The 144,179-nt window shown below is 40.3% G+C and overlaps 3 protein-coding genes across 17 annotated transcripts; 1 reads left to right on the forward strand and 2 right to left on the reverse strand.

Annotated features, from left to right (window-relative positions):
* Nucleotides 1–13,917: 13,917 nt before the first annotated feature.
* On the reverse strand, nucleotides 13,918–46,607 carry ANAPC10 (anaphase promoting complex subunit 10). Of its 5 annotated transcripts, none has more exons than XM_064711213.1 (5): nucleotides 46,263–46,607; nucleotides 40,168–40,284; nucleotides 38,784–38,874; nucleotides 37,924–38,044; nucleotides 13,918–14,305 (listed from the first exon to the last, which is right to left on the reverse strand). In XM_064711213.1, exons 2-5 carry the CDS (start codon nucleotides 40,280–40,282, stop codon nucleotides 14,075–14,077), a joined length of 558 nt encoding a protein of 185 aa, XP_064567283.1. In that variant the 5' UTR covers nucleotides 40,283–40,284; nucleotides 46,263–46,607; the 3' UTR covers nucleotides 13,918–14,074. The 5 variants fall into 5 exon arrangements, with proteins under 5 accessions (XP_064567283.1, XP_064567282.1, XP_064567281.1 ...); XM_064711212.1 differs by lacking the exon at nucleotides 46,263–46,607 and adding an exon at nucleotides 45,706–45,834; XM_064711211.1 differs by lacking the exon at nucleotides 46,263–46,607 and adding an exon at nucleotides 45,697–45,834 and having other exon boundaries at nucleotides 13,918–14,302.
* On the forward strand, nucleotides 45,868–63,664 carry ABCE1 (ATP binding cassette subfamily E member 1). 2 transcript variants are annotated; one of them, XM_064711209.1, is made up of 18 exons: nucleotides 45,868–46,005; nucleotides 52,846–53,013; nucleotides 53,324–53,409; nucleotides 53,920–54,017; nucleotides 54,399–54,516; nucleotides 56,352–56,489; nucleotides 56,633–56,702; nucleotides 57,748–57,844; nucleotides 58,811–58,900; nucleotides 59,487–59,608; nucleotides 60,238–60,459; nucleotides 60,868–60,927; nucleotides 61,011–61,069; nucleotides 61,243–61,353; nucleotides 61,443–61,585; nucleotides 61,682–61,804; nucleotides 62,776–62,887; nucleotides 63,131–63,664. In XM_064711209.1, exons 2-18 carry the CDS (start codon nucleotides 52,911–52,913, stop codon nucleotides 63,176–63,178), a joined length of 1,800 nt encoding a protein of 599 aa, XP_064567279.1. In that variant the 5' UTR covers nucleotides 45,868–46,005; nucleotides 52,846–52,910; the 3' UTR covers nucleotides 63,179–63,664. The 2 variants fall into 2 exon arrangements, with proteins under 2 accessions (XP_064567279.1, XP_064567278.1); XM_064711208.1 differs by lacking the exon at nucleotides 45,868–46,005 and adding an exon at nucleotides 46,736–46,868.
* Nucleotides 63,665–65,046: 1,382 nt separating this feature from the next.
* Nucleotides 65,047–93,801, reverse strand: OTUD4 (OTU deubiquitinase 4). Of its 10 annotated transcripts, XM_064711200.1 has the most exons (23): nucleotides 93,632–93,792; nucleotides 90,256–90,731; nucleotides 88,641–88,724; nucleotides 85,733–85,783; nucleotides 85,386–85,432; nucleotides 83,644–83,716; nucleotides 83,099–83,180; nucleotides 82,724–82,868; nucleotides 80,778–80,835; nucleotides 80,275–80,392; nucleotides 79,984–80,048; nucleotides 78,205–78,305; nucleotides 76,670–76,794; nucleotides 76,373–76,553; nucleotides 75,460–75,631; nucleotides 74,548–74,668; nucleotides 72,860–72,915; nucleotides 72,155–72,313; nucleotides 71,526–71,664; nucleotides 70,459–70,538; nucleotides 70,269–70,383; nucleotides 69,531–69,571; nucleotides 65,048–67,886 (listed from the first exon to the last, which is right to left on the reverse strand). In XM_064711200.1, the coding sequence occupies exons 2-23, from the start codon at nucleotides 90,418–90,420 to the stop codon at nucleotides 66,669–66,671; spliced, it is 3,396 nt and encodes a 1,131-aa protein (XP_064567270.1). In that variant the 5' UTR covers nucleotides 90,421–90,731; nucleotides 93,632–93,792; the 3' UTR covers nucleotides 65,048–66,668. The 10 variants fall into 10 exon arrangements, with proteins under 10 accessions (XP_064567273.1, XP_064567272.1, XP_064567270.1 ...); XM_064711203.1 differs by having other exon boundaries at nucleotides 65,047–67,886; nucleotides 70,269–70,538; nucleotides 72,230–72,310; XM_064711202.1 differs by having other exon boundaries at nucleotides 65,047–67,886; nucleotides 70,269–70,538; nucleotides 72,230–72,313.
* Nucleotides 93,802–144,179: the final 50,378 nt, after the last annotated feature.

The raw sequence follows: 144,179 nt of genomic DNA on the forward strand, positions 1-144,179 counted from the left end.
CCTTCAGAGTATAAACGTTTAAGTATTTATGTTAAATATGTCAATATTGCTTTTATCACTAATTATATTTTTGTATTGCAGATCTTTTCTCTCAGATTCTTATTTCCCATAAATAACTTTAAGTTAAAAGCTTCGTATATGCTAACTAACAGAACAATGGGTGACTCACTCCTTTTCTGTCACTAGATTAAGACAGATTCAGCATTTCATGTCAGGAGAGGAGTTGATTTAGTGCAATTTGACAGCATCAATCTCTTGTCTTACTTGGAGTTTGCTATCATAGTCCCTGCCTCACCTTGTACCTTGAGATCTGGGATATAGCAGGTAGAAGAGAAGGTATCATTTGTTAGCTTTCTGCCACACAGGGAATATTTTTTCCCCATGAAAACTCCTACTCCTCAGTGCTCTTGATACTGAAAACCTCCTCAGCAGAATGGAAAATACAGACTCAGGTTTTGCTACAGATTTGTTTCTTCAAATTTTGACTGTACATCAGTTTTGATTGTCCATAAATGTCAAAACTAAGCACCTGTAACTTTCTGCACATTTTATACTCTCTGAGTGTTTTTACTTCAGAAAATCTGACACCATTTTATGACATGTAATAGTTATTTCCAGAGCAATAAAAAGAATTTTATACTCAATAGCCACCTCTGACGCATGGAATAAGCCTTGGGCAAAATTAGGTCTCTGATATGTCAATACAATATATTAAGTAAAGATTAATGAGCTTGATCTTAGTCCTTAAGTTAAATAATTGATGCACTTGCAACAGTCCTTTGAGACAGCTCTGACAAATATTGTGTGTATTACTCAATGTTAGTTTTAGTTGCACTACTGACTATTAGGAGATTGATTCTGTTAAACATATATGAGAAACAAAAAATGCAAACTGTCATTATTTAGATTAGTGTACCAAGACTAAGCCGTTTTAAGCATAAGCTGAAGCATTCAGTATCACAATGCTTTCTGCATGGTCCTGCAAAGTTCTTTGGAAGAATTAGACACAAAATAATCACACAAATCCCAAAGTTGTAATTTGTGATTAGAAGCAAAGTGCTACAAAAACAGGGGTCTGTTTGATTTTGCCTCCCTATAACAAGAGGAAATGTGCGTGTTTAGGGAAGATTAAAAACTAAAGGTCTGCTGAGTTTCTTCACCAGTCACAAAGGTATTTCAACAACTATTTCAACTTTCTATTATTTTATATTACATTATAAATAAGCTAAAAAAACACTGTATTTGGAGTTTTAATGAATAAACCACTGTAGGAAGTGCTGTTCATCATCAAACATAATTTTCACTACACACATCTCTTGCAACTTCCTGTGTCTCAGCCAGCATATTCCTTTACTATTATTCACACAGAATTTTTTGAGAATGATAAAGCACAGTGGTATCATGCTGCCTCATCCACTCATAGAGTTAAGAAAATGTTAATGTTGTAGCAGTTTTAAAAAACCCCAAGTTTTGGTCCTAACCCTTTGAGTGGAAGTGTCCTCAAACACACTGTCATTGACAAAACCCCCTGATTTTGAAAGTTATTTTTCTCTCGTTAGCAAAGTATAGCCTAACAGTGCCTTTACTGTAGTCTTGCATGAAAAATAATAATTTTTCTGTACTTTTCCTATGACAAATTTATTTTCCTATATGCTTTTACTGGCTGGTGCAGTTGGCATGGCTTGACTGACAGTGAGCCAGAAAGATGTTGAGTGTAGGGAAAACTCACAGCTCTCTCAGCTGCTGGCACAGGGAGGGGAAGAGCACAGCAGAAGTGATGCATTCAAGCACAGCCCTGTGAGTTAGCATTCCCTGCCTGCCAGCTTGGGAACACTGCTGCCAGTGCATGCAAATGCAGATTATGCACACCCCTGCAAAATAAGAGAAGGTGTTGGAAACTAACTGCACAGAAAAACACAGCAAAATGTTTTAAATATTCACCAATTGTATGAGCAAGTGAGTGCTGTTACTTGAGCCCAGGATTTTAAGAGGTGAAGTTGATTTGCAAACTAAAATGCACTATCATGTTTAAAAGAAAACCTGCTGAGGATGTTTACAGCATCTGTCATGTTTTACTGTGGTTTGTTGCCAGAACAGAATTATAGCCCTCTTAGGGCATCAATCTGATGTATTCTTATCATTTATGAGAACCCCACTGCATCATAACACTGTAGTTGAATATTAGGGAGAGCACTTTAATAATTCTATGTGGTGATAGAGTCTATCAGGTGATACAATGCCTAAGGAAACAGTAAAGTTGGTGGTACTGAATAATAAATTTGTATGGCAACAACTCATATTAAATCTCCAGAGTCCCAATTCACTACAAGCTGGGCATTAATGATTTGAATGTATCACTATCTATGATTTCAGTTTTAAGATGACAAATAAATTTTATGAATTTTCATCCGCACAGATGAAGAGGAAACACCAAAATATCTCTCTGGTAAACAGGTTCCTCTGATTTTTAAACAAATACTAGTTATGCACGTGCCTTCAGAAAAGTAAATTAGAAAAAGTTCAGGAAATGAAAACACATATTAAAGAATTATCATCATGCTTTGCAAAGGAAAATCCCATTGTCAAATGAGACAAAAATAGTTCTGAATCAGTGAAGTTGAATAAGAATGAACACATGGTTCTTCTGATATAAGAAAGTTCAGCAGACCTAATAAAGACACAAGACAACATTATAGGTGATAACACAAATATACAAGCAAGATGAGCTAATAATCCAGTCTCACAAATGCCCATAAATTTTTTCTTCTTAACTTCAGTGGAGCTCAATAAGCTATGAAATCCAGGAGAAAAACAAAAGCATACTCTAATGAGAAGCAGATGCCAATTAAAAAAGAGTTTATCTCAATAAATTCTAAAGGAGACATGGACAAAAGAACACATACATTAGGAGCTAAAGCACTATGTTTCTGAAATCTGTGATGGCAGGAACCAAGATGAATGTGACACTCTCTGACTGGCCTAGGTTTACTTGTAAGCAGTGTTGACCAAAAAGTGCTTCTAATAGAGTATAGCTAAGATCCAGTTCTGCATGTGTTTGAAAAGGAATGGCAGGGAGGAATACAAAGAGATTTTCTGCAGACACAATCAAGTAGATATCAGAGCTAGAAGTGGAAAAGCTTTAGTAGCTACAGTACTTGATATTTTTGAGAAGCGGGAAATGACAAGTTCTGTGGCAAGGAGTTTATTTTAGTGGAACAGCAGTAAAAGGAATGACACAGTGGAAGCATTTTGTGTGGTCCTGTTCATATTTTCACTGGATGGACAGAGTGCTGATTCCACCATAAGCTTTTATTAACAGCCAAATCCGACAAGATGTGATTTTAAGCTAAAATATATATATATATAAATTGTTTATTATTTAAATTTCAAAACAAGCCTAGCATTCAGACTAAGAACTAAGCTCTTGCCAATTTTATAGTACATAACACTATGGAGGTTATGTATCAGTCTAAACATTTTCTCAGTGTACTGTGATGAGAAAACAGTTAGGGTCTTTTCCCTCCTCCTTTCTTAAACATACTCCTCCTCAAAATTTTGCTTTTTGGTGTTACTGAAATGCAATATTTAATTATCAAATCATAATGTTTCTGCTCTCAGTTGGCCTTACATTCTACACAAGTTTTGCCAACAGCAAAATGCTGAAGGACTTAATCACTGAAAAATGTACAAATGGCAGCAAGAAATAAATCCATAAGGTCCATTTGATTCAACAACCTATCCCTGACAGGAAGCCAGGGAAGTATCCACTGGGTTATTTGATATTTTCAAGCACTTTCTAGTGCTATGGAGGCTACTCTGAACAGCAGAGAAAAATCTTCACCTTTGAACCTAACACACACATTCCTTTTTCCACATTTGTTGTTCCCTGTAGTCACTTTGTTTCTCCAAATTCTTGTTTCCCTTATCCTTTTCCAAGCAAAAGTTGTTTGTTCTTGTTAGGGCTTGACACCATCCTGCTCCTAGAAAGGCACTGGGGTATTCCAATGCCAGCAAGCAATTCCCAAGGGAACAGTGTAAGAGGACAAGCATGTAATGGTATTTCACACAGTACTCCAGAAATCTCTAACAATTTATGGCCTTTCTTTTGGATTTCATAATCTTCAAAGGATTCTACTTCCATGAATTTGTTCAGTCCTGTCTAGAAACCATGAAAAAACTTAAAATGTCTCTAACCTGCTTCAGCCAGATTTAAGCCACACAGCTTAAATACAGCTTTAAGAACAATATACTTTTATTTATTTTGAACTTCTGCTGACATAACCTGATATCCTCCATTTATGTACTGAAAAGACACAGGGAGGGGGAATCAAATCAATCTCTACTCACTCCACAGCATTCATGATTTTAATCAGTTCATTTGACAGTGCTCAGTTTTTAGCAGGCTGCTTTTGAACAGGTGTGTGAAACAAGGAATTACATTCAGAGAATGGATTTGTCTTGAGTAGCAGCACTCCTTTCTACCCCAATTCACCCACCCTGATGGCAATAGGAGCTACCATGAATTATGTGGCGAAAGATTTTGTATGCCTTAATTATCTACCAGGATGAACAGACTGGCTTGGGTTGGTTTTTTTCTTTGGCTTAGGTTGTTTTTTCCTTTGGCTGCTCTTATTTTGGGTTGAGTGCTTCAGGACCACCAGAGCACAAAAAGGCTCCATATGATCCAAATTGTCTTTGTCAAGTACTTTCTTGCCCTCAGCAGAGCTTTTGCATTTAGGAGGTGGAGATTAGAAACTCCTGGTATTTCAAGGCCAGTACTTTGAGACAGTAAAGATGCTTGAAAGGTCTATCTAGCAAAGAGAAGCTCGCATGACAGAAAATACTGGCTTTTGAACACTTTTTAATAGATTGGGCATGTTACAGCCTCACACCAGGAATCAGTGTGCCCAATGAGCCCAAAAAATGGCCTGCAGTAATGAAAGTGTGCCTGGGTTGAAACCCAGTGCAAATCTAAGGGGAAGGGGGAAAGAAAGAAGAAAAGTTTAATAATGCCAGAGCTTGAAAAACAAGAGTGTGAAAAAGCCTGGCTCACAGGAGTTCTGCAGTTCAGGAGAACTGGGCAGGAGTTACTCTGCTCCTTTTATTGCCATACAGACTGCAGGCTGGGGAAGAGATTCACAGCAGGGTGCTCAGACAGTGCTGGGTTAAAACCCTCTCAGAGCTCACCCTGGGACACTGCTACTCCAGAACAAATTCCCCCTGGAAGCTATGAAAAAGGATAAAAGAACAGAGATATCTGCAGTACAAATACCCTTGGCAGGCTAGACCTACACAGAAAGATACTTCAACTAGACTGGGGAAGCAAATAAATTACTTTAAAAACTCTGAATCTATAAACTCCAAATAAAAATAGCTATTCTAATATACTGAAGCTTAGCTAGTTTCTGTAGAGAATGAATTTTATACCACGTGGGAAGGTCCACACAGAGTGACAAAGCACACTGCCCAGAAGATGCTATTTGGTGAAATGTGAAACATTACCCAGGGTTCACTCCCTCACAAATCTCTTCCGAGTTTCTCAAAACTTAGCCAAATTGCAACTCTGTTAGCTGAAATTTCCCATACCAGCTGTCTGCCTCAGGCTGAATTTATTTTTGAAAACTCCAGCCAAAACTATTCAGCCATTTCAGAGAAATGCTCTCACAATCTTTTATTTGGAAACTTTTAGCACTCAAATGCTTTAGAGATTCTGAAATTAGATGGGAACAGAGAGAGAGTAGAAGATGTACATAGAACCATTTATGAAAGTCTGCTCAATTTTGGCCAAGCCTAAAAATGCAAACCCCACAGAACAATCCTGAACATGATCTGGTGTGAAGCTGCAGGGCAAAGTCAACCTTTTGCTGTAATAGCTGCTTTCAGGTACTGTTCCTTGGGCTGGGCTGAGTATTATAACCAAAACCAGAAAAGTTTCTCCCCTGTGCTCTCAGTAATCTCATCATCTGTGACTTCAGCAGGATGGGAAGAGAGCTGAGAGGCAGAATATGCATTATGCAATGTTGGGAGGAAGCATGTGGTATTAGTTTGGACTAGCTGGGAAAGAAAGGAAAATTTGCAGGATTAGCGGAGGAAAAATGGAAAATTAGGGGATTCGAGGGGCATCTCGAGAAAATGAGTAGTGGGTGAGAAAATGTATGACTAAATAGGATACAAAATGCTGCCACAGTGACTGGGAAAGGGACAGAGAGTTCAGGGAAAGGAAAATGGGGGTGAGGGGAAAACTAAAAAACCACTCTGACTTGGAGATGAGACTGGGGCCAGTTTGAAGACTGGGCAGGAGGCAAGCACTGCAAATGAACAAAGCAGGGTCCAGACACAATGATTTCTAGAGGAAAAAAAATAACGGCCATCAGAAACCAGAGAAATCAACTAATTGAACACAAGCTTTTGTCCCCAATAAGTGAATGACATTGTTTTTAATGGATTTTTTTTCAGGTTATCTCTTGAGCTGAATAGAATGAATGATGCAAGCAAGCCTCTGTCCCCAGTGACATCTGAGAATGCCAGGTATTTTCACTAATACTTTAGAAAATCCGAACCAGAGCTCTCAGAGTAAATCCTCCAAGAAACAGACAATGAGTGATCACCTATGAAAATATTCAAGTGACTTTGTTAGAGTCATTGTGTGGGAAAATAAAGATGGAGTCCAACTTTCCAAACAGCAATCTGTCTTAATCAAAAAACCATGTCCTCCCTTTCTGCAAGACTTCACCTCATTCACTCCATACTTTTCAAATTTCCAGAAGTAATAGACTCCTTCCTCCATGTTATTTTGATTCACTGCTAAAATAAGGCGGGGAAAAACACATTACCAGATAAAAAAGGCAGCATAAATTATGGGAACAGGAGGATTGTACAAACTATTAACATAGAGAAACCTGCCATTGCAAACTTCCCAAGACATGTATATCAATCTTTTTCCATTTAGTGTGCAAGAACTGACTCCCTCCTGGCTTGCACTGTTCCACTGGTTCAATGAAGTTGCCTTTGCTTTATGTTAACAAGAGAACACAGTTATTAACTCTTCTATCTGGAAGAAATAGAAACTGCAGTATCTGGAAGAAAGCGGTCTAAATAGCCATTTATATACTGAAAAAGTATTTGAGAGATTCAGGGATGACACAAATGCTTTTTTGGTAAATATAATAGACATATAATTTCCGGGTTTTTCAGGTATATCCAGATGAACTTATCTCCTTTTAGAAGTAAAACTACTTGATAAAAAACCTTCATAAAACATGAAAATTAAAGAAAGAAACAAAAAAACCCCACCACACACAGGGAAGAATTAAAAGCAAATTGTTACTGCAGGTAGAAAAATTAGGTTAAGGAAGAATTTAAAAAAAAAAAAAAAACAAAAGACCAGAAAACTAAAAGAAACAATATTTTTTTATTACCTACCTCACTGCTTTATTGTAAGGCCTTAAAAAACTACACTGAATAATCAGAGGATAGAAATACAGTAGGTTTGGGAATGTGGGATGCAGCAACATCTGAGCACAGGTACTCCCACTGAGATTTACATCTCTACCTACAAGGAAGGTTTAGAATAATTTGGGACTTAGCTGAGAAGAGACAAGAACATAGACTGGCTTTTCTATAAATTAATGACAAAAAATCAAACAGAATGAAGATATACATAACTTGTACTGAGAGATGAGCTATCTCTGCTAGAAGATTAACAATAGCCTGGAAGCTTTCAGTAAGATTTCTGTTTAAACCTTTACCTCACTAGCATTCACTGGTTTTCCAAAGGAAAAATGCACCTCTAGAAAGTGCTGTAATTGTCCCCTCTCAACTGCCAAATAATGGGAAATAGTAGAAGATGGAACAGATAAAGAAGAATAACATCTGAAATACTCAAGACTAGTCTCAACTAAAAGTAGAGTAAGCTTTAATACTGAGAACAAGAGGTCACAAGATCCTGGCCTATATTAAAAATCACACTGATAAAGATAAAAACACTGTAAAAAACCAAAAATCACACCAAAGAAAACATGAGGATTCAATTAAATACAATTGAAATATTAGATTGTATGAGTTTATTTGTCCCTAATAGAAATTCTCTTCAGAGATGTGTGCCCCAGATTAAAGATTCTACTCTGAAGTGCCAGAATGAACACACACATCTATTTTATACCAATTTCAATGGCAACAGGAGAGCAAACTGAAGTAGTTGTGTAGACAAACAGGTAAAACCTTGGCAAGAGATCAGTAAGCTCACCTTTTACTTGAAATTTCTAATCAGTTTAAGCAAAGAGAGAAACACAACTTTAAAGGAAATGGACGAATACAGAAAACAAGGAAATTCCTGTCCTGAGGTGTTTTCTAATTAAACTGCCCAGACATTACTTTGTCATAAATTATTTGCTTGTCATGGCAGTATTTCTGTAGGGTGAATGAGACTTGTTTATAGAAGCTTTCCTCTCTGCTACTTCACACTACAGATTATATACCAGTACAAAAATATGGTAAATACTGAAATGAAACAGCCATTGGGAGTTTTGTTTAGATAATTCTGCAAGCTAGACATTGTCACCTACACAGTATCAGTCATATACTCAAGAATATTAAATATTCCAAAAGCGAAGTGGTGCAGAGCAACACTGATGCTTTCATCTTATACAAGGATTTTTTACCTTCTAATTGTAAAAGATTTCAACAAATTACATGTTCATACTACATTGCATGTGCATGGAATTTACTCCTAATTTTGTATATTGAAAGAAGCATCTGAGAAAGAAACTTCCAAAACTGCTCCAGGTTTGCCTCTTTTTATCTATATAACTGGGGAGTCACTGATCCCACTTATTTTCCTTAAATTAGAGTATTAAACATTGGCTAAACTGTTTCCCTACAGTTATTTATAATTATTATTATAATCATATAGTTATTTATAATTAACAGCAGCAATTCACTTCATTGGGATCAGAGTTCAGGTATTTAATGTTTCCAACAATCCCAAACTTACTTTCTCACTTCATATATAATTACATCTGGATTATATCTTCTAGCTGCATCAAGTATTAGCATAATTTTCATTACCTGGGCTTTGGGGTTGGGGCTTTTTTTTTTCCATTCTTCCATTAAACTAAACCATGCTAATACTGTTGACTGCTGCAAGAGAGGTTTATTCTTTGGTGCAAATGGAGAAACTGTCACAGGCAATTGTTAGGCTGACGTAAAACAGCTCGTTGAAATGTCAGCCTGGAGTTACAGCAAGTATGGCACGTGAAGGATGACTTTCAATTTGCTCCCATGAACAATGTTTAATGATGCTTTATGCAGCTTTATAAAAGCACCTTAACACCTTTCTGATCTAAACCAGAACACTTAAGTATTCCAAACCAACAGCAGACCACCCAATACCTTTGCCTGGAAGCCTCAGCAATCCCATCTTTAGAGGAACATACTCTTAATATTATGAACATTTTAATTGCATTTTGATTTTTATCTCATGCTCCAGCAAAAAACTATTGCATTTAATTAAAGAAGTAATGTGGTAGTTAAATATTAAATAAACATCTATTTTTGTGTATACATACAAAGGAATGCAAAGCATTCTTGTAATCAATGCATCAATGTTAATTAACCATTAACACAGAACGACAAAACTTAGGAATAAGAGCACAAAGGTTACCAGGAATTAAAGAAGTCAGGCTCTGAAAGCACAGCACTGCATTGCTTGTTAAAACCATGGGCTCTTCAGAGCCCAAACTTCCACTTCCCCCAAGCAGGCAAGCACATGCTGAGGTCAGGCTGGGTGATCCAGTGATCCCAAAGAATTCAGATAGATTCTCCCAATGCTGCAGAGCTTACTAGTAAATTCCATAAAAATATCCACTAAAAATCATCTCCATATATCATTTACACAGCAAAACACAGTAATACTATGATGAGCATTTATGCTTTCATTTAGGCCTGGCAGAGCAATGAACTCTTCTTTTGTGTATTACTAAGCAGACCCATCCTGAAAATACAGTTTATAGAAAAAGCCACTCATCCTTTTTGAAGCAAAGACACATATTGATGGTTGACAAATCGCTGAAGTGTTTGGAACTTCCTGAGAAGTTTACTAGAGGAGCTTCTGACTCTCCTTCTTTCTTTACAGGATGTTGTACAATTCAGCTCTAATTCCAAGCTCCAGTCTTATCACCCTGACTCACTTCAGCTGACATGAATTGCCTCAGCACCTGTTTCACTTGCAGTTTTTGAGTCCCGGCAATTACAATTACTGCTGCCTACTGCTGTGTGAATGGTGGGGGTTTTTCAAGCAATGACCTAATGCCTGGAGCTCTGGCTTGCCCTATGAGGTGAGGCAACAATTTGCCTTCCCAGTATATGGTAGCTCTCCATGGTCCTTCAGTCTCTTCCATCACTTCATCCATTATGCCCAAATTCATGAGGTTTTACTAATCAGTACTGGCAATCTCAGTATCTGTCTCTCTCTAACTTATAAACAGATTTCAAACCTAAATAATGTTTAATCTTAAACTATTTTAACACAGGTGAAGAAAAACAGCTACCAACAGTAAGACTCACTTCAGGGAGGTAAGAACGAGCACCAAGGCTCAGCTGAAGAGTTTCAGCAGTGCATCTGTAGTCAGTGCTGGCAAAAGGACTACAGACTAAACCAGAACAGCAAAACCCAAAATACAGTTTAAACTTTTAAATAGAATCACATACAGAAATTGCATTACTGAAAAATTTGTCTTGGAAGCCGGATCATTATCTGAAAATCAGCTTCACAGTGAAAGGAGAAGATAGATAGTGATGATATGGCTTCAACATCCAGCTCTGCCAGAGATTCCCTATGTGAATTTAAACAAAACAGAAATGTTTTGCTGTTCTCCATTTTAGAAACCAGGAGCAGCAAATATCTCTTTCCTCCCTCTCCTGCCATCTGCCTTTATTATTTACATAGTGGTGCTAAGAAGACACACAGACACGACTTAGTCAAAACACAGGTACAGTCCTTCATTTCAACAGGAGTTCAAGATCCTGGTGACTCAGGCACCTCCCTCTCTTAGCATCCCCAAAGGAAAAAAGGTAAAGTTGAATTAAAAGGAAAGTTTTTACACTTACACTGGGAACCAAATTTCTTTTCTGTGAGGCAGAAAGGCCTAGTGACCTTCCAAGAAAAGGTTTTAAAACCCCTAAATTACTACTATTTGAAGTCATGAGTCAGATCACTGCCAAGTCATGATTTTTCAGGACAAATATATCTTCCACTTCATCTGTCATTTATTCCAGTATTACTTGTACTACTTGATATTCATCAGGTGCTTCTTATACAAGAGAAAAGAAGAAAGTGATAAGATTCCAGGCAACTGCATGTCTGAAAACAGTGAGCAAGGAAAAGAAGCAGCAGCTAGACACAATGTATGTGTAAGTAACTTCCTGAAGGACGTGGCAGCCCAGTTGGTTTATCCCAATTCAAATACTAAGTACCATATTCATACACAAAGGCAGCAACTTGCTGTATTTTCAGACACACTGATCTAGGATCTCATCACTTAAAAATCAGCAGCCCTATGTGACCAAGTGCCAAAAGTGTTAAAAACCAAATGTACTTCCACAGATGTTAAACACCAGTGTAATGCAATGTATCTACAATTGCTAGAAAGCAACACAGAAAAGATTTCATTTGGATTCAGAATGGCCACTGCACTTGTTTCCAAGTGAGTAGAGATTCCTTCCCCAACAGTAAAGCTTGACATAACCCAGCTTACCATGCGTATCATGGATTCTTAAAACCACTTGAACACAACCTGTCATTTCAGAAGAGCAAGATAAGTAGTCAAGCTATATTTCAGCTTATTCAACAACACTGCCAGAAATAACAATTCCAAATTTTTGACACAAATGCTGGCCACTATCCTGCATGACCATCCATGTCCTGAAAAAAAGTCAATAAAAGCTGGAATACCTCTCTAAAGATCCAAAAATTATGCCTACTGATGGAAGGACAGCAATAAGAAGAACAAGGCTGTGCTGACTGGCTTGTTCCTAGCTTACTGGATAATGTTTGGGACAGAGCAGTATTAGTCTACATATAACATTTGCAGAGTGACATGCATGAAAAGATAAATGTTACTGACCAAAGCACAAAATTACCAGAGAATTATCTGTGGTAAAATCCTTAATTAGGAAACAGTGGCTTGACAAGGCAAAGCTAGAATGGGTAATTACCATCTTAACTTCTGGGAGAAAACCAGGGAAATTTAATGCAAAACAATCCATAACTTAGCAAAAGTAACTAGGTAAATCCAGGAGAAGTATATATATTTTTTTAAGCAAAAGACTATGAAGTGGACATCAAAAGTACACAATTTGCTTTAATTTAGTGAATAGGAATGCACAGCTCTCTGACATGAGAAAATCCATAGAAGTGACAGACTTGGTGAAAGGCACAAGTTCAGCCAGCTTCTGCTGAACAGGAATTCTGCACTTGATCCATCCTCTAAAGGGAAAGGTAAAGTTCCATTAAAGTCCTTCTGAAATGACTGAATCCACATTTAAATAGAACCCCAAACTACTCATGCACTTCTCTACAAGGTTCTCTACCAAGAAATGCCCTGGTTAATGACCCTCCTAACTACTGTGGAATTCTGCCACAAATAAAACTTTTCAATAAACAACAACTTCATCAAGTATATAAAACAAATTTCAACAGTTAAATCTTCCTCCTTCTTCAACAAGCTTCCCATTTTGCCCTATTTCACCTCCTTTCTCCTCTGCAGGATGATGCACCATTGTTTGATGAGTCTCCACTGTTATTAGCCTTTCCTTGCTCACAAATAAGAAGAGTGACAAAAGTTTTCCTTGGCTGAGATTAGTCTAGATTGACCATCAACTTTCCTGGTGCTATGAGGAAGAATGGGTTTGATCAGCACCAAACCCTTTAAAGGAAACCTTTGTACTTCAACAACGTCTCTTTCTAAATCTACCCACTTTTTTAGAAGTTTAAATTACTAATGATTAGATTATGAGACATTAGTAGAGGTGCTAAATATTCCTAGTCACAGCAAGCAGACAGAGCACACATTTTCCTTGCAATGCCCTTTATTTAAAACACACATTAAAAGAATTCTGTGCTCTGAACATGAGATTACTTGTGCTATACTCGAGTTCCCAGTACTTTAGAAGGTGCATTGGACCACCAGATTCATTCCTACATAGCTGTAGGATGCCAGAGCATGCCTAAATCACCTATTTTCAACAGCTATCATGTTCTAGATGACCTGCACTCAATGGATCTATATTAATGCATGTACTAAGTTGAATAATTTGGAAAGGTTTGGTTTTCTCCACATCATTGTCATCCTCACTGCATTAACAGTCACTAGAACAGGCTCCTCAGGAAAATGGTTATGACACCATGCCTGTTACAGTTCAGGGAGCATCTGGACAACATTTAGTCATATGGATTAGTTTTAGGTAGTCCTGCAAGAAGCAGCAAATTGGACTATATGATCTTTCCATGTCCCTTCCAACTGGAGATATTCTGCAATTCTATTATTTACTTTGTAGTTACAAGAAGGCTAAATCCATGCACACAGCCACTGAGCAGAAACAACCCTCTGGAGAAAAGGATACAACAAATTAGCATAAGCAATAATGGGAAAATACTACTGGTAATGTCTTTCGATCATATCTGTTCAAGAAGAGGAGCAACTTTTTAAAGAGCCATTTTTAGGTAAAGGAATGAACTATTTCCATGCATGACCATTAGGGGAAGAAATGCTCCCCCAAAATATCTGTATTATATCAAATAAATTATTGATTCCCACCCAAACACATTCTTTTAAGAGTGCCTGGATTGTTTTTTCTCTCTCAGAGAGTACAAGAGCACTCAGACGCCTAGAAAAAGAAACAAAATTACAGACTACAGCATACTGTAACACAAGATTATCTTTATTTCAAAATTGTACAAAGTATAAACATAAAGATATAATTACACTGAAGTAAACCCTGCTCTTTTAAGTATCTGAATACTTCAGCAATGATATGGTCATGAAAAAATACCTTTATTGTTCCTCATGAGGAAATTTTATCTGATGGAGCGATACATCATGAAATCAATTGTGGTACATCTGGGGAACTTCCCAATGGAGCTCTCCTCCACAGGGGTGTACACTTTGATTTGCCTCATGTGAGTGTCCCTCCCATTCTGGTGGTTTGCCAGAACAGCAATCTGGATCATAAAGGTGCGAATGGGCTTCTTGTGGGTGTCTGTCAGAGGAACATGGATCCAGCCACTGGGTTCCACTAATTCCAGCTGCTGCCAAAAACAAGACAGAAGAGCAAAACATTCAGAAACAGTTCACATACTTCATATAAATCACTACATATTAAACCCATTTAATAAAGTAATCTTGTTAATTACATTTTAGTTAATTTTCAAAAAAATTTGAAATAACAAGAGTTGAATACTCATAGTGGATTTACTGCTCATGTAAATGTATACAAATTAATTTGGTTGTCTGCAGTTGTGTTTGCTTTTGCCTTTTAGAATCTGCTCCTCATTTTGTGCCCTAATCCTAAAATGAAAATTAATATAAAAGAATACAGACTTCAGTATAAATTTAAGAAAGCAAAAGTGTAGCATTTGGACCTTCTTACTGAAGAACAATACTCAAACATGACAAAATATGCATTTTAAATTGTTTTATCTAGGCACTCTGAAGTACAATTGAGTGACTTATGTAGGAAACTAAATGAACACAACTGGAAAAGAGGAAAAGGAAGGTGACAGAGGAAAAAATAGAGGATACCTCAAACTTCATCTAATGTATCATGACCAATTAATAATTGCTGCACAGGCATTAAATCACATTCTAATTACATTTAACTTGCCTTTTATACAACATACCCAGTGTGACATGATGATTTTATCTTTGTCCATTTTAATCCTACACAAACCAATGTCAAGGCAAGTAAAGAACAGCATTTTTTTAACTCTAAACCACATCACTGACACAAGAGATTGCTGAAACAAACTGGATGCTATGCAGAGCATGCTAACAGCTTTTGTTTAAAACTAGCTGCCCAACTTCAAAGCACAGCTCAAAACACACATGGAAGAGCACACAAGTAAATAAAAGTCCTGGGGGGGAAAGAAAACAAAACACAAAACAATTGTCCACCAGCAAGTGGATTCACCCAGCTAAGCAAATAAGAGTGCTGTTCTTAGCAGCTGAATTCCCCTAAGGAAGATGTATGTGCTTTGAGCTGCTCAAAATTCCCATCTTTCTCCCAAAAATCCTGCATGGCACATGCTGGCAAACGCCTTGTTTATGCTGAAGCTTTCACAAGACCCATCTGAGAGCTACTGGTCCAGAGCAGACACCTTGAGAAAACAACCCAAGAAACAAGTAAAAAAGTTTGATGAGTACTTCAGTTTAAAGTAGCGGACAAAAAAAATCTTCTACACCTCCACCTTAAAAGTAAGAACAAGGAAAAAAAACCAACAAATAACCGCAATCCAAAACTCTCCACTGCTGCAGACTCTCCAACAAATTATTTCCAAAGCATTAAATTCACTAAACCTTAGCAGCAAATCATTTCACTCTGGGAGCCAGACATTTCCACAAACACAGTCACTTATTTGCTGTAGCACTGTCCCTTTCAAAAAACTTGATTTTTTTTTTTCCATAGGAAACTTCAGGTCATGGCTGACTTTACAAGGGGATAAAAAAAAAAGATGTCTGCTGAAGCAGCTTTACAAAGGAGAAATTTATCATGGTGAGGTGGCAGTAACCAGCTTAAACAAGGATGCTTTCCATCTTCATAGAAAACAGAGGAGGAGGATCCTCCTAACACTTTATTCAACTACTACTAAGGTCAAGTGACTGTGATTTTGAAGAGAATTACAAGGCTACTGCTAATTAAACTTGCATTTCAATATTATCCTCAGTGTTTACAAATTTTGACTGCTAATTCAAAGTAGAAAATTTGAGTTCAAGAGCTAAGATACTGAGATTTTTATCCTTAGGTCAGTATGAAACAGATTAGTTAACACTAAGTAACTTTAAAAAAAAAGGTAGGAAAGCTAAAAGTATGGCATATTTCCCAATGCTTTGTTTCATCCCTGATCAAAGGAGGTGGTTCTATGTTCTATTCACAGCATGTTATTTTCCAGCCCTGCTACAAAGGCAACCAGTTTGTCCCCAAGTCATTCCTTCACCTGTAAAACCGACAACTGAGGCATTAGGCTCATCAGACTAAAAGGTTCCCTGGCTCCAGGTGTCAAACTTCACGTACTCTGAGCTGGCTTTTACTGTTGTGAGTGGAATACAAGATTTTACAGGAGGTTTAGCTCCCACTGAGCTCACTTGCAGTTCTGCATTTGTGCAGAAGTTCTCAAGCCAGCCCCAACACAGAGTGTGAGCAGCCACTTGAGTGCCTCTTGTAGAAACACCAAGACTGAGCACAGACAGCACACAATTCACCAAGCACCACTGATCTGTCCTAGCCACAAAGACTTTTTTTTTATTTCCCCAAATCTCAGCTTCCCTTACTCCACATTTCTCAACTTCCCTAATAGGTGAATACACAACCTTTACTTGTACAAATCCTGGACTCATCCTCAGAATAGGCCCCTTTCCCCATTCCAGTCAAACAGTTGCCTCTTGGACAAAACACACAACACTTGTGATGAAGTTGAAGGCTAGAGTGTAATAAATGCAAATGTCAGACTGCAATGGTTGAAAAAAGGAAGCTCTTGATTTCTGCCCTCTAACATTGCTGTACTGACATTTGAGACTAACCTTTTTCTTTTTTAAATTGATGCTCACATAGCTCATTAAAACCCTGATACCCACTCAACTACTGAGGTTCAAATGCAACAAAACCAAACTGAACACTCAGTAGAAAAGGAAGTATTGTTTTGCCAGTATGATACACACATTTTCTGTGACCAAAGGAGTGGTATAAACCAGACACACACTCTCCCAAATTCTTCTCCTCCACATCTGTCATGCTCTTTCAGATGAGTGAAACATTTTGTGTTTCCAGAGGGCCCAGGTCCGTCACCAGGGAGAAGGAGCAGGACATGGGAAGAGGCAGGGCTGATACAAGACACAATGCTGCCCACTCCTAGCTCCATGTCAGCACCCAGACCCAGCCACCACAACTCAGAGCAGAAGTGGGATGAAATATGTGGCTCTACTCTGCCTGGAGCATTCCCAGTGTGAACAGAATCTAAAGGAAGCTTACTGTGAAGTTTTAAGAAATTCCTATTAAGCCCATGCAAATGGCAATCTTTCAAAGCCTTGTAAACTGGTCTGGAAATTTGGGTGGATTTTTACAGGGAGGCAAAAGGCACATCCTCAACACAAAGGCTGAACTATTGCCAAATTTCAAATCCTTGCTTTAGAGCTTGGGGGCACTGGAGCATCAAAGAAGGACACCAGAATATTCTCACACAAGCAAAACAGCATACTTTTCACTAGCCTTGTTCTTGGAACAGAACTGCCTTGGCTGAAACTTTCCAAAAAATTCAACCCAAAGCAGATATCTCACAAGGAAAAATCTGTCTGAACTGAACTTTGGCAAAAGTCAAAGTAACCAAGAGTTAAGCCTTAAAATGGAAAAGGTCACACAACCTTAAGTACAGGTGGCACTGGCAGCTCCACTCATAATAAAATACTATACTTGAAATCCATTGCAGTTGACTTTGCTCAAAGTCAAGCTTGTTCTTTAAAAGCACAGACCACTGTATGTACATACAGACATACACAGATTTATTTATATTTCATCTCAACTATATAGCATCAGTCCACTACAAGCAAATACCAGATTAGGTTGCCTCCTGTATTTTTAATCTTATGCAGATCATTAAGACTCAATCATAGTGAAAAACTGTCTTCCAAGAATTTTTTTAAAATGAGCTTTATTACTAATCATCTGAGCAAAATTAAAAATTCAAGATTTCTTTCTGTTGTGTTTTTCTAGAAAAGTCTTTTTTTTCAAAAAAAAAAAAAGAAAATGTAGGAATGAATCAGTGCAAGCTAAGTATTGGTAACTCAGGACAGTTCCTGCAGCTCTAGACTAATCTTGCTGTACAATATACTAAAAGCCCAGGGTTTGTGGCTTTTTTATATTTGCTTCTAACACTATAAATTTTGTGACAATTGGAAAACAAGAAGACCATGAAAGTCAAAATAAAAGAACAAAGGGATAAAAAATTGAAATGGAAAAATCACTCACTTGTCCTTGCTGCTGTTATATTCTAGCTCTTCTGCTTTCTCTCCATTGCTTTCTTATTTTTCCTGTCCTCTGCATGCTACAGCTTCACCTTGGGACATATATTCCCAATTCCAGGAATCCACATTATTTGGAAAGCCAAAGGAAAATTAATGTTCCCATTGGAATTCTCCTCTCCAGCCACTTTAACAGCCCTTTTTCTTCATTTTATTGTACAGTCCAGAGGTTCTACAGAATTCCATACATACTTGGCAAGGCTACTATTGCAACTAATGGGTGCCCTGCCATAGAAGATGCAAACCACACAACAAAATAAAAATTAAAAAAAGAAAATAAGACCAAGGCGACTTGAGGATACTCTTCAGAGAGATGACTGAACACAAGAGCAGAGCTTTTAGGAGGAAACTTCTTCTATAGTCACTAGCCTCCTTATAGGCTATGAAGTTATTTACCCAAAGAATACTTTTCTACAGTATTCTATACTTTATACTAATGCTTTTCTATAGTATTAATCCTACCTAAATTGAATACTGACCTCTTTTCCATACTCAGTGATATTTTGTTTACATTCTGTGGTGTCTCCAAATGGCATATAACTTGAACTGCTATTCCTATTAGGGTTACAAATGCAACCCAAGTTTTTGGCTGTATTTACAATAGGCTAACATCCTTGAAATGAGACCTGTTTTTTCGTGCCCTTTAAGGGTATCTTTTGTAAAGATATAGAGAGAAAAAACTCACTGTAAGTAGTTTTACATTTAGTGTAACTACAAACCCATCCCAGATGTATGCTAGACAGGGCTCCCAGCTCAGGGGAATAGGAAGAAAAAGCAGCTCATTTTTTCCCCCTGGGCAGTGTGTGCAGAAGAGGACCTATGTACTGACAGAAGGCTGAGAATTCTTCCTGCCATCACAGCTTCAGCATGAAACATTACTCTGAGATGTTTGTACCTCATCAAATTTCCATTTCATCAACTTTACTACTAGATTCAAATGGCTGTGAAATCAAACAGCATTTAATTTTACTCCTCCTACTTTTCTCATAAAACTGTTAAAGCTGCTTTTTGTTTTAGTGACTCAGCCAACTATGAAATTAAAAGTAGTGGCTAGACTCTTCACACATATAATTTTGTCTATGTGCATAGCTAGCTCTTACAATACAGTTATTATAAAAACCTAAGCTTTTCAAAGCAGGTGTTCTCAATAAATAACTTATTCTTCCAAGTAGCAGATTATAAAACTAAGTTTCAGGGAAAAGTAATGCTATGTTCAGAAATTAAATATTTATCGGTACATGAACTTTCCCACGTAGGAAAAGGCTTTTTCCTGTTTAGCCATTGTTTTGTACAGCTATCCAAATATGTTTTCACAACAACTGGCAAGGAGAAAGAAGGCTGGCTTAACTTCCAAAATCCTGTTTCCAAAACGGCCATGTCCTACCATTTAGTTACCAGGACTGAGAATCTGTGTGCTCCTGCATAATTCCAAGTATTGGAACTGTCAACACACGAAGTAGCAGAGCTTGGGCTTCAGCCATCACTTCACTTAGGAAGGAAGAGAACCAGTTAATAGCAGTGATGCACCAGTTCCAGCAGAAAAAATGAAGCATGTCCAAAAGAAACTTGGTGAGTTCCAAGTGAGCCAAAGGAGGGACACCACATTAGCAACTTAACAGGGAACACAGCAACAGGCTCAAAGGAGCCACTGTGAACACTTGTGTGCTCGGATGAAGCAACGACCACCTAAGGAGGTGCTCTGTGGTCTTAATCAGTCACTCCTTAAACGGTCACAAAATCTCATTTCAGTCCATTAGCAAGAGAAGTTTGCCATTCTTTTAAACAGCAGTTCCTGAAGAGGCTAAAGGAGCACAGCCCATGCCCTCAGGAAGAGTCAGCTGTGGACTTGGGTAGACACAAGATCAGTTGCAGAATAAGCTATATTAGAGAGTGAAACCTGCAAACACTACAAGTTCTTATCTTTTAGTATCCTATAAGCTCTTTGTTCAAATAAAGTGAAAGAAATGACCTTTGGGAAGATTGGGAAAAGGTCCAGATGATCCTTGCAAGAAGTTTTATAGAACCTCCTTCAGACTATTTTGCTACAGATTAAAACACTAAAAATTAATCAATGCCCAGGTGTTAGAAAGTTGTATGCAATAAAGACAAACACTCAAACCAAGCTATAAAGAATATGTAGGAAAGTAAGAAAAGTAAATCTAGAAAAGCAAATCCTTGGTGGGTCAAGGATTAGTATTCACAACGCTCAAATACAGATTGTTACAGTGCCTTTCTGAATTTCCTGTTTGGATTACTTGAGCAGCACAAATATGTTGGACATCGTCAGTGGGTTGTGTCCCATTGCTGCTTTCTGAAGGGAGCAGAAGATGTCTCAATTGAGCCACGTATGATGCAACCTAAACTTCATTTGGCAGAATGACCAGCAAATTCATGCAATGGCCTCAGTGACTGCTCCATTTTGATATTCTTTAGAATTGGGTGCCCTGATTATCATTTCCCCATACAGTTAAAAAGGAACCCTTTTATTTGGTTCTGCTGAGAAACCAATGCAATATCTTCTAAGACACACACAGTTGATGCAGGCAGAATTTCAATATTACACCAGGAATAAAGTCAGGAAGAGCTGAAATTTAATCCATGGAATGGTTAACAGGGAAAGTCAGCTTTATGAATGTCCTCACAGTCTGTCTGAATTCTGCTGAAAGCAGATGAAGAACACATAAGAGGACAAGAGTTAAGTCTCAGACATGGCAGGGAGCCTCTGGTGAGGAAGCATGCACATAAGCCTCCTGTCCAATGGAGGAAAGGGGTACAGCGGCACTCACTGTGGAACACCAAGAGCTTTAGGACATGGATTCACAGAAAAACAGCTCCTTCAAAAGCTCCAAGTGACAAAGAATCCCAAATAATGATGCCTTCAAAAGGGTGAAGGCTGTGCTGAAGTGCCCACATAGAAAGCTGCTGACAGATGAAGCCATGGATGGTCGGGACACGTGTGGAGGGGCCCCTGTCCGTGGTCCTTAAACAACCACCGCCCTCCCAGCAGCCCCACCTCTGCACCTGCCCACAGCACTTGCACAGTCAGGTACATCCAGCCTGACAGACAAATAAATAACCTGCCAAATGCTCTGTGAAATTGTCAGCCACAACTGTCTGACTCAACTGCAATTTCAGAAAATATTGTCTGCTTAACTCTGGGTGGCAGGAAAAAAAAGCAAAAGGAAAGGGGAAAAAATTGACAACAGTCTTTGAATACTTCATTCTCTAGAATGTGGCTGAAAACAGCTCTTCATTCTAGAAAATTTACCTGCAGAAACCATCAGGAATTTCTCACAAACTGTTTACTAGGAAAGTCTCTCTGGAAGAAAGAAACACTGTTCTCCCATTTGCTGTGCAATATGCACTTTTTTTTAATATGTTCTACTGTGAAGAACGAGAGGCAGCTCAAATTCATTACAAAAATACATACTTCAAGAGGTAAATACTGCTTCAGAGGACAAAAATGTTTAATAGTCTTGGAGAGTTTACTTTTCAGTCTTACCTTTTTGAAGTCCTATTGTTAAGTGAGGTCATTTGAACTTTCACAGAACACTTGATGCTGGACACATCCATAAATTAAAACTCGTTAGAGAAGGATTGCTATGCTGTGTATGCTTTAAGTGGCAACCATCCACTGGAACTTCAGAAAAAAATAAAAAATCTTCTCCCTGTCCCTTTGAAAAGCAGAATGATCCAACCAGCAAATACAGAATGACAATGCAGTCTAGAATGGAGTTTCATATGTGCAAGTATGGGATTAAGGCCTAAAACTCCAACACAAACCTTCTACCCACAGCAGGAAGCTATCTAAGTTTAGTTTGGTATCAGCTTAAAGAGATTCCATCTTAACAGGAATCTGTTGCTCCAGAAGGAATACTGTCTCCAATTGAAATCAACCATAACAGCTGTAAAATTTTGGATCTCTGATTTAAGAAAAACTTAAAGAAAACTTAAAAACTTAAAGAAAAACTTTCACAACTCCTTTAAGAAGCAGTCAAGAGTAGAGGAAGGGAAGGCAAACACACTCCCAGTGCAGCAGTACTCTCCTGCAGGGACCTGATCTCACTGCTCAGCTGTCACAAGCCCCAGGAATGCCATACCTTTACAAGGCCACTGCAACACTGAGAAGATTCCAGGTATCAGGGGAATTCCTTCACACTACAGGAACATGACTCCAGTGGGAACCTGTTACTTCCCCTGAGCTTGGCAAACAGTACACTGAAGATGAAAAACCTACAAAAAAATTCTTGGCTGACAGTATCAAAAAACAGGTGTTGCAGCCCAAAACAAGCTTTCTGCCTCAGTTTGTCTATTTCTGGTAGCTAAGATGGATAAAATTTTAGTTGCAGACATACTGGAACAGACTACATTTGGACAGTCTGGCCCTAAAAAATCAATGGCAGAAAATCCATGGTTTGCTGCAAGTCTTTTTGAAATTCCAGCACTTTGAAAGAAGAATGGGGGGGACTTTTAAAATATTTTTTTTTAAAATCAGGGTACTTAACAATTCAAATTACTAGTAGCTTCGAGTCTTAGAGATGCAGATGTGAGAAAAGAAACAGTACATTTAAAAAACCAAAAACCAACCAAAAAGTTACTATAAATAGCCAATGCTGCACATTGCACATTTAGAAAGAACTGCAAATCTCCTTTAGTGAAAAAAAAATGTTTTCTATCTTTAGGGAAGCGCTTCAAATTGAAGGTTATCTCACTGCAATATTGTCACAGACATGTTTTATGAAAAATCTTTTTTTTAGGATTTTTTCTCTTGAGAAGCCGAGAGGCCTCAGGAACAAACTGTAAACAATGGTTATCTGCTGCTGTGGAATGCAACAGGTGGATCTGTGATTGGTCTCATGTGGTTGTTTCTAATTAATGGCCAATCACAGCCCAGCTGTCTGGACTGTCTCAGTCAGTCACAAGCCTTTGTTATCATTCCTTTTCTATTCTTAGCCAGCCTTCTGATGAAATCCTTTCTTCTGTTCTTTTAGTATAGTTTTAATATAATATTATCATAAAATAATAAATCAAGCCTTCTGAAACATGGAGTCAACATTCTCGTCTCTTCCCTCATCCTAAGAGCCCTGCAAACACAACCACACAATATTTCTGTTTTATGGACAAGTAAGTAACTAAGAAGTCCCCATGAGTACAAGGTAACTGTGTAGGGATCCTTCTCAAGTAGGAATCTGGCAGATGATGACCAACCTGCTTTTGAAAACTCTCAGTAACTTTTACCTGAGCAGAAGCTTGGGGAAAAAACCCAACTATCAAACATAACAAAAGCCACTACAACTTCCCATGTTCATTCAAACAAATAGTACCATCTGCATTCAAAAGTTTGTAGTCGTAATACAAAATAGTGACAAAAGTATAGAAAAAATCCCATCTGGTTAAATATGTGGACTAAGGTTTTTAAAACAACAGAAATAGGGCACACAGTTCTTAAAAATTACTTAAGGCAATACATTACTAGCACTTTTATTTAAGTTTGTATCTTAGTCATAAATTTCAATTTTCACCCCCAAGCACTGAAAAGCCCTAAGAGTTCCCTGTAGTGAGAGAGCAAAATCTTTGTCCCTCCCTTCAGAGCAGCATCCACCCAAAGCAGAGACATCATCTCCTACAACTTGCAGGTGAGTCAGGCTGCTCTGCTGAGGAGAGGCAGGGGAAACCAGCAGGGGAAGAGGAGACAGCTACACAAACAGAACAGAACCAGATTGAACTGGGATAGTGGAACATTTTACGGCAAATCTGAACGTATATTTAAAAAACCATTCTGAAGCTCAGGTGAATTTGCATTACAAATGGAACTGCTGACTGAAGAATGGGACAAAGCAGCTGCCTTTTACGAATGGTAACAGAACAGGCTGAACTTGATGATCTTAGAGGTCTTTTCCAACTTAAATGATTCTATGGTTAACATCACAGAATCTTCCAAAAAAGGGAGCATACACAGAATTTTCTATGAGCAAGAAACAAGTGCTTTGAACAATGGCCTTATACAAGAGGACCTTAAGGCAAATAGAATAAACACATTAAAACCTAGAAGATAGCAAAGCATCAAGGGAAGTCCTATGAATTTTTTTCAAACTAGAACTGCTGGGTACAAGCAGGAACAATATAAATGTATTCTATGGGTGCACTGCACAAATTGTTTGAAAACGAAAGTAAAGGCTGGAAAACATTTCTGGGAAATAACTAATTTTACCAAGGGGCAGAAGTTTGCAAATTCAATGAAAACTGTATTGCAGATGTCTGCAGTTCCCATTTCTCCCACATACATAATGGAATGATACTATGTTTGTGTGAAAGTGCAAAAAAACCCCCAGGTCATAATTTACCTTGAAAATTGTTTAGCCATATCCAGGAAATATGTCTAGACATAGCTACAGTTAAATTATACAAAGAAAGTATTTGAAAAAAAAAATTGTGCAAGGAATATTAAAGATGTAAGTGCCTGAAAACAGGCCACACTGAGTTAATTCTCTATCAAACCATCTCAAATAACTTAGCAGCAATAACCTAGTGAACACATTTCATGCCATGCACTTTGCATCCCAGAGAATGCAGAAAATTAATATGGGAAATGAACAAATGTCAAAAAATGGGAATATCATGACATTTACAGAAAGTCTACAGTAGTAGCAGCCAGCTGCTAGCTCTCAAGCACTCTTTATAGGTGAGGGGAAGAAAGTACATCAAAACCAAAGAAAATTTCATTCCACTCCTTAAGAATGGCTATTACTACACACTGAAGAGAACTAGATTTCTTATCTTCTACTAGAAGACAGGCCCGTGAAACTGCATGGCTCTAACTTTTTACCTTTTACACAAGACTGTAGTTCCTGAGCTACTTCATTTGTCAGGAAAAGACTGGAACAAATGATACCTGAGTGCTACCAAATTAAAAAAAAACCTACCCATTCTTTACCAGCAAGAGAAGTTGTTGATTTAAGACACAAAAAGCACTGGGGTTAAGAGAAAGCATTTCTCCTGGTTTCAAAGGAGTGGCTTGTGTCTGAGAACTACAGAGGGCTACCTCTCCCAAAAATCAAGGAATTTAAAGATCCTAAACCTCTGTAAATAATCCCCAAATCCTGCAGAAGTACAGTAAGCAAACATTTCTGTGTCTGGACAAAGAGTCCGTGGATGCTCGGTGAAGGCAAGTGGGGCAAAACCTGATGAACTTCAAGATTACTCAGATGTGTTGTAGCACACAAGAAGTAAATGCAGAGTAGCATTTCACAGGACCCAGGGAGTAATGCTCAGCTCAAGGAATATTTACTCATTGGAAACAAATCCCAAAGACTGTTGTGAAAACTATTTTGTGCAAATTTAAAATGCAATGCAGAGTCTCATCTCAGAAAGATCCCAAATTCATAAACATGCCTCACTGGAGATATATTTTCATACAAATGAACTTTAAAAGAGAAGAAATATATCTGTCAGAGGTTCAGCTGGATAGTTTTATGTGAGCCAGAATACACTTCCATAAATTTGCAAAGCTGGAATCAGAACTGTTGCCCAATGGAAGCATTTAATTTTACATCTAAACAGAATTTCTTTAATGTACTGGAACAAATGCAGTAGAGCTTTTATTTTTGCTTGTGTTTTCTTACAAATCAATAAGAAGGAGTGTCCAAAAAACCCCACAAGGCTTTTATCTGTTATTTTACATGGAGGTCAGACTTGAGACTCTGCTTCTTTCAATCTATGTGAATTTTATTTCTTTACTTCTTTCTGGGAGTCAAAGGTCCCTCAGGTCACCCTTTACTCAAAAAATATACAATTTAAAAAGATGCTATGCACTGTCCCTTGCTGCAACAGCATTTCTGCTACAAACAGCATCTGGAAGAGCCTCAGTGCCACATCCTACAGACCAAGAACATGAGCTCTGCACCATGACCTGTAGAAGAATCAAAACAAAATTACATCCTAAGTAGGCTCCTGAAAAAATGAGGGGGCAGTGGAAAACAAAGCATGAGAATGAGTTAATTAAAAACTTGTTTACCAGCAGGCCTGCTATGTCCTCTAGAGCTACTGTGGGGTGTCATCTTACTGCTTAGCAAAGTGCAGTCAACAACAAGCAGATGGAATTGGATTGCAAATCTATGTGACTTACTGTACATCTACTGTGGCTGCACATGCTCCTCTGCTTAATTTATTTCTGCTATGCAAGTAAATCTTCTAACTCCTCATGACACTATAAAGAAATAGAAGAAAGTCCAGTAATTCCACAATAGAAGTTCCTACCCTAGCAGTGCCAGATTTACCAAGAGCTGATTTATGAAAACCTCTGTTACAAATGGTGACCATCACAATCACAACAGAGACCTGGGCAAGGAGAGGGAAGCCTACTTTGAATTTTACTACATGGTTTCTTCTGATACTGAATTGCAACTCTTTTTGAAACAATGAAAAAATACAACATGATTTGATTTTTACCTTATTAAGGTAAAAATGATGCACAGCAACATCATCTTACTAAGTAACAGATTAATCTCAACTAAGAGAAACAAATTAGAGTTTTCTGCATTTGCTAGTAGAAATAATCCAAAATATTCTTCATACTCACAGTTGAATTTGATCTCTGACAAATACAGAGGGGGGAAAAATAATAATTTAAAAAGATGTATTAGGGGCTATGCCACATGACTCACTCAAAAACTGTGACTGTAAACAGCATTCATAAAAAGCTTCAATAAAAACTGTATTTGATAACATTCCTTTGACATGAGACGTAAAACACTCCAGAATTCATTCTGAAATAAAATAGGACTGTTAGATAAACCTACTTTAGGATTTGGATGAAGGCAGATAGAGAGCACAGGCCCCCAAGCCAGACACATATGATACATTACCATTCTCCTCCACCCTCTCCTCTGTGTTTGCACGGAAAATGGAAAAAGCCTGGGAAAGGTTTTTCCGATTCAAACACATGATCTTGGTTATCTTATGACAGATTAAGACAGAGAACAGCCCTCAGAAAGAAATAAATTTATGCTTCATATCTCTAGAAACATTTCCATGCACTACTTGAGATAAGGAACAGGATAACAGCACATTCAATCCCTTCCCACCCAATAAAACTCAGCAAAGAATTGAATGTAGACCCTGTGTAGCAGTGTTCTCATCAAAGCTACACACAGACATGTGATCCCTGACCAAAAAACATGGCAGTAATCCCAGGAGCAAGACCTCCCTCTGGAAAGAGCTGCCATGGTGGCAGCTCTGAAGCAGCTGAGTCTTACAGCCCAGAACCCTGGATTTGTTCTAGATCTCTACCACCTGTCAGGTAGCATTTTCTTCTGAACACTGAGGATTGCTTTCATTTACCACATCAACAGAACTCCTTTCAGCACTGCTTTCCTAGTGACACTGTGAATAATCTCAGCTTTCCATTAAAATGTTAGGCCTCAGAATGAGGAAAAAAAAGAAAAAGCCGATGGTAATTATAAAATGCTCCCATATACCTACACAGAATACACTTGTTCCTTTATTTCTACCTGAATTTATGGAAATTTTTGGTTGCTGACCTGACAAAGCATGGCACATCCAGTGCATTTAAAGGATTTGGTTTGGATTTTTTTAAATCCTAATTAATAGCAATACCTGATAACATTGCGACAAGGCAGTATGTGCTATAAATGGCCAAGTGTGACCGCATTTCTATGGATGCAAATAAAGGTATAACGGGGAAGCCACACATACAGAGAATAACTGGTGGGCAAATTGGCTCCTATATTCTTCTAAACTGGGGCCACTTCCTCCCTCCAGCCTGCTGCCAAACTGCTGGTTTGGCAAAGGGTGGTGAACACAGTCACAGGAGGTTTCCAGCTGCTGGTGCCTACAAGTAGTTCAAGTGAAACAGAAAATGAGGTGTGCTGTGCCAGCTGACCAGCACCAGTTGAGATGACAGTATAAAACTTTCTTAGGCATCCAAGAAAATTCCCATTCCTTTCATATCCTTTCTTCTGCTTAAACCAAATTAAATGTTGACTGCTGGCTTTACTCCTTGGAGGATTTTAATATTATGTTAGTAGGAGCACCCAGAGGGATCAGAATCAGTCTTGGATTTGATCTTACTGGATGTATTCAGCACTTCTTAATTTTTGAAAATATCTAGTGCTCCCTCCAAGGATTATTCTCCACAGTTAAGTCTATGAAGGCAATCAGGTAAATCAAAGATGATTGTTTATAATTCACTGACTTTATCCTCCCAATCCTATTTCACAGTGTAGAAAAAAATTGTTTGAAGGGGAGAAGTTTCCCAATGGTGAGCAACCTCTCAGAAAGAGGAAAGCAGGAGTGAGTGAGCAGCATCTTACTGTCAGCTTTCACACAAATTTAAGGATGTTTTTTACATCCTTTAAGCAAAAGATGGTGGTGTGACTCCCACAATGTTTTCACATTTGGAATCCAAAACTAGGAGATAATTTTGGATTACTCAGGCCTAGGGAACTGATAGAATGGGAAAGAGCATGACTATAGAATGTGGTAGGGTAGAAGAAGAAAAATGAGACTGAGAAACAGCTCTTTATTTAACAATTCCAATGCAGGGCCCTTTACTACAGAAGAATATAATTTCCCTTCCAAATACAGGTCTGCTGCACTTTTCCAAGATCTCCCTCCCAACAGGCTGCCTTCCTGAGATCAAAGAAGCATCCCTTGTTTCACACAGTTTCCTCAATGGTCCCCACCTCTTGCTCTGCTAAGTAACTGCAAGGTCAGACGTCCAGAGTCCACTTCCCCAAGAGCCAATAAATGATACGGCCAGCCAACAAACATTTTCATTTTCCCTAGTCCAAACCTTGAAACCTTATGAAAGAACTCCTTGAAGGAACTCCTTCAAACACCCAAGTAAAAAGCTGCATTAAACAGTTTGCCTAGCAGGATCTCCATCCTTCTATCCAGGTGCAGAGAGATCAAACACAGGAGATAAAGTGGATGTTGCTACATGATCCAGTTTGCAAGTGCACAGTATCACATGTTTTGTAAACCACAGTTCAAATTAATTCTGATCAGCTGAGGGGGTTCACCTGACTGAGCACCATGAAGATGTTCTAGATGAGCATCACACTGACACCCACCATAAGCTGGAATGCTGGAGGCATTTGGGTGTTTGAAAATGTCAACTAGACACCACACTTGCATTGAAAAAGGAGGGAGAAGGAAGGGAAGGGGTTAAATATTGAAGTAGGGATACCAAGTATGAGAGTGTCTTCTGTCATGCTGTCACCTCCCCCTCCATCCACCCACCCACCTTATTCTTCACTCCCATGTTCAGTCTCAGAGGGAATGCTTGAAGGAAGAGAAGAGCACCCAGATCTTTCTTGTTACAGCTTTTACGTTACCAAATCCCTGCTTGCTTCTCTTTCTTCTGAAACATTAATGATTATCTGCAAGAAGTATCTAGGTAGCCTACTGGTAAACTGTAATTAGAAATCCCTACAAATTTGAAAAACCATTGACCAACAAGTATCCCAGTGCACTCTCCAAACACAGAACCTTTATTCCAACAGGAACTTCCAGTAAAAAATGATGTGTGAACAGCAGACACTGATGTTCACACAAGCTTACTGCATACAACCCAGCAGGCGATTTTTCTGGTTTTTTTGGATTATGCCCCAGAGGTGCTGGCACAATGGAATTTCAATACCATAACTGCTTATTTCTCTGTGTGCCAGCCTCTGAAATAACAGGTAAAAAGAAAAAAAATACACATAAAACAAACATTCTCTTTTTTAAAATTACAGGAATCACAAAATGAAATGTTTTTAATTCTCTAGTTCAAACGATGTAATTTATAACCATGACACAAATAGAGAAGAAGCACAAAAGAAGGGAAAATACAGAAATAACATAACGTTCCCAAGGTTCAGTTTACAAGGACCTCACACAAAGTTTTTTTTTTTGCAACTCTTACTAGAAACAGTATTATTTGCTAAAAATGCAGTAGCTGCCAAAAGCTATGATCCATCTAAAGCAAACATGTTTAAGATGGAAATAGAGTGTTAATGCTGAAGAAAGACAGAATTGAGTATACAAGTTTTCTTTTTAAATTGTGGAAGCAACTGCAGTACAAAGTTAAGTTTGTTTTTCATCTTCCTGAGCAAAAATTGATTGCATTTGCAGATAAGCACCTAAATTAGAGAGAAGTGCATTAAGACAATAACAGAAGTAATCAAATTTCAAACTTTCTAATTAAACCTCTTTTTCCTGCAGAAGGTTATTGGGAATTCAACACTAGCCTTGGTTCACATGATAGAACAATGGGAAAATTTTCCGAATGGTTGAACGCTAACCCTGACAAGTGTGGAGAGCCAACTACAATACATTATATGGTAGCATAACCTGCCACCCACGTTGCTGAGAGAACAGCTTTCAAACACATGCACCGAGCTGTAAAACCACAAAATCCCTTATTACACATTGTCCCTTACTTAAGGTGAAATACACTATTCCCCCCACCTCCTTTTACAAATCTTGGTGGGTTTTTTTAAACCTTCATCTCTGAAGTTTATTTAGCAGCTAACTGGACCATTTTTCAGACTTTATTTTCCAAATGCCATTTTTCCTGTTTTGTTTTCTAACCAAAATAAAATCATGTTTTTATAGTACACAGTGAAGCCTGTTGTGTCTTTCACTGTTGTTTTTTTTTTTTCATACTACTTCCACCTGTGTGACATTATCCAAACTTTTAAAAGGAAATGTCTGATATATGACTAATTCACTTGTGAAGACTTATTTCTGGAGTGAAATATTTTCCTTTTTTTAATGGGAAGATACATGACTCATCACTGGGTAAAGTAAAAAAATGGTTCCATCGTGCTTTTTATTGGAAGATCAGATATTCTAATATTTACTGCGATTCTTTTCCACTGTTATGCAATCTGAATATATTCAAAAAGATAAACTGCCACAGCCTGTGTGGTTACAGACCCTGGCATTCATGGAAGTCAACCATTGCTGCAGAATGACAAACACACTCCACCCTCATTACAACATGCTGTGGTTACCAGCCAAACACCTTTGCCTTTTCTGAAAAGGCTACATTATAATCAAAGCAGACCAGCAAAACAAATCACACAGGGGGACCCCAGGGATGGTAAAAGTAGTAACAACTGGTAGAAAGCATAACTCTGAATATGGAAAGTGAGCTACTTAATGGCCTGAGGAATGCACACAGCCTCACGCTGCAAAAGGAGCCCACTGCAAACGGCTGGTATGTGCAGCTTTGCTGGTTAATGATTCCCCCTCCTGCCCCCTCCTGCTGCACATGTCTGCTGCCTGAATCACTGCATTCCAAGATAGTTAGAGGATATACACAGTTTCTTCAGGGGTTTTCAGTTGCAACTTTGCTGGCAATGGGAATTTTATTTGCAAGTGTTTCTATTCTACTGACAAGGTCAATTAGTCCAAGGAACTATTGGTTGTTCTGTCTGATAGCTCTGTGTATTTATTCAAGCAAGCACTTTTATAACCCACAATTGAATGCAGACAGTTACCCTTGTAAACACGACTGTCCACTGGGATTTTCACTACATTTTGAGCATGTAAAAGAAAAACATGCTTTTCTTCCCTCAGCCTGATAGCACATAAGTTTGATTACAACTTGGAAATTTCAGGCAGTGAAGGGCATGAGGGCTACTGTTTTAAATAGATATGATTACAATCATATCTACATATCATCAATATACATATTTGGACCAATTCCTAGAAGCTAAAGAACACACAAATTTGACTGATCACTCTAAGAGCTCTAAAAATTTGGTAATGCTATCAAAGGGAGAAAGATCAGCATCTCTGCTGTATCCAGGCATTAAAAAGAGAAAGTCATGGTTTAAAAGAAACAAAGCTATATGTAGCACTAAGGGCTGAAGGGTACAAAAAGTGTTTTCACAAAAGCCAGAAGCACAATGTGTGTGTGTGTGTGTGTGTGTGTGTGTGTGTGTGTATCAGCTGCAGAAGGTGGTAGTTAAAAATAAAATTCGGAAAAAAACCCAAGACTATTTCACAGCTCCAGCCAGAACTCTTGTACATGAGCAGCATGGCCGTGCCACTGGCAAAATGTGCGAAGAGGAAAAATGACAGACCCTACTCTCACAGAACTTTTATTAACATATACATGTGCTCCCTTCACCATACAGGTACTCCCTTCATAACAGGATCTTCTTGTGAAAAAGAGATCCTTCATTTATACTAATTAGTAATGGTAAAGGGTTTGGCCTATTGGTACAATGATCTCCATTATTGAAGACTTCCCTGCATAAATCTTTCAGGTATATAAAGAAGGTAAGAAACTATCACAGAAAACCAGCAGTTTTCCCCCTAACAAATACAATTACTACTCTACAACAGTATTATTATGCTTTACTGTACCACATACTTCAAAAGAGAGCTAGAGAATATGTTCACCAAAGTTTGCAGTTGGTTTTCAATATAAAAAGTTCAAGCATCTGGCTCCTTCCACTCACACACACACAGCACTATGTGCAACCTGTTCATGTCCACTAGAAGATTTGTTTAAAGTATGGTAATTAGAATACAATAGTGAAAGTTTGCATTAAAGCCAATGAAAAATTCCCCCATCATGCTGGAGGACAGTTTACCTGCACTGATAACACACACAGTTTTAAAAATCTGAATTCTTAAGCCACTAGTACCAGAAAGATTTTTACAGAAGTAAAATATTTAAAAAACAAAGATTTAGGGGAAATCTTTGTAAATCCTCTGACAAGAACTTCATGCACAGAAATGAGATGTAACAAGGTAATCAAACACTTGCTACAGGAAGAGAAGGTGGAGGTGTGACCTAATTGTGGCCTTCCAGTACCTAAGGGAGCCTACAAAAAAGAGGAACAGAGGTATTTTACAAGGGCATGTAATGACAGGACAAGGGGGAATGGCCTTAAACTACGGTTTAGATTAGATCTTAGCAAGAAATTCTTTACTGTGAGGGTGTTGATTTTCCAATTTCTTTTCCACAGTGGAATTTGAATGAATAATCACAAAAAAGGTTGTAAGTGCAGGAGAGGTTTTCACACATATGTAACACTCAATGCTTCCATCAGTTCCTAGGCTCTCTGTACTTGAGCTCCCTCGAGGAAAGCTCTGTACTTCATCAACTTCCTGCCTTCCATAGAGCTGCTGCCACATTGTTTCACATGGCTTTTCCTCTGCTTCAGAGAGTAAAGTCAGACTGACAGAATTAAAAATACAGGGCCTCTTTAAGGTACCCTTGCCTAATTGAGCCCTTCTGGGGCAAGAAAAGGTTCCTTCATAGATTTGTTTCTGAACACTCAGACACAAAAGAAAAAATATCTTTTATATGTACCACAACATAAAAGCCATGTTCAGTTTTCCTCTATAGAAGAGATGCTTATTTCTCTTAAAATACTCCTTCATAACAAGGTAAGATAAAATGCTCAACAATTTTACAGTGTGTGGGCCAAAATAATCTTCCAGTGTTCTACTAGCTCTCATGTGGGCCTACCTATTTGTATACACACAGCTCATATGCATAAAAGCCTATTTCAATACCTGCACTTTTCATGATTGCACAGTAAGCTCTGATCTGATGTCTTACCATTCCACAGTATCAAAGGGCAGGAAAATTGTAATCCTGTTCATAATTTCCACAGTCTGAAGCATATATTAGTTATTTCCACAAACACATGCATGATGAAAAGGTCATATCACCTACAGTGATGATGATATTGGCAGGGAACACTGACCTTACATCATTTAATTTGCCTTCTTTTTGTAAAGATGAGTTCATATGAACATCTCAGCTGGGGATTCACTAAATATCCTCTGCTGGGAGGTGGAAATTTGCACAGAGTACAAATGGAAATAACCTTTTTTCTGAAATTTGATTCCTACCCATGACAAGGCTTAGTAAGTAACCAATACCAGTGGAGCATTCTACTCCCCTGCTTTGCAGATTTCCACCACCAGTAAACTTCAGATGTACAGAACAGTGCATCTGTGTGCATCCTGATGAAACAAATCCATACTCAGCCAGCATTAACAGCAAGATAATCAAAACTAACAACTGCTGTGATGATTGTGCTTACAGAACATCCTAGAGACAGGAAAGATTGAAATTCTATAAAACTGAAGTTTATTCAGTCTTTTCTTAGCATGAAGAATACTTTGCAGGATGCAGACTGACTATTTTTAATTGACATTCTGAACCTAAGGAATAATTAAGGGTCAGAAATGCCTCTTTTCGTGAGTGGAATATAGATCACAGAGGAATGGTTTCTAACCAAAGTACCTGAAGCTTAGTCAGGAATCTAAAGGAGTAACAGCTCCTTTACAGTTGTTCCACCTTCAGTGGAAAGCAGTTTAAAATGCACCTTAGAGATGTTTGAATAAAGACTCACAGTGCATTTTCTGGCTGATTACCTTGCAGCAGCCCTATGATGAGCCAGGATGTCCTCACTCCTCAGGATCTCAGTCTACACCATGCACAGAAAACAGGTGAAGATTGCTCACTGCTGCATTTCAGAACATGTCTGCCTAAGTCCAAACTCCTCCCTACAGCCCCTGGACAGCAGAGGAGTAAAGGCATTGCACTGGGGTCATCTCCTTAACTATCCCTTGGAAAAGCCTCCCAGCTTGGGCATCCCTCAGTTGGTAATCCCCTCTCTAGTGCAGAATCTCTTCAAACAGTGAAGAAGGAGCCCTGTCCGTGGTGCTCAGGCACAACCCTGCCACCAGGGAGGCGGCTGTGCTTGCACCTGCTTACACAACACCGGGCAGGGCCAAAAGGGATGGAACAGAAACTGAAAACAAAGCAGACAGCAGTCCAAAGAAAAGCAAACAAACAAACAAACAACTCCAACAAAAACCTAAAACAAAGGCCTCATACTGTTGCCAACAAAGGTGTATTAAGATTAAAAGGCCTTTACCTGAGTCTGTGTAAAGATCTGATTTTATAGGCTGACAGCAGAAAGCACTATTAACTACAACATGTGTGTGTATATATTATATATGGATTGAGACTATACCCTGAAATACCACCTGCACTTAGCATCACAACACTTAATCTCCTTACAGCACAAGGAACTGCTGAACATCTAAATGTTCTGGAGGTAAAATGTAATAAACAGGTGAGCAGCACTGGACAAGACCAGAGATCTCTCATGGACAGCATTTCACTCATATCCTTTGCAGTGAGTTATTTTCATATCATGAAAAAGTGTAATAACTTATGTCCTGAGGAGTTTGGATGCTGTTCCAAAAATGCCTCTACAGACTATCTGGTCCATCCAGACTGTTTGTACCATCATGTGGGAAAACTCCATGACTGCAAATGAGAAAATATTTGCTCTCCAAGCTTGAAGCTGTGATACAATGGCACTTCAATGCCAGAGGAGAAGGCTGGGTGCACACACCTTAACTGCAGTGAGCAAGGGAATAATCCTGCCAGATTGCAAGGGCTGTTCTCACTCTTACAATGGGGTACAAATGAGGGGGAAGAAAACTCTTTTTCTGAAAATAAATTCATTTTAGGTTCCAAACAAGATATGCCTATATACTAGAATACAAACTAAAGCTGATCTTGTATGTGTGACAAACTTTAGCTCAACAGCATATTGCATTGTGTTGAAAATTAGACCATTAGGAAAGAAAACACATTCATTACACACTATGAGTTGGGCAAGCATCCATGGAAAAATATAAAATGCTTTAGCCTGATTTTCCACCCAGTTAATCAGTACTGAAGCCAATGGAATCACTGTATAATTAAGCAGATTTCTCTAAAGAGCTCATAACAGTTCACACTGCTTTAATAACCTCCCTATGTGTCAGAGAAGCTGAAGAAAGTTTCAAGACTGAAGTAAAATTCAAGAAACAGTATCAAGCAGTTTAGAAAATATGAAAATTGATAGCAACATGTAACATCATGGTGATGACAGTCACAAGCATTTTACAGCATCAGAATATTGTATCTCATTAATAAGAAGCGTGACCATATTTTTTCCTCAGTTTGGAAATAAAAAAAGCACAAGAGCATGTGGCATGCATAAGAATTACTCTGTCATGCATCATGTTATAGTCACATTCATACACCATAAAAATGCTAGTAACTTGGTTCATATAGAAGCACCATTTTTAACTACATACATTATGCATAGAATCCCGTGTTTGGCAAGAAAAGAGCTAAAGAAATCCTGCCTGAGACACTGGAGAGAACTAATACACTTGTTAGACATTTTATTGCTTTACAGATCTTTAATACATTCATCACACACATACCCTCAGGAGCAGGAGTTTACCACTGTATGAGAAACTTAAGTTAGGCAGCAAGATGTACAGTGCTGTACTAAGCATGACTACAAAAAGGACAATAATCATTTAGTTATTGAAAGGGCAGATAAAAGTGCAAAAATCAAAGTGATCATTAAGGACAACAATGACATCTAGTGGATACTCGGGAAACTGAGCCACAGCCTAACAGGTGAAAGGATCCAGCTGCCCTTCCTCAGATACTGCCCAGCTCCCAAACTGCTGGGATACAATTAGGGAGATGGAGAGAATTTACAGCTCATCAAAGTCAAAGAAACGTGAAGATTTATTTCTTCCAAAAGAATATTTAATTAATTAAAGAAAAATAAAACATGTCAAGAGCCTTCCATCTGATATTTAGGATGAAAGTGTAAGTCAAAACTTGAGAGAACATCACAAATCATTGAAAGGATATAGACAGATACATTATGCTAACAGACATCTCTACTACACTATTTTTTACTCCCACAGCATCTACAGCTTTGTACTTACAACTTCCTCTGGGACTTTGGTTTTCAGTCCCAACAATCCAAAGTGAAAAAAATAAAAAAAAGTAGAACTTCAAGCCACCATTTAGCACCACCCTTTTCTCATCCCAACCCTTCTGTTATTGCAACACTTGCCATATAGGGCTGCTAAGTGAAACCTTCCCAAAATACCAGCCAGTAAGCGCTGAGCTCCAGAGAAGAGGAATTTGAAACATGAGGCTACCCTGACCCAGAATGAGCAAAGATACCTGCTCATAAGTATCCCGATTCGTTTCCAAGGCAGACATCTACCAAGATCATGGATTATTTCAAATCTGCTTTTACTGTTAACCAAAAGGTAGGCAAACCAAGCACTTCAAGCAATTCAAATCTTATCACAGTTCTGACTAGAAGCATCACCATAAAAAATACTGGATTTGATCTTTTTAAAAATAAAACACTAACAAAACACTACAACTCTGTCTCATTCAAAATCTTAAGCTGATCTGAAGAACAGAAAATTGGATTTTGCTTCATGTTGTTAAAAACCTCATCCCATCCAAAATTTTTGCATCTCAATAACTGTCGAGCATTAAAAAGTAAAATAACAGAAACAATACTCAGAAGTAAAAATTTATGAACATATTCAATTATAATGATGTTTGGTAAAAAGAATCAGATAAAAAATAACAGAAACCAATCTAAATTTACAAGATAAAAACTAAAAGCAAATATCAAAATAAACCCAGCCATTTTTCCCCTTCAACACAATGCCATATTTTACCACCACAAACTGTTTTATTACATCAGATGTCCTAACAAGTGAGAATTGTTTTAAGATAGAATGCAAAGCATCATGGACTTACCCGGATTTCCTGGAGATTATGAAAATTATTTCCTACTCTGACAGAGATCTTGCTTGGAGTGTAACTTTCATCAGATTTGTAGTCTGCATAAATACATAAGGTCTTCACTGTTGTTTTTCTTCTGAAAGAAGCAACACAAGCCATGTAAGCATCATAAAGAAAAATATTTGGGATGAGTTTGTTGCTAGCTTGCTATAACTAAGGAATTAAATGTTCTGGAAATGAATACATGTGTGCCTAGTGATTCATAAGAAACTTGCTGTTGAAGAACTAGGTGATTTTCCACATCACATAATGCACACAGTTGATTTTCACCATCCTCCTTTGCCTGCCTTCAGGAATGTCAGCATACCAAGAAACAGATGCCAAATAAGCACTTGTACGTAATGAAGCTTAAGTTAGGCTTTTCAAATATGGGCTCTCTTATTACACCAGGGCCTTTTTTAAAAAGTAAATTTAAAAGGGGGACAAACATCTCTTCTCAAGTTTTGTTAAAGAAAAAATACTGAAAGCATCCTACACAGGATGGAATAAAAAAAAGTTTCTCAAACTCATTTGTTAGGTTACATAGGAGCCATCTACCCTCCAAATGACACTCACAGACACAAAATAGGGACATAAGTCACCTTACATGAGTAAATGTGATGCTGTCACAACTGATATGCCATTAAACATTCATTTTCATGGCTTATTTAGATATTTAGTGATCATAACATTTGAAAATCTCATTTTTAGAAATGCTGTCTGACTTCTTACCAGTTGGGTAACAGAACAAACCCAGGAGTTCTTGCACTTGCTGAATTCCTATTTTATCTGAGCAGTACAAAGCACCCTAACCCACAGGGAGTACACTTCAATACCTAAATTGGATGTTCACCAAATGAGGCTGTGATCCATCTGACTGCCAGTAAGTTTCTAGATTATCATCTCGTAACTGATCCACTCCAAACCCTAAGAAAAAGAAAATGTGATAATCTTGAACATCCCATTTCTGTGATGCAAATGTAGCTCTTCTTCAACTGTTACAAATAAATGTCTCCCAGGTTACAACATATTAGGAAATATGTCTAGCCATCCAAGGTGCACCTATGCTTTTCCAACACAAAACTGAAACAGGGGAATCTGCAGAGGTCTGTGGGGTGCAAATCCATGCCAACATGTCCAGGAATTTCAAGTGGTTAAGTAGTAATTCATAGTGGTTGCCAAAGCAATAATTAACAGTTAGACTTTTCCACATCTTCTGTAACTTAAGTGCTGAACTAAAGCAAAATCATTAGCAGAGACCATTCACCATAATATTTTAGCCAAATGTAACATTTTCTTTTCAAGTCATGTCCTGAAATATTTTTGCTTTTTCAAGTACTAGCTAGAACAGGCAATAGATGGCAAAACCAGTATTCCTAAAGGTTAATGCCATCACCTTTGAAGAAGCAACTGCAGCTTTGTATTTTCTATTCCCTCATTATCCTTTTACTAATTACATCCTTTTATTGATTGTCCACACTAGCTACTGTTCCAATATAGCAGCTGAAGTTTAATCTGCAATTAAAAAATCCCCTGTTTAAGCAACAAAACCACAAGACATTTTTTTCTCCAATATTCCAGGATTTCAGACCAAAGTCAGTCAGCCTGAGCACAATATTGTGACATAAAGGGATCACTAACCCTAGGGTGCAGCAAGACAGCTGATCAACTCCCAGCAGATATTTCTGAAATAGCAACTCAAGCAGCCAAAGGGAAAGAATACAGATTTTCAGGTATTTTGAGCAGGTATCACAAACTGCCTCTCAGGACCACATGTTTATTTTATTTGCAGGGTTTTAAGGCCACCCTGTAATGGCTGATCCCACACAAAGTTTCAAAGTTCAGGCACAACATTTAGGTCTCCCAGCTGCACAGTCATCCTTAGTTAAAAATGAAAGACATCCAGACAAAATGCCAAAGCACAGAAACAATTTCACTGTGCTGGGTGTGATTCTGCTTACATGGCTTAGTTTGTTCACCATGTAAATGAAAAGAAAAATTAATATAAAATATGTAAGACTTCTGTTTAGTTCATATCAGATAGTTCCTCACAGAAAGATTTCTGATACAGTTAGAACTTTCATATTGCATCACATATAGGGAAGGCAAACATTATTTGTAGTAACTACAGCCTACACTGCAGCAGTTGTACTGCTGTGGATGTCTTCCTCCCAAAACACAAATGTATATTCAACTTTTGACATCATTGTTGTGATTTACCTGGCTTACAGGACGAGAGAGACCAAACTGCTTGTGAGCCTATTTCTCTAACAGTACCAGTCCTCTCCAACTGCTTTGGATCAGCACCAGGAGGGGTCTTGTTTGGGGTGGTCATTTCTAGTGAGAGAAAACAAGGGAGTTAGTCGACATGTTTTTAGCTTGATGGGCAAATTAAAGGATTTTGTTCAGTTTAATTCTTTGGCTTCACACTTTTATAACAGCCTACAGACTTTATACATATTCACACATACATTTTTGCATGTCTGTTGAACATTTCATTTATATCTATAAAGTAATATGTATAAATATATAGAATATATATGTGCAATATATGTAAGGGGTTACATATATGTGTAAATTTTGTGTCCTTAAGAACTCAATACATGCTTGCAACATCCATAAGACACACTTTACTTGTATCATTCTCATGCCAAATGTGGTTCTAAGAGTTCCTTGGAGAGCCAAGAAAACCAAGTGTTTGTAAATGCATCAATAAATGTGGTGTACGTGCTGTAGCCAGGTTTTCTAAGGTATTAATTAATTAGATATATCTGCAGAACTGGTGCCCCCTTATCTCCAGCTCTACTGGCAGTTTCTTTGTTCACTGCTTACCAACTATCAGATTTCCTTTGCACTACCTGCAAACTCCCTACTGCAGCTTTTACAGAATCTTGCCTAAGAAAAGAAAGCAGAGCAGCCCCAGTGTGCACATCCTGTGGTCCTTAGAAGCAGCTGCTCATGCATCATAGATTGACAACACTTTAGCCAAACAGATCTAAAAGACTTTCCCCATGTTACACTCCAGCAGTAAAATCATCTCTCCAGGGCAGCAGCATGCAACAAATTTTCCTTTATAGAAATTTGTCAGTGTTCATCTAGTGAGCATTAAATCTGAAATTACAGCGTTACACCAGATTGACAACACTGTCTATGCACCAGTGACTCTGCAGGTAAAAAGTCCCACAGGACATCTGACTTCCCTAGTGCACCAAACACTTCCCATGGGCCCCCGAGTATTTTCTTTTAATTTTGTAAACATAAGGCTTGACACAGACATTTTACCTGCTTTCTCGTACACAAGATTGCAGTCCTAACTACCATAAACAAAATCTGAAGAGATAATTGCATGTGTAGAAAAATCTAAATACTGACAACAGCAACTGTCACAAAAGGCTTCAGACAAAATCCTTGTTCAAACACCATCCTCTCAGAAGATGTTGGACACCACACAGCTAATCCTACAGATATCATATATATATTCACAGACATATTCATTCTAATGCCATGTAAATTAAAAAAAACCATGGAAAAAATGTACAAACATTTAGTTCATAGCTACTTGAAAAACAAACATTCTTCACAAAATGGTTTGGAGTGGTGGAAGGGACCTTCAAAAATCAACTAGTCCACCCCCCTGCTGCACCAAAATTCAAACTATGTTTATTAGGCATTGGGGAGACTATTATCCTAGACTTGTGAATTTTAAAGCTCAACTGACCTTCTAATCCAAACTCTGAGCAATTTTTTTTTTACTTCTGTAACTGAACTAAGAGAGGTTGAGTTCATTCATTTGAATTCTCAGATTTACACAGACACCAAAAATACTGCTCTTCCAACATCTAAAAATATACATAGAAATTTCAACCTCACAAAGTAAAGCTAAATTGTTCACTTGCAATTCAAGTGATCACATCTTCAAAACATCATAGAAAACATCTTTTCAATATTATCACCAGCAAGACTTGACACTCTTTTGACTTAAAGAGAAAATGAATTAAAAACTCCAAATTTCACCCTTAAGACACAAGGACTATGCAAACATCACATCAAAACAAGGTAAATCACAGAAATTACATTGCTCACTCAGATTATACCACAAACTTGATTATATATGCTTCTAGAAAAAAATTACTGGAATATTCAAAGTATGCAGAACACCTTAAGATAATGATGTTGAGCTTTCTTATAAGGTTCAGCACACAGAACAAAGTTCTAAATAACTTAATAATGCAACACTTGTATTGCACTGGTTCTCAAGTGTTGGAGGCATTACATTTTGGGAGTCTGAAATACACAGCAAGAAACATCATTCCAGTTCCCTACAGTTTTAAACTGAGCTTATTTCTTTTAATCTAACAGGAAAAGATTCTCAAACCCCAAAATTTCAACTCCAAACCACTGCTAGCAAATAAATCAGCCACATATTGTGCACTAGTGATGGGAAAGACTGAAAATTTTCAATGGCTGAACTAAATGAGTCAGATTTTCATGAGGGAAGTTCTCCTCAAGAACAAAACATTCTGGAGAGAACATAGCTCCCCAATACTCAGAACTTTAAAACCTGAAAGCTGATAGAAGTACTAAGGAAAAATGATATAGCAACAGGCCAGCTCACTCATGTAACACTTCTGGACATTTTACTAGCAGAAGTAAAAGTACCTCATTTTAAATGAGACATCAATACTTAGCTCTAAAAGGAATGTAAGTCACCTAATAAATTTTTTATTTTTATGCATCTTAAAAAAGCAAATAAGTAATTTTTTTAGAAGGCCTTCTCCTTGACATGTGCTGAAAAATGGAAAGACACACTGCACCTTTAGAAGCATTGGCTGGAAACATCTCTGAATTTCAATTCAGTTATTCCAAAAGATCATTAACAGGCTGCTGTTTCCTTAATAACAGCATGAATATATGAATGTCTTCAGGACATGCTCAAGGCCACACTTCCATTTTGCCATTTTCCCCTCTGTGGTTTGCACATCCTTTGGTCAAGACAAAGCAGCAGCTTTTTCCCCCGTTCTTGATCTCTTTATCCCTTATCTTTCTCACAGGAGTTCTCATTCCAGCCTGTAACAGCCAATGGAAGATGTTTCAGCAAGCTCTGTTTATGAAGAGAGTGAAATGGATTTAAATGGTTGGCCAGTCTGCCTTCCCCAGCCAAAGCAGCAGGAGGCACCTGGAAAAGCTGCACACCTGGAAGCAAACCTTGTGTAAGCACCACACAGCCAAGAGGAGATACTGAGGCATTCACCATGGGCCTTTCCTACTAAAGCTCCATAAAAATCCAGGCTCAAGGAAACTTGCAGGTTCCAAAGCAGTTTTCCCCTATTAAAACCTGCAATTCCACCACACTGTGTGCACAGAACTGTTTAAATACACACCTGTCAGGGCCCTTGAGAGACCTGAGAGAAGTAAATATCCAGATATTTACTTCTCCAGCAAGAGATCTGTGGACACCCAGCTTCAGGTTTCATCAACTTGAGAGCTAAAGATTTTCCTTTAGCATCCAAATCAACATCATCACCTAAAAACAAGCATCTCTTGATCTACAGGGAACTCAAAGACTTGTCAATCACTGGTCTTTACACAGCAACCTTTCTATTGATGTGAAGGCACTCAGCAAATTTGCTCTGAGTTTCCTCTTCTCTAGAGTGTCTATGCCTTTCAAGCTCCCCTCATAAAGTTTAATAAACCTAATATTCTTGCAGAGTCTAGATATCTATCACTGTTGTTTAAAAAAATAACAAGACCGTTTTAGCTAAGGCCCTTTATCATCTGAGGAATCACTTCCCTTGTCTTTATATTTACTCACACTTGTTACTGTGACAAAGCAACACCTGGGTAGTTGACAGAACATAATTCTCAATTAATATTGGTTTTATGTGCATTACAGTGCTCAAATGCAGTATAAATACCCAGTGTTTTCTGGGATACTGTTTGCTGTTCACTGACACTTTTCCACTAATCAGGCTTTGATTTTTTTCATTCCTGTGCTCTCTTCTTCCCTCAGTTCCACCGATTTCCAGCCTGCTACCAAGCTTCTCAAGGTGGCCTTTAATTCCAACCCTTGCACAGTGCTTGCAATCCTTTCCACTTTGTATTCCACACTCCAGGGAACAGTGAAAATGCCCTCAAAACTGAACTCTCCAGGAGCACATTTCATGACACCACTGTTTAAAAGTGAGTCATTTACAAGTCAGATTCAAAAGCTCTTAAAAAAATATTTAAAAACAATTATTTTCAGAGCACACTTCAGTAGCTTGAACAATGGCAGAAATCCTGTAAAACTCAAGGCAAACTCCTCATATTCTCCCCTTATTAAGTGCATTGGCTACAGTAAAAAAAAAAAAGTTTAATCCAGACACTTTCAACAAGCCACACTAGAATATTTCCTGTGTGCACACTGACTTTAATTGTCCTCTACTTACTGACAAATTCCCTTCCCAAACCAACTCCTCAGAATCATTCAGGAGATCACAGATCATCTGGCTTTTCTCTCTTTTTTTATTCTTTTAAGAAGCAATACTCTGATTGCATTCCAATCATATAATCTTACTTAGTTTTAGCAAATATCTGACTACAGCCTTTCCAGGAAAACTGAACAAAGGCTGCACTGACTGCTTCAGCACTTTTACAGCATCCATAAGACTGTTTTTCTTGTTCTTAACAGAAGGGAATTTCATACCTAAGATTCCCTGATTTTCTTAACTGCACTATTCATTTACAAGCTCTTGTCCCTGCTCTCATTTCTTTGGCTGGACCCTTGCTCTTCTAAGGCCTTTAAAGATCTCAAGATATACCTGAAAATCAGCCTCTCACTATGCCTCCTAATTTTTTTAATTAGGTGGAAGATTAAACATAAAATATTAAAAATATTAATGTTTAATTAATATTTAATAATCATAGTAACTGTTCAGCAGCACCTTATTTTAACTGGCTCACCTGTACATTTGATGCCTCAGATTATTCTCTCAATCCAACTTTAATAAACTTATTATTTTTACTCTGCCTCCAGGGCATAGCTTTAAGCCTATTAGTGAAAATTACTAGACTTTCACTGTAAAAAAATAATTCCATTATAAGGAAAGATAACTAAAAGAATTAAATTAACAGTTTTATACACATATTTCTAATCAATCTAAAAAAGTAATTTTTAATATGTTTTTGGGAAAGCCCAGACTTTCCAAAGTTACCTGGTAGAGCTACAAGCAGTTCCTTAAAGGAGGTAAGCACATCTTCACAAGGAGTGTAAAGTGTAAATATTAGGTGCAAGCTGTCGTGAAAACCAAGAGCAACCAGAGGATGAAGCCGCTTTGAAAAACCAACCGGGAGCCATCCCCTCACGACTTGTCTGCAGGACTTTCAATCAACATTAATTATACTAGTTATAACTGTAACAATTATGAATAAACAAAACGAAAAGTAACCAGGTTACAACACTAGACTGAGGCCGTGGCCCTCAGGCCTACAAACCGCTTTGGTATCGCAAATGAAGCAGCAGCAGCAGCAGCAGCAGCACCTACTCACGGCCCGGGCCCGCCGGATCCCGGCCCGGCTCCGCTGCCCGCCCGCGGGGGCGACGCCAGAGCCCCGCACGCACGGCGGGAGGCGCCCGGCCGGGCAGCCCCACACCCGGCGCGAACACAGCCCCTCAGCCAGCCCGGCTTCTGCCCGGGCTGCACCTTCTTCGTCTTCTTCTTCCTCCTCCTTCTCCTCCCCTCACGGCCCCGGCAGAGCAGCAGTTCGCACCTTTCCCACCTGATCCCGCCGGAGCAGCCACAGCCGCCGCCGCCGCAGCGGAGGGAGTGCAGTACGCGCGCGCCGCCCCGCCCGCTCCCCTCAGGCGCCGGGGCCGCCCCTCACACGGCGCCATGGGCGGGGCGGGGCCGGCGGGAGCGCCGCGTCCCGGCTCCTCCGGTGCGGGAGCGAGCCTGGGACGTGCTCGGTGCTGGGCATGGACCCCGAGCTGCCGAGGCGGCTCCTGGAGATGCTTCCCCACGGGAAGGAAAGCGCGTAGTCCCAGTGTTTCAGATGCAGATGACGCGCTGCCCAGGGCAGGTAAAGGCCAGCAAGACCCGGGTGTCGTCCCTTGTGTGGGAGCAATCCGTGGGCACGATCACTACTGGAGGTGGTATCCTTAGTGAGGTGATGGGCTCCCAAAGAGAGTGACAGTTCTTCCCGATGGGAATGAAAGCACGTAGCCCCAGTGTTCCCGGTGCAGAGGACACGCTGCCCAGGGCAGGTAAAGGCAGGCAGGTTCAGAAGACACGCTGCCCAGGCAGGTAAAGGCTAGCAGGACCATTCTATCTTGGTACCTTTTGCGTTGTATCAATCCCCGGGCGTATCCGATATTGGAGCTCGCTTCCTAATGCCGAAACCGCGGTCGTGAAAGGGAACGAACACCTTTCCTTGAGAAGAGAAGCACCGGTCTTAACTGTTGCTGCTGCCTGTCACCACCTGCCCGGCAGAGGCAGAGGCCAGCGAGACCTTTCCGTCCCGGGAGCTCCCCTCAGAGCGCGGCCGCCGCTCGCAGGGCGGGCTCGGGGAGCTCAGGCGCCCCGACCCGCCCCGGGAGGCTGCGCTCCCTACGCACGGCCGCGCTCTAGGTCTCCATGGTGAGGAGGGCCGCCCTTCCCTCCCCTGCTGTGCCCGGCGAGGGCCGCCCTCCCTTCCCTTCCCTTCCTTTCCTTCCCTTCCTTTCCTTCCCTTCCCTCCCCTCCTCTCCGTGGCGCGCGCCAGGCCCCGCCCCCCTGGGCCCGACGGCCATCTTGGCCGGGTGGCGGCGGCGGCGCGAGCACGTTGCGCGCGCGGGCCCGCGCGCGGGATCACCGGACGCCGTTTCCCGGCCGCGGCGCGAGGGCGCCGCGCGCGCTCCCACCCCCGCTGCCCCCGGCCCCGCCGCACCCCCCTCACAGCTCCCGGTAAGCAGCGCCGGGGGGAACTCCCGCCTTCCCGCACGGGAATGGAGGCGGTGGGGACAGGGCCCCGCTCCTCGTGGTGTGCTGCCGGCCTGGGCTCGGCCTGGGCGGCGGCCTCGCCCGCAGCACCGTGGGAGAAGGGTCGGCTCGACCGCGCCCCGCCCGGGCCTCAGGGCCGGAGGCTCCCGGGGCTCGGGGCTTGCTGCCGGCGTGGACACGGCCCGGGCCGGCACTGCCTGCACACGCGGCACGTCATCCCCCACGCCTCGGGTTCTGTGGCAGCGGGGTCAGAGCGCCGGCCCTGCTGTGGGGATGGCTCCCTGTGCATGCAGCGCGGGATCCTCGCCTGGCGGCGCTGGCCTGGCTCTGGCAAAGGGAACGCCGGCATTTTGCTCCTAGGAAAACTGGGAACTTCCTCCTCGGGCTCGGGGGGAAGGCCGTATTTTGCCTTCTCTTGAGGGAGGCTGATATCCACGTGGGTGCTTGTGGGGCGGTGAGGAGATCAAGCCTTCCTGCAGGTGCGATAAGATAGCGGGGTAAGGCTGTTTTCTGCGAGGTGTGTGTAAAAATAAAAGAAGAAGCCGGCAGGGCTTTTTTCAAGGACCATGGTGGTGTTTCCTGCCTAGAATGCACTTGGATACTTCACCTGCAAGTTCCTGTGACAGTTCTCACTAATTTAAGTTTCCCTGCTGTGATTCCTTCCATAAACTGCAGTCCTAAACCAGTGGTCATGAAATACTTTCATTAGTTTCATTAGATTGCTAATTTACGGGTTCGTTCTCAGGCATTTCACTTCATGTTAAGGGGAAATGTTAAAGATTGAGTGATAATTAATACTGCTCAGCACAAGCTAAACACACCCACTCGTTCTGCAGCGTCAGTATACTTGACCATATGCTTTCATGTTAACATATTTTCTTATTCATGACGTGTCTTATGAGTAACATAGTGATTTAATACAGTAGGGAAATCTGGGGCATGTCTAAACTTACTTTTTTTACATTGCCTCAGTTTCTTAAATGAGAAAACCTTAAGCATAGACTAGTTCTTGTATCATTTACTGTTTTACCTTTAATTTCAATTTTCTTTGGGTATTCTGGTTCTTGGCTTTATTGTCCTTGTTATGGTGTGCCTGTATGTAGCCCATTGGCAGTGGAGTTGAGAGGCAGGTCTCAGTTGCTTGTTTTCAGTGGCAGCTGGAAATGCTGCTCATCCTCACTCCTTTCCACAGCATTTCTCTCTGAGGTCTCATGCACTGTAATTTTGTGAAGTATTCACTGGTTTTTTGCAAAGTAACCAAGGATGGCACAATTCTGAACCCAGGCCTTGCCTTCACATCTTTCAGTGAATGGTCTCTGGTTCTGTTCAGTCTTCGGTTACTTTAAATGTTTAATTTTTTCTTTGTTTAGCCTGAACGATTCAGTGCAGTTACAAATTCTTCTCAGTCATAATTGCCTTGACTTGGTAAATTATAATTTTGCTCTAATGCATGAGAAAGAAATAAATATTATTAATGCAAGCACATTGCACATGTTCTACGATTGTGCATTGCTGTTGCCTTCTGTGACAGATAGCAAGGTCTGCACGTGGGCAACTTTTTTTTTTGTAATCTGGTGTGTCAGGGTGTGCAGCAGCTGTATCAGACAGCCTAAGAACGCTGGCTTAGAAGGCTTGTGATAACATGTTTGGTGTCTTATTTTTAGACATGTTTCATTTTTTGCATTAAATTACATAATTGAACATAATGGGCAGCTTTTGGCTTTAATGAATGATACTGACAGGGCCTTTGCAACATTTCCTTTTTTGTCTAGCCAGCAGTTTTTAGTCATTCCCTCCTTCCTTCACCTGTGTTGTCAGTCCATGCTGGGAAGATTTTCTGCTGCCCCACCATCATCATTCAATAACTCAAATAGCTCTTTACCCTGGTAGTTAGTTGCAAATTAGAACTTTGATACTCTGTTTTTTATTCTGTTTTTCTTGCTATGGGAAGGAGAAGCACAGTCATGAAGTCAAATGCTTCTGAGTACCAGTTTGTCCTGCCCCTGAAGTGCTGACTGCCCTGTAGGTTACTGGTGTGCTGTAACATGGCTGATCTGTGTTCAGTCTCCTGAGAGCTCTGCATCTGTTCCCTGCAGTCAGACCATCCTATTCTATGTGTTCATTTAAATGCCACTCAGCTAACTGGGTGGAAATATGGAACTTGAGTTCAGTCTGGTTTTGGACAGTTTGTTTGTTTCTGAGTTCTAAGTCGATATTATTATTATTTTCTTTTGTGGGCAGTTGTCATTGTAGATATCAGCACAGTCCTGGAAATATTACAAAAGTTCACAATTTTTTTTTTTCTGAAAATGGTTAAGACCATAGAGAGTTTTGGATAAACTGACACTTTGTCACATAGATGGGAGCAGAGGGGGAGGAGTGTGAGATGTGTGTCTCCATGCTGCTCCATTACTTCTATTTCCCCCCTGCCCCCACAGAAATGCTTTGTGTACATACTTAATTCACTGACCCCTTCAAAACTGTTCACCACAGACTGGGCATTTTTGTGTAAGTTAGGATGGAACTCACATGGGCATTTTCCCAAGTAAGTTAGAATTAGAAAAATTCCCAAACTCGGGCTGTTTCATTGCTCACCAGCCACAGTGTGATTCAGCAGCGAGTGCAAACTTCAGCGTGAGTATCCCGGCAGGAGTGAGGAAAGCTTGCTGAGGAGCTCGGCAGGAATTGTGTGTTTCGGGCCGTGTTTGCCGTGGTGTGTGGGGGCAGCCCCGTCCCGCTCCCGCTGTGAGCTGCGGGCTGAACCCCGCCCGGGGGTGGGTGCCTTTGGGGCATGGCCGGGCTTGGGGGCTGCGCAGGGAGCTTTGCTGCTGGGGCACCCACAGGGCGGGCTCACTGCTGCCTGCAGCTCCGCGGGAGATCCACAGGGCCCTGTCTGCTCAGGGCGTGCAGAAAGGGCCCCTTGGCACTTCCTTGGGAAAACAGAGAGGGAATCAATCATTCACCCCCAAATGCTCTTTGTAACCTGCAGGATTTTAGTGAAAGGCAGTGGGATGTCTTCCCAGGAATGGATCTTTATTTGAAGTCATTACAACATCCAGTGTCTGTCCCCAAGAAAATTACCCTGACTAAAGCACCTTTATAGCCTTCAAAAATAAGGCTTTCAGTTTGTTGTTTCCTGCTGTATTAAAGTGGGAACTGCAGACTCATTATTCTATACCTGTTTGCCTGGTCTATGGATGCAATTTCAGTGTTCAGCCCTGCTTTGTCAGTCTGGTCTGACAACACAGAACTGTTGAATCACTTTGAATTTTTTTTCTTATATTCAGTCATTTATTTGAAAACATCAGCTGTGTTAATAGGACTTTCTTGCTTAGGAAATTTAAATTAGTAAAGGAAGAAAAAGAAATGTAAGTAGAAACTGCTGCAATATGGTTGGCAGTGTGAATAGTTACATTCAGTTATAGGTGATGAAAAATATCTTCTGACATTAGTTTTAAAGTACTTCAGAAACTGAATAAAGGAATAAAACTACCACTTTTTAAAGGAGCCACTTAAAATGTTGGTACCTGTGGCAGTAATGGATTTAAGGATACAATAACATCAGCTTTTCTGACCTTTGCTGTTGGATGTCCATCTTCCATATATTGCAGTAGTAGCTGGAGAATTCCTTCCAACCTGAAGTTTATAGAATTTAACATGATAAATGTGCCATACACCCATTTTATTCTTGCTTCCTTCATGAGTCTGCAAGTCACAACCTTTCTTCCTCCAACAGCCGTATGTAATAAATACAGTCTGTAAACCACTGGAGGAGGCTTTGGTTTGGTGAACCAAAGATGAGCTGGACATCCAAAAAAACCTTCCCTTAATTAGAAATGTTGGAATCCTTTGGATGCAGCTGCACCTTTGCACTGTGTGGAAACATGAAGTATTTCCAGACTCCTTTCCAGTTATATCATTGAATACTGATACTGCATTGAAATGATTTTTAACATGCATCATCTGTAGGGCTGCCATCCCTTTATTTAGTGAGATGGAAATGCTTTGTACTTTATGGCATTTATTTTAACAAAAAAAAAAAGAAAAAAAAAGTCATTTGCAATATCTTAAAATCTTCCAAGGGCCTCATAAGTCAGTTGTCTTTGTTCTGGAGCTGGAGGGAGTTGTCCTTAGGTGTGTCTTGTTCATAGGAAAATAAAAGTCATTATTATTGTTATTTTCATTATTATGAATTAATATAGTAAAGGAAATACAAATGTACTTCAAAGCACATTCCACATTTTTTGTCTATCAAGACTTGTATTTAAAATTCTCTGCCTTTCCCTCCATTTGCTGCAGCTGTACAAAGTCCCATTACAATCCAGTACTTGTCAATGTACATTACAAAAAAACAAAGAGGGGCTTATAGAGAGGAAAACAAGTCATAATTTCACTTCTTTGCATGCATTTATTTGTGATTTCAGTAATATTTAATCATCTTGTACTCCACAGAATTATAGAGTTTTTTAGGTTGGAAAAGACCTCCAAGATTATTGAGTCCAGCCATTAACCCAGCTCTGGCTCCTGCCCTGTGTCCCTGAGGGCCACATCTCCATGTCTTTCAAATGCCTCCAGGGATGGTGACTCAGCCACTTCCCTGGGCTGCCTGTGCACTGCTTGTCCCCCTTTCAGCAAAGGGTTGTCCTGACATCCAATCTGCACCTCCCTGGTGAGATCTGGGGCTGTTTCCTCCTGTCCTGTGTCCTGTTATTCTGCAGAAGAGCCCGACCCCCCTGCTGTGTGTCCCCTCCTTTCAGACAGGTGTGGGGGGTGCGAGGGGCTCTCCTGAGCCTCCCTTCCTGGGCTGAACACGCGCAGCTCCCCCAGGCGTCCCTCAGAGCGCGGCTCCAGGCCCTTCCCAGCCCCACTGCCCTGCCTGGCTTGCTCCAGCCCCTCTGTCACTCTGTAGTGAGGGGCCCAGAGCAGGACACAGCACTCAGGGGGGACCCTGCCGAGTCCAGGGGGACAATCCCTGCCCTGCTCCTGCTGGCCACACTGCTGCTGATCCAGGCCAGGATGCCACTGGCCTTCTTGGCCACCTGGGCACAGCTGGCTCATGTCAGTCACTGTCACCAGCCAGCCCCAGGTCCTTTTCCACCAGGCAGTTTTCCTTACACTCTCCCCAGCCTGTGGCACTGCCTGGCGTGCCTGTGACCCAAGGGCAGGACCCAGCACTTGGCCTTACTGATCCTCATGATCCCCATGGATCCAGCTTGGCTAGATCCCTTTGCAGAGCCTTTCTATGTTCCTTACTAAGAATTTTACTCATTTTTATTTCAATCTAATATAGACATTGATACCATATTGGGAGATGCAGAAGGTAACTGTAGTTATTCAGATACTAATGAAACTCAAGATTAAAGAATCAAACATCATCGTAAACGTCTGCTCACATTGCCTGGTTTACTTTTTATATACTCAGTTAAAATTTTTCACTTTGAAAACTGGTTTACATTTTACACTGTTTTAATCCTTTAATACAGAATATTGGCATATTGGAAATGTATATTCAATCATATCCTTGGAGTAATAGTTGTAGTCACAATTTGTCAATGTGGACAAGGGTGCTTTATACCAGGTAACTTGTAAAACTAAAATTTGGAGCTGTATAGATTCTTATGTTCTTACTACAGTGTGCTTTTTTGGAAACAAATCCATTTTCAGATAAATCACAATTTTATTTCTACACTGGAAGAATAGTGATGGGACAGAAAGGTGATGTTAAAAATTTGTGCAGTTATCTACACATCAGTACCCTTGTTATTTGTATCTCTAACTTTGCTGTTTGTCATGTTGCTTAAAGGAGGGGAAAAATAAAATAATTTTGTGTTTTTCATATCTGCACTCCACTGGCAATAACTTAGGTTTGAGTCTGTTCTCTGTGCTGTCAGTTGACCTGATCTCTTACAGTGTTTTTTGCTTTTGTTTTTTTTTCTTTAAGGTCTGGAAGACTCCCACTACTCCTTCTTATAATTGGTGTATGTGTTTAACCCTAAATTGTGCATTATGGCCGACAAATTAACAAGAATTGCTATAGTCAACCATGACAAATGTAAGCCAAAGAAATGTCGTCAGGAATGCAAGAAGAGTTGTCCTGTGGTTCGAATGGGTAAGAGATACAGTGTAACAAAGTGTTGAAGCAATTGGAGACCTTTTAAATCAGTTCTACTCCATAGAATGAGCTTTTTGTAACTGATAGATTTTTGTGTATCATTCAAGCTTTTTTTTTTTCCATAAAGCTTTTAGAAGTATCACTAAAAGCTTGAACAATTCTTAGTAATAATGACACTTTTCAAGCCTTTGGATAATTGAAGCTTCAGTGAACGTTCATCAGTTACAAGGTCCTCTGTGAAATTTAGTAGGCAGGAATTCTGATTCACCAGAAACTGGACTGATCTTATCTTAATTTTTTTCACCAGGAAAACTTTGCATAGAAGTCACATCACAGAACAAAATAGCATGGATTTCAGAAACACTTTGTATTGGTTGTGGTATTTGCATCAAGGTAAAAATTAAACTGCTTTATTTAAAGTGCTACATTTTCCTTATTTTGTTATTATATTTAGCAATGCATATGGTAACTTCAAAAAGCAGTTTTCTTTCCTGGATTAATCAGACCAAGTGAACTTACTGTTTATAGAAAGTGAAGAACTGTGTCACTTGACTGAACTGGTTGGGTTGCAAGGTGTGGGTTTCGTTTGTGGCTTTGTTTTTGCTTGGCCTGGTTTGGGTTTTTTGTTTGTGTCTGTAGACACCTAGCAGCAGACAGATGTTTTTTGTGAAAGGTGTAGAATATATGCAGTGTGCCTTATTTGTATTGTAGACTGACAATCTAAACTGCAGACTACTAATTTGAAAAATGTGGCACAGAACTTCCTTGGCAGGTTGACCGTGTAAAGGAAATTTGGTAGAGGTCCATTTAAAAATATAAATGCACAGCTGGGTGCAGTACAAAACATAGGCTTTTGTTAATAAATTGTGTGCACTAATAATCTATAATTTATTTCAATTCCAGAAATGTCCTTTTGGAGCCTTGTCAATTGTTAACTTACCTAGCAACCTGGAGAAAGAAACAACACATAGATACTGTGCCAATGCCTTCAAACTTCACAGGTATTTTATTTTTCAAATATCAAAGAGACAATAAAATCCAAGTTTTTGATAGTGTAAACATAGTGCACGTCAAAGTGTTCTTGGTTCTTACCCCAGTACCTTCCTTTTAGAATGTTAGTTAAATTTTTCTTATTAAAAAGTATTATAATGAAATAAATTCGTGATAGGGATTATTTTACAGAGCCCCTATTTTAAAACACACTGCCCTTAAGTATTTCTTGTGCTCTTCTAATTTTAAGGAATTTGATATGATCTGGGTTAGATATTTGCAAGTTAACAAAGGCTGCAATAATCAGAAGGTCTGAAAATGGCTTGCAGCATTTACTTGCCCACTGAGTGTTGGTGTGTGATGGAACACAAACTTATCAATGTTTTGTACAGGTTGCCTATCCCTCGTCCAGGTGAAGTACTGGGATTGGTTGGAACCAATGGTATTGGAAAATCAACTGCCTTGAAAATTTTAGCAGGAAAACAGAAGCCAAATCTTGGAAAATATGATGTATGTATCAGCAATAAAAAAGAGTTAGCATTTTAGGTAGCTGTTTATTTTTTTGGACTGAGTGTTTGTATCTGTGAATGTGATAGATTTGTGGGGCTGTTGGCACTTTGATATTGACAGCCAGTGACCTGCTCCACACAGGACCAGTAGTAGGAGGTTATTGCTAACAATTTGCCTTCTTGCAAATTGTGTATATCTCTCAAGAAAGATAAGAGTACTAATTGTAATTGTAACTCACAAAAGATAAAAATCAGAGGTAGGTTTCTTGAGGTTGTACTTATGGGCTTGGGGATTTTTTAATACCAATCTTTAAAAAACATCACGTTTTTCTCCCTGCATAATTTACCTGTTCCCATCAGGAATTTCCATAGCTTAAGTGTTGGAGTTTCTTCTAAGTTTCCTTTGTTTTTATCTGAACAGCTCAAGTGTCTGTGAACACTTACTGTGTATCCTTGGGATCTCTTAGGCATTTTTATCTTTGATTCTTTTGAGGAAGATTTCTCATAAAGTATGTTGTTATTGTAAGTTGTGGTTGAAGGTATTTCCCACTGTACACTTGAATACTGAGCTCTGAAAAATCCTTAGTTTCTTCATGTTGCTAGTTACTTAGAAATAAGACTTTAACTTGTAATCTGCTGGTATTCATGGGAATTCATAATCCATTTTCCTATGTGTTTGCTCCAAGTCCAACTGCAGCCAGTAAGCAAAATATTTTATTTAAAAAGGGCTTTTTTACCTAACACTACTCCAAAGAGTGAATACATTAGAGAAAGGGCATAAATAATAGCTATTAGGACTCCTCAGCATTTCAGATGTTACTTTCTTACCTTCAGACTGCCTGGGGACAGAATTCTGATGCACACTTTTGTCCTTCAGGAAGCATTTGTAAGAACAAGTGTGTTGATACTTTCTTCAGCAGTTTCTTTACCTGAAAGAACAATGTTTTATTAAACTGTTCAGTCATGGCTGCTCCCTAAAGCTGCAAAGAAATAGTAATTTCCCAGCTACATTTTACATTCTCTTTCAAGTTTGGTTTATATTATTTTGTGGACTTCTTGTTTCAGGTGGTAGTATTGCAGGAATAGCAAAACTCTTGACTTTCTGAATGTGTACTTAATTGAATTACCATGCTTCCAAAATCAGACTTTGCTGTGAAGGAGCCATATCAGTATGACCACAGAAACACGTGGTATGAATTGAATCTTCCATGTTGCTTCTGCTCTAAAACTGATGAAGCATTTCCTCTGTGTATTTGCTTGGTTTGGAAATACGACTGTGTCAGTCTGATCCATACTGTTTATCATCAAAGAAATAAACTCAGCACCCCTCAGAGTAGCACAGTGTGCAAGGGGGAACTTTTTCCTGGGTGATAGCTCTGAACAGTTCCTTTTATTTTCAATTTGTCATTTTTCCTTTCTTTTTTTCCGTTCTGTTCCTTGGAAATGTTTGCTAGAACCAGAGAAAATTACCAGATTTGTTGCATTTTCTGTGCTGGTTCATGCTTCTACCATTCCAGTCCTTTTTCTTTTGATAAGCTGTATCAGATAGCTAATAAGTGTGGTTACATTAATCCATGCTGTCATTTTCCCCATGAAGTTGTTTCAGTTCAGTAGCTTCTTAGCTGTGCAAATTTTAATTTTTATTTTTTTGAAGATTAGTGAAACCTGGAAAAAGAAGGTCTCTCTAAACTTTGTTTTTAGAATGCTTTTGCAGATTTTTTGGTGTGTTCTCTTACAAGCCTATTCTATTTGCCTTACTGATTGGAATTTGAAATTAGGATTCCTTACTATGTTTTTAAATGGTGTAAGTAAACCCAGGCTTTAATTTTGTCACAGGATCCACCTGACTGGCAAGAAATTTTGACTTACTTCCGAGGATCTGAATTACAGAATTATTTTACCAAGATCCTGGAAGATGACCTTAAAGCTATCATTAAACCTCAGTACGTGGACCAGATCCCTAAAGCTGCAAAGGTGAGACATTTCATGAGTTAATAGAAAGCTGGGAGCTTCTTCTCTAGTACTTCTTATGTGTTTAAAGTTTTATTTAGCAGCATAACTCAGAACTGTTTGAAATTTTTAATGTTGGTTGGGGTTTTTTATTATTTATCACGCAGGGAACAGTGGGATCAATTCTGGATAGGAAGGATGAAACCAAGACACAAACTGTTGTGTGTCAGCAGCTCGGTAAGTAATTTTGTACAGTCAAATTTGAAAGTATTTGAGAAGTTTATATTTACTGAAACAATCAAGTTACCATAATGATGGAGCATGCAAATTATACCAACTCCAAGAAAAAAAAAGCGCTTTAGTGTAAAGCCCAGGGCATGCTGTAATATAAATAACACAAATAATCCTTTCTGATGGCAAACTAGTTGATACATTCTACTTAACAGAATGTAATGCAGCTTCTGTTTCATAGTAGAAAGTGCTTATTTTTAAATCCAGAAAAATCCCACTTAACATCTGCTGCTCTTGCTTGCTCACAAATGTGGCAATATCTGAGCATCTCCCTTTCTACACTGCATGTAAAAAATGTTATCTTAATATTCCACACTCCCCCCAAAGCTGGTATGTATCTAATTTGACTTCTGAGATTAATACAATTAATAAGAACATCTGCATAGTCCAGCCCTAGTAATGTTTTGTAGGTGTTTTGTATTTAGTTGTTACTAAATTTAGTTGTTGCTAAATTCACTGTGGGATTGCTTTTGGTAGAGCTGGGTAGTGAAGGTGAGGCTGCCATTGTGTCACCAAGAATGTGGTCTTTGGGTCCTACTTAATTTATTAATGACACAGCCTATTCTTGAAACGTGTTTGTTAAGCTGCTTAGAAAATACCTGCTTCACCCATCTCCTGTAAGGTTTGAGGGACGTGATTTTCAAGAAAATCAGAACTCTCCAGGCAAGCCTGACAAGAAGAACTTTCAGAACTGGTATAGTTTCTTTTTAGGGCCAGAATCTTCAGCAGTGTGGTGGAAAAAGAAATAGAAATACAATTCTTCTGCATAACAGGAAGCAGCCATGCAGCCAATGCTGCAGAGAAGCCAGAGCTTGCTATGACTTAGTATTAGCAGTGTGATACTGATGATGTGTAAAATGAAAGCTTATTCTCCTGTTTTCTTTCCCTCTCTGTAGAATGTTTGCTATGTTTATACATGTTTCTGTAGGTAATAAAAATATGGATTGTTCTGTTGGTTATCACATACCTAAAATTAATCACTTATTTGCAGACTTAACACATCTGAAAGAAAGAAATGTTGAGGACCTTTCAGGAGGAGAACTTCAGAGATTTGCTTGTGCAGTTGTTTGCATTCAGAAGGCTGATATGTATGTTTAATTTACTTCTGTTACACATTGCTTCTAATAATCTCTCTCAGAATATGGTCCTCAAATTTACTCTTATTCTTAACAATAATATTTTCTATGAAGTAGTGAAGAATATTTTAAAATTATAAAATAATGTTTAAAAATTATTTTTAGAAATTTTGCCAGCTCATCAGCTGGAAGCCATTCTTACTTCATGTTTAATCTCTGGATTATGTGTACTTTCATTTACTGAGTGGAAATAGCTGCTTTCAGAAGGCAGTGTTAGATTTCAGTATCCCAACCTCATAAGCTCTCCCTAATCCAATCTAGATGTATCCAGCTGGACAGCACACCTCCCTTAGCCTCTCTGAATGAGAAAGGTACAGCTGCTTCCCCTCCCCTTAGAACCTGAGTCCCTCCTCTCCTGTCTTTGCAAGCAGGAAATTACTGTCTGATCTTTGTTGTTTCCTGACTCCTTGGGACCACGAGAGCAAGATCAGAAGAGTTACAGGGTTACAGGGTTTTGGTTTTTTTTGCTTTTGTGAATTTTTGATTGATTGGTTTTGTTCACTTGGGCTGCTGTTTTTTGTTCAGTTGGTGTGAATTTCAAGTGGGTTTCCTTGTTCAGTTTTCTCTTTTTGGAAAATGTCCTTCTTCCAGTCTTCTAAAGTATTTTTGCACTTTTTAGTTCGTTTAATTAAATTTAAGTTAGTGCATGGGAATCCTAACTGCTGACTCTTGTAACTTTTGATAACTTAGATAACTTTGTCAGAACTTTTGGGAAAGTAATCCTTAACTCACTTTCATGTGGCAGTGTACAGAGAATAAAGGCAGGTGTGCACAATTCTCATTTTTTATCTCCCTTTCTCAGTATAAATAATGATTCTTTTTTATTTTCATTTACTTAATGGTTGTAATGTTAGTATTACATTTGAATAAGTAGAAAGCTTGCATTCACTAAGACTTCCCTCTTCCTTTTGGGATTAGCTTCATGTTTGATGAACCTTCCAGCTACTTGGATGTCAAGCAGCGCTTGAAGGCTGCCATCACTATCCGGTCCCTCATAAACCCTGACAGGTAAATACAAGCTCAGCTGTGTCACCAGACTCTAATAGTGCAGGACTGCTTACAGAGGGAAGAAGCATCCAGTCCATCCCCTCAGAAGTGCTCACTGCTCAGCATGACACACTAACAGATGTTCCAGATATTCCAAGTCTGTAATATTCTATTCTGCATTTTGGAAACTTTTTTCCTGTAGTTTCTGGTCCCATTTCAAAATCCTGTAATAAGGATAGGAAAACATTGGTGGTTACTTTTCACCTGAATATTGCTGTTTCATCCCTTTCTCACAAAGATTTTTATTTTCCTAAAATGTGCTTAATATTTTTCACTCAAATCAGTCAACATCCTTCCACTTAATGTACATAAAGAATCTGCCAGTTCATGCTGAAGATGGACTTTAAATTTATCATTCACGAGTTTTTTGACAGTTAAAAAATGCTGGTGAGAGATATGAACTCTCTCCTTTGGTATAAAGTGAAGAAATCATATTAACTAAAAATCATGTTGATAGCTCTTGTTTATGCAAACAGATGAAGAAAAAAAGAAAGAAAAATATTTTGCATTGAGATAAAAAAAGCATCTCTCTGGCTTTGTTTTTCAGGTACATTATTGTTGTAGAGCATGATCTAAGTGTATTAGATTATCTCTCTGACTTTATCTGCTGCCTGTATGGAGTGCCAAGTGCTTATGGTGTTGTTACCATGCCTTTCAGCGTAAGAGAAGGTAATTCTTGCCATATTTCTCTTCTTAAACTTTCCCAAAAAAAGACAGCAAAATGCTAATTGTCTGCTATATAAACATGTCCTCATCCCATCACAGTTCAGCAATGAAAAAACTGTTGGATTTTTTGCAGAATTTCTGTGTTAAATGATACTTGATTTGTAACTCAACCCAAAAGCCTTCATTTTCACTTGCTATGGACATAATTTTGGTACTTGCAGGTGTTTTGTAAACAGTGGAGTTACACAAAAGACCCTGTAAGTAGTAGAGAAAGGGCAGGAGAGAGGTTGCACAGTACAGAGGTATGTAGTGTTCAACTGAATTGACCCCACTTGTGATTCTGAGACTCAGTAAAAACTGGCTTTGAGATAGTGGGCCCAACAGCAGGAGTTCCTTTAAACCCCACACTCATCACTAACAGAGCTGCTCCAGCCATTCTGTAGTTTAGTAAGGCTCTTCTTCATTCAATTTGCAATGTGCATGCCTTAAAAGAGGAGGTCTTGTTGCTTCTTTTAAAGCATTAAAAATTATCATTCTCATTATCAGAATGAAATTTGCAGCCAGGAATTGAAATTCATCTTGTTTTACTTTGTTGCAGACCTTTCTAATGATCTTTTTTCCTCCCATCATAGGCATAAATATTTTCCTAGATGGCTATGTTCCAACAGAAAATCTAAGGTTTCGAGATGCATCTCTGGTATTTAAAGTAGCTGAGACAGCTAATGAAGAAGAGGTTAAAAAGATGTGTATGTACAAATATCCAGGAATGAAGAAAAAGATGGGAGAGTTTGAACTATCCATAGTAGCTGGAGAATTCACCGATTCTGAAATTATGGTGATGTTAGGAGAAAATGGTATGTGCAATTTATGTTAGAAACTACTTCTCCAGCCCTGAATATGCTCCTAAAGCCCTTCTTCCCTTTGGGAGCCAGGCTTCAGAATTACTGGGTTTGAGTCAGGTTGAACTGCTTGTTGCCTGGTGAAGATAGCACAGAATGAGCCCCCTGAGTAGGAAGAATGTGAAGTTACTGAGTGTTAACAGTGCCACCGTGTTGTGTTTGTTACCTACCCTGTTTTACAAACTTAGGTGGCAGTTTTAAGATAGTGCTATCTAGTGCTGGAAGATAATATAGGAATTGTCAAAGCAATCTAATTTTAAAATGTATTCTTTATTACTTAGTTGTTGTTGTATCAGTGATGTGTTAGAGGTCTAAATTACTGAAAAGTGATTAATGTGTAACTTGTATTTTATTTTATTTTAGGAACTGGCAAAACAACATTTATCCGAATGCTTGCAGGAAGGCTTACACCTGACGAAGGAGGTAATGTGTTACACCCAAGATGAAACCTATTTAAGGATACTGGAGATTCTCTTGCTTACATTATTAATTTTGTCTTTTTATAGGTGAGGTCCCAGTCCTAAATGTCAGCTACAAACCACAGAAAATCAGCCCTAAATCTACGGTACATTTCAGCCTTATTTATTAAGTATCATGTTTGCTACAAAACACACATACAGAAATTATTTTATGCCTATTTTGTAGCTGTATTTATGTAGATAGATTTTTTTATTATTTTGTTTCTGCTTGTTTTCTTGTGGTGCATAAAACTGAATGGCAGCATTTTCCTTTTGCTAGGGAAGTGTCCGTCAGCTGCTGCACGAGAAGATCAGAGATGCCTATACACACCCCCAGTTTGTAACTGACGTGATGAAACCTCTTCAGATAGAAAACATCATTGACCAGGAGGTATTAATTGCCTGAATCAACATCCTCATTGCCTTAGCTCTGAGCCTGTAGCTGAACTAAGCCCGGCCTTGTTTCCCCTGCCCCACCAGGTTCAGACGCTGTCTGGTGGTGAGCTGCAGCGTGTGGCGTTGGCGCTGTGCCTGGGTAAACCTGCAGATGTGTATCTGATTGATGAGCCCTCGGCTTACCTGGACTCTGAGCAGCGTCTGATGGCTGCCAGAGTCATCAAACGGTGAGTGCACGTGCTGGCCAAGGAGCCACAATTTGCACTAGGATTACAATGAGCTCACATTACTCTCTCTTCTTTTCTTCTTTCCCCTCATTGCAGTTTCATTCTCCATGCTAAAAAAACAGCTTTTGTGGTAGAACATGATTTTATCATGGCTACATATCTTGCTGATCGTGTGATTGTTTTTGATGGCATTCCTTCCAAGAACACACTGGCAAACAGGTAAGAGATTCATTGGGGTTGCTAAGCAAGATTGTCATCCCTGCCTGTGGAAATTAAAGCTGCATCCAGGACTGTCCTGAGGGTTCTGACTTTTGTTTTGAATCATGGAACAGAAAATGGGATTGATCCTTACCTACAGGCTGCCTAAACCACAGCTGGGGAAGGGTTGAGGAACATAACCAAACCCTCAAAAACTAGTCCAGCATTAAGCAATTGCATGAGGCTAAATAAAAATCAGAAGAGATCAAGGAATGAAAAAAGTACCAACTGTAAACTACCCTTCTGAAAATAACTTCCAGCTGCAATAGAAGGCATTGTACTAATGGTACCTGTATGCAGATGTAGTGAAGGGCAAGTCTTGATGCCAGCATGCAGTGTACATTGCTTTACTTTTTCAGAGCTGTCCCTTTTGATGTCTACTTTTGTTCCTGTTAGTAATTTCATGGAGATTACCGAGATTTTTTGATGAGCAGCCTTATCAGAAAACAGGCTTTTACAACACTGAGTACTTGGCACAAGCTAGATGAAGTAAACACACTGGTTTGCAATGGCAATCCCCTGCTACCCGGTTTTGTTGGTATTCCTTCCAAGAACACACATGTTGGAATTCAAAAATCACACTCATTCATGGATATTGAGAAAGTTGTTATAATCTTTGCTAGATTTTACTTATGGTGCAAGTGTTGGGTTTTTGTTTCCTTGAATGTAAGTGTGCCAGCACACACACGTAGATACAAAATAATAAGAAAGAAAAGGTCACATGTGGAAGCCACAATGAGACACTACTCTGATCTTTCAGCAGCATCTGAGATAGGGTTTGAGTAAAAATGTAGCATGTCATGGTATGTCAGATACAGCTTACATTTGCAGTTCCAGACTTGAGTGAGCTCAGGATGGAGATCAAAGTTGCCTGTAATCCTATGATATAAAACTTCTGAAAATATAGCTAAAATATTATTCTCTCTCAACAGTCCACAGACTCTCTTGGCTGGAATGAATAAGTTTTTATCTCAGCTTGAAATCACTTTTAGAAGAGACCCCAACAATTACAGACCAAGAATAAATAAACTCAATTCCATCAAGGTAAGAGAAGACTACCTTTGCAGTACAGGAGCTATGATTGTTTGATACGAAGCCAGATTTTAAAATATGGAACAAAATTAAGATTGACAGGGTAGTTCTACTGTGCTGCAAAAACAGCATGTGAAACTAGTAAGAGTAGTAAGGGAAGCAGAAAGGAGTTTAGATAAGTGTCTTTTATTTCAGTTATGTTCAAGTCTGCCAAAGACTGCTTCATGTAATGGTGACCTTTTTTCTCTTCCCAAGGATGTGGAACAGAAGAAGAGTGGAAACTACTTCTTCCTGGATGACTAAATATTGAATCCCAGCATCTTTTTAACTGGCATCTAGACATGCGTATTGGAATCTAAACAGCTGTGATGAGATGGCTCAGATCAGGTTTTAGAACAATTAATCTTTTGGAGCTTAAAATCTCTTGCTGCATTTAACATCTGAGATAGTAGCAGTAAACATCCTAGTCTGAGTAAAACTGCCACTTTCTATATTTTGGTGACACAGCCCTATTTTCAGTGTAATAATTTCAAAATAGACCACGTTGAAATTGTGCAAATGGGTCTCCTGATTTTTCAAAATTTAAGGGAAGTTTTCAATTCAATATATCCTACTCATGTACCAAGTACTGACTGAACTTCCTCATTTTAAAATAAATCTTTGAAGCTGTTTTCTGTATAAGAGGGAAGTTTACTAAGAATGTCATGCTACAAGAGCGACTCCTCTTTTAAAAAGATTGAATCTCTCTGGCTGAGGGTTTCAAAAATAAAATACCCACGTAACTTGTGACACTGCAGAATTTCTTCAATTACTAATTCAGAAGTGTGTATATTTATATAATGTCACACGCCCTTTTCTCACACTGAAGGTCACTATGCCTTTTTTAAATCATCTGTCCCTGTGCATGTTCTCAGACCTAGGGAGATGAAAATAATCAGTGAAATAATCGTAAAGAATATAAACATTCTATCCATCTATCCAACTCACTCTTCCATTAAGTTTTTATAAGGCTCAGATGCAGGAATTACTTTTCCCTAAAGTAAAAAGCTTTGATCCTTCCTATGACAAAGAAGAAAAAAACTTGAATAAACATTGTTAAAAAACTTCCCTATGCAATAAGGTCCTTCAGGGAACCAGAAGGAAAATTTAAGTATTCCTGCTTACTTAAGCAGACATGCAAAAAACAACTTTCATCTATGTGTCTTAAAGGAAGGAAGGGTATTTTCCATTCAACAGTTCTCTGCCTTCACTGGCATGTGAAAAACATGATAAGAAAACATGGCTTTGTTCCTTGTTTACATTTTTGCCTCAGAAGCTAGTGGAGGTAATTTGAGGGGTTTTGCCATTCTATGTGTTAGTAACATGGTTATTTCATAACCTTGGCAGTACTGAGCATTATCTCCACACTGCCTCTCTCTGTCTGTAACAGCAGTGCACCTGTACTACAGCAGCACAGGGACTCTGACAAAGTGCAGGTACTGAGTGCAGCCCTACACAACCATGCTGGTCAGACAAAACTTGTTCTCCTCTGCACAGCCTAACTCCCTGTGGACTGGAGTTGTGCAATCTTCTCTGAATCAGTTGTGATAAGATAAAGATGTGGCTCAGCTGTGTGTCACGCGGCTGAATATTACATGTATTAACAGGAGGATCCTGCAATTAAAACATCTTGCCCCAGGCCAGAGGTTGGGCCAATCAGTCTACTACTACTCCTTCAGCAAGAGAGGAAACCAGACTTACTTGATCAGCATTGGAGAAAATACACCTACACCTTCCAGTCCTTCACTGTCCTAGAGCAGCAAGGCAGTGGAGGCCCAGGTGAAAGAAGTTGTTTTTTAAATGCAAATTCTAAAAGCACATCCCTCCCAGTTACTGCCATGCCTCTTCCCCAGTGTTTCCCAACAGATTTCTGTGAGGAAGTGTTCCTGGCTTCATTCTTGCAACAAAGCTTGTGATGAACTACCTGCTCTAGGACAGAATGATTCATTCAGTGACTGCTGCACAAAGTTTCAAATTCACCAGTAAACTCAACATGCAGCCCTCTTTATGATTTTGAAAGGAGTTGAAATAAACAGAGAATCTCAATGGTAACAACAGTTAAATGCTTCAGTGCTTGCTTCGTTCTCTACCTGAAAAAGTGAAGATTGCCTCTTTTGAAATCCTGAATGGAAAAGTATTTAGATTGAAAAAAGAAAAACCAAAAAGCCTCTAGCATGACCCCTAAAAACAAAAACTCCAAATTGAGTTTATGACTGCTTTTTGTTCGCTGTCTGCCATAATCTGGTCATCATTCTACTGCTTACTACAACTGGCCCTGTAAGAACAACATTTCATTTCATACCATTGCAACAGGTTTAAATACATACATATAATTTAGAAAGCAAGTGAAAAGACAAAACATTTATTTTAATTAGGGTTTTATACATAGCATGCATCTGAAAACAAACTGTATCATGTAACTATCACTCTGGTATCTGCACCAAGGGTGTACAATCTCAGACACAATGAATGGGTACCGTCACCTACACTACTGTATACAGAGATATAAAAATATACACAACAGTTCAATTTTACAGAGCAACAGAGCTGAGTGAATACTGTGCACACTGCACTCTCCGAGCCTGGACAGCTGAAGATCCAGACTGCAAAGGCAACAGGAACACTGCGGAGATCGTAACTGGGCTCAGAAGAAACAGCATCAGAACTCTGACACAGTGTAAAAATATAAGGCAGAAGCCACTTTCTTCTGAATTGTAGGGAAGAGCAGAGCACACTGAGACTCTCCATTCTTGCTTTTAAAAGTAGTTCCAGCAAGGAGTTGTACATGCAAAACATCAACAGTGCAACAACAAAAGAATACTGAACAGTAGCTCAATCGTACAAACTTAAAAAAATGTAACATGTACTTTATGCATCTCCTCACAAAATATCTAGGATTTGTCAGTGCATTAGTGTTAAAGTGGCATTAAAAAAACTTCTGCTATTATAACAGATGCAGAATTATTTTGGAAATGCATAGCATCTACATTTTTATTGTCTTTGTAATTATTCAGTTGGCATAGGCACCATTCTAGTCACACCAGCATTAAGAAGAATTCATGGTGGAAACAGCCATTCTTATCAGTTCATACACAGGTATTCTTGACCACTTGTCTTGATTTTGATTTCAACAAATAAATGCTTTTTAAAATTCAAAAATATACCCTATGATTATGAAAAGAACTATATACAACATACCTAAGACACAGGGTTAGCTGGCTGCCATACGTGTAACACACAAGAGAAACATTCAAGTTTGACAGATACTTTTTTCTTTTTGAGATGAAAGGCCTTTGGGTTGGAAGCATATCAGAGACAACAGTGCAGTAGGCTGAGAATTCCTTTAGCTCAGTTCAGAACTAAGGCATTGTATGATAAAATATACATTTATATTTGGTGCAATGTTACTGTCAATTTTAGAATCTAGATCACATCAAATGCTGTCATTTGTCACTCTAGTAAACGCACATACCCATTTTCTATCACAAACGGAAACCTTTGTGGGGAAAAAAATTATCAAACACTAAACCTATTTTTTTTTCCTAGTTTGACATTGAAGAAAAACTGCTAAGCCAAACAAATTCTAGAATCCCCCCCGAGAACCCTATGGTAGGACTTGACATCCTCCTAAGTCTTTACTTGCCAAAAATTAGCCCAAAATTAAACATCATTGAACTTCACTAAAAAGAAATTAGGATTTTAAACTGCTACTTCAAATTACTTTTTGCTTAAATTTTCCAATTATCCACTCATTTTACGCTTGCTGCCCCCTCTGATTATCTCCCAGTGCTGCCCTTCTCCTGTCGTTCCTATATGGCTGCCCTCTAAAGTTTCTCTGATACTGGTAGCCGTCATCTCTGCTTCTGCTGGGTGGTCCTTTCCAGGCCTCCTCACTTCTTTGGAACTGGTATCCTCCCCTGCTGGAATAACCCCTGTCAGGTCTGGGCCTTCTGCCTCCTCCGTAAGTCTGGTTATAGAACTGCTTGGACCTGCCGCTCCTCAGCATGTCGGAAACCTCCGTGTCGTCTTCAGAGCTCTCCTCCCTCGTTCTCTGGGCCCTGCTGTCCGGCTGCACGTTCCCAGCGCCCTTGGACTCTCTCCCTTTAGCAGGCCTCTCCTTCCGGCCGGGAGTGCCGGCTTTCAGTTCGTTTTTGGGAGGTTCTGCCAGCAGCGCCTGCGTGCTGGGCCCTGCCGCCGGCCTCTCTGGGCCCTGCGTCTGTGGAGGGCGATGCTGCTGCCCGGCTGCTTTCTGCTTAGGAGCAGCAGGACAGGTTTGCTCCAGCTGAGGTGCCCTGGCTGAAGTGTCTTTTGGGGTCCCTGCAGCAGCCACTGGGAATGGGACGGTATTGGAGCCACTGTTGGTCTTCTGGAGTTGCTCGGCACAGTTCACTCCAGGAACTGGAGGGCTGCACTCTTTGCCCACATACATGCTGGCAGAGCTGCCAGCTGCTGCCTCTTTGTCCTCAGGAGACAAGACAAGGTTAGGTCTTGCAACTGAATTCTCAATGAAACCCTGAACTGGGTACCCATACCAGAAGTGAGGAAAGAAAGGAGGCGCTATTGGAACAGCTCCTAGGAAGTGATTGTGTCCAAAGGGAGGCTGCGGGAACATATTTTTCCCTCTCAGGGACTCCTCGTAGTTGGCATGAAGAGCCTGCGCGGGATTCTCCGGTTCCACACAGACCTGTCCTTGACTTTCCGTCACCTGAGCTGAAGGTATGATCAGAGGCAGTGATGGAGATCTGTCAACCTGTGGAATCTGACCATTGGACCTGGCCTCGGTCTGGACAGCAAAGTGCCTGTTTGGTCGTGCAGGGTCGTTTTCATTCTGAGCGGGAGCAGCCTCCTGGAACCAGGGGTTGTGCGGATACACAGGCAGGGACACGTTTGGGTACATTCTACAAGCAGCTAAATAGGCCTGGTGCAGGGGGTACAGGTAAGAATGGGGTGCCCACATGGGACAACTGTATGCCTGCAAGACAGCAGGGGAAAAAAAAAAGATTTAAATCAGTTATTTGGTCTTTTGAATGTTCACAGAGACATAAAAGCACATCAGTCATTTACCATTTCAAAACAATATAGGAGATAAAGAAAAAGAATTTTCTTTACAGTGACTGCCCTCCATTCTAAATCATACGACTCTAGGATGGTGTTCTTATTTTTTGTTTTCCTTCCAAATGCAGTTGAAATGGGCAACAGTTATGATCAGTAAGAAAACTTAGTATCAATTTCTATATGGTTAAAGACATAAAGCTTGACTTAGCAAGTCATACTCTAGCATGTTTTTGAAGAGAAACATTTGAAACTCATTTTCCAGAATCACATTTACTAATTGGCAATTTCTTCTACTAGACCTCACTTGCAAAGGCCACTACAATGAAGTTGTCCAACTCAGGTGGTGACCCTTTCCCTTTTCTCTACCTCCACATTAATGAATTGGGCTCTGTAGAGACAGTTCCTGGAGCAAACCATCCTGGAAAGCCTATGCAGAACTCCTCTGCAGGAGCCCTTTCCCTCTCAATGGGCAGGGCAGGGTCTGGAGCAGAGCAGCAGACAGACAATGCAGAGGGCATTTCCCGGGCCTGCTGTGCCCTGGGACACCAGCAGAGCAGCACAGCCACTAGAAGGTGGGCTGGGACCAGCAGATGGTGCTGAAGCACCAAACGACAGGCGAGAACCTAAATTATCCACAGCAGCAGTAAGGAGAGTCCCAAGCACGTCAGCTTAGGAAACTCAGGCTGTTTGAATGCAATGGGGTGACAACTTGCTAATTAACGACTTATGGATCTCCTGTTAAGCACAGAGACTTCTATTAGGCAGAGGTATCAAACTGACATTGGAAACTGTGCTGAATATTCCCTTTTCATGCCCAGACACAAAACAATATTGTTGCTATGGCCAAAGTCCCATGAAATAAGCCCAAGAGCTCTCAGCACCTTGCCCCAAGTAGTTTGCCTGACAGAAGGAGTAAGAAGGTAAAAAAGGAACATTAATTTGTGCAGAAGGGAGAAAGAAAGCAAACAACTTTGCCTTGCCAAGCAATGGAAAATGTTGGGTTTTGGCTAAGCCTCTGAGCCTAACCTCACCACAGATGTGCACCACATTTACACATACACACTACTATAATTACTGAAAGGATAGAACACTATTATCATTAGCCTGAGCAGAAAGAACAGACATGCAGGGTACTTAAGGGAGTGGCCCCAGGGAAAGACTTTAGGATCTGCACCGCAGTGGCTTTGCCAGTACACAGCTATGGTTGGAGTCCGAGGGCATTTTCTCATTCCCTATATATGCCATCCAAAAGAACCATCTTCACATTCACAATTCATCTGTGACTTTGTAAAGCACAATTTGCTGGCTGTGCAGCCACAGTTGGAAGCCAAGTCTCACTATGCTACTGATATGAATTTGAATTCTGCTGACTTCAAGTGCACTGTGGACAACTGCTGGAATCCCAGTTAACAGAACACAAAATAAGGAAGTATTTCAGTCTGAAAGATGGACTTGAAATGTACACCTGCAGCAACAAATTTTCTGCACTCTGAGTGCCAACAATTATTCACAAGTGGTTTTTGTAACAAAAATGAAAACATAAGGAAGTTTGAAGAGTTACCTTCACACCAAGATTGAAGAAAAATCTAAGAATATTCTTATCTAAAAAAAAAAAAGGAAGAATATTTATAAGGACCTAAAATATTTCATCTGATACAAAAACTTCATGAAGTTCCATTTCAGCAGAGAACACCAATATTAAGTTACTACTTGCATGTCTTCAATTGATTAAGTTGGGGTTTTTTGCCACAGTAAGGTATCTAGAACACAACAGCAGTTTAAATTTCAGTTTTAACAGTTTGTGAACTTCTAGTTGTTAAAGAAACCCTTCACTAAAGAAACACCACTGTGCAGTCAGACATGAGATGTTCTTTATGGACATACCTTGCATTCATAGTATGCCAAAACCTGTATTTTCCCAGGTCAGTAAGGAAATGCTCAACAGCTTCCAAGCTTTTAAAAGACATGAGCAAACCTATTACTCTGACAGGAGCACTTCTCCAAAGATAATTCTTTACATGCATAAAACCTCAAACCTTATGATGGGGCAAGCTAAGAGCTACAAAGTGATCCTACCAGATTTCCAGGTGTAACCACTTGAAACAGTCACAGTGTTGGAAATACAAACTAAAGAGTTACAACTCTGTTCAATATTCCCTCCCACATCTTAAATCACAGAATGACAACTATTGGATCTTTGGACAAAGAATGACAACAGGACCAAAAACAGTTGTGTTTATCTACATTTTAAGAATAGAAGACCTATTAGAAAAAATGGTGTCAAATTCAGACTTCTCACCTTTAGGTAAGTCATCCCCAGTACTGCACAGGGAGTAAGGAGGTGCAACAGCTCTTTCTCCCTTTTCATTAAAAGGGAATCCTGGGTAGAGCGGATCCTGGTAGGGATTCAGAGTCTGAGGCAAAGGCATTAAAGGCTGGTTAACTGCTTGTAGCCACACAGGAACTCCAGCACCTGAAGCAGATGTTACCTGAGCCTGTGATACAATAGAGTCAGGTCCCGTGGCTGGTCCTGGCATCAGTGAAGAAGCAGGTATTTGGGTTGGAATACCTAGAGGCAAAAAATCCCAAAACAGATACATATATATGTATAGAAAGAGAACAGGTATCAATGCATATCTATAAATAATCACAAACCAAAAGACATCAGAAAAGCAGGATTCAAAATGCAGAGAATAGTTTTCAGAAAGATTGAAACAATTTAGCTAAGCTTTCCAGAAATAGCTAAACTGATCTCATGTTTCTTTTTTACAATTATGAATGCCAGAAGGAAATAGGAAGGAGGAAAAATGGGTGAACTGAAACTTTCATGTGAATCCCTGAAGTTCTCATTCTGACTAGTCATTTAGAGTCAACTCTGAATCTGAGCTTAGATCAACTGGCCTGCACATCTTCTGTCACAGACACAGTCAAGTGAGATAGCATTGTGACTGTCTCATGTGAACAAAGCAGGCTGATCTGAAAGCTGGCTCTTGCACAGAAGCAGCAGTGTGAGAGAAAATGCAGCACCTGATCTAACGAGCATTACTGATTCTAACTCCACAGACCACAAGATGGACACAGCACACCAAAACCCATTACACTGGCTTTGCAGCTCAGGTCCTAATGGATCTCATTAGTTTCAGACATACAAGTCCCAAGCTGAGTCCTCAGGAGTAAACCAAGGAGGCTGCTGTTACATGGGACACAGAGCACAAACACTTACCAGGTTTCAACATGCTGACAATATGTTCTACCTTAAGCAGATCCTCAAAACTCAATGCTATCCCACTCAAGAGGAAAAAAGGCCAATGAAGTACACAACCCTCTTGTACCTTTCAGGTTGGGAGTCAAGCAAACTGTACATACAGACAATCAAAGATGTGTTAAAACTCTCACTAGCTTTCAGCAGTGAGAAACTACATTCCTATGAATGCCTGACTTTGGAATATGAAATTATACAAGACACTGTCTCCTGGGTCTATCTTCAACTTAGTAAGAGAGGTAAATTATTTTCCAGGGTTAGTAATTTCTGATTTATGTTAGTATTTTTGCAAACCTGCTGGTCCATATGTTGCTGGCTCACTTGGCCAAGCTGGCACAATGGCTGGTACAGAAGGCACTGCTGGAGGTAAATGCACCTCAGAGAAGACTGGAGAGGGTGTCGGAGTTACGCTGGGCAAGCACTCGGTCAGGTTCTGGAAAAACAAACAAATCTGAATCCCATCACGGCTGGTGACCCTGATGAACTCACAGCCTTATCTGGACTACCACCACACCCACAGGGAAGTACTAACTAGGAACATACCCAAAGAGACCTGAGCTGCATCAGTGTGTGCAGATCTCTGAGCTCTGTCCAGCCATGCCTGTACCACAGAGCCAGCAGTGCTAGAACTACCTCCTCAAGCTTTGAGTATCTCCCACCCAAAATAAAAGCCACCCTCACAAGCAATTACCAATAACCTCAGAGAAACCTAAAAAGGAAATGCTAAAGAATTTAAATTTCTACCTTGGTAAGATATGACATAACCCCTCTCTCAGAAAATAACAGATTTACTTTTCTATCAGGGGTTGTTCTCTTACAATCTATATGCTGGACATAACAGATTCCTAACTGTAAATATGAAATTTTAGCATTATCACCATAGAAATGACTGTGTAATTAAAAGCCAGTATTGTGATACATACGTGGCTGTGATGGAGCTCCCCTTTGTCTGAAGTCTCCTGACTGGAAAACTTTGAAATCAAACAAACATTTCTTACTTGCTCAGCAAGAATCGGAGAATCTGTTTTTACTTGTTCCAAAGGAGATGAAGCTTTTGGATAACTCTCATCTTGACTATTCTTCTAAAGCAAAGTTAGAAACAACATACACAGCTAGTCTAATAGTAAGATTAACTTTACAAAGAGTTATTCACAAACAGTAAACCACACTCCATACAAAGTGGGCTAAGCACCCATCACATATTATACTAGTGTGACATTTTGCTCATTGAAAGGACAGCAAAGGTTAAAAGCCAACAGGAGGCCATAAATCTTCGCTGAACTTCAGAGCTCATGGTCTGTTAGCACAATAGCTATTAGCAAACATCAAATCTTCTGTGGTCCCATTATACTGGAAGTACAGACTGTACTAAGTAATTACAAATCCAGATTTGTAAGTGCTCTCAATAGCCCAGGTTTGAGGACTCTGATTGCAGAGAAAGACTAAGTATTGGTTACAGGGCTGAGGAAAGCTGACAGAAATACAAGCCTCCAGCCTTAGGAGTATTTCACTAAAAGCTGTAAAGCAGCAGCAGCAATCACAGCTCTAAAGGCAGCTATTGCTCTGCTAATCATGTATCAGAGAAGCAATAACATTAAAAAAAAATTTGGTCTTTTCTTTAAGATTACCTCAGATGAATTTGGCTCAAGCTTCTGACTTAAGTGGATCTGCCTGGAATTTGACTCTGCAACACCAAGACATAACCTAGTAAATGAACCATTACACCACTTATGGCTATCAAAACTTAAGCCAGTTAGTTTGTCTTTCCAAAATTAAACTTTCAAAACTAAACCTGTACCTTAGTATATAACTACTTCAGAAAACTTAAATTTCTATTTTTACCAAAGATCAAAGCATCTAAAACAAACAGTTATTTGGATAGTAACAGAGCAGCTACTTCAATCTGGGTTCTGCAACTCTACAGGAGTTCTTTAGTGATGTTTGGAAACCATTTCAGTGATGCTTGGGGAAAGCAGGAATGAAATGCAGCTGTCCCTTTAAATGTATTCATCCTAAAGTGCTCCTAATGAAACAAAAGTTTGTACTTCTCTTAAGGGGAAAGTGCTCTGATTGGCATTTTCATACTGAAGTGCTAAGACAAAAGAAGCTCGAAGTCTTGTCTACTTTTGACTGATTAAAAAAAAATTTAGAATGTTGCAGTGGATTAAAAGATCAAAAAAAGTTTTCAGACTGCTGCACAAAGTCTCATTCCTCAAGCACCAGCAAACACTTTGGTGGGGAAGACAGTTAAAAAACAGTTGTGACATAATAGGATCTGAACAAGCTCTTCACATGCTGGCTTATGTTCAGACCTAGCTATCACTGCTTGTCAATCAAACTCATGCCCAGATTATTCAGTAGTAGATATAGACTTTTTAAAAGCTTATTATATACTCTGTCACAACTAGACAGCAGTATAAATGGAAACAGCATTGATTTTGAGAATTACTGCCAAATCCGCAAGCAGCAATAGAAATCCCTAAACACTCAGAAGGAAGTATACTTGATTCCCATAGGATTGTTAACCTAGTTTCACAAGAGGCAATGCAAATGTGTATCACAAAAAGCAGAGAAAGCTGGACATGCCATGCCCTTCAGCCAAATTCATCATGACAGTGGAGTCTTTACTTTCTCTCCAGCTTTCTCTAGGTGAACATTTCTTTAAAAGTGTGAACGTTCCTTAAAAAATTCCTTTGCAATTAGCAGAGATTTACTAACTACCTCCTCCTGGCACCTACAGCTTTCTTCTATTACTGCCATGTTCCACTTCCTCACAGAGGAGGAAAAGCTTTAAGTCCATGAAGAGAAGCTGAAGTGTTGTAACCGACTGGGGGGAGAGAGAAAACCCAAACAAAATTTTGACCATGTGACAGAGCTTTTTACTGTAAACAGGTTTGTTTTTCCAACCCTTCTTCTCCACCTCCTGTACCAAGGTATGCTAATTCTTAACCATGCCACAGTAAATGCTTTTACCTGCTTCATAAATTACTCTTACTTCCCACTGGCACTTTCTGCCAGACACACTAGAATTTCAAAAGGATCTAATTTAGGGTAGCTTTGACAAGTCTTAGTTTTTCTCATTTTTATTCCCATTTACTACAAAAATTCCAGCCAGGAGTCTACTCTCTCAGCCACATTCACAAAGCAGGGAAATGTACTTTCTTCACAAACCACACCCTTGCTACCCTCCAGCCCAGTTTAGTTTGGCACTGCTACTTAGGATAACTTTTCCCTCATTGCCTAAACAGATGCCCCATCTTGAATAAATTCAATTGCTGGTAACAAAACCAAGCAAATAAAATCCATTTAGTTTTACCTTTCTCCTTCTGCTCTTCCACCTCTGCTGTCCACTTGCTGTTTCTTCTTTCACTATTGGAGAACTTTTTCTGGTTTACATTATCCACAGTTTGTGTAGCAGCCTGACAGACTAACTGGTTCTGAAGAAGTTGACAAAAGCAGAAATATCACTTCATGTAATCAGTCCAGTGACACCTTACCATCATCTGCTATGATACTATTATCCTTCATGACAAATAATATCTATGTCTGTAACAGGCAGAAAGAGGAAGAGTCTCTGCAGGATACTGAGCCATTCATCTCCTCTTTCACATTCATTGCTACCTTTTGCCAAGTGCCCTTTAAGAGCATTCGTGTCACTAGCTGACGTGACAAAATCTGTTTCACTCAAACAATAAATCACATCCTCCTCCTGCAGGTGAGCAAATACAGCAAACTGTTACTGCCCAGGAGAGAGCAATCTCTGTCTTTCACTAGGAGAAAGACTGAAGCCTTTCTTCCCATCCTTGTTTCTGTTTGCCCTAGGATTTACACCCAAAAAGCCCCACACATCTCTGGAAGAAGCCTATGTGGAAAGTAGCTCTTTATCCACAGGATCTGCTCGCTTCCCTGGATGTACTGGGACTCCCACCCACTTTCATTAAAATTGCATCAGTAGAATGATCTCTCCAAAATCCTACAAATACAGATGCTCACGTGTCTCCCATATTTACACACCTAAAGCACCGTGTAGTGGATGTTCAATTATTATATACTAGGTGTATTTTCTTATCTTTAACATATAAACCATTGTAGATACCTGTGCTTCTAATTACAAAGCAAGTGCAAAACAAATATCCCTCATTCCTGAATTGCAGTGTGACTCAAGGACAGCAAACCAATGGCTAATGAAAGGTTCACAGGCAAGGTAATGGCAAGGAATGCAGCATACATTGCAAAGAGCAGGAAAAGCTTGTTCATCCCTCTGCTGGATCTCGTAGAGGGAGCGGGACTCCTCTATAGCCTGCTTCTCCCTGCGCTCCTCGGGGGACAGCCCAAAGTAGTGACAGTCCCTGCTGCCGCCGTGCTGGCTCAGCTCCTCGCCGCGCTCACGCTCCGCCTTCCTGCGCACGAAACAGAGAGCATCGCTCACACCGAGACACTGCAGCAAACCAACACTAACTCCTGCCTCAGGAGAAAGAAAGATGCAAGTATGGAAATAGAAACTGCTGCAGCAGCCCAAGGAATCAAAAAGTCACCACCAACAAATGCAGGCAGAACACTCTTTTAATACTCCTTTCAAATGGTAAGTCAGAACACAGCAGTCCCCTATGACAGGTTCAGCAGAAGCGGAGGGAAGATCTTAGCCATGCCCAAGAAGCACTTGCAGCATTATTTCAGCCCCAACCAAAACAAAAAACCCCACCCCACACAACCAAAACCATCAAATCCACAGCCCACAACAACAACTTCAAACACTTTTTTGCCCCAGGTAGGGCAAAGATGATGCTGATCTAAAGAGCATCCTGGCACCCTGTATGAGATCAGGCAGAGCTACTCAACCACCAGAAAAGCTCGGTGCTTTAATGGACCTTTCGAGAAAAACAACTACAACATAAGCCACACTAACATCTACTTTCCAAGAAAAAAAAAGTGGCTTTGTAGGCAGTTTCTGCCATGCACAAAAAAAAAAAAAAATATTTTTCCCGTGCTTGTGTGTATTCTTAAGGACCTGGGACACTTCCTAAGCATTCAATGGCAATGTATTTCAGAAGAGTATGCTGGAAGCACCTGAAGCAGATACCTGGGCTTCCAGAAGCTCAGTTAAGAGTTCAAGCCAGGGAAGATGCTGTTTGCAGGTTTACCTTGCAGACTGGGAAGGATTCCTGCCCGGAGCTTTCTGCTCAGTTGAGGTCTGATGAGGTTGGGGCCCAGAACACAAGAACTGGTGCTGCCTGGTTCCCACAGTATGCTGAAGTCGAGGAGGTAGTGCTGACTGGGGTTTGATTGACTTGCTCTGATTCTTTGGCCCTCTGCACTCTGCATCTGTGATAACAACGTGAAAACGGGTAAGACACTTGTTTTAATCATACTTTTAAGCTCTTTGGGACAAAACATCTGACAAAGGAGGTTCTGCCACACAAAGACAGGTACAGTCCTACCAGGCTGAGCATTCTGCCCCCATGTTGGGTAAAACTTTTTAATCTTCTTCCCTGGCACAGTGTTCCAGCCCTCCATAGGAGAGGTCTGTGGAAGAGGTTTAAGGCTCTTCAGTGAGACAGCATGCCTACAAAACAAGGAATTATGGAGGGAATAATATCTTAAAAGACCAGACTGGGGCTTGCATAAATTAATACCACATGTTCACTAATACTGACAGATCTTTCCATTTTTGAGAACATTGTTTTCAAAGTTCTTTGCCTTTATGACTACACCCAAGCAATGTGTAGAACAGCAAACCCTTTTTTATTCCTTTTTACATAAAACTAGCAAGTTGACACAAACTTAGTAAAGAATGATCAGCCATTTGTGAAGTGCTTGCAAGGCAGACAGAAAAAGAGAATGATCCCAAAAAGCAATATAATTAGGTAAAAGCAATATACTTAGATAAATTTATTACCAATGTTGCAATAGGTGCCAAGATTAAAAGATGTTACATTGACAGCGTATATCCCAGAACAATTACTGCCTTTTTAACTGAGGATGCTAGAGATGGTCCAAGCAACTGTTTACATTATTTGACAGGTTATTTATTTATATATTTATTCTACAGTAATATAATACTATATAGTATAGTATATACTATATTATATAGTAATATAGTAATACTAACTAGAAGGTAATATATTCTATATTAATAGAATAATGTAAATATATAACTAGTATAATATATTCATTATATATTTACTTTACTCAAACAAGTTAAATTCCAATTTAAAAAGGATTCAAACTGCAAGATAATCTTCAGATCATCATAATTATTTTTTTAATGGTGACCAAATGAGATAAATGGGCATCTTTCCCATTTGCCTTGAGTGAAAGTGTGTCCTCTTCCCAAACTACAATCAGTGTGGGGTTTTTGACCCATAAATCACAGGACTTATAGCAGAGCTCAAGATGTCTCAAACTCCTCTCTCCCTGCCCCCTCCCCACCAAAACACCCCAACAAACAAAAAACCCCACACAACCAAAACCATCAAATCCACAGCCCACAACAACAACTTCAAACACTTTTTTGCCCCAGGTAGGGCAAAGATGATGCTGATCTAAAGAGCAACCTGGCACCCTGTATGAGATCAGGCAGAGCTACTCAACCACCAGAGCAGCTCTAATGGATCTTTCAATATGAAAAGCTTGTCACAAATCCAGCATCTAATTATTAAGTCCAAGCAACACCTTATTAGCCTGCTGTCAATCTGTTTAGGAATGAATCTTGTGCACAAAAATTATAATACTACTGATGTAATTACTATTCTACTCTACAAATAATACCCAGACTACTTGGCACTACAGAAAGAAGTATGAAATGATAATCAATTTTTCCTTGTTTAAATAGTATGATGCTTTCTTAACAAATCTGTGGTAGTACTGCTCCAAGCAAAGAAACAGATACATTTTGGGGGCTGAAGTTAACTCTGAACCAAAGTAATGCTTTCTTCACTTTGTTGCTCCCTTCCAAAAGAGATTAAGCACTCACTTTGCTCCAAGCTCTTCTACAAACACAACAACTGGCCCATTCTCTGAACAAACTTCTTGAATATGGGCATTATAAAATTTCCCATTATGGTCTAAGCGCACCTGCAAAGAGCAAGAGCAAGAAAAAAAAGTGGATTAGTTCCACAGACAACTGTGAGAGGAGCTAGCCCTTTAAAATATAAACAATAAGAAACAGAAATTTTCCTCTGGGCAACAGAAGACCTAAAAAATACACATCACAGTTCAATAAATGAATCAAAAGCCAATCTTCAACCCCTATTGCTTCTTCAAAACAAAATAAAAATACTATTAAAACAAACACACACACAACACTAAACAAATAGCCCATAAACAGCTTGCTGAGGAACCCTACTTAATGAAATATGCTTTTCAAAACCACATGAGAAAGTTAAAAGCAATCAGTGCAGCCAGGCTTTTCAGCTTTACTGAAAACACTCTCTCTCACAATAAAACTCAAAACCTTTCCCTATTAAAATCCACTTCAGTGAAATGTAGTCTAATTAGGAACATAATGAACATAAATTACTTCAGGAGTTACTCTTCAGAAGGTTTTTTTAAGAACAATCAAAAAAATTTCTTTAGACATGATCATAGCGTTAGTTGTCTGACATTCTATGTTCTTAAAACTCTTCTGTTGTATAAAAAATAAATGTCTTAATGTTTCACTACAGTATTTGGCTTTAAAGCTGTATTAATTTGGTCAACTCTAATTTTCACTATTCACTTCATGTTTTCTTCCCATGTTTTTATACTATATATTTACCGTCTTGCCACATACACAGAAATTTTGACAGATAGAGTATGTAATTACCAGAGTGTTTTCTCCTAATAATATCTGTAAATAAATACCACACAAGACAGCCTTAGGATCTTAAATGCACATTTTAAGCCTGGACTATTAAGCAATAAATAATCAACTCAGCATTAGGTTGGTTTGGTTTGGGGGCCAGGGGGTTTGAGGCCTTGTGGCTTTGTGGAGTATTTTGTGGCTGGGGTTTTTTTTAGGTTTGGAGATGTGTTTTCCCTGCAGTTTAGTCACTGTGGTTGATTCCATCACGCAAATAAAAAAGTACAAACTGAAAGAGCCCCTGTGCTGTATGATTAACCCAACTGAATATTTTGTCATTAATATTAATAACTTTAATAGATGGTCAAATGTCCTAGAAAGAAACACGTTTAGGTGAGTACCACAAGTTTAATTAACACACTTAACGAGACTAATCTACAAATCCAGAATTTAATGGCAAACCTTGATTGTTCCTAAGCAGCAACACTTAATACAAGTCTTAATAGAATTTGAAGACCAATTGTGTAACACAGTTGCAACACTCTGAGAGGAAGAAGCGCCCAAAACTCCAGGATCTGCAGTAACTAAAGCAAGCTGTACTTCATTACTGGGAAGTGCTGAGATTTTTATCAAAGCCAATATACACAGAGCAACCACTATTTCCAGTGTCAAACCAACACATGGACATACAGTTCCATGCTTCATGTTAAGGCTCACAATCACCTTACCACATATACTCTCAGAGTTAACCTTGTGATTTTTTTAATGGAACAAAATTGCACTGATCAGTTGTACATCATGCTCTAAGTCATGAACACTGCCAACAATTTAAGGACAAGTACATGCTCAGCTGAAGACACAAGTCAAAAGTATTTATAAAGTAGCAATATCAAAGTAGTTAACAAAGAGGGAAAATTGACATCTTGAGCAAAATCTTAATGTACCTATAAACTACAATTCAATGCTACTTACTTTACATTTATCTCCAATGGAGTATTGCATGCCAGCAGCAATAGAAAAATCTTGTTTTTGCTGATCTGGAAATAGAGAAGAAGTAATATACTGTTAGTTTAAATATACCAAAAGGATTACTTTATTGATGCAGTAAGAATGCAAACCAGGTGTTCAGGACCCAAATCTGCCCAGTGACCCATGTGAGGAAAACCAAACCAAAAACCCAAAGTGCCACTTGCATCAGTTCTTCAGGAGGGCTTCACTTCCACAGCTGCAAAAGCTGCAGCTTTGAAGTATTCTGTTACTCACCCCATCTGGATCGGAGCCAAACATCGTATTCAATGTTTCTGTAAACCAAGGGATCAAGTGATTTCAGAACCTTTTTAGGCAACACCAGCGAGGTGGGACTCCCATTGCTCTCAAGGTGCTGCATGGAACAGAACAAAGTGCTAAAAGGTCAACTACACAGACATATCCAGCTTGGCATGTTTCAATCACAGTGCTCAAGCCTTGTGCTGACACACAGAAATGCTGAAAACATATAGAGTATAAAGAGCTTTGAAAAAAAGAACTAAACTGTGTTCTTTTAACCATACCAGAACAAATCTAAGAACTAAGCAGCACTAAAAAGGACACTTACCCACCTCTGAGCACATCAAAAATACCCATTACTTTCCAAAGAAACAGACAATTTTTAGGATATTACATGTTAGGAAAGCTATTAACTCAAGAGTCTCTCATGAACATTAAATACCAAAAATATAGCTAAGTACGAGTTACTGGCAAGAAAATAAATCTCAATGGATAAATACCTTGTTGCCAGAAAGAGACTTCATTCCATTCATATCACTAACTGTTGTAGCTTTACTTCTGTAATAGGACAGAGGCAAGTTATGTTTTCATAATGAATTACAGCATTACTAAGCCCTGAAAATCAGGTAAGACACATCTAAAGAGGATAAAAAAAGTGACACCACCATTCTCTATATATTTTCCTGACAATAAGCCTATCACAGAATATCTTCATCTCTTGAAGTGAAAAAGCTGTCTAAAACAGAAACTGTAGCTTTCTTTGATAAAGAAGTAAGATTTTGGGTTTAAGTACAAATTTTAGGAAGTCTATCTTATGTGTGCTTTGCTGTCACTTAGGGTAAAAAAAATAGCAAGGGGTGGAAGACCAGGGAAACAAAAGTCCTCTTAAAATTTTTGCAACTACACGAGGAAAACCTTGCAAACGTAGACATTAAAAAACCCCTCAAAACCAAAATCTACTCTGTTAGTTAACTTCCATCAGGCATTCTAATTTACTCTTATTTTCTACACCTGACATCACCAGAAAAAAAACTTTCCACTGAGAAAGTTCCAAGTATTTTTCCTACAACAGTTGTAGGCAACTGTCAGCATTAACTTCTCCCAAAACTATTGCACTTAATAACAACATAATTGAAAAGTTTATATTTATAAAATGAAAAGAGTCTTCTGGAAAACTAGCTTATGAAACATGCTGAAGTCAACTTTAGGATAAGCAAAAGATTTAGGACTTCATAAACCCAGCAAAGTGTCTGTAATTTGTGTTAACTGGGTCAAGAGTCACATACACACACGCCAGCCCCTGCATTATAGGACATGTGGTTTAAATCAAAAACATTGAGTTCCACAGTCTCCAGTGAGCACATGACCTTACTTCCAAAGGTGCTAAGGAGGTTAGCAGGATATTTTCTTAGGAATCCCAAAGATACAGAGTAAGGCTACTGCATTTGGATTTGGAAAGCTCCAAGAACAGAAAGGAATAAAGATTTCCATTAGCTGACATTTAGCTATAATAATTGTTTCCTCAGGCAGAAATATTTTGTATTTTAATTGGCAACATTCCCTAGTATTTTTTTTCCAAACACAAAAATAAGCTAATCCCTTTCCCAGATCTTTTTTTTTAACTTGTGATGATTTCCATTATCTTCCTTTCTGTTGTTTTCAACCTGTGGGAGAAACCATCTCCCAAAAGCTCAAAGAACTTCAGCTGCCACATGCCACACAGCAGAGCCCTAGGGAAGGACTGTGACAATCAGCAGGAGGGGATGTGATCCACTGATGCAGCACCAACTCTGCAGTTTCAGTGGAATTTCACACAAGCCAGAGTTAAGGATCTTATTAAACAGAAGAAAAACTGCCAACATGTAAGATTGCACAAACAGCACTGTGAAGGACTGACTGGGCAAAAGGAGTCAGGTTGAAATCTCAAAGCTTGATAGAGCATCCAGCAAAAAGAATATAAATCCACTTCTTTATGATGCAGATCAAAATGGAGCAAGCTCTATCTGTATGTCTCCATCAGCTTCACCTCAAGCAGGCATTCCAGCCCCCAGATGTGGAAGGCACACAAGTTGGATCAGATTCCTGTAACTCTACTCAGCTGCAGAGTAAGCCAAGTCATTCTCAGAGACACTGGCACCCTGACAGTTCTCCCAGGGAATTCTGCTACTCTAAACAGGAAGAGGCACATGTTGCAATGGCAAGAATCCATTTATGTAAAGAGATTCAAAGCCAGACTGCAGGAAGAACAGAGGAAGGCCAGAAGCCTGTCCTTAGGTAAGTGAAGATATACATTATATTCTTTCACACTTCTAACCCTACCTCTTCCTGCTTCTTTTCTTAGTAATTTTAAATGTTTTCAACCCTGACTATTGGATTCTGCTACCCACCAGAAATTCAGAAAATTCATTTAATGTGTGTTCACAGGCAACTTTTCAATTTCATTTACCTGTAGTTGTCATCTTCCGAATCCGAAGCAGACACCTCACTGCTCCCATTACTTTCCTCTGCCACACCAACAGCACTAAGTTCTGCCATGATTTTCTTTACATCCACATCAAACACTTTCTCATAGAGCAACTCATACAGCAGAGCTGGGGAAGAGAAGGAGAAAGTGGAAGAGCAGAATCAGTTACCAGCTGAATCAGTTCTCATTCCACCATTTCAGATGGTAATCATAAGTCACTGACAACTCAAACTGAAAACCAAGCCACTGAAAATGACTACAATAAACTTCCAAACAAAGCCATTTCCTGAAACCTAACAACGATAGCTTCAATATTTTTGGTAAAAAGATGTTTTTAACTAACAGCTTGATACTTACACTGGCACAGAGCAGCCTTCTCTGCATACTCTATGGGATACACAATATCATAGTGGTTTCCATTGGAGAAGCACAGCAATACCTATTAAAAAAATCACACAGATATTTCAGGCATCTCAATTATTCATAAGTGCTACCTTTAAATTCAATTTAAGGCACCCATGTGCTTTGTTATCTTTCAGGATCTCAATGTGTCAATAAAACAATCAACATGTTTGGTGGATGTCCTTTAAACCAAACAGAATTTGAACAAAAGCCCAAAAAAATTTACGACAGAGATTAGTGTCTGAAAATTGATTTTTACAGAATTTTATATTAGTAGGAAGATATGCCACACCCTAAACACAACCCATCTATTTAAAAAGAAGTGTTACATGTATTAGCAGCACAACTGCCTTAAACATGTACAAAATAAACTGCTAAAACGGAATGCTCAGAACTTTTCATTGTGTTGAATAATGAAAGTCACACACAACTACTTGCTGTTTATAAAGTAGTCTTACTTCAGCCTGTCACAATAGCCATGATTTTTTTTTTTTTTTCACCTTATCAGAAAAGCCATTTTCAGTTACACGTGAAGGAGAAGCATTTGGCTCCTGGTATATTATGAAATCTTTCCTGGAAAAAAAAATAACAGTGAAGAATTTATTTTAAAAGTAGTATCAATCAAAATTTGAGCATTGAAGTCAAATTCAAAGGAGATACATAACCAGAGAAAACACCTAGTGGTTCCTCTGCTATAATTAATCTCTATTGTGATTTTAAACTTAAATATTTTCTCTCTCTCCCTTTCATCCATAATTTTCTCTTAGAATTTGAAGGAGGTGACAGGCTGTTAAGCAAAAAATTCTATCAGTCATGCAAAATAACTGAGTATATTAACAGTTTCTGAATTTAAAAAATAAATTAACAACTACTCAGAAAAAAGCAATTTTGAAAGGAAAAGAAGACCCACCCACTTCAGGGAGCAAAGCAAATTTACTAGATAACCAACCTATATTTGTGAGAGGTCTGAGGAGTGAAAGGGAAATCAAACCTATTTGTACTGAATTTCTAGCCTATGCCTGAAAAGTCTGAAAGTCACTTACTGGAACAGAACAGGAAATTCTTACTTCCCTTGAGTCTGCCAGCACACAGGAGAAGGAGCAGCTCTTTCCCCCTACCTCCACCACTATTCCTGCTTTCCCTGAGACTCTAAATTGCCTTTTCAATAGAAGCCTGTCTTCCCAAAACAAGCTCAGCAATAACTACTCCAGTGTGCTCACCTCTGCAGTGAAATACTTGATAAGAGCTGCATCTGTGCCACAAAACCCTCTTGATGCTTTCAATGGATATTTTTAAAACCCACTGTTATTAACCAGGATTTGTCTCTATTCATTTATCAGCTGTGGCACGACTGCAAAATAAACTGCTCCTGCTTATGAGAATACATTTCTCATGGCCAGAAATACAACAGGTCATGACCATCCAGTTTCTGATCTGATTAAGCATCCAGTTCTGCTGACTTAAATTGAGTTATATCCCTCCACAACCTGGCTCAGTGTAACCATCAGCCCTTCTCACTAAGCCTCTTGAGCCAAGCTTTGCTCTGACTTTCAGCTCAGTCCTCCCCCATCCACGCAGGACACGCAGCTCTGAGCTGGCCCATTCACCTCACCAATGCAAAGACAGAATTCCATACAGTTTCCCACACACAGCACTCAAAGTGCCCAAAGGTAATATTTAACTAGTCTGATTCCTTCCTCTTATCAGCTGTCTCATCAATAGACAAAGCCATTAATTTACAGTAAACATTTTGAAATTCTGAATTTTTAATGAGTTTATAAACAGCAGACAGTGAAGATGCTGTGGATTACTCACTCACTTGCACAATAATTAGAAAGCAGTTATAAATACTCAGCATATTGTTTCTCACTACTTTGTGAAGAAAGATTTAGTATATAGGAAATGGGTACAGCTCACATATGAGCAACAGGGTTAGTACTAAAACCTTGGTGAGTAACAGGAAAAAAAGCAATCTTCACAGAAAAACCAGGATATTGAAATTAACAAAGTAATAACTGTATGAGATTACTCACATCTGGCTGTGCAGGTGAGATACATGGCATTATTGCAAACTCACTTTTCTATTTTTATTTAATCTACTGGCAGCTGCAATTCTCAAATATATTTATAATTTTACAGAGTACGGTATGGTATAACATAATTCTATCTTTGCTTTTCCAACTGATTTACTAACAAAACAACAGAAATTATCTCAGCAAAACATATTGAAAGGTTTTCTTACTTGTACATAAGAGAAAGGGCACTTATTTCTACTTGTCCAACCCATTCCTGTATTGAAAGCAAAAGAAAATTAAGTTCAAACACACAATTATACCTCCTCATAAGCAGATAAAGAGATGCAAGAAATCATTGTTGAAAATAAATATATGAACATTGAATCTGCTCAGCAAGACATAAAAACACAACCCCCCAAATCATTTTACAGTAGAGAGTACATACATAAAACTATATATTCATGTAATTCAAAGACCTAAGTTCAATCAAAAACACTTCAGAGGAAAAAAATCCAATTAGCCATCAACTTCAACAAAAGTACTTGCATTCTATCATAAACCAGGTCTAACATACCTGCGGATTTTCCAAACTTTTTAAATAATCTTCAAATGGCCCCTCTATGAACTGCATTAAAAAAAAAAAAAAAAAGAAAAAACAACCATCAGTATTTAGCGACTTTTAATAGTGCAGCATATGGAATCCCCAACCTGTGACCCACTGTGCCAAGGGGAATGTACCACTGCAAATGGAAGTCTCCCCTGCCCTCACAAAGTAAATATAAAGGGGTGTAGAGATGAAGGAATGAACAGCCAAATACACAGGTCTGCCTTGCAGAAAATAACCACATACACAGCTGTAAAATAAACCAAACAAAACCCCCCAAAAAAGAAACTCAAATGGGGAATCTGGAAGAAAGCAGACATGATGCAATGTAGATACTTATGGGCAATTCTTCTAAGGCATGCAGAGCATCACTGAAGAGAGAACTGTGGACTTGAACTCCAACATCTTGTTAAATAAACAGCAATGGACAACCAGACAGGAGTCCCATTTCTGTAGTACACGAGCAGTGGTAAGACCTAGTACAGCCACCTCATACAGCACTTTCTCCTCTGTTCTGTATCACCTCAAACTGCTTTTACTTTCAGCAAAGGATGCAAACAATCAGGCTGCACTTCAAGTGCCAGCCCAAGAAAGTGATCCTTCAACTGCACTCCCCACCACACATGAGGAGGCCAAGTTCACATCTGCCAAGAGCAGAGACACAAAGATGCTGCAGTAGTTGAGACATCTTAACTGCAAAGTGTTTCAGCCACACAGGCCACAGAGATGCTGCTTTTAAAAATTGCTCTTTCGTCACTATCTTCTTGATTTACCTCAAATTCAGATCCACAGAGGTACAAACCAAGAAGGAAATCTCTCAATGAACCTGAGCTACAAGCTGGAAGGCCTCTTTACCCACAGTGATTAAGAAACAAGAAAGTAAGGAGAACTGAGTGGAGCAGTGAGACTAAAAGTTCTGCTTTAGGCATTTGGAAGTGAGAAGAACTAACCAGCCTGGCCCAAAGTTTTAATTTAGATAGAAACAATCAGGTGTGAAGTTAAAAAAGGTGGATCAGCCAAATATGATCACAGACAGCAGCTACTTTTTGTGTCAAAATTAAATGACATGAAGATAATGCACAGAGGAAGAAAGGACGACACCAGGAAGTTCCCATGGGAAACTGAAGAGTTAGAGAATGAATGTAACAGCAGCAATTCAAGATAACACTGCAAGAAAGGCTGAGGATGGAAATGAAGATGGTGGCTACACTCCTGAAATCTTGGTTATAACAGCATCAGTTGAAAGAAAGACACAAATTTAGGCTGAAATTTTAACAACAGGCAGAGAGTAAAGGAACTCCAGGAAGCACCAGCATGTCAATAGAGCACAACTACTGAGGAGGCAGCAAGTAAACAGCTGAACCATGAGATTAGGGAAAGAGGCATTTGTTGTTTATGCTGTTTGGGTTTTTTAAAGAGAGATAACTAGTATATTTCAGGCACAAAACACAAAGCAGAGTGAGAGACAGAGGCAGCAAAGGAGATCAGCAGAGCTGAAGCAAGGTACCCGTGGGAGGAAGAACACTGGGAAATGAGAACAAATATGAAACACCTACTCTCACAAGAAACTTTTTAAAAGGAGACTTTTCAAAAGGACAGCAAAAATGGACAGAGGACAGGTCATACCTGGGGATAACGTCTGAGAGGGAAAAAAGCACACTGGGACCAGGAGTTTGGATGAGAAAGACCAAAACAATACTAAAACTACACTGAAACCAGCTAGGGCTAATAAAGCAGTGATGGTAAACGGCAATATGGGTAATAACACATATTTAAGAGTCAAAAAGGGCATGGAATTTCAAAACACTACACAATGGAAAAAGAGAACAGAAGTAGAGAAGCAGATATTGGAATGAGTGGGGTAATTCTGGAAAGAAAGGGATTAAAAAGTCAGCAGTGAAAAAATGAAGTAAAAAGAGAGACATCAGAGTGTTAGAAACAACCAGAAGGAGTCAAGTCAGAGCAGCATTGTCCCAGAGAGATCTGCTGTATTTTATATCATTAATTTCTGGTAACTCCCACATTTATGCGATCACTCACATGAGAGCTGAGGGTACTATGTCAGAAATTACAGCACAAAGACACACCCTTATTCCTGCTTTCTTTCTCCTCCCTGTGCCAGTGCATACCTAAAACAGTCTTTGTATTTTGGGTCTGGCTAAATTTAGAGCAGAAAAATAGAGTAATAATCTTCTAGTAGCAAATCCTTACACATATTCACTACCCTTCTGTCTGTTCTGGAAATCAGGTAACAGTACATACACTAGAACCCATACAAACAGAAGCATCGGTATTGATTAATGATCTTTTAAAAGGAAGGGAAAAAAGGGATTTGTAATGTTACACCAACAGCACCGACCAAGTATAATGAATATCAAAATATTTTACATCCATGGTTGATGAAAAGCTTAGTTACAGATGCTTAGGGGAAAAAAAACTTCAGTGCCAATGCATAATAAACTGCAGATCCTGAAAAAAAATTCACTAATCTGATCAGTCAAATCCCTTATATACTGGAAAAGCTATTAATTAGCACAACAAGAACATTTTACAACTTTTATTAAAGTAGGCATTATACCAAACTAAAATCCCAATTATGGTAGCTTCACTATAGACTACTGAAGATTAAGTTTGCTTCTCTTTCCTCATGAGCATTAAAAACTTCTCCCACACCACATCACTACCAAGGAATACATAAGTCTCTCCAGGCTTATGAAAATGAGTTACTACCACATATGTGCTAATTAACTTAAATAACACCAACTGGCATTTAGCTATGATGAATATTGCCACAAACATAGGGAAGTGCAGATATACCAAAGTGGAAGGGATAAAGTAACTTTTCTTAAATGCTGGCAAAAAAACCAAAAATACTTACTGCTTCAAATTTCTCCCTATTCTTCCGAAGATAGTCTACACAAGCCATCCTAACATCAATGTGCCGAGACTGAGAGTGCAACACCTACAGAGGGAACAAGACAACAAGGTGACATTGGATCTCAGGGGTTTTGATGACAGGCCACAAATAATTAATGACTGCTGCCTAAATACAGGCTTGGAAATACTCTAGTTTTATTTTTAAGAATATTTAATATGCATACTCATTCAGCAGCAACATCTTCAGGCAAGTCAAACCTCAATTACTTAATAAAAAAATAAATAACTGCAGAATTCACAGGTTTGCTAAATTCAAACCTTCAATTTTGTGAGGATTTACGAAGCAAATGAATAGCATTTATTGTTAATCTTTAACTGCCTCCTTTGTAAAGGGCTTCAGTTAACTGAAGGAAGTTACAGCAGGAATGGATGAGGAAGCCACCTACCAACATGCATTCATTCAAAAAAAATCCAAGCAAGTCTCACAGCACATGTTTACCTTCCCTTCAAGAGGCCTGTTGGCCAAACACTTTTCTGGAAGCCAGGAATTCAGTTCCCTAAATATGACACCTGCATTCTACCTCCTATTCATGTCTTTACTGGAAAACTATTACTTTCATCACATTTTACAAGTTATCTCAGTGCAACGTAGGGAAGCCCCAGACAATTTAAGTTGCAGCGTTTCTTGCAGTCCTTACAAACGACCCTGAAAATAAAATACTTCCAAATTCAGTTTTTCTGAATGAAGAGTACAAAAATGAGACCAAATTTGCAGATAAACACTTAATAACTCTGAATTAAAGACCTTACTTTCTTAGAGGTCATTTCCAATCTAAATGATTCCATAATAAGAATGGGATGTTAAAAACATAATAGCTGAAAAAAAGTTCTATCCAACACTGAAGTGTGAAAGAAACTTCTATGTATTAATGAAAAAGTCAGAATAGCAATATATATTGTATATATATCTATTCCCTTGAGATAAAAAAAACACACACTTCCAATACATAGTATTTGCTTGCTTGAACTTATCAATTCAGTGGGGAAAGGAATTTTATTAAAAAAGTGATCTGTGTATAATTAGCACAGGAATCTGGGTTCCCACAATCAGAAGCACCAGAGCTCCCACTGCTGTTTGCTTGTACTTAAGACAAGATGACGCTGTCGCTTTTTTCCTTTAACACTAACACTGAAATGGGGGAGGGGAATTCAACAGGAAGAACAGAAAATAAATTACTCACTTTCTCTAATTTTACAGTCAAGTAATTAACAAAACTAAGAACGTGGCTTTTCAGCTCTAAATTCCTTTTCCTGGACAATCTCATACCCAGCAGCTGTATTTCGATGTTGAGATCTTACACTGAAAAAAGCTCTGAGGAGGCGGTGGAAGGTCAAAAACAGATAAGGATTTCTTGGTGGCAGGAGGCAGCTGAACACACAGAACTTCTCTCACCTCGCAAGGTGGAAATTATTTTTTAAATTCACGTTTTCCACCGGCACACGACCGCATAACCTTAAACTATACCTGTCTGCGTTTTAACACTAATTACCACCCACTAATGAGATCCACTTCCCATGCCTTCGTGAGAAGGAGCTTTGTTTATGTAACCGGTTACCTGTTCGGCCACAGCCCTGAAAAGGCAGGAGCCATCCTTGGCCACTTTCTTCCTGTACAAGCCCTGAGATCGCAGGTAGCGGTCCATGGACGTGTCCCCGGGGGCGTCCCTGCCGCTGCCGGGCTGGCTCTGCTCCCCTCCGCCGGCCCTGCCCGCCGCATCCATGTTCACCGAGGAGACCGCCGCACCCCTCCTAGTCCCACATGGCGAGGAGCGGCCGCGGCGCGGCTCCGGGGCCGGGCGCAGGTGCAGCGGCCGGAGCGGGGGGCAGCGCTGCGGGAGCAGCGGCGGGAGCGGCAGGAAGAGCAGCAGCCGGCTTCACGTTGTCCACTCGCATGTGGGGAGCGCGGGCAGAATCGGCAAAGTTTCCTGCGCAGCCCGGACTCGCAGTTCCGTCACGGCCGCGCAGGGCCGGGGGCAGCTCCGGCGGGTCCCGGCGCCGGGGGGAGCGGGCGCGTCCCGGGCGCGCAGCCGGCCTGCGGGCGGAAAACAAAAGGGAAAGGAAGGACACGTGCGGCCCGCCGGGAGGGAGGGAACCAGGGAGGGAGGGAGAGAGAGGCGGAGGGCGCAAACAGGAGCGTAACCTGGCGCTTATTTTCACTTTCAGCCCGGGCGCTGCTGGGAGCCGTAGTCCCGGAGGAGGAGGAGGAAGCGGGAGGAGGCGGACGCAGCGCCCGGGGCCGGGCTGTCAGCCTTGCTCCCGGCCAGGATCATTCCATTGCTTCTTAGCCTAAAACCAGCACCGGGGGGTGGCTGGTGAAAAACAGCATTAACCCGGTAGTGCGCGCTCGCAGCCCACAAAGCCAGATGTATCCTGGGCTGGATCCAGAGCAGCGTGGGCAGCAGGGCAAGGGGGGGGATTGTCTCCTCCTCTATTCCCCTAGCTGAAACCCCACCTGGAATATTGTGGCCAGCTCTGGTGCTCTCAGCACAAGCAGAACACGGAACTGTTGGAGCAAGTCCAGAGGAGGCCACGAAGTTGATAATGGGACTGGGGCACCTCCCCTACAAAGCCTGGGGAAGAGAAGGCTGCATGGAAACAAACCTCCAGTATCTGAAGGAGACCTAACAGGAAGCAGAAAAGGGACTCAGAAGTGTATCAATGGGCAAGAAATAACAGGTTCAAACTCACAGGGTGGAAATTTAGGTCAGATATTAGGAAGAAATGAGAATGGTGAGACGCTGGAGCAGGCTGCCCTGAGAAGCTGTGAATGCCCCATCTCTGGAGTGTTCAGGCCAGGTTGGATAAGGCCTTGGGCATCCTGGTCTAGCGGGAGGTATCCCTGCACAGGGAAGTGGAGTTGGAACTAGATGATCTTTAAGGCCCATTCCAACCCCTTCATGTTCTATGATTTTGTCTGAAATCTAATCCACAGTATGTGGGGTATGTGTGTTTAGTTAGGCTTTGTTTGGTTTGGGGTTTCCCCCCAACAGATTAGATTTTTAAGATTATTTTTTAACTCCAAACACTTGCAGGAAGGAAGATGAAAATAAAACAGAGATAGTAAAAGAGGGCTTGATTGAAAATGAGATTTTAAAAAGCCACAGCCATTCAATACTTTTAATGTATTACTTTTCTTGTATGCCACTCCTAGTTGTAAGAAGCCCAAACATTCATAGCACAATTCCATGATTAAATTTTGCTTGGCATTGCAAACGGGATTTAGAAGGTTCTGATGCACAAAATGTACAAAGCACAAAGAAAGGATGCTCTTCGAACTTGTAAGGCAGCTTGAATGGAAACCCTGATTTTTACTTTCAGCTGACAGTAGTAAGCCTAGGGAGGGTGTTGACTTGAGATCCCTAGGTAATAATAATAAGTAACTTATTAAATAAACACAAGTTACAAGGCAGCCTAGTTCTAGTGCTCCAGCAGCATCACACCATCTTTCCTAACAGAAGCTCAGGTTTGCCAGAAAACAAGGAACAAGAAACAAATGCCAGTTCCTGATATCTCTGTATCTGTAGACAAGGAGAATAGAAAGTGAAAGAAGTGAAAGCAAAGCTCTACCTGCAGCCAAGCCTCCAAGACACAGTGAGGCAGCACAGGGATGGATGCTTTAGACAAGGGAGGGGATAAAAATACCAGCAAGGGGCTGGAGGGAAAGCTCCAGCTTCTCCCCAGAAGATGGGAAACATCATCTAGCAAGACTGAACTATAAACAGTTGCTGCCACTGACTCAGCTACCACATTCACTCAAGGAACTCAGAGTAGCAGAGTCCTGCACGTGAGAACTGCTTCTTCTGTAGATAAAAGTAATTTGAAAAGATGCTTTTGAAACCTATCAAACTGGTGTCCAGTTACAGACTTTCTTAGGAATATCCAATTTTTTACTCACTCAATTTATCATGTTTAGAGGCAGTACTATGCTCGAATATTTAACAAATCTATCTTCTCATATATTTCAGCCTTTTGTCATTGTGATTCTATAGGCTGGTGAGGGGAAGGGCAAATGCCTTTCATCGCATCTGTTAGGCTAAAGAATGCCTATACATACCAGGCCATTCAGTATGTGACAGGATGTAAATGTGGTTCTGATAAGTGAATACACAGAAAATTAGAGCATTAAAGTCGTCTAGTTGTCAGTGCTCTAAAATCCTGCTCTTCCTGCAATCAGCCCCTGAAGCTGATGAAGTGATGATGACCCCCAAGCTTTTTCCAAGTGCTGCTATACAACAATCAATCAATTTCTAGAGACGTTTAGTTCTCGAGGAAGAAATCTACTCTGTACACATATTTGCAAAGACTCAAGGAGAAATGCACCCACCCAAAGGTACCTGAAACACCTCAGCATTAAAATAAATGCTCCATCAAGATAAGAATGACCAAATTATAACTCAAGAGTCATTACAGATGTTGCAACTAGAGTTCCTGCAGATGCTCTAATTAGAGTTAATACAGATGTTCTAATTAGCCGGCAGCTCTATTAACACTTTCGACCAGCACTTACACCACGTGCAACAGCTCCAGCCACGAGTTTCTCCTCTCGCTGCCCCTACCCTGAATCAGCCCAGGAAGCTGACTCAAGCTGAAAACATTTTTTCAGGGGGGGGGGAATAAAATAAAAAAGCTAACTTTATATTTAAACCAAGATTGCTTTTGTGATCCAGGTCAGGGCCTGCCTGTGCCAACACCTGGGCCAGCAACCTTGGGCAGAGCAGCCCGGCGTTCCCCGCCTCGCGCGACCTTTCCCGGTTCGCCACGCGCCTTCTCCCACCCGCGGCTCGGCGGGCCAGGCCGGGGACGGACACCCGGGCAGGGCCGGACCCCCGGCCTCCCGGAGCCGCGGCCGCTGCCCCGCCGTGCCCTGCCCGCCCCCCCGGCACCGGCACCGCCGGGGCCGCGCTCCCGCTGCCGCCGGCCCATGGCACTTACCGGCCCCCTCCTCCTATTCTCCTCCCCACGGGCGACGCTGGCAGTGGCGGCAACGCCTCACGCTCCTCGCCCCGCCGCGGCCCCGGCACTTCAATCTCCCGCGGCGGCCGCTCCGCCCGCTTCGCTCCCGGTGATGCGCCCGCTGCCAGCCCCGTCCCGTCCCGCCCTCCCGCCGCGCCGATCCCCCCCCGGCCGCCGTTGGTTTGTCCCGCCGGCCACACCTGCGGCTCGCACCATTCGCCGCGCGGGGGGGCGCCGAAGCGGGGGAAGAGGCGGGCGGGGAGCGCGCCCGGGCGCCGGGACAGCGAGCGGAGTGTAGCGCCGCGATGCTGCCCTGGGATCCGGCCCTGGTCGGCTTGGAGGAGTCGGATGGTGCCGAGGCGAACGGCAGTCGCCACTTGCCGGGCTCACCCGCAAAGCCCACAGTGGTACAGCCGAGGAACCTTTCCTTCCCCTCACCCAGCAGGTCCCAGCGAGGGGCGGGAATTGCCATGTGCCGCGTCTGAGGGAAGCGGTGCGGCCCGGCCGGAACGCCCCGCTCCACCTGCGGGGAGCGACGTGAAACGTTTCTAAGCGTGTTCCTGAGGGGTCAATGCTTGCCTTAGTGAGGTAGCGGCCCGGAGAATAGGTGTGGGGTAGGACAGGGGACACCCCGCGCCACGCTGCCCGCAGGGATCACCCCACGGCCACAGAGAACGGAGGGGACGCCCCACAGCCACACGGGTTTGGAAGGGACGTCCTGCAGCCACACAGATTGAAGGGGACATGCCAAGCCACATAGGTTGGAGGGATCTCGCCACACCAAAAAGGTTGGAGGGGACACCCCTCAGTCACACGGGGGGATCACCTCTCAGCCACACAGGTTGGAGGGATCACCCCACGGCCACGCAGTTTTGGGGGATCACCCCTCAGCCACAGAGGTTGGAGGGTACATCCCACAGCTGGCTGTGCTGCCAGAAGGAGAAGATGCTGAGCTGTGCCCTCAGTACGTGCGTGCTGCCACAGTAATTGTGTATATTTCCGAAATGTGACCATATACAAAGAGTGTGTTCTCATATCCCATTGCTCTTCATTGGAAGTGCTCTAGCAGACGTGAAGAAATATGTGAAATGCTTGTAAAGAAATAGTGGGAAGGTTGTGAGAAGAGTAAGCAAGTGTGTAGCAAATTCAAATTCGATTTTTTTTTCCCCTTGACTAAAAAGCTTATTCAGGCTGGGAACTCAAAAGCAACGTGGCCAGCAGGGCAAGGGAGGCAGTTCTGCCCCTCTGCTCTGGTGAGAACCCACCTGCAGTGCTGCATCAGCTCGGGGTCCCCAGCATTAAAAGGGTGTGGGACTGTTGGAGCGAGTCCAGGGGAGGACCATGGACAAGCTCAGAGGATTGGAGCACCTCTCCTATCAAGACAGGCTCAGAGGATTGAGTTTTTCAGCCTGGAGAAGGTTCTGGGGAGACCTTACCTGCAGCCATTCAGTACCTAAAAGGGGCTACAAGAGAGCTGCAGAGGGATTTTTTTTTTTTTTTTTTTTACATGGGCCTGTAGCAATAGAACAAGGGGATCTGGCTTTAAACTAAAAGAGGATAGGTTTATATTAGACACTAGGAAGAAATTCTTTATTGTGGGGATGATGAGGCACTGGCACAAGTTCCCCAGAGAAGGTGTGGATGCCCCATCCCTGGAATTGTTCAAGGCCGTGTTTGATGGGACTCTGAGCAACCTGATCTCGTGGAAGGTGTCCCTGCCTGTGGCAGAGGTGCTGGAACTAGAACCCTTCCAACCCAAACTGTTCTATGATTCTGTGAGTCAGCTGTCCTGGCCAAACTCCCTCCCAGCTTTTCGTGCACTTCCTCACTGGCAGAGCATGAGGCACTGAAAAGTCCTTGACTAAGGGTAAGCACTACTTAGCAACAACCAAAACATCAGAGTATTTTTCTCATGCTGTATCCAAAACAGAGCACTGTACCAACTACTTTAAAAAAGAAATGAACTCTATCCCAGCCAAATGCAGGACATCATGGCAGAGGTGTTGGAACTAGGTGATCTTCAAGGTCACTTTCAACCCAAACCATTCCATGATTCCATGATTCTCTGATCAGCACTCAAACACATGACCAAGCCAAAGAGTTTAGGGGGCATTAATAAATAAATACTTCAAGCTAGCCAGCATGAATATTAATAGTGGTGATAAAGCCTGATGCTTAAGGGAACACAGTTAAAAAAAACAAAGGGGTGGATCTGGTTATAAAAAAATATTTTAAGTTGCCTATTTGCTTAGTGGTCCACGATGAGATTTGTGTCCTGTCAAACACCAGCCTGAGAGACAAAGAATGTTAGAGTTTGAGTTGTCCCAACCCCTTCTGAACTGAATCTGAACAGTTAAAAGTTTTAGTTTAATTCTTCCAGGATACCATTTTATTTATTCATGTCTGTATGTGGACACACTTGGATTTAATTCTGCTGATGAAAACTAGGCCTGGATTTCGTGTCCCTCAGGCAGAATAGAAGTTCAGTTATAGCAGAATATAGAAATGGTTGCATTATTCCTACATGCTATTTATAGCTGCCTGCATTTTTGTGCTTCACGTGTGAGCCAAAGGTTGTACACTCCCAGCATCTGCCAGCAATTCCTTCAGTGCATCTCAGGGAGTTACAAAAAAATGCAGTCTGCTTGACTTTGAGATAATGATTCCTCAAAAATTCAGTAGTCATGTAACATTTTTCCTTCTGGAGAGCTTTGGTCAAGGCCAGAATTTTAAAAGATTTAATGCCACATCAGATTCAAGGCGCTCAGCATTCAGGTGGGCAGCACCCAAAAAATGATGGGCTGATGGCACAGGCAGCAGCTTAGTATCTCAGCACAACAAAAGCAGGGTTTGTGGAGTGAATTCCTGTGGGAACAATAATTAATGCTGTCCCACACAGAATAAAAAGACAGGATAAAAGGGCTGCATGTGACACGAGGGTCACCCTTCTTAGTTATACCAGAAGTATTATTTATGCTGCTGTGAAAGGTGTATCTTCAGATTCTGGCCAGAATATCCCATTGCAGTCTCTAATTTGGGGAAGAATATTTTCCTTGGTTGGATTTTTTTTTTAAGACTAATGGTTACCATTCACTATAACACAAATGACAAAAAAGCATGTTGTGGTAAAAGCTGTTCCTTCCACCCTTGAGGAACACTCATAAACTGTCTTGAACATGTTGGTCTGAAGGTTTGTGAAGTCAAGAACTGCTGAGAGTTGAGGCAAGGAGGTATTTGAGGTAAATGGATGCTCTAAAAGCTTTCAGAACTCCTGCATGGTGGTACTACAAGCACAGGAGGAAGATGGCAGAACCATATCAATTGAAAGCAGCATTTTTAGTGGTGTAAGGATAGAACAAGAGTAATTGGCTGTGAACTGGGAGCTCTCACTTTAGGTAATGTGAATGGCTAGGTACATTGCACTAAAAAAGTCTCTTTTCACGGTTTCTTTTTGCTGCCAGAGCTTTGTACAGGGTTTGTGTGGCAAGGTTTTGGCAGAGGAGGCCCCCAGGGGTGGCTCCTGCAGGAGGCTGCCAGGAGCTTCCCACACATCCAAGGGAGCCAATGCCATAATCCTGTTTACAGAAGTAACTGTGTGACTGCAGCTAGAAAAAGCCAGGAGTCTGGCAGCAGTGTTTGCAGAAAAAATATTTCCTGCAGCTTGGAATGAGTAAACAGTCACACTTTGGAGGAGTGCTTTAAATCAGTCGTCATGAAAATTACTCCTAAGCCAGTAAACAGAAAAGTTTGATTGAAGTGATTGTTTATATTAAATTGCAGTTGTATTGTGTCTCAAAGACTGATTTTTCACTGTTTGGTAACCATTAAAGTGTGCTGGTCATGGTCTTCATGCATAATTTACCATTTCTTTTTGCTAGCAAAGAGGATGTGGTATAGTTACATAGATCTGAGACATTTCAGACTTTAACATAACTTCTTAATTTGTACATACATTTCACTATTTGGGAAGATGAGGACTGTTCAAGTTCTTTTTTTTTTTTTCCCTAGGTAGTTGTTACACTTTTAGTTGTGGTTCATACCAAACTCCTAGTGGATAAATATAGGAATTGAATATAGATTATAAAATATAGAATATAAAAAATATAGAATATAAAAAGAATCTAGGGTATAAACAAGAAAATAATGAGGAAAATAAACCCTCATTATAGTTGCTTTTCGTTGAATAAGATAAATGTATTTGATCCTTCTTCTTAAGGAGATTCTCTAAATATGTTTTGCACTGAAAAAGCTTTTATTAAAAATGGAGGTATATTTGCAGGAAAAGAATGTGACTGGTTGAACTCTCAGTCGTTCTAGTGTGTGGAACTAGTAGAGATCATGCTGTAATCACCTTTTCTTTATTTATGGATGGAAATAATGAAAAAAAAAATCAGCAGAGGCAATCCATTTCAGTGAGCTGGTTGAATGGACAGAAAGGAAGGAAATACTGCCACCTTGCTTGCAGAAAAAGATGCTTGTCAGAAACTGGTTCAACCAAGATTATCCTTCAGCAGCTTGATCAAAAAGTTCATACTGCTTCACAATGTACTTCTGTAGTGTTAGTATTATTATTTTGTTTTGCAAAGCAAACATGTTCAAATTAAATCTTAAATCAACCAACCTGATTGATATTATTCTTATTATTTTATTTTAGAGACCCAGAGAAGTTACCAGAGAAGAACCATTTTTTTTGCCTTACATTTAAATCAGGCACAAAATCAGAGTCTTCCAGAGTCCAGGTACTTTTCTTCATGTGTATGGAGGCTGTATGTGACTGGTGAGTGCAAGTGCATGAAATGATATTCATTAATAAAATCAGAATCAGTCACGGTAGTAATAGACATCTAGTGGTAAATAGGAAAAAAAAAAATACAAAGGGATGGACTTTGTAGGAGCCAATCTTGGTGAGTAATAAGAATTATTTTTTTTTCAGGCTGTAGCCTTGTGTCGCCTGTGCCGCTTTGAGCCCCAGAACGAGTGACAATCCGTGGCGTTTGGGGACCGTGGTGTTCCCGCGGCTGCCGGGGCCGGGGGTTGCAGTTCAGCGTTCGGTCGTTAGATGCCGGTAGCTGCCCGCGCATTTGGGCTCTGCGTTTTCTGAGTGCCCCAGCGCAGGGACGTCGGACTGGTGTTTTGGGAGTGGAACACAGGCAGCGCACTCCATACATGCTGCCCGACTCCAAAAAACCCAAACACAATCTGCCTCCCCAAAAAAACCCCAATAAAACAAACCAAAACCACCCCACAACAGAAAAAGAGATTTTTGTCTGAAAGTGAAGGGTGCAGCCCGGCTCCAGAACACATAATGTCCGTTTCTGTGAGCTCAGTCTGTCCCCAGCCATTGTGCTCCAACAGCTCTGAGGTGCAAATAAAGCAGCAGGGGATTGCCAGGTTGCTCTCCCATTTGTTGTGCCCTGCCAGCTGAGCACAGGCGCAGAAATCCATCTCGTGTTGGCCTGATGCCACCAGAGGCTCTTTGTATGCATTGGTGGCTCCCTGTGCTGGGCAAGGTCCATCCTGCTGTTGATGTGTGCAGGGGCAGAACTGCAGTGTCTGCCTGTGGCTGGGATTGTGCAGAGGAGTGCCACTGACAGCAACTGCTTTGCTGAAAGTACACTGTGATCCTGGGTTCCGTCAGGGCCTGCAAGCAGTGCTCTTTAAACTGTAGATTTCCCTCAGGCTGTGTTGCATTTCAGTGGGATGCAGGCCTTCTGCACGTTTTCAGGTGCAACATTCATGTGCATTTTGTGTAAGAGTTGGTATTAATTCAGCTGATGATGACACTTTGGGGCATTTAAACTGTGTATGCCTCTACTGCAGAATGGTTTCAGTGATAAGCCAAATTAACTGAAAAGGAAAACAATGAAGTAAGGCTGCCATAGTTAACAATGTGCAGTTCCTCCTTAACTGCAGACCTTTTAAGCCTTTTTTTCATCTCAGTCTCAAAGCACAGAGCCTCTTGAACAAGAGCTTCCCTGTCCATTTTGTACACGAGCAAACTGGAGGACCAAAGTTTGATGATAGGTACATGATCATGCAGGAAGTGTCTGATCCATCTGGAAATGAAGCCTGGGTGGGTTCCTGATCTCTGTTCTTGTGCCTTCACTGCCACATTCATTTTTCCATTTGCTGTACAGCTTTATATGGTAACAGTGGTGTTGCTGTTTTTCACAAGACGGTCTGAGCTGGTGTCCAGATTAGAACAATGGCCATGACAACTGTTTTCTCTTTGATAAAGTACCATAAAAATGCTCAGTGCTTTCAGGCAAGCACATGTGTCAGCCAAGAATGCAATGCCTGCTCCTTGACTTAAAAGTTTCTTTTGTGAGCATGGAGTTCAGACTTCACAGGATGCTACTCCATGGACTGCCCCTGTTTTTTCTGAAGTCAGTGAGGCTACAGCTATACAGGTGAAGTCTGATTTTTGCCTTCTAGTTTCAAAGTAAGCATTTAATAATCAAGTAGACATCAGAGTGTATTTTATGCTGGCTTTTAACCCAATGATATGCAGCACTGCAGCTGAGAAGGCTTTCATTGCAGCTATATCATCAGCTTGACTTGTAAGGTTGCTAAAGGAATGTCTTGTTCTCATGCCATATTTGTCTTGCTCCTTTTTTTTTTGCAATTTGTTTGCTTTAGAGAACAGAACCAGACATAAGCATCTGTTTCTGAATGAGGTTGGGTATTTTGGGGGGGATTTGGGGCTGTTTTCACCCAGTGTTACAGATGGTTTCACTAAAGAACATAACAGTTACCTGAGTAGCCCAAGGTGATTCAGTGAACTGATCAAACTCCCTGAAAATGTTAAACTCTTCTGGCTCCTTGTCTTTTAAACTTGTCTGGCCACTAAATCATGTTGGCTCCCAAATGAAACAAAACTTTGGGAACTGGAAGTCACTTTTCATACTGTTTAATTGCCATTCTTATGTGGGAAAATTAGTATAAAAATCCTGCCTGGGAATGCACCAAAATTGTTTTAATGATGTTAAGCAAACTCTTTGCATCAAGCAATTTATTATCTTTTGACAGTAACTCACACAGAGTGTATGTAGGAGAAGTCGAGCATGTTTTACTCGGCCAAAGCAGGAGTGTGTGAGGTGATGCTGTGTTGATCTGCCCAGCAGAAAACAGATGCTGCTTTAGAAAAAGACAACAGTTTCTGCCAGTGTGAACACAAAGGGGAAGAATTCTCTCAGAAAGCATCTTTTATTGTAGAATGATTTTAAAAAACAAATATTTCCAGTTACTCTAAATTTTTCTTTCCAACTATTATTCAAAGACTTCCTTCTCTCTATGCTTTTTCCTTTCCCATTCCTTCTGTTTCAGTTTGGAAAGTGTTATGAGGACCATGACAATTTGAGGCAGTAAGTGAGGAAATGTTTGTGAGGATAATTGGTTATTAGACTGATAGAGTGGTAAAAAAGGACCACACTTTAAGGCACAGGTGTGATCTGAGGAAAGATTTATTTGTTCAGTACCTTATCTGTGTTTGTTACTGTGTCACCTGATGTAATAACAGGAAAAAAACCCAAAACCTTGACTTTTATTTTCCATTTGTCTGTCCAATTTCTCTGCTCATCCTCTGTTTTCAACTCTGAGAACAAATGGTGAAAACAAACGGAGACAAAATATGGAGAAAGTAAAATAGAAAGGGAATGCTAAAACTTTTTTCTTATTTATTCATGGTGTGGGGAGGGGCTTGTTTGCTTTTGGGAGAGGGAGATGACTTCTAATAGCAAAACATTACTTAAAAACAAATGAAAAAATGCTATTGCATAAATAAATTTTGCATATAAATTTCTGTAAAACAAAACCCATTAACTGAAAACATATACCTCAGGTTAAAGCTGAGCTCACATCTTTGTGTCTTTTGAAAAATACAATTTTATTTTGCACACCAATTTTTAAAACAAATTATGTGTCTGTCAGTTATGTGGCTTACAATTTAGCTACTGATGTAAAGGTATTTTACCTACGTTACTTCATATTTCTTTTCACTTTCTTAAAATACAAACTGGTTTATGTAAATGCTTCTGTAAAATGCTCTAAATGCTTCTTCTCTATAAAAATCTTTCCTGATTTCCTAATAAAGGAAAGATAAAGATTTATACTCCAAGATGGATTGACATAGCTGTTGCATAATCAGCTATTCCAGGATAACAATTCTTGCTTGGATAGGCTTTTCCAGAACAAAAAATTTATTTACTCCAAAATAATGTATCTTTTTCCAAAGCAGAATTACTATTCACTGATTAGGTTCTTGTGTGCTGAAATACAACACTTACCTGAGAATAGGTGTATGCAAATAACCCCTTTGTAACAAATATTTTAGTTTACTTTTCTAGGGCAGCTCAGGGAAGATGCTGGCATCCCAAGGTTTTCAAACAAGGGGAAATTATGTAAGTTTTGACTGAAACAAGTACCTACCCAGCCCATTGTATCACTCGTAACTCACTGACACATGCAGTTTGGAACTTCAGAAGAACAGTAATTGGGAGATATTTCTCTGCAACAAAATGTTATGGTTCAGGTGGAGATTGCTTGACTTCTTGCTCAGTAACATTCACATTCCATTCTCTTCAACATTATCTTATTTACTTTAGCAACAAACTCAGCTGATGGGTTTGGCTGGCACTGTTCACTTCTGCTCTGAGTCTTGGCCACTGGAATTTTAACATTTCCAAAGGGTCACAGACTGAGAGTCCTTCCTGCTGAGCAGCAGATCATCATCTCACCCAGATATGAGTCCAGTGCTCAGGCAGCAGAGTGGTGGCTGAGGGAGACAGATCGTGTCTTCTCCTGCTACATTAATCACAGCATTGTCTGTCAAATTACTCAACTTTCCTCCACTGGCACAGGAACTGAGACTGTCTCTATTCCTGCCAAAGAGTATTCCCCTATCTTTGGCTGTATTTTAAGCTTTTCCAACTTGTGCAGGCTATCTCTGCCTATTATTTTTCTGACATCATACATTTTGCTGTCAGTAATCCTGCAACACACAAATAATTTGTTTTTTATGTCTGTAATTTATGCTCCAGAGTTGAGTAAATTGCTGCACTTCAGACCCAATCCAAAGTCTAATTAAGTCATTGGAAACATTCCAGTTGACTTCACTAGGCTTTACATCAGGCCCATAAGTAGTTCTTGCCTGCCACTGAGTCAGAATTTATAAAAGACAAACAAAGCAGAACACTTTTTTACCATTCTTAGTCAGAAAATGCCAAGGTAAGAAAAAACAGTAAAAAAGAATCAGACTATAGTTTAAATTGCAACTCTTTCAGCTGCTAGTCCTAAACAGTGCTTCATTCAATTAAAAAGAAATTTAAATGCTATTTAAGCATCACTACATTAAAGGATTTATGAAGAAGTTTCTTTTATTTATTTCTGGGGTTTTTTTCTTGTATTTTAATTGCCTATTTAGTGGATTCTACATCATGCTAACATGAGTAGAGCTCTTGTGATTGCTAAATGTTACTTTTATTTTCCAAGCCTCACTTTATATGTTATGGGCATCAAAGTGCTGCAGGTAAAACCAATTGTGTGACTCAATTGATGGACAAGAAAAATTGAATAGATAAGAAAAAAACCCAGTATTTATTATTTCTTCTACTGAATCCAGGTTGCAGTGTGAGAAACAGGCACTCTTACTCCTCCTAGTAAGTTGTGCAAACTGTTAAATTGTGTAATTGTGCAAACTGTTAAACCTCTCTTGAAAAAGCTGAATTTGAGACTTTTAAAGAAAATGCCCACCACACTGATTATTTCCCCAGGGGTGCAGCAGACTCTAAGGTAAACAAGCTGTAGCACTGTGCTGTGGGTGCAGGTGGCTAATTAGTGCTCATCCCTATCTTTAATCCCAGGAGAAAGGAAAAAACCTTTTAAATCTCTCTATCAAAAATGGATGTAGTCAAGCTTGAAAAGAGACCGTGACAGGCTGACTGTAGAAGCTGTGTGAACAGTTAATTCAATTAGATCTTTAATGCAAATATCTTTGGAATATTAGTTACATTTGCATATCCCTCAGCTAGGACTTAAGCCAACATTTTTAATACATTTTTCAGCATCCATTGAAATTAAATTAGTGAAATATTTGTGAAATGTAACTGCAGCATCTAGAAAGTAACAGATTAAAATACCATTTATGGAATAAATGAAAAAGAAGATTAACTGAGTTTTAGTGTGTCAGGGAAGAATCTGAAGAACCTGCCAGAATCCAAAGAGCTGGATTCTCACAATTCTAAATAGGTCATATAAAGTCAGATTCGCTGATTTAATTAGGTATCTCATTTCCTTTGGGCTTCTTAGTGATGTTATGAGGATCTGGTTCCTAGATCCTTACAACATTTGCAGCTCGTGGTTCTGTGGATGTTTCTCTCAACAGCAAGTCTTCAAAACTAGGAAAAAAAGGGGAGGGGAGGGGGAGAGCTTTTAATGTTGGCTCAGCTCGCTGCTCTGGTTTGTTACTCAGCTCCACGGACAATCGACAATCGCAGGGCGTGGGCACAGGCGTGCAAGCGATCAGGGATGAGGAGAGGGGGCTGGAAGCACTTAGCTCTGCCCCTGTGAGGAGTGGCCTTGGAACCAGAGAGCCTCATTTCCTCAGCCCTCAGCTGCACCACAAAGTTTTCCAAGCAAAGCTGCCTCGTGTTCCCACACGAGTTTGTAAGCTGGCAAAACAAAGCCATTAATGCGGGTGAAACTTCCCACAGCACAGCAGCCCTCAGCCACCCAGCACTCTGCTCGTGACATTGCAGCAGTGGCATCAGCAGCTCCTGCCCCAGCTCATTGCAAACATTTTAAAACAGTCATTTTTTTATATAGGGTTGCAAATCTAACAGGTCTTCTTTTCTGGTTATGTAGATAATACCTATTTTGTTCCATTTTTCTATGGAAATGAGCCCTTTGCAGTCAGACTGTTAGTAGTAATACACTGTAATAATCTTTAAAATCTTTCTATCAGGAAAATCTTCCATTTAAAGACAACTTGTAAATCATAGTTATCAAGTATGAAATACCCAAGTTTAAAAAAAGAGAAAACATTTTCTATTCCATTCACATCTGGGAATGAGAGAAACAAGAGAAAAAAAGAAATTTTCTCTCTGTGAGCAGGTTTCCAGAATTTCATTTCATTTCATTTGGGAGAGTTGTCTGTTGGTGTTGTAGCACTTACACTGTGTGGTGACTGATACTGCATTGCTTGGTAACTGTTTGGACAGGAAAAACAATATAGTACAGAAGCAGAAACACCTGCAGTTAACCAGCTTTGTCCACACAACAGCAGGAAATCCTTGTGAATGCAACAAGTGCACGAGGTAGATACCATGGCAAAGAAGCCAAAACCAGGGTAAATATTTTGTGCTGATTTCCTTGAGCAAGGTACTTGGATCAGTTGCACTCTCCTGTGTTGAAGCCAGCAACATGTTTCTTTTCTATGAACACAGACAGTGGCATGTGGTTATGCAAAGAGGTCCTCACCAGGGAAAGTATTGGAACTGAATAAAAAGTCTGTTCCTGCTTCTCACCTCAGTGTTCAATCAAATACACTAAATGGAGAGAATGGGTTTTACTTTTAAAACTTTATTAGTTGTCTGAAGAATGTCTGCTGCACAAATAGGACGACTGTTTGCACTTTGAAACTGGTATTTTTTTGCTACATCAGTTCTAGAAATGCTTACTAAGATTTGCACAGGGGCATTCTAAGTCCTCACCATGTCCTTATTTAGTGGAAACTTGAAAAACCACAACATACAAATGTATATATCTGTACTAATATAGGCTAGGCTAAGGCTTTTACAAACTTTTGGTAGTAATTCTCATTTTGATGGCAGGTGCTGAGAACTGTGTGGAACAACAGTCCAATTTGGAAAAATAAGACCAAAATAGACATAATTTCAAAATATGCATAATTTCTGCTCTAGATTTACCTTATTACTCTTCTTTATGCAGTAGTATCAGTAAACACTATCATGGCAAATTTTACCTCAGTCATAATGAATGTAGTTCTCTCCTCATCCTTGACTACAGCTATGTAAACCATTATTATCAAAAGCGCAGAAAAAGCAAAGAAATCTTTTCATATTTCTTTACTCACTCCATCCTCATCAAAGTGTGTGATTGCTGCAATCAGAACATAGTTTTCCCTGAGATAGTAATTTCTGGCAATTTTGAGTTTAAGACCTCTTTTACATATTGATCAGATTGGCCCTTTATTTCAACTAAAAGCCCTTCTGTGATTCTGTGACCATATAGATTTAAAAACCTTTTTCTTAAAAAAATTCAAAAAATCCTTCACAAATTACAATAGCTACAGTTGATAAACATGGGATGTAACACTATGGAATAAATATTTTATATGAACAAAAGAGAAACAATGAACAAGCAATTCAACCCTGCAGCACTAGCCTTTCTTTACTATCAAATAAATCTTTACATATACTTTCAAACACCACTTCTATCTGGACTCTGCAACATTTGAAAATAATGTAACTTTAGACTGAGAAATGTTGTCCCTGTCAGCTGTAGTGAGAATAATATCCAGGAAAAGGTGATGTAATGATCATATCACTTACATTATTCTCTCCCTAATGAATAATCTTCCACACTAAGGATGAGCTCACTTACTATTATTGGAGCCACATCTGTAGGCCACAGCACACTGCTGAATGCAGCAGAGCTTGGATGCTCTATAGTCTGCCTGTAGCTAACACTTTCCATTAGAATTGCAAAACCATTCTATGAACTACATATGGAGTAAATTTTTCTCATGGGGAATCGGAGAGAATCAAAGAAACAAGGCTTTTATTCACAGCAGTTGTACTTGGGATTCACACACTTCCTAAGCACAGCTATGTCTTTCTTTGAAAATCGGTCCCAGACTATTATTAGTTTGAAACATCTAAAACATGTGATGAATGTTTTCTCTTCTTATTTCAGCCAGAGCTCACATGATTAGTACTGTAGTCTGAGTTTGATTTCAAACTAAGGATAGAAAATCTGCTCTATTTCCATTCCTATTCCTGTTTGTACCTTCAGTGCAGACAGTCTGTGTGCTCAGTTGTGCAACTGTGTAACTGACTTATGTAATGTGCTTTCTGTAAATGATGAATCATATTCTTATTTATACCTGGTAATATGAGTACAGCTGGGAGTCAATTTGGAACTCAAGAAATAACATAATTAGAGCCACTGAGTAATGTAATTCAGTATTACAAATGTCTTGAATACACAAGCTTTTATTAATATTAATGAAGCAGGAATGGACAAGGAAGAATACAGTGTGTGTAGAAAGTCTAAAATAAATAGTCTGTCCCATAGAATAGGCACATTCCCTTGTGTTGTTCTCCTCATGTATCTCATGCAGTAATTGTACTGGGCTGGAGGGAATACTGGGAACATTTTAGGCTCCAATTCAGGAAAGGGTTAAGCATGTGCTTAAAATGACATGTGTTTCTATGTGTTTTGCTGAGTGCAGTACTAAGAGCAGAACATAACAGACCAGATTCCCTTTTTGTGCTGGCAGTGTGTGTGTGTCTGTAGGAGCAGTGTTTCTATGGGTAACTATTAATTTCTCATGTAAGTAGGAATAACATTTTCTCATTTCAGTGTTTTGGCTCTGTACTCATAAAATCAGTTAGAGAAGTCAATTTTCATAAAAATTTTTGAACTAAAAATATATCAAGGATTTCAAAGGAAACTTATAAACCATTTCTCTTCCAAATATGGTCCTAACACTGGGATCTCCCCCCTTAGCTAAACCACCTGCCGCCACAAATCCCAAACTAGACTTGTATGTGTGTGCCCCCATGTCCACAGGCACACCCTTGTGTAAGCAGTAGTTACACCGTTTCAGATTTGAGAAGCTGACCTGCAGGGGTAGTGATGGCCCCCTCAGGCTGCCCCCTGCTGACACTGATGTCCCCGTTGTCACAAGCACTGACCCAGCTCCTAGCCCACCTCGGCTCCTCCGTAGCGCTCTGGCTCCCGGTGTGCCCTCTCAGAATGAGCATGTGCTGTCCCTGCGTGTTGAGGTGAGCTCAGTGAGCTGCTGGACTCATCTGTGGGGCAGATATGCTGCTCTGTGGAGAGCCCTTCCCAGCTGAATCCTGCTGCAGCTGGAGCAGCTTGTCACATTTGTGCTGAGGCCTGCACCAGCCTCAGGACTTGCCCAGCTGGACTGTGCTAGCAGAAAAGTTCCTGGTTTGGATTCAGCCTAGGAGGTACCACAGCTCCTTGAGGATTGCCTGTCATCTGTCCCTGTGGTTATCTGTAGGAAGGAAGCACCCACAATTGGCATTAGTGGAATCTGGGCCCCTCACTGTGAGAAAGACATTGAGGGGCTGGAGCGAGTTCGGGGAGGGGCAATGGAGCTGGGGAGGGGTCTGGAGCACAGCTCTGATGGGAAGCAGCTGAGGGAGCTGAGGATGTTTAGCCTGGAGAAGAGGAGGCTCAGGGATGACCTTTTCACTCTGTGCTAGTGCCTGAGAGGAGTTTGGGGCCAGGTGGGATTTGGCCTTTTCTCCCAGGTAACAAGTGATGAGACAGCCTCTGGTTGTGCCAGAGGAGGCTGAGATTGGACATTAGGAAAAATTTCTCCCCCAGAAGGGTGGTGGCAGTGGTTCCAGGCAGTGGAACAGGCTGCCCAGGGAAGCAGTGGAAGTGCCCCTGGAAGCGTTCAAAAGACAAATGGCTGTACCACTTAGGGTCATGGTTTAGTGGTGGACTTGGCAGTTCTGGCTTAACAGTGGGACTCCATGATCTTAGAGGCCTTTTCCAGCATTATCAATTCTGTGATTCTGTAGTCATATGTGAAGAAATTCTTATTTGCTTACTAAAATTTGAACTGGACATCTTTCTTCTATCACTTCCATCACAAAACATTTTAAACTTTAATTTTTGGGATATGGATGTTTCTTCTAGATTTACTAATTGGAGCCCACAGTGCTTGCCTTGACACATTTCATAAACATTTTTTATGTTCTGTTTCTATTAGCTCTCTTTCTCCTAGCTGTCTCCTCACCATTTCCTTTGAGAGGTATCAAGATTGTTCCTCTGCCCTATTTCAAGACCTGAATAATTCTACAAAATTAATGCATGATGTCAAGTATGGGTAGAAATAAGCCATTATGTCCCTCATCACTATATTAGTCATTGATTTATTCAGCTCACTCTCAACCTTCATACAAATATATCACATCTTATAACATTTCTGTCTGTTTCTATTTTTAGTGGATAAACATGAGCCAACAAAATAAACATTTCCATTCCATAGTATAGGATAGAATGGAGGAAAATATATTTGGTTCCTCCTATTAATTTCAGTTGTCCAAGTGTTTTATTTCTCACTGTTTGTGTCTAGTCTTTGCCTGTGTAGACATATTTCTATAAATCCTGGAACAGGTCAGTTTTATTCCGTGCAGTGCAATAACAAGTGAAAGCATCAGCCCCTACACTGACAAACCAGTGAGTAATTTCCCCCTCTCTCAGCCTGCAAAATATTCAGAAGTGCATATGTATATATGTGCATTTTTTGATAACAATATATTTTTTCAGAGAATGTGAAATTTCTATAAGTTCTATAATTTCTGTAAGTGCAGCAATGGCTGCACTTATAAAACAAGAGTACAGATGATTATAATTTGCACAAAGTGAATAGAAGTTTGTTTCCCATAGTGCAGCAGGTAAGGAAAAGGCATAAAACCTCTTTGTTGAAGAGGTTTCCACATCTCTTACAAAAAGCACTTGTTTTGTAGATTTTCTTAGTTCCACTAAAAAAAATCAGACCCAAGAAGGGTGAATTGAATGCAAAATAGAAATAAAACTCTTTACTGTAAGGAAAATAGAATGGGGGTAGAAGTAGAGTGTTCTGAGACACTGGTCAGGCTGCTTTTGTACCCCTCAGTCCTGCTTCAGCATCTTCTGCCATGCCTCATTTCCTCTCTCAAAGCTGCAGCAATCCTTGAAAGGGATTTTTTTCCCTCTTTGATTTGAAGTTTTTGAGTCAATGCTTAATAAACAGGTGGACGACTTGCAAGAAGTGTGTGATGAGGATGTGCTTCTTTAGGAGCATCTGATGTTGAAGCATCTGCCATGCAACCTGGAGTTAGTTCTGTTCAGGAGACGAATTGCTCACTGCCTCTTATACTACATAGTAAAAGACAGTCCAAAAAAGAATGTAAGTCTTTGGAATTCTGATGTTGCTATAAAAAGAGAAGTTCTTTCAAGCATAAAAAAATTAGGAGTTCAGCTGGATTTTTTGCCCGTAAGAATCCAGATTAAATTAGTTTCTGAAGTAAATCTAAAGGGTTTCGTTTGAAAATCAGATTGAAAACCTCAACATCTTGAATGACTTAAGTGCTTTCTTGTTTCATTTGTGCCCAACATACCACAAGAGTCAGACACTTTTGTGTTCATGTTTCAGTGAACACAGTACTCAGGATAAATCAGTATTTACACATGAAGCGTCTTCACAGTAATGTTAAAAGGCAGCGACTTCTGAGCTTGATCGTGGTTAGTGGGTATCAGTGCAGAGCAAACCATGGGACAGCTAGGAGAGAAGTGAGGTTCAGCTCAATGGAATCCAGTTACCCAGGCCAGATTGTCCCTATTCATCTTCCTTCCAATTACAGAGTGCTCCAAGCTGACTCTTTTCCTGCTAGGGAACCAGCTGTATCCTGCTTGCATACATGGAATCCACCAGGCCAGGACACAAGGCATGCAGTGTCCAGCTCAATGCAACGGTATTTGCCCTAAGAAACTGAAACTCAGAGACACAAACACCATTTTCTCTGTAGGGCACCTGAGAACCATCCCAAATCATCCCACCGTGTTTTCTCTGTCCAATATGGACTTCTTAACCCAATGCCACTGTTAGGAATATACAAGAAGATAGAGTCTCAGAAGCAAAATAGCAAACACTTAATGAGATATTTCACAACAACCAAACAGCACACTGCATACCATTCTACAAGCTGAAAATTATCACATTTCAATTCAATTCAATTCAATACTTGTTTTTCAAATTGTGCAATAATACAAAGTAGATTTGATTTCCAAATGAAGCAGCTTATTAGAACAGCTGGTTTCACACACAAAAGCTGTGAATATTATCTTTGAGTGAATATTAGCTTTGAGTTCTACTTTTTCCAGTGCTTTGAGATTCATGACTAATGTATGAATTGTAGGGAAGATGTTTTATAGATTTTATTTAGCCTAATGTATAAATTTGTGATTGATTCTTAAGTTCACTACTGGTAAACATCCATTTGCCATCTTTGACAACAAATGTTTCAAGTATCAGAAAATCAGCTGTAATTTTAGCTGTATGATACATGGCTAAACCAAATACACCAAAAATACAAATAGTGTAGCTACTGTTAAAATTCCCTGTATTACAGATAAGTAATCTGGTGTGCTTTTCTATTTATATTATATATTCTGATAATTGGAAACTTAAATATATAAATTTCATTTTTTTCATTTCACGTTCCCTTTGTTGTAACTCTACTTCTGACTGAGAAAGGATTTTTGATGCCAATAGCACTAAAATCCATGCAGCTACTGAAAATATTCTCCTCTCTCCAGCTGCAAAGCTTGCTGCCTAGTGCCAGAGAATTAATAAATCATGTCAAAGGGACAGTTAAGAAACAAGCTGACAGCTTGGGAAGCACAGTCAGCCCCTCTGCCCATGGGTTCCCTATTGATGTCTCCTCCAGTGGCCCAGCTCAGGGCTCTCACCAGATGTGTTCGGCCGCATTTCCCACTCGGGCCAGTGGGGACACAGAGAGCCCATTCATCCCTCTGCACCGTGCATGGGCAACTCCCACCCCCCAGGCAGATCCCAGGCAGCTCAGAGCCCCATCTGGTAGCCATTCGGATCATATGAACCCAAATATTATTTGAAACTGTTTCTTTCTTCTTTCACTAGGCCCCATTGTTGTGATGAGACATCACAGCTGATGTGAAGCCCAGAACTTATTTCATGTTACAGCATTAGCAGCAAACAGTATTATGAACTTCTTCCGGCCTGCTCAGAAGCTTGGAGGATGCTTCAATGTGGAAACTGCCACATTTCATCAAAAGTTTAAATAAAAGGACAGATTGAAGTATCTGTAATATAATTTATTTCAAAATCAGCTGGGAAAGGAACTGGGTAATTATGAACCACTTTGGTTACCATCATCAAACATAGCTGGCAGTGAAAAGCATCTAAATTGGAGTTCTCTCCTGGTGTTTAATGGGTTACATCAGAATAGGAACAGAAGAAATATTTCCATCCTTGGGCAGCAGTATCTTTCACCTCTCATTTTACATGTTGGCACTGTATTATAGATTACAATAAATGGGAGGAGCTGAGCAGATTTTCCAGATACTTCTTTGACTGTCACTGCCTGTAAATTATGATACATTATGTAGTATTTAAACTTACTTACGTAATACCAAGTTCCCCCTAATTTTACTCAATTTGTCAATGAGATTGCTGTAGAAATAGATCTGAAAACAGGAAAAAGTATGATATAATCAGAAGAGAAATGAGTCATATTTGCTGCCCTGAGGTCTAGCCTGACCTCTTGACACCATACACTCAAAGATCTTAATTAGCTGATCAATTGTAAAATGCACCTCTTGGTACATGTGGAGTCTTCAGCTGTGCAGAAAAAAAAAGGATTACATCAGCCTGATTTGGTTATGAAATCAAAGGGTAGAATTTTTATGTAAGAATTGTAAATAAAGTTTATCTAGAATTACTTGGATTTAAAAAGTGAGACTTTGTAAATACGGAGATAATTATAGTAGTCTTACGTGAAGTCTGAGAAACAAATGCCTTCTTTAAAAAACAGGTGAAGCGAGGAGCAGAAATTAAGGTTTACCAATTCAGAATTTATCTACCTTAGATCTTGCATCTAAACACAGGAAAACCTTCAACTCTCCAAGTCCACTATGGGTAATAGTAATCTCCTTATAGACAAGGAAAGCCCTACCCTACTTTCATAAATGCCAAGAAGAAAGTCCTGAAATGTGTAACTTGAAATCAGAGGTGCCACCACCAAGTTTTTTCAGGAAAACACCTGACTTTAATTAATTCCCTGAATACAAACTTGGCAAGTCTGCTTTTCACTGAGGCAGATCTTGAGCTAGAAGTATCCTGTTATCAGATGCAGCTCAATGCAATAGAAAGCCAGTAAAAAGGCCCAGGGTTTGCATCAAAACTAAAGCAAAAGCTCTTAGGATGGTATTCCAACATAGCCAACTCCCCATCTCAATTTTGATGTCAAATTTGGCTAATTTAACCCTATCCCAATCCTAAAGTGTATGTGCTTTCCTCTGGTGCCTCAGTATATGACACAGTCTTGCATATTTAAAGACTTTAAAGGCAGGATTAAGAACTGGTTGGCTCTTAGACCTTTAAATAGAAAAGTGTTTCAGAGCACTCTACTGAACTGCTGTGAAACTTCTAGCACAACTAAATCCTGTGACACTTCACTACTGCTGGTGCACTTTGATAACAGAGATATCCACACCAGAATGCTCAAGTGTGGTGCCAGGATCACTTGCACTAATCCAAACTCAGGGCTGATGCCAAAAGGAAAGATCCTTCTCTGCCCTGAGGTGTGCATTTCCACAGCCTCCCTCAGGCTTGACACGGACATCAGAGCAGCCAGGAAGCAGGCCAGATGACAGAATGGATGTGGCTTAAAACTGGCTCACTGGAAGAGAAGAATCCATCAGCAAAAAAAAGTGAGCTGGAGTAGAATCTTTTCTGTATCATATAATGATCATATGGGCTTTTTAAGATACAGGCTGGAAATCCTCCTGGCAAAAGGACCTGTGAGTGCTGAAGAGCCCCTGACCATGAACCAAGAAGGCCAGTGGCATCCTGGCCTGGATGCAGCAGTGTGGCCAACAGGACCAGGGCAGGGATTATCCCCCTGTACTGGCCCTGGTGAGGCCTCACCTCAAGCTCTGTGTCCTGTTCTGGGCTCCTCACTAAAGAAAGTCACTGGGGGGCTGGAGCAAGCCCAGAGAAGGGCAGTGGGGCTGGGGAAGGGTCTGGAGCACCAGTCTGATAAGGAGGGAAGTCAGAGTCCATTAACTGTGTGAAACAATGAGCAATGGCATGTGAATAGACTAATTTTTTTGAGAATGTTGTTGCAACATAAATTTGTTTTGAAAGGCACTGTAAATAAAAGAATATTATGCAGAGGCCTACAAAAGTATAATTCACAGGACAAATGTTTCAATTGAGTTAATGTAAGAAGTAGTCTGCAATATTAGGTCGTAAAAGAAAATGAACATATAGGCACTTTTCTCTCCAGCTATTCCCAACACCAGAATAGGAGACACTTTGGCAGAGGCCTATGCAAAGAATAATCTCTCCTCCAAAAATCTCAAGCTAGTGATAGTGGGAATCCTACAAGCCAACAATGGCAACAGGCTCATCAGTATTTGTATGGGCACGCACAAAGTCTGTCTGTGCTAAGCTTGGCTGAAGCCACTGCTATGAGTCACTCACAAATTTAAACAAAAAGTGTTGTGGAAGATTAAACAGAGACTGTATAAGGAGTTCACAGTCTTCACCATGTGTATTTAAGATCCTGGTCATTTTACTACAGATTCACAACATGAACAAAACAAGGGGGCATTTAACAAGTGTTGAAGACAAACACCTTCAGTGTTCCAGGTTTCGCCTCATTCTCCCTTCTACTCATTGCAGCAAAATGAAGGCATCCAAAATTATTTGTTTAAAATAAGTATTTTCTCATTAAAAAGTCTCTTCATATTTCAGTGTGGCTAGATATGTTTGTAGAGAACAAAAATTGTGGTGTTTGGAATGCTTTTGACAAATATATTGAAAATTTAGGTCTCTTGCTATCTTCCTTACTGAGGAAAGCAGAATGTTGAGAAGGGACATCTCCAGGTTTGTGGGTGGAAAGACAGTAAGATGGGACATTTCTGTCAGCTTTATATAAAGCAAAGAGGTAGAAAGCAGTAACAAGTGATACAATAGCTGTTATTCTGTTACTTTACCAGTAAGTGCTGGTAGTTTCAGAAGGATGCAGAAAAAGAGGGATTGATTCTTCGCCCTTCCTGTTCTGGTCTTATAGATCTCTGATGTTCAAGGCCTGGTATTCATTTTTCATAAATGGAGGCTTTCTAGGTATCTAGAATAGATAAAATTAAATACAATTTAATATACTAGAAAAAGGATCCTATCTTCTTTGCCTTTTAGGTGACTGTCTAGTTAAGTTTGTACTTACACTCGGATGTTTGTCAGTTGCCCCTCTGGAAGTAACAAATGCAGGATATCGTTCCATTATCTTGTAAATGAAATTACATTCTAGTTAGCTGAGATGTGACACCACCAGCGTACTGCAGCACATAATTCAATCTGATTTCATTTTTCTCATCTTTGTGTGCCACTTGTAAAATCCAGCTGTACTGCCAAGCTCTTCAAACACATTTCCAGCAGCAACATGAGCTGAACAAGAGCCTCTCATTCCTTGACAGACTCCTCAGGCAGCTGCGTGGGTGGCTTTGGAGTTTCTTTGTGGTCTTTCATGTGGTTGAGTTGCTGATGGGCTGTTTTGTCTGCTTTGCCCTCCTGGGTATCAGTTCCCTTTGATTTTGAGGAATTTACACATCTTTATCCATCTGAGAATATAGTTCTGGGTAAAACTCTTCTAAATTATGCAGAATCTACTTCTTTGTTAGAAAAGTGTATCTTCTAAATCCATTACCTGGATTACAGTGGGACTGCATAAAAACTTCAAATCTGACATTGAACATTTGATTTAAATTATTTATTTATCTATTTTTAACAACAGGCATCCTTATGGCACTCTGATTATAGTTTATGAAATATCAACAGAAAAATAGGAAATAGAAATTAAATGTTTTCCTGTGAAGTTTCTCAAGCTAAATTTTATGACTGCTGTATCCAAACAAATCATATGTTTAAGACATGTTGTTGTGTAGAAACCGGATGGCACTGAATTGGGATTTTAAACAAACTGTCAAAATTTTAAGAGTACCCTTGTTCTTCCTTTTTTTTTTTTTTTTTTGACTGATTTGCAGCTCCTGTCTGTGATCCCAAGAGTTTAGGGGTACTGTTCTTACTGTTCTTCTCTACCTGGCTACAAAATAGTACCATATGTAATCACATTCCCTTTTATATTTACTGTTTCCCTACACATAATAGATAACACAGAATTAAACCACCTAATGAATACACCAATAAAGATTTTTAAAAATAGTTAAGATTAGTCCTGGGCTCCTGAAAATCTTTGCTTTGAACTGCTGAAGGGTGACAAACTGTTAGATGTAAAATCTTGGAGTGTTTGTCACCACCTGATAGCCTGTTACCACTTGTTACTGAGCTGGGCACGGGTTTTTTCCCTGAGGGTGGCTGTTTGTCAGGGAAGTTTTATCACAGCAGGGCTCCTGACACAACAATGTTTACCGTGGAGCAGGAACAAATAAGTGCTCCTGGCATCTGCAGATAAATATGGAGAATGTGAACAGCGATGACAGAAGGAGAATGTATTTATGATAGCTCAGCTAATTAGTATGATTAAATTAGAAACAGATGGGATAAACTGCAGCAGTCTAGAATTTTTTTCTTGAGTTATTTTAGTTCACAAGATATTCTGAGTGAAATGGAAGAAGCCTCTAGACTGAACAAAGCACACTGTTGTAGTAAGTAGGATGACATAGTAAATCTTTTTGCCACTAACTCCTGGGCTATATTGTTCTAAGTCTTTATGATCAAGGGATACAGGAATCTCTCTGACAATAGAAATTATAGCAGTGAGCATAAGAATATGTTTATTTCTCCCTGATAGACTTACTCTTTTTCATTGGCAAAACTTTACTTTGGAGCTCTCTTAAAGTTATGATCCCATAAAGTGGTTTATATTCCAAGCATAAATTTTCAATATACTGGTTTCTAAAAAGAAAAATTAACAGTAAAATAAAAAGTCCTACAGGACTGATATTGTAAATGACCACATAACACATCTCTGTCATATCAATGACAGAGCTGGTTCTGTCCACCCATTAACTGCATAAACTGAAATTTGTTGAAAGGATTACAGCAAAAAAGGTGGGCTGCAGGTGTGCTTTGATGTGCCAGTGAAGCCAAGGCTTATCCCTGTCCATTTCACACCATGGAAAAGTTTGTCTGGTTAAGGAGAGTGCAGGTGGGAGCTACCTAGAGATAAATCTGGGGGAATGCTGGCCCACGGGAAGCAGGCAAAGCTAAGGTGAGAATTGGCTCTGTTTCTGTCACAGGTGATACAGAGCTGCCACCTTTGTTCTCCATGGGAGTAGTTTGACCTTTTGACCAAATCTATCAGCCAAATCCATGATAAAACACTGTTGAGCTGAGCATGGTTATCATAATTTACTGTTTTGTAGGCATGGTCTCTTTTCCTTTCATAGAGCAGTGAAGAGAGCAGGGAGGAAAAATGGGATCCAGAACTCATTTCGCTGTGTGAAAATGCCTCTCAGTGTTTTATCTGATAAATAAATCAGTTTGTACTCTGGCCATCCACCTTGTAAAAGGGAAGTGCTTTGAGCCTAAAAGAAGTGAGTCATGGATGAGAATAACAGACTCATCAGCTGCTACATCAAAAATTGGAAAGGAATTAGTAGAAATTTTATGCTGCAGTAGTTCTATCTGTATTGATAATAATTTCACCATCTACCATACAGACTTCAAAAATTATGATTTTCAGTAATGCTTTTCAGTAATGGTACAAAGGAATTGGATTTGGATCTGTCAAATCATGGCTACATGAGATACTCAAACATACCATCTGAGTCTGCATTTTTCAATCTGTTGTGGTGTTTTTTCTGGCAGATGTTGTAAATTATCTATAAAAATATTAAAGGCAGGCAAAAAAATCCCTTCTGGTAGTTTTAGTGTGATGTGGAATCCACACAGACACTGAAACTGATATGACTCAGCAAAGATCCTGAAGTAACTTGAAATTATTTTCTGCTGCCATTTGCCCACTTCTTGGCTTGCAGCCTCAGCCACACATCTTATTAGCTTCCCAGAAATCTGTGAAGTATCGAGCTCTGATGCTTTCCCTCAGCCACAACGAGACGTGAGTGCTTTAACCATTAGTCTCCTTTAGCACACCAAATAAATAAGGTCTAGTGAATTTGAATTAGGGGACTTGTCAATATAGAGCTGCAGCACCTTGGCAGTTTAGAAGTAAAATTCCTTTAATGCTCATAAAGGAGCTTCAAGGAAGCCAAAATTTTGCTCTATCTTTTAAATAAACTCGTTTATATCACTGGTCAGTTATCAAGTGTTGCTTATTGAATGCATAAAATACTGTCTCCAGTTATGGTAAAACATGCACACTATTTTAATCAATATTGAAAGTGGTTATCGAGAGGATTTTGACTGTATCTGCTGACAGATAAATGTGCATGAATAATGTACACAGATATGCTTTTACTGCTCTGCCAACTTTCTCTGCTGTAAGCATAGATGCAGCTAATACCAAGTAGCTGTACAGAAAGCAGGTTTTTGCTCCTATTGTCCTGAATTGCTTGTATATAAAAATCTAATAAGCACAGTCCAAATCATGGTCTTCTACTCAGCAGCTACATCAGTGGGGCCATATTGTTAAGGAACTGAGTTTGAGGTCTGTTTGAGATAAAATAACACTAATTTGTTTCCAGCTTGCTACCTGCCGGCACATAAAGTGTGTGTGATAGCTGGTGATAAATAATCTGCTATGAAAAATCAAATTCTCTTCCCCTCTGTCCTCACAGTGAATTGCTGACAGGCTTTCTTGATGCTCTCCTTCAAGTAAAAAAGCTGCAAGTATTTAAAAAAACCCTTATTCTTGAGGGCAAATAGGTTCTGTAAAGCAGGGAGTCCGTGAGCACAAGGCTGCTATTTGGAAGCACTTTGCCTCACCGTCTGTGTGCGTCCCTGCAGTGTGAGCAGGGAGGGAGGGAGGGAGGGAGGGAGGGCTGCTGTGTGTCAGCACTTTACCTCATCAGGAACCCAATCCCAGGGGCTATTTATTGGCCTCACTCTCAGAGCAGTGGTCAGGACACGAGTCTCAGCACTTTTTATAGTTTTGGGTGGAAGGACAGAGCTGCTGCTGTGAGGGAAGCCCAGTAAGTATCTCTTTAGCAATCTCTTATCTCTATAAAGTGTCTCTTGAAGCTTAACTTTTAAAGAAGCTCCAAGAGACACTTGAGCACATGAGCACAAGGTAATTTTTTTTTCTCGCATCAGGAGACAGATTATCTTAGAGGAGAGATGTAGCTGGAGCCTAGGAAAGTGCAAAGTGCTTTCATCTTTCTGATTGAGGCCTACTGGTTAGGAGAAAGGAGGTTGTGGTAGTGCTGCTTACTAAATATGCCCCCCTCAAGGATATCAGTCTAATCTTTTTCTTCAAAATTTGCTTTTTGATTTTTTATTTATGACAGACCTTCCAGATGTTCTTAACAAAATAGACAATTTCTCTTCTTGTTTCTGTGATGGTGACTACATCATAGCTGTTGTGTGATAATTACTGAGGTTTGAACATGAAGTTTATTCATGTGCTTGGAGTAGATTATCCTTTGGGACAATTACAATATTTGAGCTGACTGGAAAGTATATTATTGTTGCTTGTAACACACCTGGTAAACTAAATATACTTCATTCAGGATGAGAGGACATGGTCTCAAGCTGCACCAGGGGAGATTCAGGTTGGACACCAGGAGGAATTTCTTCACAGAAAAGGTGAATAACATTGGAATAAACTGCCCAGGGACATGGTGCAATAGAAGAAGGTGCCATAGTGTGGTTGACATGGTGGTGTTCAAAGGTTGAACTCAATGATTTTGGAGATCAAGTTCAACCTAATACAAGATCTTGAGTTGATACAAGTTCAACTCAAGATCGAGTTCAACCTAATAGATTCTGAAATTCTGATTCCTTATTGTAGGTTGCTACTCTGAAAAAAGACTATGAAAATATATCTTGTATTTTCAAGAATTCTGTGATAAAGCAACTATCTTGCAAGTCAGTCTTGGCTAACAGGAGAAAATCAAGAGCTTACTTTAGAGATTGAGACAAATAACTGGAATTCATAACAGAAGGAGCACTTGGGTTAAGCCAGAATTCGACATATATACAAGTCACTCAGAACAGATGCATCCATACTCTTCCTTTCTTTTAACTGATGCCAAACAGTCTGTTGTGTACTAAAGGATGTCTGCCTAGCCATGAAGGCCTAGCTCAGCCTTCCCAACACCCAGAAAGCGGAGGTGGTTATCCCATCAGGATGCCTGTGTTAGGTACCCAGACCCTGGCTGGTGTCACTGGAGAGCCAGAGCTCAGAGCAGGTCACCTTGGTGACCGTGTGAGTGGAGCCTGTGTGATGGGGAGGATCACAGCCCCCTGCTTCACACCACTGCTGCTGTGTCAGGTCTTAGGGAGACCACAAGCCCCACACATTCTGCCTAGCAATACCATTTCCATTTTTGTTTTTTGTACTTAGTCTACATCGCTTAGAAACTGAATTTTCCATGGAGCTTCTCTATCTTGCAAACTTAATGTTTGTTGCACCTGCAACAAATGGTTGGATGTATCATAAATCTGGGTGTATGTTATCTGTGGCTGTAAAACTTCCTTTGCCTAGGTGCTACAATGTCTTGGGGATTTTTCCCATCTGAATACAGTAATATATCATTCTTCAGCTTATGTGCTCTCTATATGCTATGTACATATGTTCTCAGTTTTCTTCACAGGGGCTGCCTTTTCCAGGGCTCTGCATGTCAAGAGATGCAGGGATAAGTGGAGGCTGATGAGTTACACAAGATGCAATAACATTTCTTTCTAACTCCTCTTTCAGTGGCTTCCAGCTCTACTCAGATAATCAATGTATAACAAATCTTAGTTAGAAATTACATTAGTAATTAGACTGGTAATTACATTACCAGTGTTAGTTAAAATACTAACACTGGTAATGTAATTTTTGACATTTAGAGCCAATGCTCAGCCTATGGTAGCTTGAGGCAGTAGTACACAGATCCTTAGGTATGCTTCCCAGTTATCAGTATCCTTTCTTAATGTTAATTTTTACATAATTGCTAAAGAATAGCAATATATTTGCCATAAAATAAAGACCTGAAGTGTTTATTAGAAAAAGAACTACACTGAGGAGAGACCTACATTGACAAATCTGAAAACAGCCAGAAATACAGACTTTTGTTTCATATGGTAGGTATTTTCTTTAAACCAGAATACCTAAGAATTTTCTTAAAACTGTATCTAAGTCCTGTATAGACTGAAATACCACAAAGTGGCTACAAGAAAGATTTTAGTAGAATAGATTATTAGCAATTGCTATTCCTATGGCTGCATGAAACTGGAAACAAAATCTAGTGACTTTCTAAATTGTTTGGAATCAGAAGGGCCAGGGTCTCCCCTTATCCTCCAAACAAGCAGTTTCAACAAATATTTATCATTATGAGAAAAAAGATAGATACAGATACAGGTACAGATACAGATATAGATATGGATGGATAGGAGTTCTGCATGACACAGCTAAATGACTTGACAGCTATTTCTGTCTCTAGATGTGTGTTTCTGATACCACTGCTCACTTTCAATAAAATAAGGTTTGGGTTAGTGAAAGGTAAACTGCAGACAGGATTTGCATCCATAAAGATTATAGGGTTTATTTCTCTCCCTTTTAAACAAATTCCCTTGCTATCAATGATGTCAATTCAGAAAACAATGTGAATCTGAGTATAAATTTAAGCATTTTAAATTTAAGGTCGTTAGCTCCAGTTGATCTCAGATAGGTTTTTTGAATGATTTACTCAATAGGAGACAGAGTTCCTAGCTACATTAGGATTAATGTGCTTTTCACTCTGAGCCTTTCTAAGCAGTTAATCCTGTGCAAAATCCACTTTCACACTCCTGATAGCTCTTTTTGTTGTTATTGTTGTTTTAGGGGCTTGTGGGGTGTTTTGGGTTATTTTCCTTTTTTTTTTTTTTTTTTTGCTTGTTTGTAAGAAATTTTTGAGGTTATTTTTATTTCATTTGTGCATCTTAAAGTATTGGAATGCCTATTGTCTATCGCAGGTTTAACCTCACTGCTGAGGTTTGGTTATGTGCCTCAGGTAATGGAAACAATATAACCATTCTAGTGTTTTTAAGTTAAAGCTTAGCACCTTTGGAAATGTTCCCAAGTACAGAGGAGTTTATTCCTAGCTGTGACATTGGCATATGCTACTACCTTTTCTCTTTATCTCATTTTTTCAAAACCAGTGAATGCAAATATTTGTGAAAGAGATGAAACTTGTTTAATAGTCACAGAAATTCTGCTATAAATGCATCTGTGGCCTCTGAGAAGAACATATATATATAGAATAACTTGAGCATATAAGTTTTTTATGGCAGGTATTTTTCTGTTTGTTTTATCTTTTAAACCCTTAACTTAATCATGTGGCTTTTAAAATTCATTGTCTATATGGTGTTAGAACTTATAAAGAATAAACCCTGTAAGTTAAAGTCCAAAATGTTCCCTTTCCTGAATAAGCAGTAAAAATTTTGTTTATGTCCCAACTAAAACTGATAACTGTAGTAGTGATAAGCTCTCTAACAATATTGATATTTTAATTGATACTGAGGGATTCAAGGGCAGCACACAACAATAACTTTGCAAACTTCTCCAGATATTTCTGTACATGGACCTTGTACAAGCACAGATGGTTCCTTTTTAATTGTTGATAACAGTCTAGATCAGCCTCCCTGCTTGCAGATTCACAAAACGTTCCTTATGGCACTGCAGCTATCTGCCCAGCAAACTTTCATTTGCTGGTTTTAATTCCTTATCTCTCCATGGCCCTCTGGAAGCCACCCAGAGACATCTTGAATTCCACAAGTTCCAGCATTTTTGTGGCTCAGCAGCTGAAAATTGTTCAAGGTTCTAGGCCTATTCAGGGACCTGCTGAAAAAAACTGTCAGAAAAATTAGGTGATCTTGAAAGTCTGTACTCTTTCACACATGCACAAACACAATCACTTTTATTTTCAGTATTAGACATTAATGGAAATTTATAAAAATTTTATTAATTCTTTAGCTGGTTAAAATATGAAGAGAAAAATTTGTGAATGTTTTCCATCTTATGTTCTCTTGGTTTTAATCTGCATTTAAAACCAATAGGTTTTTAGAACAAGTTTTTAAAGAAGTTGAAATAAAATTCTGCTAGCATAAATGAAAATACTTTACACTGCTCTGGCTTGTGTTGAGATTTGAGAGGCTGAAGCCATGATTTTCCCACAGATTTTGAAGTGACCCGCACAGCAATAAAACTGCCTATGGCTCTGAAAATCCTGCTTCATTGGCCAGAATAGCTCTTCAGAATAATTGTGCATATGTGAACTGTCATCCAAAATAAATCAATGATTTTGTGGAATAAAAATGTCACAGTAGGGAGTCATTCCAGGCTGACACCACCATTCCAGAATAGCTGCACTATTTGCTTTTCCTGTGCAGTCCTGCAGTGTTGTCCATCCTTTCCCCATGTTTTATTGCCTTGCCTGATTAAAAGCTTCTACTTGCTTGCATAAAGTAAATTTAAAAAGGAAGAAATATATTAATGGAAAGTCCCAATCTCTTTATGCTAGCAACAAATATTAGCTCAAAGCCTGGATCATTTAAAAACAGTGACATTCTGGGAAGGTGCTTCTCTCCTCGCTGCCACCATCACATACAGTGACAGTATTTTTTATGAAGCACATATCAATCATGGCTAGAATGGTTTGGGGAGAAGGGACTTGAAGATTTTCCAGTTCCACCCACCCCTGTTATGAGCAAGGAGGCCACCCATTAGATTTGGTTTCTCAGGGCCCCCATCTGACACCTGAACACTTCCAGGGATGGGGCATCCACAGTTCTCTGGGCAACCTGTTCCAGTGACACAGCACCCACAGTAAGGAATTTCCTCCTACATCCAATCTAAATCTCTGCTCTTCTAGTGTAAAACCTTATCCCTGTCTGATCACTATCATGTAAAAAGTTGCTCTCCATCTTTTTATAAGGCCCTTTTTGGATACTGGAAGGCTGCAATGAGGTCATCCTGGAGCCTTCTCCATGCTGAACAGCCCCAGCTCTCAGCCTGTCTTCACAGGAGAGGTGCTCCAGCCCTCTGATAATCTTCCTCACCTTCCTCTGGACTCACTCCAAGAGGTTCATGGCCTTCTAATGTTGGGGGACCCAGAGCTGGCCACAGCTTATGACACAGACTCTGGACAGTGTTGCTAAAACTAGAGGTTGAGGAAGATCTAGGAAGTAATTTAGAATACAGTTAGAATACCTGAACATAAGAACTGCTCACATGAAGACACATGAATCTGTGTAGCCTAACTTCCATTTTGGAGCAGCAATGGGCAGTCAGAAACACTTAGGATAAAGACAATAAGCCAACACACAGTACTGCCTACTTGTTAATTGTCTGAGCTTGTGTGCCATCACATTCTAAAGGAGCTGGGAATTCAGGTGACCCTTGCATCAGTGTACTAGAGCGTGCTAAACAGTTCACCCCCATTGCCCCATTCAGATGTTAGGTCAGGGTCTGATGTGCCAGGACAAACAGAGTCATTGGGGGCTGGATTTGGGAGTTCTTTCAGACAGCTGGTGTGCCAAGGCCAAACGGAACCCTGTGAGATAAACCTGACTGCTCAAGGTCAAAACCCAGGAAAACAAAGACTCTGCTATGTAGGCCAAGTGCTGCAATGGGATGGGCTGGTCTAGGGATCTATTCAGTTTTCCACTTGGTTTGCATCTTGTTGTTTGACAGAGTGTCCAAGAATGTGCAAGGTCTGACTGAGTTTTGTTTTTGTCATAGTCTCAGGACAATATCTGTAAAGGAGGACTCTGTGGATTCCCAGGTGTTTAATAATTTTATGCTTCTGCCTTTCCCTGATAGGCATACATAGAGAAATATTTTCAGAGTGTTTGCCCTTTGTGCATTCCCTTTCTGCATAAAACTTTGTAGGAATCTGATTGCCTTGAGATCTCTGTCCTTTATCGAATCCAGCCACATGGATGTGAAAGGTATTGAGGTTGACAGAAAGATGGGCAGGGAGGCACTGGGATCATAATGATTCTGTTTCCATTAGTACAAAAAATAAAGAGAAATTGTATTAGTTATTCTTAAGAAGTTCAGTAACCTTCCAGCTTTCCAAAACTCCTAATGATAAAGGGAAAATCTCATATGTATTAATGCAGCAGGCCTGTCCTTTACCTTCTCCAAAATGTCACAAAATAATTGCAGCTTGCCAGAGGAGGGTGGTTCAGCCTGAAACCAGAATTCCATCACTGTGTTAGAACAAAGCTCTCTCATTCTCAGACTGTGCCTTTAGCTTGGTAACCCCAGGGAGGGGAGGTGTCAGCATTCCAGCAGCACTCCAGCTGTTCTTCTGGAGTACCCCTGCTCCGTGTGCATCCCATTGATTCCTCTGTTGTGCTTAAGTCCTAGGAGTCACAGTGGGTGTGCAGTTAACAGAGAGGGTGTGTGCATGCTCTGAGCTCTGGATAGGGGTGCTGGTGGTGCTTTTCAAGGTGTCACTGGCAGTGGCTGTTTACTTAAGAGAAATAGCTGCATAGCATGACTTTAATTGGTAATTGGGCAAGAAAAAATACAGTCTGGAAGACATCTCTAGAAAGCTGTCAATCCTAGTCTTTTTTTAGCCGTATAGGTATCTTTTTCATGTATTATTGATTAGATCATATTGGTCTTCAAACTGGATGTGCTGCTGTGGAAGCTTTTTCCATCTGACAGCAAAATCATTACGACTAGCATCACAGCTATTACCTTTGCTGGTAGTCAAAGTAAGAAGATAAAGTATCAGCTGCAAGTAAAGGCTAGCATTCTGTAGAGTGCCAAAGCCTGTGACTGCCTATCCTCTCCAGTTTGTGATGCCTGGAAGATAAAAGAGATTTTTAAATACTTCTGGTTTTTTTCCTTATGAAGAGTGCCTTGAAAATACAGCACAATTAAAAAAAAATTACTTCAGTGGAAGACTGGTTACAGATTTTTCTGAGATTTAATAGGTTATTTGTGGTTCTCTGTCAGAAACTTAGATCTGGAGAGAAAAACATACCTGTATGCCACAGAGTTTTCTGGGAAGGCAATGTCCAGATTAACCAGAACAAGAGGCTGTGGCAAACTCCCTAACAGGTATCAGTAAGGATAATCTGAGTACAACACAAGGCATAGTTTGACCAGGTGGACAGAGAGCACTGATAGTGACTGCCTGGCTGGCCTGTGTAATATAGGTCAAACATTCAAAGGACCTAAAATTGCATTATGTGTTGCATTGTGGTGGTATGCTATTACTGCTTACAAGGTTTTCTTGTTCCAAAGAGCATTACAGGATAGGAAAGCTGGATCTTCTCCTACTAGGGAAAAAAGTTAAGGTTTCAGAACCTGTTTTATGTATTGGCAAATTCTGTAGGCCTTACATCTTCAGAAGATTTAGAGCAAAAATGAAAAGTGCTCCATTCTGCCAATAGGGAAAACACTTTCAGTACCAAGCTTTTATTCTGAAAGCAAGTATAAGCAGACGTATTAAGAACAGCTCATCATCTGTGCTGTGCAGGCTCCTTTTTACAGACAGATATCTTTCCCTGGTGTCTGTGCTGCTCATCCCTGCAGGGACTCTGACCAGCTCCACATTGCTGCTCATGCAGCTACAGGCTGCTCATAGCTGACATGCTGACACTCAGCTGTAGTTGTTTTCTTTTTCTGAGCCAGAGTACCTGCAGGCATTCCAGGTGAATTGACCAACATTCTGCTCTGTGGGTCCCTCTTGCCATCAGTGTTGCTGCTGTTACTGTATCCTTGCTTGTCTGGCTGCTTCTACAAAAGATGCTCTTTAATCGTGGGGGCAGCTAAATGTTGGGAATTTGATAGTCAAACACTGATGCCAAAACAAAATAGGCTATGATTGAAATTGTCCATCCTAATCCCATGACAGTGTCCTAGCATCAGTATGCTACTGAAAGGTTGCTGAAAGCCCTAGACCTTCTTTATTGGCCACACTTTGTTGTCTCTTGAATTTCTTTAAAGTGCTGTCCATTGTTTTCTGCCAGTCACTCTTGATGAAGTGTTTTTCTCATTAGGAAAGCAACCCTGTGTGTAATCCTGCCTGATTTACAAGAGAAGATACACAACAGCCCCGAGCTGAAGCTGCTCCACTCCTGGCATGACTCAGAAGCAGCAACATGAGTATTACTACCAATGTAAAATCAAAACTGCTGGCAGAGGCAGCACTGAAAGCATTTGGAGCTTGTTTCAAAACAGTTGTGGTCAATACCAGGGAAAGGGTAGAGCAGAGAAATTAGCCTTCACATGTAAAACTACAGCTGAAAACAGATACCAGTCCCTGCTGTGGAACTGAAAGTTCTGAAGGCAGAGGAATGCATTTATGTTGTGGACAACATCAACTATAAATCTTAATTGTCTGTGGCATTTAATAGTCTACAGTTCAGCTCAACATGTAGGCAGCATCACCTCACCTTTCACTGCTGTTAGCTCAGGCCCTGACTTGTTTGGAGAATTGTCATTTGAAAATATTATGTATGCCAGCAATTATGCCAAACTGTTCTGTCAGTGGAGTGGATCAAGCAGTCAAAATGATGCAGCATTTACAAAGTGCTTAGTTTCTCATTTGCTTACTACAGCATATGAATAAACATTAAGCCGTGGTCTACTCCGAAGGAAAACTTTCCCACAAATTCTTAGCGCTCCTAACCTACATTTGGGAAAGATATTTCAAATTTGCTGGTGGTGTGGAGCTCCAGCTCTGGGGGCACAGTGCACTTGCAAAGTGTTTGTTGGGCTGGGACACCCTTCTTCATTCTGTTTCCAGTTCAGGATCCCGATCTGTCTCAGGCTTTGCTGACAGAAAAGGGTTTCCTTCCAGCAGCGCTGTGGGAAAAACACGGCTCCATTTGAATGTTGTCTGTATGACAGCTTCCTCAGGCTCTACAGCTGACAGCAATCCTGATTGAGGGTTACACGTTCAAAAAAAATCTCACAGTAGGCAAGGCCCTGCTGACTTTTATTAAAGTTACTCACATGATGACTACAAAATCAACAGTTGTTTTTCCCATATAGAGAGAGACCTGTTTGAGTAAAGGTCTTCAGGAAGAATTGTTTAAATACAAACTAAGTATTGGAATTTTTTTAAGAAGCTGCCACTCAATTCACACTAGAACAAAGTCGGAATAATTCATTCAAGGATTTCTTTTTTTTTCAATAGAACATTAGGTAGATTAGCAAAACAAAAGCTCAACGTCCTTGCTGCCTATTGTAACTTTTGAACAAACCCATTTCTGAGTTCTCCCTTTGGACCTTTTTCCCTAGACTGATTAGCCAATGTTTGTTGTCTGCAGTTTTGTAATTTCCACTTCTTGGGAGAAATGTAAATTAAGACAACTTTATTATCTCGGAGCTTTGTATTTCCGTGAAAAAAAGGCAAAAGGTTTACTGTTAAGGCTATGTGTGAAAAGCCACCTTCTCATATGTAAAGAGCTCAGCCGTCTGTCTTTGTTTTGATGTGGGTGTGGATTAAGCGTTTAACAAAAAGTGTTGGTAAAGTTCACACTACTTAATGCTTTTGTGAAAGCTTGCTTACATACAAACTTTCTAAAATAAAACGTAATTCGAGGTTTCTCAATAAACAAACGTATTTTAATTCCTTCTTTAATTCATTGATACTCACCTGGGAGCCTTTGCTCAATTATAATTTTGTCTACATCAAAAAGACGTCCTGTCTTTTATATGTGAAATCTTGGATGATTTTCCCATCCCTAACACTTGTTCTAATAAAAGACATTAACTCTTCCTGCAAACCTTGGTTTATAATATTGCAAAGATGGAATTCAAGAGCTTGTTATGGAGAGATTTTTGAATAAGAGTCTGAAAACATCAGAACTCTTTTAGAGAGGGAACAAAATACCTGGCAGATTTATATTTTAAAAAATTTAAAAGCAGAAAGGAAATAAATCTTATATGGTTTCATTGAATCAGTTTATAGCCTGGTGACCAGAATGAGGTTCATGTTAACTGTATTTCTGTTGCATTGGAAATGAAGTTTCTGGGTTTTTTTTTTTTCGGTTTTTTTTTTTTTTTCCTTAACTATAAGGGATTAATAGCTTTACCAGGAAACTTCTGTGATTTGAAAACTCCCCAGGGAAACTTTTACTTCCATTTCTTTTTCAGTCAGGTTAAAGTGACTTCCTACATCTGCATGGTTATATCATTGATACATGACAAACATGGGCAGGTCATCATGATTTGTAATTAGGACATGTTTTTGGGACCCAGAAAGGTCTTATTTTCTAACACCAACTCTGCAACTGATTTAATGAATAATTGTGGGCAAATCATTTGGTCTTTCTACTTCAATTGCTGCATTTATAACATGTCACCTCAGAAATAACCTCTGATGAGGCTGTGTGTGAGTTTTGATCAATATAAGAATGTTTCTTATGGTAAAAAAGGATTAAAATTTATCTCACCGGTATTACAGGCAATATCATTATATACTGCAAACATTTTCCAATGTCAGTGGACTGAGACTTGGGAATACTTTCTGAGCTAGAACAGTAAGGAGTTGACAATTTTCCTGTGGGGTTTTTTGTCTTTAATGGAGAGCTAAGCTTGTCTTACTCACACTTTTGATATCAATGTGACTGCTGTCTTGTAGGATGGGTTTGGTGACTAGCAGAGTAAGAGTTGTGAAGTGTTGCCCTATGAGGGTAAATTTCTGCAGGATGCAAAAAAATTCTGTAATTTCTAGCAATGCTAGTGGCAGTTATGGGTGAAAAATATTGTCATAGGGCTGGAAAAATAGGGGCACATACTATTCATTTTGACTTAAAATTTTTTGTTAAAGTTAATATCCATTATTTCTAACAAGAAATAACATTCCATAGTACTTTGTTTTAAAAATTTATTTTTTGGGGAAATGGGAATAGTCTGTTCAGGTTTTCCTTGTTCACCAGGCTAAACCTATCTGCCTAATCGCATTTCACGGCATCCAAACTTTAACATTGATTGGAAAAAGCCCCCAAACCAACAAACAACACACTTCTCTTTGCAACTAGATTATCCTAAAGCATTTAAAATGTATCTTTGTAGAGCCTAGTAAAGCAAACACTTCACCCTCACAGTAGTTATCATATCGTGAGTAATTAACTGTTAACAGTGTTCTCAGGAAAAGCGTGACATTTTGTTAGTGTTCTGCAGGGACACAGAGATACAACCAAGGGAGAAGTTTGTTGGGAGCATCACAAAGATAGCTGGCACAGAAGAACTAGAGGAGATTGTAACCTGGGAGGAAAGGAGGGAAGATTAATTACTGATACATTTCCTGGCATTCACTTTTATGGTTTCAAATCTTGTGGTAGCATCTCTCCTCCAACCCACGAAGAAATATAGGAGTCTGACTCCTGTAAATTAAGTGAGTTTGTAACAAAGATGTGTTCTGTGGATGGCATTTTTTGTTAAAAGCAGTGTTTCTTTTGAGTTTTCAGAAGCAATTGCCTTTTCCAGGTGGGTGATTTCCATTTCTCTTAACCCAGCACAGAATTACTATTTTGCTGGCTTAGTGAAAACTCTGTTGTAACTGAAAGTAATAGTCCTATTTAATTTTTCTGTTTCTGACTGGGACCTTTTTAAAAGGATATTCTTCTGCTAATGAAAGGGAAATTATTATGACAAAGTGATACAAATCTCATAGATATAAGTGCCAGGCCACTGTCTGGCTAAGGGCACCGATGCATACTCCCAGCAGGACACTGGTGTTATGTGTATTTCAGTCTTGCACTTCTTTTGAGCCTGGGTATCAGCTCTCCAGGGAGATCTGCCTAATATTTGAAGAAGCTTTAGAGAGGGAGAGAAAATAATATGCATATCTTGGGAGAGGGCGGAAGTGGGAAGGGAGAAGAGGGAAAGGCATGACTGGAGAAGGTATGGCAGCAGTTAGCACAGTAAATTGAAACTGGGGAATAACGCGGCTCCCAGAAAAAGCCTTTGCTTTCAAGAGCATCCAAACCACTGCCTCCTTCTCCTCCTCTGCGGCCTTCCCTCTGCTGGCCCGGGGTGAGCAGCGCTCCGGCGCTTCTTCCTGCGCTGCCGCAGCCCCGGCTCACCGGTTTGGGCACGGCCGCTGAGGAAGGGCAAGGCTGCAGGGCGAGAGCTGCTCGTCTCAGGAGGTGCCTTAGCAAGCACAAGGGGCAGCTATTAGGGAAATGAAGGCAAGGGCCCGGAGGCAGCGCTTTGATGAGGCTCTGAGGAGCGCAGAGAACCAGCTGGAGGTGCTGGGGGCTCCTGCTGGAACATGGGCAGCAGGACTGCCTGGGTGAAGCCCGCACAGACTCTGCTATATGTTTTTTCATGCAGAGACTTGGGGCAGGGAGAACAGAAGGTGGGCAGAGTTTCACTTGAAGAACTGGAGCACCTGGGCTGGGACAGGCAAGAAAGTGAAGATAGGAGTAAACAGGAATGGAACAAGGAAAGATGACAAAAGGACTGAAAATGCCAACAATACTTTAAAACAACTAATAGGAGTTGGAAAACTTCCCAAAGCTGGGAAGTTACTCAAACTGGTTGTTACGGAAACGTTGTATCAGCCTTGAACTTTCTCTTGCTTTAGCAGCTTGTGGAGACTCCTCTGGGAAGCAAGGCTGGGGATAAGGACACCACCTTGAGTGAAAAGGGGAACATCTCTGTGCTTAGCTAGGGATGGAAGAATTTCCTGTATCTTTGTTTCTCCAGAAATGATGTCTGGTCATTTTAAGTACTTAGACATAAAACCTTCCATGTAATCAATGTGTCCTGCTGTCCAGTATTAGCAATGGCTTTGTCTTGACTGCAAAGTTGTCTTTCAGTGATATGAAGTAGTTAGGAAAGACATCCTCCTTCTTGTGAGGCAGTTCAATAAACAAATGCAGTATTTTGGAATACCTGACAAGATCTGCATTTGTGTTACTTAAAACATCAAATATCCCACTGCCTCAGTGGGCTACTGTGGTGTGGGAGGAACAGTCAGTGGCAGGAGCAGAGGAAAACTTAGTGCCTGTGTTTCTGTAAAATCCACATTGTTCTTTGAATCTGTATCATTTAGGATCCTATTCTACAGTGGCTTTGTTAGAATATTTGCAAGTTCCTTAAAATTCTTGCCTCTTACTGACATCGGTTTGAATTTGCAAATTGCTTTTCTCACCTTCACTGATCACTTTCTAATACCTGCCTGAGGATGCAAAAGCATGACTCAGTGGATTATCACCTGTTTATTGGTAAAGTCAGCATATGAGCCTCTAGAATCACTCACTCTTCAAATGTGCTTGTCCAGACTTGGATAAAATCTTAATTTTTGAGAACATATTAGCTAATCATCTAAATCCCATGATCATGCTAATGAAATTGCCCAGTCAGTATCAGAAATTTAGACCATTTTAGAGTTCACTCACCACCAAGCAACAAAATAACCACTCTATTATTGCACTGAGTGTAAAACTTGACTAGTTTGGGGCATGTAATAAAAAGAAAAGGGGGAGTCCTACATCTTAACAGGCTCCAGACAGTAGAAAGATAATTGTTGGAAACCAACTCCCCACTTCCATGGCTCTCAAATCTGTGTTGTGGCCTCACTTTTCAATCACTTCTGATCTATATTGCATGCTGTTACACTCTTTGTCCAGAGTATTTGCCCAGCAAAAGTCTCTAGACCCCTCCTTTCTGTACTTGGATCCCTTTTCTGCTCAGCTGGGATTTGAACTGGCCTAGGAACGGGTCTGACAGGCTCTGAGGAGTGTGGCTGCTGAGCAGCGTGCTCATGCTGCTGTGAGAAGAATGGGGAGGCCAGGAAAGCAGCAGCAGTGAGCTGAGAACTTCATTTCCACCAACTGAACATTTTTAGAGGGTTTAACAAAGCAATGACTTCTTGGGATCCACAGATGACTTGAGCACTCTAAGGGCCTCTCCTAAACTGAGCCCTATTCACGTGGGTCATGAAAAGACAGCAGGTTGAGTTGCTGCTGTGCTTGCCTGGGCATCTTGATTTGTCTTGAATATGTTTTGAGTTCCATTGAACTTTTTTCCTTCAGAGGGACGAAATCAAGGTAACTCCAAATATTATTGAATTGTGGCACCAAAATGAGACATTGCTCACAGTGAATTGGGCAGGTCTGTGACTTTATCTCCTGCCTACTGCTGAAATAGTTAACGGTGTTGACATGTAAATTATCTTTACTGTTTGTTTAATAAAGAGCAGAAGTTGTTTCTTCCAAACAGGTACAGTCCACCCAATGAACCATTACACAAATACCCCAAGACTTGCTCCCAGCTACTTGGTTGCTTAATTACATACCCCACCTCTTCCTTATCAGACCAGGAACCCTATTTCATCAGCAGCAAGACTATCACAGACACAACATAGCCAGCAGCACTCCTGGGATAACTGCAATCCCTCCACCTCATGCACTGCCAAGGCACTGCTGGCCAGCTCATCCTCAGGGACATGGCTCTCACCAGTGCCAGGCACAACCTGCCAACCACAGGGCACATTTCACTGGCCTGGGATATCTGGACATGGCAGAATTGCCATCTCCAAGGCTCACACACTTTCCAATCCTATTTGTCAGCCCAGCAACCCCAGTAATCAAAACTGACAACAGCAATGGGAAAGAACCTCTGACACTGTTTTACTTCTGTATCCATCCCAGTCAGGTGAACAACTACCTGCCTTTGGGCTCCTTTGCTGCTTCTGGAGCCAGTTTAACTGGTTTGGATCTGGCATGGTCTGCTCTGCCAAAGCCAATAGTGCCTGGGGCACCCAGGACAGCTTGTTGTGCCTGTTGGTAGTGCAGAGGGTGCTTTGCTCTTGCTCAGTAGCTCCTCTGTTCCATGCTGGATGAACTTCTTAAGAAGGTTGCTACACCTTTGGATGACATTGATTGTCTTGTGACTGCTTGGGTGAGTTTTGGAACTGTTTTAAACCTTGGCTTGGTTAAAATACAAAATGCTTGCATAAATAATGAAGTGGTCGGAGAATTTCTGTTTCTAGAACTTATCTGCTATTATAGACTTTAACACAGAAATCAAATTGCTTGTGTTCTGACACAATGCAGGAAGATGCTCAAGGATGGGAATATGCCGGGGGAAGCAAAAAGAACAGTGGGGATTTCTGTAGGGAAAATATCTTCAAATATCTGTTTAACTATGGCCTCAGTCACATGAGCATATCACACTATCTGTGTAGCTTTGCTGTGAACCAGACAAGGCAATTAAGTACCTTTAGTTCTTTTTCTTTCTTACAGCTTGATTAGGTCCCTTATTCCCATTCCCAGGCGCAGCTGTGCACACTGGCACAAGGGGAAGGATGCTGTAAGTGAAATTTGGACAGGTATAAACTCTGTGTATGTGTGCAGGGGGAAATTGTAGTGTTCAGCTCCACAACAAACCAGTATTACTGCTGAAGCTACAGCCTGGGGCACTACCTCCATTGAAAAATAAAAGGGGGCAGCTGGAATATTTTTATTTTGCCTGAGTTTGGATATCCACTTTGCAGAACAGTCCCTCAAAGTGGCAAAGCTGAAGGAACGGGATGCAGCAGCTTGAGGTCGGACAAACAGAAGGGGGATGCTGGGGGCTCCTGCAGCCTCAGTGTCTGCACAGGGAACCACAACCTTGGGACTTCTGGCAAGCTGATGGAGTAATTTATGTGAAGGCTTGGACAGTAACTCAGCACAAATGAAGTTGTAGGTGTAATGATGTTTTGAATCAAAACAAACAAGTTCAAAATTTAAATCAATAGCAAGTGCTTAAAGCTATCATTCAGGAGAGAACTACTACTGGCATAATGGTCCACAGTTTTGAAATGCAGATCAGCAAACCTCTCTGAAGGCCATTTGTTGGGCTTCCTGTGAAAGTATATGTGGTTCCTGAGATAGGGCTTTAATGCAAAATGTGTATCAGCATATTCTTAACTGTAGGTATGTGAAGTCTTGTTTACCTGCATGGCTGAAAGGAGACAGAGGATGTTGTTTCACAATACTTTTAGCTGACACAAGCCAGCACTGCTGCCCAAAACAGTGGAAGAGTGGAATTAGAAAGTCCAGTTGAGCCAAACTAACAGGTCATTGCTGCTGAAAGGGGGAGATTCCTCTGTCCTTCTCCTCAGCCTGTCTCCCTGCCTGCTGGCCATGCACTCCTTCCACTTCTCCTGCCCTGGCTCTGCATTCCTCTGCTCCTTTGGTGAGCCATTCCAGCCCCACAGCAGTTACACACATCAGCAGTGTGCCACGGTTTAATGAGCTGAGCTGGCTCACTGCAAGGTCACTTGGGCTTCAGGGATGGCTCCACAGCTGCAGACAGGTGCACAAGAGGGGGGAAGGAGGGCATGGGACTGATGTTTTTGGCAGCAGCAAGCCAGTAAATCAGCTTGGCTGCCTCTTCTAGCTGGAAGCAGAGCTAACCCTGCTGCAGTCCCACACAGCTCTTGGTTTTTCTCCCCCCCTCCCTCCTTGTGCCAGCACCAGCATTTGCACAGCCAGCTGATGAGCTGTGCCAGGCTCCAAAGCCAAACCAGCCAAACAATTGCTCAGCTTGGACCAAGATCAGCTCCACAGATGAATGGCAAGGGGGCAGGAAGAGTGGGGCATGGGAGTGCAGGGAAAAGTCTCTGGGGTTTTATTTCAGCAGCAGAGGCTGCTTAAGGTGTTGGTAAAAGTACACCCCTGCAGGCCTGCTGCTGTGGTTAAGCCCTAGAAAATGAGACACCACCGAGTTTCCAGAGCAGATTTGCATGAAGCTCAGAGGGTAAAGACAGTGGATTCCTCTGTCTCACATTTTGTTCCCTGACTTCTTCCAGAGGGTAACTTGACCCAGTTATCCATGTCAGGCAACCCCAAATTTCTCCTCCTGTTAAAATCACCCTATGATTTAGTAAGGAGTGTGGAAAAAAATACACTACCTTTGACTTTTTGAACAACATCTTAACTGTTTGTTTGCTAGATATTTGCTTTAAAACATAATAACTGTTATTACTGCTGAGACAAACACAATACAATGCCAAAAGCTAAACTGGATTCACTGTCAACTTTGCATTTTTAAGCTCCAGTTACCCAGGCTGTCTGTTTTCAGTTCCAAATCATCACAAAACAACCAGTTTTATCTTCTCAAGAAATGTTGGATTTACTTGAAAGAACTTCATAGATATTAAGAGGTTGTTGGATGTGTTTTAGTGTTGGCTGTAACGGCTGAAGCTTAAAAGCTTGAATTTGAGATTACACAAGTCTAAGGAGGCTAGAGCCAAAAATGGAAAAGCTGGAGTGGCAATGGGAGTGTAGCTCACACACTGGCTGCAGGGCTGAATGCACAATCAGACTTTTCCCCAAGAGCAGCCCTGATAAGCTGCCCCACAGAATGCTCATGGTGTGGCTTGAAGGAGGAATGGTGCAACAGCTGGGCCCCTGAAAGGAACATCTGGATGGCTGTAACCTGCAGGGAGAGGGAGGAATGGTGATGTGGGGGGTGTGAGGCTGTGCTGAGGCTGCCACCAAACACCTCCAGGGAAACCTCACCTCCAGCTGTGGCCTTGTTTACATGTTTTTAGGGCAACTGCTTTTTTATTTATGATTGGGAAAAAAACCCCTCACTTTTTCACACTACAGCATATTTACTGCATTGCTTGCACATTTAAAAAGCTCTTTATTATTTGCCTTATGCCAGTGTTTGGCTGGCTGTTATTAGCTAGGTATGCTATTTTAATGTGCAGGAATTTTCTTTTATCTTCTTTCTACCTGTGAAAGTAAATTGAGCTTTTTCTGCAACTGAAATTTGCTTTCTGTATACATGCATACACAAGCAACTTCAGTGTTCATGGGGAAAAAAGAAGGGTCAAGCAAAAGATGAATAAAACTAATTTTAAAATCTGAATTCACTTTAGATTTATAAATTTTTTTGTGCTGCAATTATGCTTCTGAGTTCCCTTGCTCTAAGTAATCTGCTCCATTAATTGAATGTGTGTGTTTTCAAATTAACCCTTGGAATGACAGGCTAGATGAGATCAGAGTATTTTAAAGATGTATTTTATGACAGTCAGAGCCATAGGTATCACCAAATACAAGAAATTATTATAAGTCAGTCAAAACTTGGGGTGAGTAAATACAAATCCAAAATACTCACTCCATGAGCATTCCATTTAGTGTCAGCTTGAGCCAGGTTGGCCATGTACACAGATTTTAGCATGCTATAAAACGCTTTTAGGAACAGGCCATCTTTGGGCAAAGTCCACTATCTGGTAAGAAGCAAGAAGAGAAGAACTTTTTCACTCCAGAAAGAAATATCAAGATCCAGGCCCATATTATCACATCACTCATGATAATTATGAACATCATATTCCATGGTATTAGAGCTATTTAAAAGCATCTCCTTCAAAGCAGCAACTCTTTTTTTCGGTCATTTAAACTAGTCTTGCTGCTGCAGCCCTTTCTTTGCACTAGTGCTGACATCTGTCTGAGCTGCCCCATTATGCTCATCCAGCAGAAAGTAAATTCAATAGTTTTCTGCCACATAAGGAGTATCTCTACTACTCCTAACATGTCACCACTACTTTTGCTTACCTTGTGTCTATAATCCCTTTCTCAATTTTTCTTGCTATATGGAAGCAAGTAGTCCAAATGTTATTTGGACAAGGGAAAATGGTTTTAAACTAAAAGAAGAGAGATTTAGATTAGATATTTGGAAGAAAATCTTTACTGTGAGGGTGGTGAGGCACTGGCAGAGGCTGCCCAGAGAAGCTGTGGATACCCCATCCCTGGAGTGTTCAAGGCCAGGTTGGATGGGGCTCTGAGCAGCCTGATCCAGTGGGAAGTGTCCCTGCCCATGGCTGGGGCTGGAATGAGATGATCTTTGAGGTCCCTTCCATCCAAGCCTTTCCATGATTCTGTGACTGCTATGATTCTATGATTCCATTTCTGTAACGTTGAACTTATATTGGTGGATCTCCGGAGGAAATCACATGGCATTTCTTCATCTTGCCCAGTGACTATAAATTAAATTTGACTTTTTTGTTTGTTTGTTTATGTTTGTTCATGCATACATTTGTTTGATATTGGTTACCTATTTATGGCTTTGTGCTCTCCAGTCTCTTAGTACATTCAAATTGCATCAATTTGCACTGCCAATTGAAATTTCACCTATTTTTTTAACCTAAATGTAGTTTTATACTGCAATTAAGATAAAAAGGAGTACAAATATTTTATGAATTTAAAATTCCACTATTCAAAAGGAGGGCAAGTATAATTGCATTTTTATTTCGTTGACCTTTTTTATACACGCTCAGAGCATAATTTAAGAACAACTCCCATATTTTACAAGCATGGGGCAATAACATACAAATACCCCCCTGACACCTGAAAATTTAGATCCATATTATTCAAGCCTGTTATACTTCAGGGATTTTAGTACTTTGTGTCATGCCTGCTGCTGAAATAAAGGCACGTTACACCTATGCAATTTCATCACCTTGTCATTTAGACTGGACCACAACAGAACCTGAGAAGATGCAGGCAGGGAAAATACAACATGCTACTCATTTCACTAACTCACATGCAACATGCTGAAAAATGTTGTTACTCCTTGTGAATAACTCTGTCATACCCATTTCTACTAAGGCTTCACACCTCAGTCCTTGGAAGTTGCTAGAGAGGTTGAAAATGATGAAGAATGATGAAAATACCACATGAACTAAGCTGTGAATCTCTCTGTCCTCTCTCAATCTGTTCCCACTGTTGCTTTCCCTCACACATGGTGTTGTAAGGCAATTAATATAAATTGAGATTATTCATTTTGCTCATCCCAGAAGTATGAAGTTTCATGTATGTATGCCAAACTTATTGTCTCATATATACTGTAGTTCATGTTTGTCCATGTTTGGAAGTTTCAGAGAGCTCATCAGAGGAAAATAGATGTAGTTTTTCTATTGCACAGTGGGGCAGACACAACGTTAGTCCAATGTTGTACCTGTGTCCCATTGTGATATCTTTGTTAGTTTAAAGACTCTAGGTCCCTCTGGGAGTGTCACAAATCCATATCATGTCCCTCAGTGCTAGATTTTTGTGTTTCTATCTCTGATTTAGTAGACAGATGTGAAAAAGCATATGATGCCAGATAACTCCCTAGTAACCACACAGCTGCAGATGTTGAAGAGAGCAAGTTGTTCTGGCTAAGGTCAATATTAATTTGTGCTCAAGACTTTCCTTCCAGACCTGCCATTTTTGATGGTATAATATATCTTACTGGTATTTTGGGCTCATCCCTCCCACATTGATCAAACTGTTTCCCCATCTGTGGCCTCTTCTAGCATGAAGTCGCTTTTCCCAGGCAAGGAGAGTAGTCTTAATTCACAGACAAAAGCAAGACTGGGTTAAGAAATTGAGACAGCAGAATTTCAAGGTTTTATGATCTTTTATATCTATGAGAGTTTGCAAAACCCATTTCCTCTCTGCCTTCATCTTGCTATTTCTGCTCAGAAGGGCAAAACAATAATCAGAAAATAAATTCTAGTTTGTTTTTTTTTCTCTTTTCTAGTGGCCAAATTCCGAACACTCATGTCTCTTTTTCTCTTCCTTTTGATCCATCTAAAACTCCTATCAAATTCCCATTCTGCTTTGACCCCAGGTTTGGCAGAACCACATGCAGAACTCTGTTTAATGTAAACAGATAGTACAAAATAAAAGAGCTGCTTTGCAGTCACTGGCATTAGCTAGTGGTCATTCACAGTAGGGTAATGTGGTTGCATAGTACTTTAAAATTTGGGGTGGGCTGGGTAATGTTGCAATTTTAAAAGTTATCTTTAAACCACAAACTTATCTTGTTTAGCTTGGACAACTGCCTTTCCCATAAAAGAAAAAGATAGTTTTACATTTTAAAAGCATATTTTAAAAGATTCTATGTTAGTGAAGGTAATTCCAAAGTCTGAAAGTCCCTCCTGGCATCCTCCTGAGTTTAGTAGGAGTCTTCTCACCTTTGTCAAACATCACTGGGTGTTCAAAAAGGACAAGCATCCCACCTTCAGTGGGAAGGCTTGAAACACGACCTGGAGTGTTGCAGGTATCTGCCTTTTTGCTGTCCACCAGCCAGCAAAGTTACAGAGCTGCCCTAACCTGGCCCTTTTAGCAGTTCTTATTAGTTCCAGCTCAGTGCCACTGTCATGAAGCTGAAGGACTTCAGCTCAGCTTGGAGCATGGAGCAGGAGCAATTTTCTTCTGCACAAAACAGGTTGTGTAGCTGTACCCACAAAATGTCAACCCACACACACATTGTCCAGAGCTGAATGGATCTATCAGATTAGGTCAGAGTCCCAGCAAATAATCTACTGCCTCTGGGAGCAGAGCAAGAGGAATTCATTTGGGAAGGAATTGACTCAGGTTTGGAAAAGAGTACCAAAAGAAATGTCATAATCTACTGGAGCCAGTGCTATAGTTTCCTTGGTTTTATTACACAGAAATTAATTGTGCCTGGAGATGAATACCTGTCTGTGAAATATATGTCCTAAAACTTTCCTCACCTGGCACAGAAACACCAGGCTCCTCACAGGACAATCTCAGTCTTGGCCCATGATCATGACTGGGAACAGACTTCTAATTGGACCTGTAGCAGCAGGACAAGGGACAAAGGTCTTGAATTAAAAGAGGGTAGGTTCAGACCAGGTATATGAAGGCAGTAGGACAGGGTTGCTCAAAGAGGTGGTGGATGCCCCATCCCTGGAAACATCCAAGGTCAGGTTGGATGGGGCTCTGTACAATCTGGTCTGGTTGAAGATGTCATTGCTGGGGGTTGAAGCAGATGATCTTTAAAGGTTCCTTCCAACCCAGTCCATTCTGTGACTCTATGACTTGTGTCACAACACACAGTATTGTGGTGTTCATGCACAGCTATTTTGTTTCTGCTCCTTACCAATTTTGCCTGCAGGTTTTCCTCCACGTGCAACAAAGGTTCAGTGTTTGCATTTAAGGCAGTGCCAGAGGATTTTTTTTCCTTCCTTGTAGCCACTTGTGCTGAAAACAGAGACAAAGTCAGAGGAAAAATGTATGGTCTCAAGGGAAAAAAACGACAGCAACAACAAAAATAAAAAGTTGTTTTTGTAAAATTCATATCTGGGGAAAAAAATATGAGTAAGCTGTTATTGTTTGTAATTCAGTGACCAGGGATCTGGCCAAAGCATGCCATGGTTCCCCCTCAGCTAGTGTGCCTGTGTTTCTGCCCCTGTGGGAGAAAGTGGGAGCCTGATGAATGAATGCATCTGTCTCACTCAGATAAGGCTGTAACGTGGCTGGCTTGCACACCCAGGAGTTTGGGAGCATTCTGGGTGCTTAAGGTATAGTTACTGTGATCTTTAGTAACAATAAACGAGCATGTTAACTGAGTGGGTTTAGTGTGGTTGTAACCTTTTGCATTCTTTGGACTTTGGTGTTTATCTGGTATTTGTGCTATCAGATACACATTTAGGACACTCCCTAGATCCTGGTTTTGTTAGTGTGTCTCTACTGCTTATGCCAGTGGTTGTGTTCTATTCTGAGAGGTGTTACTTTGTCAATATACACTGCCCCTTAAAATCACTCTTATTTATTGCCTACAGCACACATGTAATACCCATCTCGAGCAATTTGCAGATGATCTCTTGGAAATGCTGCCAAAATTCCAGGAAGGCTTCACGATGGCTCCCTTTACTTGCTGGATAGAGTGTTTAATGGCGAGCTCATTTCATAAATGCTTGCCATGTTTGTTCAGCTGTGCACCTGCTTTGGAAAGAAATTTGCAGCGGAGCCCGGTGCTGCCCTCACAAGACAGAGCAGGCTGACCCCAGGCGCAGGATCACGCTGGCAGCAGAAATTCCAGTGCCCAGGTTTTGCAGATGCCAGATCCTGAGCTGCAGCTCTCCAGCACTGAGCTGCAGCGTGCCACGGATCGCATGCCAGAATCAAGGCTGCCTGCTCGTAGCATAGACATGTCTTTCATGTTTGAAATTATGTCTAAGGAAGAGCCGGAGATAAAACAGATATTGGCAAAGGGAGAGAGGAGAAAGGAATTTCTACACTTATTAGTCATGTTATTGAAGAAAGAGGGAAGATTTTATCGTGCCTGTCTTGCTGAAAGCAAGGCTCTGGGTTCACAAGATTGCTGGCTAGAGTGTGTAACCAAGTCTACTTTCCTGCAGGTTGATGCTCGAAGGTTGCCACTGCTTTCCTCAGAAAAAGGGATCTGTCAGCAGGGTGTGCACTGCCTGTGTGCTTCTGTAGGCACGGCCAGGAGGTGAGAATGAAGCTGGCATTTTTCTAACCTTGCTAAAATGTGTGTGTGGCGGGGGGGAACACGGGACTAATGCCCACAGGGATGGAAGGAGAGCTGTGCAATGCCCAGCCGGATGAAAGGGCTGAAGTCCTCCCAGCTCCCCACAGCTTAGTAAACAGGTAGCTGCTGATTAAACCACTTATCAAACATGAAATAAAGACTAATGGTGTGAAGAGAACTACAGCATTCCTACCTAAGGAAATCCCTTTAATGGACAAAAAAAAAAAAAAAAAAAGACTGGCTGTGACTAATGGGTTTTACTGTTTCACTGGTGAGAGGAGCATGGTCCCTTTAAGAGCCTTGGCCTCCTTTTCCAAACGCTGTTGCTGAGCTGTGCCCCACCCCTGCATAAGCAACACCTGCATACCTGCAGGGTACTGTCTTCTTGATAGCTTGTACACCTTAATAATACCTGGTGGTGGAGTGGTCTAGGTTTGGGATGTTTCTCTATCCAGCCTATTAATGTGAGGACGCTGAGGGAGCATCTGCCAGATCCCCAGTGATGTAATAACACACAGTGCTCCTAATATCCTTTTTACAGCATTTGTGTTCGTGGTAGCCACTGAGCTGATGAGTTTTAAAAGGAAAAAAAAGGCACACGAAGGCACCTCCCTCCAAGATAAACTCAAATGGCAAATCTTAGCTAGCAGAATACAAAACAATTCCAGATGATGTGGGAACTGTGCACCACAGTTTTCTCATCGAACCAATAGTGTTCCAGTTTCTCAGTGCTGACTGACTGCTTGTGACATATGTTAAGCTGAACTGGGGTATGTGCAATTGCTCTGGATACAGAAATGCATAACATGTCCAGGAATCCTGAAAGTACAGATCCTATGTGGTCTGAAGAAGCCTGATGGATTTTAAGGAGGAATGAGGCATTTGGGAGTGATAGAATATTTGAGGCTTCCAGAAATCTTTCTTCAGCATGCTGTATGTATGTGCATCGCCCTGAGAAGAAATAGCTAACTTGCAGAAAAATGTAAATGGAGTAAATAAGATACTCTTTTGACAGAATTAATGAAATCTTCATTGTGTGGGAAGGAGGGAGAGAAAGAACAAAATGTTAGGGGTGAGATCAGGGAGGTAAATACACATAGAAAAGCAGTTCCAGAGCATGAACAAAATGTAAGCTACAGAAAGAGACACAAAAGAAACAAATGTGGGGCTTACTGGGTTAGGACAACAGAAGTCAGGGAGATGGTTGGCAGGGAAAAAACCCAAGCCATGTGCATGCCCACCAGAAAGAGCTGCACAAATATTAGCTGTGCTCTCCAGGAGCAAAGAGCAAGTGCAGTGTTTCAGTGTGTGTTTGTACAGCGCATAACACATGCAATTTCACTCCTGATTACTAGTAAAGACAGTGTATACACAATCAAGAATTATCACATAAAAGCCCCAGTAGGAAACACAAGACAAGGGGTTGGCAAACCACTGGCTGACCTAGTCTGTCACTCCTTGTTTTGTTCCCAGTTACTCATTGTAGAACTAATTAGTGGCAAATTGCAGAACTGAGGTCATTAAGACTTAGAACTCCTTGCATCTTCCCCACCTAATTTTAAAACCAACCAGAGTGCTTTGGTATGTTTTCTTTTTGTGGGCAATGCCACTGCATTCAAACTGTCCCCCCCTGATTTTGGCATTTGGACATTTGCACATGGTCACTGCCATTAGCAGGGCTTCTTTAAACACACTTTAAACACACAACACACAGGCTAGAGATCTCTCAGTGCAGACACACTGCTGTTTTTTCCTCTGGACCATAGTCATGCCCTGGAATAGGCAGGGGCAGCTCCCAGATTCTGCCCCTCATGCTTCACACCAAAAGGACCTTACTGGGCTGTAGATGGAAAACTGAGCTGCACTAGGAAAAACTTCCAGGGAAGCTCTGGGAAATCCAGTCGGCTTTAAAGAGAAACACTGCATTCAGCTGTCTCCGTGCTGATAATGAGCATTTACAGTCCCGAGATCCTGACAACTGCACCATGCAGGGGTAATTGTCTGTTATAAATGGCACCAGAGTAAGGAGGAGACCAGTGATCTGTCCTTAACATGATTATACACCACAAACCAACGATAAGGCAGGCAGTGCTCCTCTGATTCACTTTCAGCAAAGATGAATGACCATAAGG

The sequence above is a fragment of the Zonotrichia leucophrys genome, chromosome 4 (assembly GCF_028769735.1).
Source record: "Zonotrichia leucophrys gambelii isolate GWCS_2022_RI chromosome 4, RI_Zleu_2.0, whole genome shotgun sequence".
Classification (NCBI taxonomy): domain Eukaryota; kingdom Metazoa; phylum Chordata; class Aves; order Passeriformes; family Passerellidae; genus Zonotrichia; species Zonotrichia leucophrys.

Excerpts from the sequence above, each read along its gene's own strand:
- OTUD4 (XM_064711197.1), bottom strand. The coding sequence starts at position 90,420 with ATGGATGCGGCGGGCAGGGCCGGCGGAGGGGAGCAGAGCCAGCCCGGC. Across the intron at positions 88,725-90,255 it reads TCAGGGCTGTGGCCGAACAG|GTGTTGCACTCTCAGTCTCG; the intron begins GTAACCGGTTAC and ends TTCCCTCTGTAG. Across the intron at positions 83,717-85,385 it reads GCCCTTTCTCTTATGTACAA|GAAAGATTTCATAATATACC; the intron begins GTAAGAAAACCT and ends TTTTTTTTCCAG.
- ANAPC10 (XM_064711210.1), bottom strand. The coding sequence starts at position 45,820 with ATGGCGCCGTGTGAGGGGCGGCCCCGGCGCCTGAGGGGAGCGGGCGGG. Across the intron at positions 38,875-40,167 it reads TCTCTCGTCCTGTAAGCCAG|GGTTTGGAGTGGATCAGTTA; the intron begins GTAAATCACAAC and ends TCTTTTTCTTAG. Across the intron at positions 14,306-37,923 it reads ATAATCTCCAGGAAATCCGG|CAGCTGGAATTAGTGGAACC; the intron begins GTAAGTCCATGA and ends TGTTTTTGGCAG.
- ABCE1 (XM_064711209.1), top strand. The coding sequence starts at position 52,911 with ATGGCCGACAAATTAACAAGAATTGCTATAGTCAACCATGACAAATGT. Across the intron at positions 56,490-56,632 it reads AGATCCCTAAAGCTGCAAAG|GGAACAGTGGGATCAATTCT; the intron begins GTGAGACATTTC and ends TTTATCACGCAG. Across the intron at positions 60,460-60,867 it reads GGTGATGTTAGGAGAAAATG|GAACTGGCAAAACAACATTT; the intron begins GTATGTGCAATT and ends ATTTTATTTTAG.